This window comes from Struthio camelus, chromosome 3 (genome assembly GCF_040807025.1).
Source record: "Struthio camelus isolate bStrCam1 chromosome 3, bStrCam1.hap1, whole genome shotgun sequence".
Lineage (NCBI taxonomy): Eukaryota > Metazoa > Chordata > Aves > Struthioniformes > Struthionidae > Struthio > Struthio camelus.
Window position 1 is genome coordinate 147295720 of NC_090944.1, and position 143879 is coordinate 147439598.

The 143879-nt window shown below is 45.7% G+C and overlaps 1 protein-coding gene and 1 long non-coding RNA gene across 7 annotated transcripts; one reads left to right on the forward strand and one right to left on the reverse strand.

Moving 5' to 3' along the window:
- Window positions 1–12162: 12162 nt before the first annotated feature.
- On the reverse strand, window positions 12163–17885 carry LOC104142931 (uncharacterized). 2 transcript variants are annotated; one of them, XR_011140620.1, is made up of 5 exons: window positions 17469–17885; window positions 17216–17360; window positions 16641–16771; window positions 13773–14387; window positions 12163–13692 (listed from the first exon to the last, which is right to left on the reverse strand). It is a non-coding gene; the product is annotated as an uncharacterized lncRNA (long non-coding RNA). The 2 variants fall into 2 exon arrangements; XR_693797.2 differs by lacking the exon at window positions 16641–16771.
- Window positions 17886–18115: 230 nt separating this feature from the next.
- Window positions 18116–116027, forward strand: SYNDIG1 (synapse differentiation inducing 1). Of its 5 annotated transcripts, XR_011140619.1 has the most exons (6): window positions 18116–18254; window positions 30915–31483; window positions 47248–47385; window positions 98129–98404; window positions 98838–98905; window positions 99540–99884. XR_011140619.1 is itself a non-coding variant. In XM_068940835.1 (4 exons), the coding sequence occupies exons 2-4, from the start codon at window positions 31004–31006 to the stop codon at window positions 98285–98287; spliced, it is 777 nt and encodes a 258-aa protein (XP_068796936.1). In that variant the 5' UTR covers window positions 18116–18254; window positions 30915–31003; the 3' UTR covers window positions 98288–99884. The 5 variants fall into 5 exon arrangements, 1 of the variants encoding a protein (XP_068796936.1); XR_011140618.1 differs by lacking the exon at window positions 99540–99884 and adding an exon at window positions 109113–116027 and having other exon boundaries at window positions 98129–98905; XR_011140617.1 differs by having other exon boundaries at window positions 98129–98905.
- Window positions 116028–143879: the final 27852 nt, after the last annotated feature.

The following is a 143879-nucleotide window of genomic DNA, read 5'->3' on the forward strand; positions in this document are numbered from 1 at the left end:
CAAGAGCCAGACACCCTTGTTTTAGTTCCAAGGCAGATTTGCTGTCTCCAGCCTAGCCCACCTTCTCCCCTTCTGTAAGGCATTTGGAGACGTGCCAGGAATTAAAGGCAATTCCACAACTCCAGCAGGGAACGTTTGTTCTCTGGTGTGACCCTAAATAGGCAGGCAGACTAATATTGACACAGGTCAGTAGCAAAACTTCCTCCGCCTTCCACAGCTCCAGGTTCCTACCTACCATAAATTTCACTACCTGGCGATATAAAACTGAGCAAATTGTAGTTTTCAACCCTGCCCATCATGGTTTGAACCACTTCTGCAGCGTGTGTTCCCAATATCATGGGTCTATACCATGCCCAGGGAAAATTTAGCTCCATCTCACAACTTGAAGACAGGCCATGGTAAACTTTTTTTGAGTCTGGAGCTCTTGTGATCAAATTTCTAGGCAGAGCTGCATAAAATGCAAAATCTTTGGCTTGCTAGCTGTTCATTCTGATGGAGCATGTGTTGTTTTACAGATTATGAAGAGCCATGGAGTGTGACAGGCTGTTATCTGACAAAGATTTAAAATAGGTGTTCTCTTATCGTTAGTAACCTTTCAGGGCGGGAGTCCACTAATCTGCTGGGACACACCATGCTTGATGAATTTTAAGGGGCTTATTGAAGAAGGGGTGATTTCTTTGCCAAATTAAATATTAGTTTGTGTATAGCTCTCCATGCTTGCCACTGTGTGGAAACTGAGTGCTTTTTATTGGTTTATGGAGTTTGTTCATTATGTTTTATACATGCCAATAGAACCTCTGTTTTCCCTTTCCCAAGTGTTCTGCAGAAGAAGGATATGAGCTTAGGCAGAGCTGTTCAAAATTCACCAGGCAAAATTTAGGAGCAATGCTGTTAGACCTCCCAAATGAAAATAGTCTTTACCTGTCAGAGAAAGCCCATTCTGAGGGATCAAAGTACCAAATGAAAATGTAAGTGCAAGTCATAAAACTACAGTGTAACCCCCCCTCCCACCACCTCGCCAAGCCTCACAGCCCCAAAACAAAACAGGCAGCAAGATCAGTGAAGGATACATTCGCAGCCAACCTTGTCTTGTACAGGCAGTGCTGTAGGCTGCAGAAGCTGGGAAAGCCACAGTTGTTTCCTTCTTGTAGCCACACAAAAAAGGTCAAAGTGTCAGGGTTTAGTTCTAGAATTTTTTTTTCAAGCCAGACAACTTTGCGAGCATACACAGGTTTGAAATACTCCTTAGCACATGTGAAGGTGATTTTGAAGACTGGCAATGGCAGGTGTATTCCATCCCAAGAGTAGTCCTGCAAAGTATTCTCCCACCCAGTCGTGATACTAATGGCCTAGAGCACCTGCCACTTGAAGAATTTGTAAGCACCAGCTCACAGAATTGGAGAAGGATCTGAGAAAACTTTGAGACACTGCTAACATAAACACAGATAACAGAAATGTCCCCTCTCCAGCCTTGCTCAAGCAAGTCTTGGAGGGGAAGGATGGCAGCTGAACGGTTCAGACCTTGCCACTGCAGTGATTTACTGCTGCAGAGAGCATGTGTCGCATTGCTGTCCCAACACAGGCCATGGGGATGGGAAGGCAGAACTGGCTGTAGGGGGGGCAAACACTGTCACAACTCCAGTTTTAAAGATATGCTCTGGAGCTGCCAGTCAAGCACAACAGGTTTACAAGCCACAGCGCCACATTAGGAAAAAAACACCTCTAATCTTACCTAACAAGTCCTGAGAGGTGCATTGCCAAGTAAGCACAGTTAAAATCAATCAGGCAATAGCGTGAAATGTTTAGCACTTCACACAGAATCACAGAATGGTTGAGGTTGGAAGGGACTTCTGGACATCATCTAGCCCCACCCCCCTGCTCAAGCAGGGTCCTCTAGAGCACATTGCCCAGCATCATATCCAGGCGGGTTGTGAATATCTCCAGCGAAGGGGACTCCACAACATCTCTGGGCAACCTCTTCCAGGGCTCAGTCTGGACTCTCACACTAAAGAAGTTTCTCCTCCTGTTCAGATGGAACTTCCTCTGTTTCAGTTTGTGTCCATTGCCTCTTGTCCTGTCACTGGGCGCCACTGAGAAGAGTCTGGCCCATCTTCTTGACACCTTCCCTCCAGATACTTATACAGATTGATCAGATCCCCCCCTCAGCCTTGTCTTCTCCAGGCTGAACAGGCCCAGCTCTCGCAGCCTTTCCTCATAGGAGAGATGTTCCAGTCCCCTCATCATCTTCGTAGCCCTCCGCTGGACTCGCTCCAGTAGTGCCATGTCTTGGGGACAAGTAGTGCTTGTCCTGGGGAGCCTAGAACTGGACACAGTACTCCAGGTGTGGCCTCCCCAGGGCTGAGGAGAGGGGCAGGATCACCTCCCTCCACCTGCTGGCAGTGCTCTTCCTAATGCACCCCAGAATACCACTGGCCTTCTTTGCCCAAAGGGCACATTGCTGCCTTATGCTTAACTTGTTGTATATGACAGTATTAACCCGTGGGGGACACTTAGCTACATTTTCCCATTTGCCCCTGTTCAGCAACCATCCTGGGACAGATATGGTATCTGTGGAGAGGGAAGGAAGAAGAGCAATCCACTGATTTGAAAAAGCCTCCCATCCTCAGCTAAGACTGTCTTGACTCAAAGGCTCAGCTGGACTCCAAGCCTCAACACGCAGCTTAACTTAATACATCAGTGAGGACAAGTCCATACCCACATTGACCTGCTGTGACTTCACATAACAGCAATGCTCCTCTGTGTCCATGCATACTTGCAGGGCTTGAGTATAGGGTATGGGGAGGGATGCAGCTCTCATTGTTTCCCAGCAGAAACCATGTCTCAGCCTGGAGCAGAGCGGCGCCACCCTTGTGTCCTACACAGTCTGCCCAGATGCCACCTTAATTCCTGGCGTAACTCCTTCCTTCCTGCTGTCCACTGGCAGGATGTAGTAGCACAGTGATCTTGACTGGACCTGAGGCTCCTGCAAAATCCACCTGTGCACATCAAGTCTATGTTAATGCTGAGCTGATTTTTACACTTCCTTTCTTAGGATATATAATGCTTGGGAGAAATTCTGACTTCAAACAAGGGCTAGAAAGATTGAAATATACAGCTCTAAATGATCTTGCCTCCCTCGGTGAAGCTCCCATTAACTTCTGCACACAAGGGATCAGCCTTTTAATCAGCATGATTTGAAGTTATCTCCCACCAAGGGGTCTCCTTTGTTGCAAATTCCAGTAACACCAGTGGCAAGCTGCAGGCTGAGGAGGCAGCTCAGGCTTGCTACTACTGTCTCTCACCTCCAGGCTCTGGTCTGGGAGGAACACTTTGGATGGCTGGCCCACATTGGGCAGGTTGTAAATGAACCACGGTCCCTTCTGGGGAAAATGATAGCACTTCTCTGGACAGCAGAAGTTTCTGCTTTCTCTTTTAAAGTCTGTGTGTGATTGATCATAGCAATTGTTTGCTGAAACTATATGTCCCTGGGCTTAATCCTAAGTCTCCTGCTTCATCACCAGGCATGTTTACCCTCTCAGGGGAGGCAGTTGCTCTAAGCATTGTTTTGTGAGACTTGGTCCCAATCAGTGCCCCACTTTGTCATTTTGGAAGACAGGACTACATCAAAGGAGCAACCATGCTTCTTTCACCTGCTTTACTGAAGAACAGAATGTTCCTAACCTCATCCTATATTGCCTCTTCGCTTATTCACTTACTTATTCACTGTTGCACCCACTGTTATCCTAATGCAGGCTTTCCTCATAGAGCTGATGGAAGCAAGTATAGCTTTTATAACCTAACTAGGCCCATGGCTCAGCCTGGACATCCCCACTCTGCTACCCAGGAGATGGAATTTCTGTTCTGTGTTTGCCCACCTGTACAAACACTGTGCAACAGCTTGAAACAGGAGTACCAGCTGCACAGAGCATCAGGTCTCCTCTGCTCTTCTTGCACAGGTTTCCTACCATGTCTCTTGGCTCAGAAAGGTAGACTTCTGGTGGAGACAGCTACTGAGTTATGGTCCAATGGAAAAGAAACAGGACCAGTGGGACATCAACAAATCTTGTGTCTTTCATGGCCCTGGCATTTTAACGGCATCTTCTTGAAGCAAACTTTGTTCTAAATTTCTGCTCACCTTGGAGGCACAGAACACATAAGAGCTATCTCATTCAGAAAGTGCGTACTGGCCCTCCTACTTTATTTTGTGGTGTTCAGGAACAGAATGCTGTGTGCTAATGTTAAGGTCTGCAGATGAACTCACCAGGCTCCAAAAGTCCATGAAATGGCTTTGGTTGACCAGTGATGTGTTGTGCATTAGAAAAAAAGCCCACCGTGACACAGATAGGGCTGAAATTGAAATTCCACAGGGAATATAAAGCAAACAGGCATTGAAGTTCTCTACAAAAGGCTGTCTGATAGCACTGCCTTAATATGTATTTCAGCTACCTTGTAGACAACAGCTACCCGTGTCATCTGTTGGCAGCGGCTCCATCTCAGTCCACGGGCCAGATGGCTATCTCCGCTCTTGTGATGAAGTGGTGTTCTGAAGATGGACTGAGTACTTTCCCCTGCACTCAGCAAATGCCTTGTCTTGTTGGATATAGAGACTTCACTGCAGAAGTGACTGAGACATAGCCACAGGTGGAAAACGTTATGTAACAGAAACTTCAGTTTTGTTGAAAAACCAAGTGTGAGTCTTTCAGCAGAACTACAAACCTACGCTGTTGAATCAGCCACATTCGCACTCTGTGAGCTGCTTTGGAAAGACAAGAAGTCTGGCAAGGTCCCAGCTGAGTGGAAAGGGGGTACCACGTAGTCACTGCCAACCGCAGCGGCTACTGTCCAATCACATCATGTCATGTTCCCTAGAAAGTGATGTCTAGCTTCTCCTGGCCAAAATTCAGCTGCTGATGACTCGTAACCACCACCCAGAACAATTCACTTTCTCTGGTGGTTGATCAGCCATGGGTGCTGTATGTCCTACAGCGACTGGCAGAGAGACGCCAGGAACTTAGCTGCCCTTTTCCTGCTGCCTTCATAGATACAAAACTTGCCTTGGATTCCATAGACAGAGAGGCATTACAGAAGGCAACAGCAGCCTAAATAACCTGCTGAATATAATGTATGATCTTCGTGTAGATAAAAAGGCAGGATAGGGAGAGGATTTCCCTTTCCCATCACAACTCAGGCCCAAGCAGACTGCACACTTGACTTTGCTGTGACCTGGGTCTCAAATCAGGTTTCAAGTAACCCAAGAATCAGTAATGTCAGAATGATCTCGTAAAAGATGCAAATGATGTAGATTTCTCTGGTGAGCTGGCACAGCACCGGGAATCTGCACACAAATGCTTTGTGGCCACAGCTGTCACACTTGGTCTCCTGTTTCTTGAACTCAGACCAAGATTCAAAATGTGGCATACAAAAAGTTCATGCAGAATGTGCACATTAACAGTAGACTCATTGAGCATCCATTTAAGAAAATACTTACCTTGGCCCCAAGCAATGTTTTCCGGGCAATTGTCGGCCAGATAAGCTCTGAAGGACTGCTATAGCCACATTCTCAGTGGAAGGTATGTGGAACATACATTGTGACTGGGCATCACATATGAGGATCTATCAGATGTTATCCTCCCAGTGTGGTTCTGTGGATCCAAGATGTGGAAATGCCAGAGGAGTGACTGGCTGAGGCTGCAGGCTTTACACAGACGTTGCTAATAGCATTTGCTAGTAATAAAGCAACATGGTTGTACTTAATACAGATTGCAAACCAGGCAGCAAGGCTTGAGGCGTCTGTGTTGATCAGTTAGCAGCTCACATTTCTGGATGGTGCACACTTGTGTGCATTCATCCCTGCTTTCAAATCTCTGAAGCTCACTAGCTGCACCAGCCGAAATAGATGTCCTAACCAACGGCTGAGGCCTTGTAGTTATACTTCTCTGTCTTGGTTATATCAAGGAGCCAACAATTTGTCTGTTCCTGATGATTATGTTTGGAACAAAACTATACTCAAGTGCCACTGTGGAACAAACATTGGATCCCCTGTGTCCAAGTGACTTAAAGAAACTAATGATCCTGCTCTACTTACTGGCAAGGACCAGGAGCGATTTTTGGAGAAAACTCCAATCAGTACTTGAAACACTTGCAACACCAATGTTTGAAGAAACCAAGGAGTGAAATTCTTTAGCAGTAAAGGAGTGGTGGGAGGAGAAAGGCCTTCTCACACACACCAAAACCACACACTTCAAAAAAGTGTGAATGCCTCAACATTTTTCAAATTTGACTTTCTGGTGAACATTTTCCTTGATGCTTCAGATGTTCACAGGGATGAAAGGCAAGAATTTCCTGGGGATTTTAACAAGGTGTTTGAGCACCGTCCCTTCCCACCTTTTCAACTAGTTCTAGAAATGAGCCAATTTGGTTTTCAGTGCATCCCGGAGAACTATCCTACTAAGATTCCTCACATGCTTAAAGAAAGACATCAGGTCATAATTATGGTGGGAGAGGAGGGGTTTAGGCAGAGAAGGAAGATGGGGAAAAGATAAACCCATACTAAGCTCACCTGAAATCACGGCCTCTGCAGTCCATATCCAAATCTGGAGACCAAGCATATGGGACAAGGAGAATATAGTCGTATAGAAAGAGCTTTTTGGACTACAAGAAGTCAGTCGTTGTTTGTATATTATTATGATTCTTTAAGTATGAAGCAGTGGCAGCTGTAAATCCCAAAGCTTAAACTCTCTCTGTCCCCCTTCTGGTAAGTGTTACACAGAAATGTAAGAAAGAGGAGTGTCACTATCCCAGGAATTTATAGGGCAGGTAGATTACAAGAGGTGGATAATGCTGACAGAATAACTGGTTGAAGGTAAGAGGCACTTAATGGAAATAAGTTATTTTGTAAGGACAGATCTGCACTAATCAAGCAAAGACAAATTTACAAGACACCTATAAAAATTGGTATAAAGTATCGGTACTTTGCCAAAAAAAGAAGAAAGAAAAAGAAAAATATTTCCAGTGATCTAGCTCAAAGGACTCAGACATTTTAAATTAAGAAGAATAGTGATCCATCCAAAGTGTCTTTAATTGATCAGCCCCATGAATGTAGAAAGATGTTGCTATTTGAAGGTGATTCGTTTAAAGCAAATCCAGGGCAATTTTTTCCTAGTAAACTAAGGAGCTATCAAGCTAGGAGACTTCTATTATCTTAGCTAAGCAAAAAAAAAAAAACAACTGGGAATGATTTTCAAAGCTGCCTAAGAGATCTGGGCACCACTGCCACTTAGAGCAGAAGGAAATCTTGTATAAACATCCAAGGCACAGTACTTCTGTACATTCCTTTCTTTACTAAGGAAAAAAAAAAAAAAACACCTGGGATGTGTCTTATCTGAATTGATGAGGGATTTTTTTTATTTGCATCAGTAATTCTGTGTATCCAATATTTAGAACAGAAGAGCATGAAAGATAGAAGCGTTCTTCATTGAAAATTGTGATGTTTCTTCCAAAAATATTCCCCAAACCTGGACTACCTCAATTCTCCGTTAGTGACTATGAGCAATATTGGAATATCTAAGCATTGCGGGGAGAGGTTGAATTTTCCATTAAAGTTGAAAGTTCTCAAGGAAAACAAATACCTCCTGGAAAGAAAAAAAAAACCAGAAATGCAAACAATTTCTGCTCAAAAGCAATGTTAATGAAAAATTTTATTTTATCATTTTTAATTAAGGGCCAGATGGTGCCTGCCTGTAAAGCTCAGTCTTGAATAACAAAGAGTATGTAAGCTCCAGAAAATTCCACCTTAGAAATGGAAAAAAGCCCACATCAGTCATCTAGAAGGGTTGATTGTTGAAAGCGCGCACACACTTTTCACGCCAGTACAGCAAGAAGCTGCATGCCTAGTACCTCTGACAATTTGGGCTGTCATGGAAGCTTAAGACTGGTCATCCTAGGTCTGACCAAAAGTCCGTTCATCTCCAGCAGTGGCCAAAAACAGGTGCTGAGGGAAAGCTACAAGAAAAGGGCAAACATGGTGACACTTCTCCTGATCCTATGCTATCCTGCAGCCCTTTGCAGCTCCAGGCTTTCATGAACCAGCCGCAGTTTCAATCTATTCAACATTATTCACTGAACCACTCTTCCCTAAACCTATCCTGTCTTCTCCTGCACTCACGTAAGCTGTCACATCCACGGCATCTTGCAGCAAGAAGCTCCACAGCTCTGCAGCCTGTTGCATGGAGAACCACTTCCTTTTGTCTGTTTAGAACTGGCACTTAGCTTCATTTCATGTCAGCTGCGGTAGTCAGAAATCATCCTGGAACTTGAGCAAAAAGGGGATATTGTTAGAAAGCTTGAAAGGGGGGGCAAGGTGATGCACTCTACATCAACTTATTTCCTGCAGACGTAGCAGGGCATTTCTGTCAAAACAGATCTGCAAATATTGCTGATGACTTTAGTTATAAAATAAATAGGATATAACAGCTACTACACTTGCCCATTTGGAAGAAATCAGTAGCAGGCTATTAAATATTTAACCTTCCAAATGTAATTTGTTAAATCTCCTGGGAGGATTTTTCAAAGTGCTCTGGGAGCAGTTCCAGGTCAGCAGGAACTTTAGCCCCACTTCCCCTCACTCTGGAGCGGAAGGAACAGTGATGACTGTTTTGACTTTTTTCAGCTCTCCTTTTATAGAACCAATGGCTCAGCTCCCCAGCTGGTTGTAAATCCAGGTCTCTGCAGTGGAGCTGTTCTGATTTACACAAGCTGAAGTTCTGGCCCCTAGTTCAGAAGAAAGGAGTTGCCAGTTTAATTACTTCGTCCCAGGTATGGCATTAATAACGTGGGAATAAATTTAATGCTGCTAAGTAACAGCAGTACAGAGAATTTTGTCACATACATGACAATTAATGTGTGGTGCATGGTATTTCTGCTTCTCCTGAGTTCTCTTTTAAATGATGCTTCTGGTGATTTGAATTTCAAAGAGTACTTCTTCTAGTATTTCTCTTTATTGATGGTGACTGTTTTCAGCAGCAGCTCTGTGCTGCTTTGTTGGATCATCATTTTTGATTCCATGCCCAGATGCTAAGGATAGAAGCGTGCAATTAATTTGGAAGCACAGCCCTTCATTGATTTCCGATGGGAGTTTTTCCTTGAACACCAAAGGCATGATGGGTCCCTGACTACCTATAATATTGTATTTACATGGAAAATGTCTTCCTTTTCCCCTACAGATCTTGCCTTTTGTGAGAAGGGATCCCAAAACTCCCACTGCGCACAAGAACATACAAAGACATCAGCAGAGAGCCATAAGCTATAAGTGATCCCTCCACTATCATGGGAGAAAAAAACCTGATTTCTAGGGACATCAGTGAGCAAGGTGAAAAGTACAGCACTAGTTTAGGCTCCAGGACCACATGCGTAGGCCCACAGGGCAGGCGACAATAAGTTGAGAATATGCTTTTTCTGAGAGCATTCTTCCCCTGGAATGAGAAGGGTCTTTGAGGGACCAGATTTCCTGAACAGCTTACCCACCCACCCAACCCATCCTTAGGTACATTGGGCCTGCAGGCACTGGCTGGCTTAGGACAAGTAGGGTATGTGCACCTCACGAGCAGCTCCATAGTCAAAGCAGAGTCCCATGTGAGTTAGGGAGTTTTCTACAGCGGTCTTAACGCAGCATATGGATGAGTCCCTCCTAGACTTTCTGCACTGCCCAGGATTTTGGTTAGGACATTGTCTTTGTGACAAACTGGCCTCTCCTTTTAATAGCCACTTCAAGAGAAGAAAAGCCTTCCTCATATATAAAAGGCAGGAAAGCACTGGAAATTCACGAGCAAGATAAATTTATATTCCCCTCTGCATTTTAAGATGGCATCAGTTAATTCAACAAGCATCCCTGGCAATTAGATATTTATCAGCCAGATAGATTAATTCCTTTAGTGAGTCTAGTGAAAAGTTTGTAGGATCATTCATCAAGGACTATTCAAGCCATCTCTCCATGGCTATAACACTTAGTAAACACAACGTCCTGTCATTGTGTCTTGCCTCCTCAAGTTTGCCCTTGCACAAATTTTCATACCAGTGTTGCTTTCGCCCTCACTTGAATCCACATATACCAGCTGAAACACAAGAGTTCCTCTCTTGTATTTGGCCCTGGAAGATGAAATCACGGCCCTGACTCTCAGTTGCATGAATCGGCCTACTTAAGGACTAGCCATATCTGGTGTACCATGGGACCCAGGGGATTTCTCCTTCCCCATTCGCTGCAGCTGATCTTTGTGGTCTCTAAGAGCCGGTAGGTTGCTCCTGCCTCAGTGCAACGGATGCAGTTGCTTCTGCTTCCCTTTGTAGCTCCAGCCCGTGGCAAGGCTGATCACATATCCCAAAGAGGCAGATACACACAACGCAAACGTGGCAAGCCACATAGACCAACACAGGAGCCTCTAGTAGCACCCACATACACACCAACAGTGCTCACATAGACACGAACTGCAAAAACGGCCAGATCTTATTCCTCCTGTTTGGCTGCTCAGGATAGGAGTTTCCTAAGAGGCTCTAAGTACCTGGCTAGCCTCAGATGTCTCAACATGCACACACAGAGAACCAGGCCTTACCTGATATTACTAATAAGGTCTCCTAGGCACTGTTGTCCTTGCAAGGCTCTGCTCCCCAAAACATCCCCGATGGTCCCCTTCAATTATCTGTGAAGCACAGCTATCTCATACATAACTCAACCATCTGTGAAAGCCAGTCATTCCTCATGGCGTTATCTGTAACTTTTGTCAGCCTCTCACTCAGTCATTTCTTATGTTCAGCATCTTCTCTGGTCACGTCTCACGGTTTCTCACAGTCTATCCAGACAGCTAAACCTGAGGCCATGCCTAGTCACCTGCCTGTGTACCTGAACAGGCCTCATCTGTGGAAAGCTCTTGACAGACATCCTGAGGAGCAGTGGGACCGAATCCTTCCCACTGGAGCTACAGGGTGAAACAGGGGGCAGGAATCTGGACCTCTCTTCATGAACTGTTACTGTAGAAAGGAAAGGACTTTTTTATGTGTTTCTTGCACTCACAAAGCACTTCCCTAATGTTACAGGACAGGCAGTCCACAGGACCACGGAGAATTCAGAAACCATTGAGATCTCTGTGTACACCTGTTGTTGAGGTTTCCAGGCCATGCGGAGAGCTCCACACTACGTAGCCTCCAGGCAGCAAGAAAAGGGCCTGGTCCTCATCTTAGATCAGAGTTCCCAAGGTTGTTATGCTACAATTCCCCAGTGGATGAAAAGGCATTTTAATGTGAGATGCTGAACAACACAGAAGATCCCTCATCATATCCAAGGGGAACTTCTATCATCTCAGATATCTGTTGGACTCTGTTCAAGGTCTGTAGCACCTACACATTGTCACCAATGACTGGCTCCTTCCCTTATAATAAATCAAAAGGTGGCCTCGGCATGGGTCCTGTCTGACAGATGGCCACATCTCAATTAGCACAAATGCCTTTCCCGGCTATCTCAGAGCACAGATCAACAATGCAGAAATGGTACAAATCCCTCTCCCTGGAAGCTGTCCTTTCTCGGCAAGGAACTGTCTTATGAACAGGGAAACATTAGTGCCAGCACCTGCTGGCTTTCCATAAGAATCCCAGAGAATTCAAATAGGAGAACTATATCTAATGAGACGAGGCGCAGATGACAAAGTAAAGGTAGTAAGACATTTCTGAGCCAATGAGTCTCTCAACTCCTGAAACTAGGCCACTTCAGTTGAATTTATGTAACCCATCAGGAGCAAAAGAGATACAGACAACCTCTTCCAGAGACTGGGCTGAGGACTTGAGCTAAAAGGTCCTCTCAGATTAATTTAATGCCAGTGGTAAAGCCCTCCACTGTTTGCTTTGTCTTCCTACCAGATGATATCCAGCAGCCACATTTTCTTGGTGAAGGTTATGCAAAGATTGGCAGTGATTCTTTGTGACCTTCTGACTCTTCCTCTGTTGCACGTAAGTGTGCATGTCTAGTTTTTTAAAAAGTAAAAAAGAGCTTAAAAGAACAATGAAATATTCCATTTTTAATGGAATGGCCAAGCTAAACGGTTCACTCAATCAAAAAATTATATATTTTACTTTTCCATTTGTCATAAATACATAATAAAAGAAAAATACTTTGTTCGGGTTGACCCAAAACAAGTTCCATTTTTGTTCTTTCTGAATGACTGGCATACAAATCAACACAAAATTCAGCATCCGCATAGCTCAGCTCCATCTGAGCTAACTGTTTTTCCTTCCTCAGAAAGTTAAAAGAGCTCTTGCCTACACCTTTGGGGTCTGATCCAATTACATGGAAAGATTCTTGTTGCCTTTGGCAGGAGCAGATTCCAGATTTTGGGCTACTTCCCGAACACTATCCACTCTGTACTATCGTTCTGAATTATAATCAAGCCAGAGCATGTTTCAGTCCCCACCACTATCTATCTACTGTGCCAGGTTTTTGGGTAGGCAGAACTCTTATGTGCAGATCTGCAAGTCACAGACCTTGCACATTTCTAAGCACAGGTCCCTAACCGTGTCCCCTAAAAGGTGAATAAATCTTACAGTCTTGTAGCCTTGTTTAATTTTTTACTGAGTCATTACTACTCTAAATACCAGCCTCTAGTACCAGCCTCTAGCCCTTCTCTTCCAAGCCTTCTCCTTTCCATCCCCTCCACCCATCTCCCACCCCTGGTCCTGCACCCCAGCGAGATCATCCCACAACCACAGATCTGATTTGCTAAGGCTGAGCATATCAGCCAGGCTACCTCTCTTAAACCGATTAACGCTGCCATTGTTAGCTGGGTTCTGTTCCCATTGTGCCTGAGATACTCTGGGGGTGGGGGGGCGGGGGCACAGCCTGCCACACAACTGTTGCTTTGAAGCAGTAAGTGACATTTTATTTTCTCTGCAGTGGAGTATGCTTGATGATAGACAAATAAAGACCCAGCCACTGAGTCAGTAGGATCCTTTAGGAGAGAGTTTGCAGGAGACGTTATGAGCCAGCTGCTTCTGCTGGAAGAATGAGGTTTCCCTTTGGCCAACGAGACCTAGACTCCAACCTTGTTCTGGGAACAGTATGAAGGAGCAGCATTTTGTTTGTCCTCCCTCCCTCTTCCCTCTCCGGTGGTAGGTGGTGCTGCTGCTCTTCTTAGAGTTCAGGGATGCACTTGCAGGTCTCTCTCTTTCCACTTCTGTACTCAGGGTGTCTGAGGTCTACCAGAGCACTCACCACCCTGGGAGCTTCTGACTTTTCTTGGAGAGCTGAGAACTACAAACTTAACATTTCTGCCACCAGCTCCTATGAGCAGTTTAGCAAATCAACAGCTGTATCAGCTAACAATGTTATCCAAATCTTCACTACTATCCTGAAGTTCGCCCTCACATCCTGCAGCATTCATCACATGGTTTCTGGACTCCCACAGTGTGATGCCTCCCTGGTAGGTTTTGGCTTGGATTTTCCCAGAAGACTTTCAAAGCAGCTCTGTCTCCAAGGGCTCTTGCAGAGTGACTGCTAAAGGAGGTACAGAGCATTTGGAGGAGCAAAGAGTGCGCAAACAATCAGCACAGCGTGACTCTCTGGTCAGGGACCCATGCTTCAGGCAGTGTAATTCAGGCTGGTTCCACCAAAGCCCGTGGTCAGATGCTTGGTCAGTATAATTCCTTGCAACAGCCCTAATAAGAGCAAACAGTGGTGAATTGATTTCCCCAGAGCTACAATGATTTATGTCTGCAAAGGGTCATCCCTTCCTTACCTTATGCAAAAAAACATCCTGTGGTAAGAAAAGCTGCTTGCTTGTCTCTCGTAATCTCTGTTTCCAGGTGGCGTTTTCTCTTTACATCCTGCCTTGATGGCTCCCAGATTTCTAGCTCCTCTCAGCCAGCACGGAACTTAGAGACTCCCATGCCAACCGGGGCCACCCTGCATCCTTCCCCATCTCTCTCCCTCTGCTCTCTGTGGCCTTGCCTTCCTCTCTGTTTGCAAGCATTATTCCTGTTCCTTTTATTCCTCAGGTCTTCGGACTACCCAGGCCTCAGGAACTCAGGCCACAGCTGATCCCTGCTCAGAGACCCTGGGGAACATTCAGAGCCCTGTCCTCAAAGCAGGGTGGGATACCCTGGCTGGTAAGTAGCTTGTCCTAGCAGGATGCTGGCATAAACTTGGACCAGCAAACAGCTGCAGTGAGCCTCAAACAGTCATCACAACTGAGGGAGGTGTGTTTTTTCTCCCCTCTTTGTCCCTTTCAAACAACTCTTCATCCTTCTCTCTTTCACCTCAGTGGTCTGCGTTTCTGTCTACAAGGGCGACACGTCACAGCAGCTCTCCTACTCAGGTCCATCCGCATCAGCCCTGGAAGGATGAAAGGTGCCTTTAAAAGCAGAAAGAAAGGGTTAGTTTACATTCCTAGACACACAGCATGAGATGTGGCATGATTAACACTAATTGGAGCAGTGGTAGGCCCCTCCCTTGGTGGCTTTTGGTCAGGCTGACAAGACAGCAGAGGCTGAAGTATCTCCTGGTCTGTAGCGATAGTCACAACCATTGGGATTGTTGGGTCATGATTGCTCCAATACTTGTATTTTCTCAGTTCTGCTACCAAACTCAACTACATCCAATTAGTCTTGACTTCCTCACTGAAACAAAGGTCTTTGGTCTTCCTGGACTAAATGAAGAATGCACATAGTTTGGCATAGGAAGAACGGAAAAAGTGGGGTAACAGTGTTACTGAAAATGATTAGTTCCATGACATCACCAAACCTCACCTTAATAACTGCATGGAAAGCATTTAATTTTGGAAAGATATGTTTGCCTGAAACAGATGGCCCTTGATGACCCAGAAATATCTCCTCTGCTCAATTCTATGTAAATGCTATTTTTCTCTTTCAAGGAAGAAACTAACAAACCGTTTTCGAAATTTTCCTGCATTTTCTCCTGTTTCAAAAATACATGTGGTCACTAAGAAAACGCATTTCACTAGGAATTCACTAGATGTCCAAGCCAGCTGATAGTTCCAACCAGGAGCAGTAATGCCTGGCAGTAAAAATGTGCATTGCAGCAGCTATAAGCCATTTTGTTGCATGCAAGCCCTCCCTCCAGTTTCATTCTTGTACTAGCAGAACAGAAAGAGGACCTCTTTCCTGAAAGTATTACTTGCTAAAGGCATAACAAATGTGACTTGCAGGCTTCCATTCCCAAGAAAGGGAAGGTGAAAAGCATTTTGGTGAGTCATGACGATCATACTTTGGGGATATAATTTCTACCACTTACATATTTATCCTATCCTAGTGCCAAGTACCTATTGCAAAGAGCTGATCACACAAACTGGAGGCATATATTATATTAAGGAAGACACTTTATTTTCTGTAAGACTCAATATCTCACTGAAGGCCAGACCAAGTCAGGAATGAACAAGGGACCAGACATTTAGATGGAGACAAAACCTTTCTGTGAGCACCACCAGGATATACTGAAAACAAAACGAGAATTTGGAAGGAGAAGAGACACAGCAGCTTCAGGGCTGAGTTCAAGCTGCCAGCTGTATGGAAGATATCTCAGTAGGTGGAGGATTGACATGGCCCTGTGTTTGTTATTTGTTTTTTAAATGCTAGTGGAAATGATGCAGATGAGGATGTCCCTTGTGCAAGAGAGGACCCTGGATGCCATGGTCATTTCAGCTACAGAAATGGGGCAGCCAGAAAAAACTGTTCCAGGAAGTCATTTTTGTCTTTCCATCAGGGAAACAGGGCTCTGCTGAAAGGGATGTCTTCTGTGGGAAAGGACCAGTTATTACTGTTTTCAGAAGCATATCAAAGTCAATTTGGGTTGTGGTGACTGGCACAGAGTCTAGTTGGTGGCCTGTAGCTAGTGGTGTCCCCCAGGGGTCAGTCCAGGGTCCAGTCTTGTTCAATGTACTCTTCAGTGACCTGGAGGAAGGGACAGAGTGCACCCTCAGCAAGTTTGCTGATGACCCTAAACTGGGAGGAGTGGCTGACACACCAGAAGACTGTACTGCCATTCCGAGGGACCTGGGCAGGCTGGAGAGGTGGGTGGAGAGGAACCTCATGAAGTTCAACAAAGGCAAGTGCAGGGTCCTGCACCTAGGGAGGAATAACCCTATGCACACCAGTCCAGGCTGGGGGGTTGACCTGCTGGAAAGCAGCTCTGCAGAGAAGGACCTGGGCGTGCTGGTGGACAACAAGTGAAGCATGAGGCAGCAGTGTGCCCTTGGGGCCAAGAAGGCCAATGGGACCCTGGGGTGCGTGAGGCAGAGTGTTGCCAGCAGGTGGAGGGAGGTGATCCTGCCCCTCTCCTCAGCCCTGGGGAGGCCTCCCCTGGAGTAGTGTGTCCAGTTCTGAGCTCCCCAGTACAAGAGAGACATGGCCCTACTGGAGAGAGTCCAGCAGAGGGCTACGAAGATGATGAGGGGACTGGAGCATCTCTCCTATGAGGAAAGGCTGCGAGAGCTGGGCCTGTTCAGCCTGGAGAAGACAAGGCTGAGGGGGGGACCTTATACACATTGATAAGTATCTGAAGGGGGAGTGTCAAGAGGATGGGACCAGACTCTTCTCACTGGTGCCCAGTGACAGGACGAGAGGCAATGGGCACAAACTGAAACACTCACCTTCCCTGGAGATGTTCAAAAGCTGTCTGGACAGGGTCCTGGGCAACATGCTTTAGGTGACCCTGCTTGAGCAGGGGGGTGGGACTAGATGATCTCCAGAAGTCTCTTCCAACCTCAACCATTCTGTGATTCTGTAAAACCACAACTGTTACTTGTTTATGGAAAGCCAAAAAAAAAAAAAAAAAGAGGAAAAAACATTTGAATTCTTCTGAATATTCAAATATTATTCTGGACTTTTTGTTACTCCAAGGGAGACAAAGTTTTGAGGTTTTTTCTTTTTTTTTTTTTTTCTGGAATGAAGCTGAAATATCCCAGGGAATGGGCTCCGCTGGCTCAAGCTGAAGGTAAAGTATCTTTGCTCAAACTGAAGCATGAGCACAATGGAAAAGAACTGAAAGTTGTGAAAGAGGGAAAAATGAGTTTGGAGGGATGTTCTGCTGAAAATCTCCAAGACAGGTGCAAGTTATTTGTTTCAAAACATAAACATTTTTCCTTCAGCAAAGATTTGGCATGGGTTATTTTGGGAATACAAATAAAAAGCAATAAGCAAGCAAGGAGAGAGAAAGCAGCCTTACCCCAAGTGGAGAAGTGGAGACAAGAGAAAACGCACAGGGAATATAAGGCCTTGCGCCCCTCTCCCTGCAGTGGCAAAGGAAAGCAGTGACCTAAACCGGACTTGTGATCTTCTGATAGCGTTTTAAGCCTCCGATGTTGAAGCATCTAGAAAAAAGATGGTGACAGGGAAGCTTTTAGGCAAATGACTTGGCTAGCAGACCTGCTCGGGATGGGAAGAGGAACGACTGAACCCTGCTTCCCCGTCTTACTCACAGTTATTAGGGGAGCAGGGAACAGCCCCTCGCTGCCACGGCGTGCAGCTCCGTGTGCTTGTCGCTGTACCGAAAAACAAAACCAGCAAATGAAGTCAAGCTCATGAGATATGCGGGAGCCTTCCCCTGCTCCCCGGGGAGCTGCCGTGTCCAGCCCGGGGCCGGCAGCTGGCTGTGCCCCTGGGGGAGCCCTGCCAGGGTGCCTCTGCGGCGGGTCACGGGGAGCGGGGGGAGGCAGCCAGGGCCCCCCAGAGGGGTGCTGAGCGCCGGGGAAGGCGGGTAGGAGAGACCCCCGAGGGAGAAAGGCAGGAGGAAGAGGAGATGACCGGGGCAGAGATGGGAGGGTTTTGCAGTGCCCGGGTGGATGGGAGGGGGGTCACGAGGGTTGTGAGGGAAGGGTTTGGGGCTGCTCCTGCTGCAGGAGGAAAGTTGGCTCGCTCAGCCACGCAGGGCTGGCTTCCCCTTCCTCCCCCCCCCCCCCAACCCCGCACTCCTCCTCCTCCTCCTCCTCCTCCTCCCCGCCAGCGGAGCGCACAGTGCAGCCCGGCGGTGCGGGCGGCGCAGCCCCGCCGGCCGCCGCTCGCCCCCCACCCACCCACCCCTCCCGGGTCCCCCCCGGGGTCCCTTCGGCCCCCCCCCCCTCCCCGCCGCCGGGATGCTGCCGGGCGCCGCGCCCGGGCGCTGAGCCGCCGCCGGAGCCGGAGGAGCCGGAGGAGCCGGAGGCGGAGGAGCCCCTCCTGCAGCCCCCGGAGTGTGCGCATCGCGCTGCGGGTCACCTTGCAGAGAGGTGAGTGACCCCCTTCCTCTCTCTATCTCCCCCCCCCCCAACCTCCCACCTTCTCACCCCTTCGCTGCGGGAAGGCACCCAAATCCGAATCGCCCCGCCCGGTTTGCAGGGCTGCCCGGAGCCGGGCGGGGAGGGGGCCCGGCAGCTCCCGCACCCCCGGCGGGGACGGCCCGGGGGGTGCAGCGGGGGCTGCACGTCCCCCCCACCCCGGGCCGGGCCGGGGGGCTGCGAGCTGCCCCGCGCCGTGCGCTGCCCGGGGTGATCCGCGCCTGGCAGAGGGATGGGGCGAGGGAACCGGGAGTGGGGGGGGAGCTGTGCATGGGATCCCCATTTCCCTTCTCTTTCCTTCCCCCCCCCCGGGAGAAATCCCCTCCGACTCACCGCATCAGGTCATCCCTCCCCCCCCCCCCGGCTCGGAGCAGCCCTCCGGGTGCCCTGGGTGCGTGGTCCCCTGCAGGGTCCCGGAGCAGAGCTTGAGCCGGGGGTCGGCGGGGCTGGGCCCCTCGCAGGCGCAGCTGCCCGCTCCTCTCGCTACCCCCTGCAAGAGGTGGTGGGTTGAATTTCTTCCCCCCCCCACCTTTAGTTTGCAGGCAGTGGCTGCTAAGTTGGAGAGGAGGATGGTTGTGGTGAAGAGGCAGGAGTGGGGGACGTAAGAGGTCCCCGCTATTCAGTGGCAGAGAGGGGTGACCTTGGGCAGTTCCCCCCGCCTGCTCCTGCCTTCTGGGTAGCATATCACCGAAGCATCCCGCAAGGGATGGAGGAGGACTCGTAAGTAGGAAGAGGTTGGCAAATGCTTTTGAGACCTTTCTGGAGGTGGCACCGCAGGCATGCAAGCCTTCCCGAAACAGGACTGGTCATGCCGTCTGGTCCCAAGTGCATCCTAGATGGGATGGAGAGGTTTATCCAGGGCTCGTGGTGGCGGTAGCTTTTCTTTCCCCCTAAAAACATGGAGCTACCTAGTGGCAGGAGTTGCTTTGGAGAACAATCTGTTGAAACGTGTCTTCAAAATCACTGGAGGGGAGGCTGCAGCCTTGGCATGCACTGAGGGAGAAAGAAGCCAAGAAAGAAGATCTAAACTTTCCAGACAGACAGAATATTCAAATCACAACTAATTAGACATTAATCCCTCATAAACAGGGCATTAACAGCAATTAAAAGATGCTTTGATATTCTTAAACCCAAGAAGATGCCTTAACTGGTACTTCCAGGGGGATTATTGTGTATTACAAAACGCAGTCAGTGCTGAGAACAGACTTTTCTGCATTCCTGTATTCAAGTGACTTGTTCTTAATTATAGTTAATGAGTTATCATCTCCCAAGTAGCTGCATTTAGACGCTCTCTATATTAGTTTCAAATTACCTCACGCCACAGAATAAGCCACTTCTCATTTTACTGGCCAAGGTGACATTTTATTGGCGGTTTGGTAACTGCTGTTCATGCCAGGGTGTATGTAAGAGGAATGCATTTGTAGGAATTAAATGAAGTTTCCTCTTATTAAGTGGGCAAGCAGACATCACACGCCACTGGTGCCATACGCTCCGGAATAAATCACTCCCCCAGCAAGGCTCTTCCTTCTGAAAATGCAGATGTAATGCAGTACTGGTGTAAACGGGCACCACCACAACACATTTCACTTGACAAATGCTGCTTTCAGGATTTAAAATGTTTTGGCTTCTCGGGATAATAGTAGAGAGAAGGTGCAGCATAGCTGGGCAAGATTTTTTTGTCTTTCTCTGCACTGTGAGTTCCTATCTGGAGACGTTTATAAATCAACCCTAAAGGTCTCTGTCCAGGAGAGCTTTTAATACTGGTTATTTGGGTATGAAATTAAGATTGCAAATTAAATATTGGGACTTACAGTTCTGGGGTTCTTCACTTTGGAGACCAGACTTTTTACAGGTCATTTTTTGTACTCTGCCGCAGGGGAAAAAAGGAAAAGAATTGCAGAGACTTAAATAGGAGGAAAATACTCTGCATGACTTTGCTTTGACAAAAGTGAATGAAGAGTGCGCGTGTGCATGTGTGTGTGTGTGTGTGTGTGTGTGTCTAAATGCGTGCCTGCTCATGCCTGAATCCACATCCTCTGACCATCAGAGCAAACATTCCTGAACACCCTTTCTCCGGTAGAACTTGGAAACTACTTTGATCAATGAGATCACAGCAAAATGCCTGTTCCTCAGCAGAGGTACGTGGCTGTGACCCTGAGGATCTAGGTAGAGCCAGTCCAGCTTATACCACCTAGGAATCTGACCCAAAAGATTTCGTGCTGCAAGCCTGGTGTCATAATATAGGAAGAGTGATGGACTATGGTTATTTTCATTGCATCAGCAAAGACTGCATTTTAAAATAGTGGTGCAATGCCTGAGAAGTGTGAGTCCATGCATGCCTTTAGCACTCTTAATTTTAAGCACCGCTTCACTGTAAATGCGTATCTGTGTATACGTATCTGTACAGAGTATGAATCCCTCACTAGCCATCCAGCCAAATCCTTGCTGCAAAGTATTTCTGTGCTTAAGCTCTGAGACTTATTCACTGAAGCACAGAAGAATAAACTGGCCATTCACATCAAGCTGGTGGAATTTGAGTACAGGTTTAACAGGGTTTATCTGGTTTTTATGTTTTGATCGAGTAAAGCTCAGACCTCTTAAAAATCCACAGAGGGAACGCAAGATCGCTGAAGTTGCCCTTGCAACTGGATAATTTTCCTGGAAGACAATTATGGGATAAGCAAAGAGTTCAGCTCGTTGAGACGGGACCCGCTTGTCCTAGATCCCACAAGACATCCAGTCCACATTCAGTCCTGCAGGACATCGGTGCTCAGCATGATCCTTCAGGACATCTGCCAGAGCAGCTGCCTGCTACATGCAATAGCTGATGCAGTCCCAGGAGATGCTGTCCCCTCTGTCTGTGTGTGTGATGTCCAACCCGTCCCAACCAACCTGCTCTTCCTATGCTTGTGCTCTCTTCAGCAAAATGAACCCCCTTCTCTCGACTGCATTTGGCTTGTGAGATCACTGAGGTGACGTTCAGTGGACCTGCTGCCAGCCAAATGCCTGCACCTCCCATATAGAAATCTCCTAGCTCCTCTGCCCCTTCCAGTTCTGGAGGAGAGAGGATGTAGGTCTTTTCTTCAAACTCTGGCAATGTCCTGAGTGTAATGGGCCCTATGGGTCATCCCAACTCTGATTTCTAGGGGAGGGATGAATCTGGGGTTAGAAAAGGATTTTAGCGGTTGATCTACACCCACCACTACTACCTTTCAGAGTTTCCCTGCTTGCCCAGTCTGCCTCCAGGTACAGACTGATGATGTCTAAATCACTTCTACAAAGCTTTTGTCCCACGGTGTATTCCTGGCTCTGCAATTCTTCTAGAGCTTGATGAAGCGAGCCTGATTTTATTGCCCCAGCATTGCCTGCTAAATCTAATCATCCTCGCCCTGATGAACCGGCACTAGCAATTTTCCAGTACCGCTGAAGTGTTTCGCTAGGAAAGCGTCTTCCAACCCTTGGGTGCTTTGCTTGGGGCAGGAGATATGGACACCTTCGTTTTGCATGAAGTCTGTCACGGACTGTTTTCCCATTCTGTCCTCTCTTTATTTATCATTCCTGCTTCAGGAGTACCTTAAAACCCAGACTAGAGCATAGCTTTGGTGCGTTACCTGCAGAACAAGCGTTGAATAGGTGTTTTATCCCTCTCCGCTGCCTGAATGCAATGTGGCAAGGGCAAGAGAGACCGAGGAGCTGGGTGAACAAAGACCAGGGCTCTGCAGGGGCTTGGCTGGTGGTGAAGAATGAGCTTTGACTGAATCAGTTGGGCCACCCCAGAAACCGCATCTGGGTTTTTCTGTCTGTGGGCCAGCCTGGTTACAAACACAGTTATCCTGAGTTTTTAGTTTGAAAGAGGCACCGGCATCAGTTCACAGGCACTGTGAGGCAGCAGCTGCAATTTTTGCAGCTACCCGTGGATATCAAAGTAAATGGGAAAAGAGGCAGGACGGAGGTACCTCGGGTTAAATTGCTCTTTTTTTTTTCCCTCTTGGGATTCATCTGCGTGCCTGGGAACTATGAAGTGTTGATATACCTGAGTGGAAACAGGTAAACTTCTCTGGGTTCATTTAGATGCTCTGCTGTAGGCTACAGGGGTTAGGGGTTTTGCCTTGCTGTGGGTTTCTGCAGGGCATAACCCCTGGTACCTTCTTCTAGGCTGGAGTCTTTTGAATCTATTGCAACACCAGGCATCACTGAAACTAGGCAGAGGGCTTTTGTGGTAACTCAGTCCTCCCCAGACCTTTATAACTAGATTGACTCTCAGAAACCATCTAGAGTGAGGTGTAGGAACCAAGTAGGCTGAAGCACTGCATCTTTTCACTGGAGAATATGACCTATCCTTCAAATAAATAATCACATATTTTGAAACCAGTTTCCACTCTGCAAAGCATGGGTCGCAGTTAAATTCGCCAGAGGAACTGCTCCTGCCCCTAACTTGGCCTGATAAACGTGGGCCTGAGGTTGTTAAGCTTTCCGCACGCGTTGGAGCAGCTCTTGGACAGAGACTAGGAATGCTCTCCGTTGCATGCAGGGGAGTCGTGAAATTTGCTCTGGACTAGTTTTTTTGCAGTGAGGGCAAAGACATCCAGACAGCTAAGACTGCAATTATACACCCCGTAGAACAACTGTATTCACTTGCTTCAAAAGCAGAGGGCAGCACAGTTTTCTGCTCTTAGAGTGAGCAGAGCCTTCGGCCTGGCCACGCTGGTGAAGGGAGGGATCTGAGCTGTTTCATCGCGTTTGCCTCTATTTCTCATCGCATGAAGGTTGGTTTTACTGGGCTAGACGTAATCAGAGAATTGTACAGAACAGCTTTTGGGGATGGCTCACGTGGGGGTACAGTTAGAAGAGGATCCAGTGGTTTTATATGCTCGCACTGAGCTCGCCAGACACTTGGTTGAAGCTGATTCGCAGCATTCACGTGTCCGGATGCAGTTAGGTAGCTGATAATAGGCTTTCTGACACCGAGGCTACCCTGATTACCTTGGTGAAATGAATTTCTCCCTTAAAAAGACACAGAGCCTGATTTTGGACTGCTTTCACTTTGCAAAGCGATTGCCATAAGTTGTGCAGATGGCAGGGTATTTTTTACACCAGTGCCTTCCACAACAGGCAGGATTATTTACATTGCAGCCAGGTGCTGTTTTTCAGGTCAGTCATTTATTAGCTGGAAAGTACAGTTTTACCATCAAATGAAAAGAGTTGTGATTTCAGACTGAACTCAGCAAAGAGCTGTGGCTGGGAAAACCAGTTGGGAAGGAGGATTGCTAGAAAAGCCTGAGTTTTTATTGGAAACAACTTGAGGTGAATTGAACTAAAAGCCAGTTCATTTGATTAAAGGAATGAAACACAGCATTTCATTTTGGCTCCAACAAGATGCTTCCATCTGCTCAGAAGGAAATATTTTGTTGCATGAGTAACATTTTTTTGTTTTAGGTCAACACAAGGTAATTCCTCCTTTTCTCCCTCCCATTCTTTGGTTCAGCTACTGAACCAAGCAATCAGTTATTCAGACGGGATTATTTTGCATATGGTAATTGTTTCCACATTTAAATATACCCCTGAACGGGCAGTCAAGAGACCTGGATTTTATTTCCAACTCTGCTACTGCCTCTGGTGTGACCTTGGGCATTTCACTGCACTGTGAATCCATCCTCTCTTTAGGCAATAGTCTCTTTTCAGGGCAGGACAAGCCCATGTCTCGCACTAGATTTGATACTTATTGGTAAAGCTGAAATAGCATGGAGGGCTTTTTAGTTCCACTGTTTGCAATTAAACATTTAACTACCACTAATGCACGTATTCCTAACTCCCCCAGTGTGAATTAGTTGCATTACCTTATGAAACTCCCTGTAGTTTACTTAATAAGTCAAAAGGAATTTCAGCTGCTGAAATAACAGCATTCCCTTAAAACAGAACCTATTTTAATGAGCACAGCTAAATCAAAGGAGAAAGACACAAGTGGGAAAGGTTTCTTCCTTCCTTTCCTTAAATATTTTACTTTATAATGAGCCCTCCAGATCCGTACATTGCCTGTGATTTCTCTCAAGCAAAAGGTCTGTCTGTGATGATGCAATTTCTAGATGTTTGAAAGACCTTAAACCACACTGAAGGCTATTGTATTATCCATTAAAAACCCCCTCACACCTGAGAGATTGCAGCAGGAAACCTGCAGCCTCCAAAGCACCGTCTAGAGCTCTCACACTGTGGTTTTTATCAGGCTGCAGCCATCCGCATTTGGCTTGCCCACTTTTTAAGGAAGCTTTCTCCTTTCTGATTCCTGGCATCAAACCCAGCAACAGTTGGTTGAATCTAGTGCTCATGAGGCCACATCAGTTTCTGCTGGTGGAGCAGCCCTGCAAAGGGTAATGCTTGTTCCTTCCTGCCTTGCTGGTGTTTCTTAGGTTTGGAGTCCCTGTGGGGTTGGCAGGAGGGTGGGGGCCAGTGAACATCTTGATGGGAGCATGGGAGGCAGGGGGGAATAGAGAGGAATGGATGATAGGATAATTCAAATTGAAGGGACCTCAGGAGGTCTCTAGAGCAACTTCCTGCTCAAAGCAGGGTCATCTATGGGGTCCCACCAGATTGCTCAGAGCTTTATCTAGTTAGATCTTGAAAAACCTCAAAGATGGAGACTGCACAGCCTCCCTGGGTAACCTCTCCTCATGCTCAAGTGTCCTCATGGGGAAGAAGTTTCTCCCAATATCCAGGATAGATCTCCATGTAGAGGGATAGCAGCTCTTTGAGCCCTTTCTCCCAGCTGGTGCTCTGCAAGATTTGCAGGGAACGGCAAGGGATACAGCCCTAAGCCTTGGAAGCACGTGGGGGCTCTGCCTTTGGCCTCACCATGGCTTGCCTTCCTCTCCAAGCTTCCCTACAAATGAACCATGCCATTGGACCAGTGATGTCTGACCGGGCCAGATGAGAGCCTTGAGGTTGTAACTCTGCCTGAATGAGTGTTTTTCCGATACGTTATGGGGAAAGGTTTTTCAGAGGCAACTGAACTGCCTGTTCACACAGACCTTTTGGTCCCTGACATGGGCACCCCGAAGGCTGAAACACCCTGGGGCTGTGCTAGAGCTGTGGGAAGGGGAGAGCTCCGTGGAGGCAGGAGGGCAACAGCATCCTACCTGGTTGCAGAAGAGCAAAGAAGTTGCAAAATGATGGGCAGTAGCAGAGCTGGCTTCTGCTCCTTTTCTCCCAGAGCCTGGGGCACAGCGTTTAGCTCTTCTCTCCTTGCCCTCTCTACAGCTTGTGTGTTTCTCTCTCACATCCTTTGCTTAATTAATTTGTCAGCTGCTGTCACTGTAGCAGGAGTCTGCAGAACACCCAGCAGAGCACAACTCTGATTTTAGCTACCATATCTGGGCTCTGCTGTAACACAAACGATAGCTTAATAAACCACAGCAGTGCAGACAAGATATCTTGGCACTGGTTGCAGATTTTTATTAGAAGAGAGAGAGAGAAAGTGAAAGAAACTGGGGGATAATGAAGATTCTAATAATGAATAACTCCACTTTTAGTGACAGAGACCTGGGTCTTATCCCCAAAGAAAAATATAGTTTGAATTGGATCTAGTATTTGTCAGTAGTTTGAACTTAGGCTTCCCTTCTGGTTCCAGCCTCAATTCTGAAAGAGCAGAATTATTTCAGGTTACCCTGAGTACCACTGAGTGATTTGTCAGGAGAAATTCGAGCTACCTAAAGACAAATGAAAACTGAATCAAACCAGTTAAATTATCTGCCCATCTTGGAACAGACTGAACAGTTCTCTTACTTAAAGGGCTGAAACTCTGATGAGTTTCATTTTCCTGTCAGCATCATTTGGAAACCTTACGGGTCCTAGGGAGTGAGAGTGACTCTCTTTTTGCTTTGAGTGTTGGCTCCCTGCTGGCAGGGCATCCTTCGTTCGCCTCGGGTTGTCTGTCAGAGGTTATCTGCTCGGTCCTGTGGCCACCCAGGATCCTCCAGGCTGCTATTTGGCCTTGAAACTGGGGCAATGTTCATTTTAGGACCTGCCTGTGAGTCCCAAACATGTGGCCCTGACCTGGTTCAGGTCAGGGAAAGCCCTGAAGGACAGGATGGTGACTGGAGCAACCTCTACCACCAAGGAGTCCTTCCAGGCAGGATGCAGACCCTGAGGCATTGTGAAAAATTTTGTGGCTTTTTACCCACTCTCACCCACCACCACGTGCCTGTGTCCATTGTTCCTCCAGCTGAACCCGAGAGGATTCATTTCACCTGACAGTTAATATCAAGCAGAGTTGGTCACCTCTGTAGTTTACAGGGACAAGGTTACTCCACAAGGACACTGAGCCCAGCCATCCTACACACCTGGTTTAACTACAGTTACTCACTCCCAAGAAACATCCTCAGGTGTCTGCAGTAGATGAAATGAGTTCCAGCCTTCAAGTCACATGCACACTGGGGTAGCAACAGGTAACACTAACCTTGGAAATACATCTGGTACATCTGGTCACTTCAGTAGTTCAGGAGGGAGGAGCCCAGGGGAGATTATCTTTTATCCATGAGGATGTGAGACCCATTTGTGGTAGACAATGTTGTTAATGGCTCATCCTGTCTTCCTTATTGATGAAGAATCTCTGGGTACCTCAAGGGTTTCTCAGTTTCTCCAGACAGCAGTTGACCTCGTTTCAGCTAAGCATCAAAATGCACTGGCAATCAAGGTACTATTGATATAAGCCTAATCTACTTGGGGATTTCACCTTGAAAAGGAAAATAAGTGCTACTTTCTTATTATTATTATTATTTTCTGCTGTTAAGTTATTATAATGAAAAGGCATCAGAGTCCTTACCATTAAGCAATACACTTGTAGGGCTGAGAATATTGGATCAGGCTGTGGTAAGGAAGCCAGCCAGCCAGCTACAGAGTGAAATGACACTAGGATTAAACAAATTTCCTTGATTGCATGCTGCCATTTGCTTCTTTCTCTGCTGACCTTCCCCAAGGCACGCAAGCTGCACCGCTATGTGGGACTCTGGAGAGGATGTCTTGAACAGTACATTAGCCCTATTACTGAAGGAGCTCTGCATGGGAAGTATGTTACGTGACTTGTCCTTGCCTCATTTTGGATGTTTTCTTTTTTCCCTCCCCCATCCCAAGGAGAAAGTGTCAGTCAGAATCTGTAAAATTCCCTGATTTTACAAGATGTAAATGTACAGCAGGTAGGCATGAGCCATATAGATGCTTAGATCCATGGCAGGGCTAAGCAAACACCTCAGACTCTGTCCTCTATAGGAAATAAACCAGGTAAGGGTCCATCCTGGTGCCCACAGGTTGAATGGTAACATATGGACCATGTCCATGCAAATAAACTCTTACCCACCAAAACAGGGTGGCTTTGCCCATCGTGCCTCTCAGGAACATCCATGGCACTTCTTTACTCCAAATTATGCCTAGGTATTGCTGGGAGAGAGCACAGACTGAAGCCAGGCTGTGGAGTGCATTAAAATCTTAGTGGTGTAGGTGATTAGAGAGGATGCTTGAGCCTGCAACCTAATTGTCCTTACTTCCTTGGGGTGGTAGAGATATCAGTCCTAGAGCCCTAAAGCCATCATGAGCAGTCAGGGGTCAGGATTTCACAGGATCTTATCTATCCAAAGACTTTAGAGCCAAATCACCTTTTCAAATGTCATTGAATCTCAGGCTTCCTTTCAATCAGTTTTTTGCAGAAGGGCATTGGCCTCCTGTGTCACGTAGGCTGGTGAACATCTGCGAGCAAGGGATTGCTTGAGGCAGTCCTCCTGACCACACCGACGTCTCAGTGACTTTCTAAAGTCTTAGGTGACTTAGACATACTAAAGCGTTTTTCCCTCTGGTCTCTGCTTACTTTCCCCCTCTTGTTCCTGAGGACAGTGAGAAGACTGAAGGACAGCTTTTATTTCACATGATTTTGAATTGTCCCATTGCAAGACAACTTTAAAGGGGGCCAGGAGATTGGAGTTACCCTTCCTCATAATCCAGCCCTTTCCAAATCAATCAAGATGACTACCTAAAATTACATGAGGAACAAGTACCAGGAGGTAGCTTAGGTGTCACCATGCCTGTAGAGCCTCATTTGTACCCATTCAAAGTGAGTATTTTCCAAGAAGGCAGCACAGCTGTCAATGAAATGCCTGGGATGAGACCTACAATTTCAGAGCCAAACACTATCTAGATGATAGGAGAAAACAGAGGCAACGTGAAGGGAATCTGACAGCACAGCTTGAAGGCATGAGATAAAACTGCCTTAAAACTGCATTTTCCTGAGTGCTATTCAAACCAGACAATACTCCGTTACTGGGGAGATGTGATGACATTGAGGTGGAAGGCCTGACCCATGCTTTGCTGGAGCCGCCGATGCAGTGACCGAATCTTGACGTCTTCAGTTGTTTTTCTGGGAAGGGACCTGTTTGGTTTGCGCGTCTCCTTCCAATTCCTACCGCGTCTGCAGCAGTGCCATAGGGCATTTCTGCTGACCACCTTAGTTTGCTTGGACAAATGCCAGGGTCAAGAATGCTTTTGAGGCAGTTTACAATTTCGGTGTGATGTCTCTCTGACTTCAGTGGGGGTCAACAGATTGTCTTGCATGTCAGGGGGGCATGTGCCCTTGCATATATTTCAAGCCAGCTTGGGGGGAACTGAGCAAGGTCTGGAGACAGCTTACTCTGCTGGATCCTCATTAGTTTTCCTCAGCTTTGGCCTTTCTCACCTTGGTGATGTACTTTTATTTTGTTTCTTTCAGGGGGAGGGGGGATGAACCGAGGGAGGGCCTGGTCCTCTGTTCATTTAGCATAGCCATAGTTGCATATGTAAATGAGTTTTCATTGGAAAGACAGGGCATCTGCTCTCAGTCTTTTATCTGCTGCAAAGGGACTTAGGGTGTCAGGACTAATCCTTTGGTAAAACTCAGTCCAGGCTTCCTAGTGAATCTGAAAATTAGTTTAATTTTGTCAGCAGCTTCCCCAGGTTGGGGGCTGAGACCAGTGTAATGTAAATTCCCTGGGATGCCACCATGGTGGATTTTAACTTGTGCAGCTTTCCTGCCAGTTCACTTAGGACATGCTCCGAACTCTTTGCCAACAGCATAAAATGGATTTTCTGCATGTTAAACCGAGTGCTGTGAATACAAACATTGGAACATGCTTAGATAAGCGTTACTGTACAGTAGACAAGTTTCTTACTTCATTCCCAGTGTAAGGACAGAAGGTCAGATATTAGCAATGCAAGCCGAAAGGAAAACCACAGATGTTTAAAGTCTAAAATTGTTTAGAGGAAATGAAGTTAAACTTTTGCTAGCCATTGCTCCATTAGAGGATCTCTGATATAAAGGGGAGTTAGAAAGCAAGCATCAAGTCAAAATTATAAATATACGTACATAGAAGTATAAAAAATACATATGTATACATATTATATACATGTGTGTTTACACATACATATGTAAAATTATACACATATGTATATAATTCTGGTTTTCCTCCAGGCCGTACTTTGGGGAGATTTAATCTCATGTTAAGGATTTGGCCTTAGAGGATCAAATATGAAACTCTCTGAAGCCAGGAGCATTTCGGTGATTTGGATCAGGCACAGAAACAAAATCCTGAGCTCATTGTTGACAGGACAGATACATCCATACTTAAAAAAGCAGTTTCCTTTGGCTTCATGAGAGCAAAACTGGTGTCCTGGTGAGAAGTTATTTTGGCTAGAAATAAGTACTTTTAGCCTATTGAACTGTCCCTTTGATTTCTCATGCCTCAGTGCAACTCACACAAAACAGAGCCGGGTGGGACAGAAAACAGTTGTTGTTCCTGTGCACAAGGATAGGAAGAGGTCCCAGGGCTCAAGCAAGACCTGTTCGTGCATCCATTCCCTCCAGGTGGACCTGCATGGGGACGGTCACGCTAACAAGCCTCATCACAGCCCTTTAATCTGGCACCATACGGCAGCCTCAGAGGTCTCAGTGGAAGTAGCACACCCAGAGCAGCACTGGGGTTTTGAGGCCACATCCAGAAGAGTTTTAATTCCTCTGGATCAGATCTGATCTTGCCCTCAGGCAGTGGGTTTTTTTCCAGTCAATTTAGAGAGAGCTGGTTCCTTGTTTTTCCTTCAGCTGGGTTTTCAAAAGGTAGTGAATTACTTGCCGAGGGTGAAGGTCAGCCACAGAAACTGATGAGTAAACACATCAGCTGCCTGGCCTTTGTAATTGCAGCTTTCAGAGAACCGAAAATGGTCCTTTTATCCCTTTATCTTTTTTTTTCTAACTTCTTTCTTTAGAGTGTTTAAAAGAAGGGGCGATTGTCCCCAAAATGGCAGTGTTGTATGTGTGGGAGGATGGAGGAGGCATCATACCTGTTCTCTAACACACCCCCCACCATCAGCAAGCCATCTCAGGAAGTCCTCTGTCACCACACATTGTCATCTGCTCCTGTCCTGCTCACGGTATTCTTTTTTTCACCTCTGTAAGCGGGGGTGTATTTGGAGAGCAGGGCAGTATGTGTGCATACATGGGGATTTCCTCATGCGATGATACCAAAGACAAGCTGATTTTGGTGCCCTGATAGGTTATTCAGTGCTTATGTTCTCACCTTGGTATGTATTTCCTTTCTTCTTCAGGAAAATGGGAGGCACTGCTCCAGTGTGACCAGTTTCTAAGGTACAGCAAATAAAGACCACCCGTCCCATTCCCTCAGACACCTCCCAGTATGGATGGTTTGATCGAACAGAACGGTGTACTAATGCACAATAAGATAGCTGAAGCCGGGAAAAGGAATGGTTTAATTAACACAAGGAACTTAGTGGCAGAGTCTCGAGATGGTCTGGTCTCTGTGTACCCAACCCCCCAGTACCAAGGCCACCGAGTGGGGAGCCTTTCCTCGCAGAGCTGCCTGGAGAACAGCAGGAACGACCCCGTGCAACAGCTTCTGGATCCCAACATGCTGCAGCAGGCGGTGGAGTCTCACTACCGGCCCAACATCATCCTCTACTCGGAGAACGTGCTGCACTCGTGGGGGGAGAGCATCAGCTCTGAGTGCTGTGAAACCACCTTCATTGAAGACCGTTCCCCCACCAAAGACAGCCTGGAGTACCCAGATGGCAAATTCATTGACCTCTCAGCAGACGACATCAAGATTCATACCCTCTCCTATGATGTGGAGGAAGAAGAGGATTTCCAGGAGCTAGAGGTCAGATGTTATTTGGAATCTGTGGGGAAGGCTGGCGGGGAGGAAAAAATCTGGGGTTGAGGGTGCTGCTTCCAAGTGCTGGTCTGCACAGGATCGGCTATATTGCTCTCTCCTATGGCCAGGATCATTACTTGTTGGGTAAAGTCCTGACTCTGCAGATACTAATGACAAAATTCCCACTGACCCTAATAGGGATGAGAGTTTCCCTTCTGCCTCTATAAGGGGCTGGTCACAAACAGAAGAAGACCCATGTGCTTAAATGCTTTCTAAGGTCAGGGCCAGGAGGATCTGTCCACTTATGTGGAGCTTGTCCTGCATAGCAGGCCAACATCATCTGTTACTTTCTCTTGAATTGACTTGGGCGTAAAGCTGGTGGTTTTGCTTACTGGCTCAGCCAGGACACATTTCTGTCTTTGAATGAATACACAACCAAAAGTCTTTGGGTTTCTTGCCACAATGAATCCCTTCCCTCTGAAACCAAAAAATCTTTTCTGATGAAATGAAACACTTCATTAGACCCAAAATGCAATATTTCTTTTTAGGTTCCCATCCTTCATTGATTGTTCACGCTCAAGTAAGGCACGTTTTGCTTTCTACACCACACAGACTGTGGAAATCGACTTCATTCTTTCTTAAATGATAAATTCTTAACTTAAAAAAATCACTTTCTTTTCGGTTGAAACCAGCTGCCCAACAATAGCACAGGTTTATGTTTGGCATTGCAAGTAGGGATGGAGGGTGCGCGTAGTACTGCTGATCCCAAAACTTCGTCCAGCGCTAGTCACAAGCTCCTACTTAGCAAAGACCCGCTCACCTGTCTGAAAGGAAGGCATAGCTTCGATTTGAATGTCCCAGATGAGATCAAGAGGCTATTTTCTTGTGTTTCTCTCTTGCAGGAGTTTTCTCCGCTGAGACATAACAAGTTCTAAAGCTTCTATTTTCACCTCCTATAATACCGGTGTCTCACCCTGTGATCAGCACAGGGGCAGCACAAAAGCCTGACTTTTCTCTTTTTCCTCTCTGTATTGCTCAGGTAGGGAGAGAGAAGTGTTCTTCCCAGTTTGTGCCAGTAATGCAGTACCCAGTACCCTCAGAGAAAGACAAAAAGTTTCTCTCCGAGGCCTGCGATGGTGTTGGCTCAAATCACACCCTTCTACAACATTTCAGAACTGGCTGTGAGAAGTCTCGTTTTTTTAACCGAAACAAAATGCCTGGATGCTGCCTCTTTACCCTAGCTTCTCTCACACAGTACTTTTGGTGTGAGTGTCCGCAGCAAGCATATAATTGCCCAGTGGTGTCACTAATACATCTGGCCTGACATTTCGGCAGCTAAAAAAATTCCTCTCTCTAATCAGTCCAAATCCAGCAAGACGTTCTGTAGCCAGCTGCCAGAGGATGAGCTAAAAAGGCCAGAAAAATAGGCAGGACAAGGAAAAAAGTTTCCTACCAAAAATTGTTTCCCTTTTCTCGGTGGGTTTTTTAAGTAGTCTTTACAATGTAGGGCCCTAAGTCAGAGTACCTCTTGAAAGGAGTACCACAGGAAGCTCGGGTCGGCTTTCCACAGAGAACACGTGTTCCTAGAAAACCACGTGTGAAACTGGAGGTATGAGGAAAGTGACTTCATCCTTCCCCTCTCCAGATCTCAAGGAGGGAAAGGAGACAGAGTCTTTACCTATGTCTTTTCAAACGGCGGGGTGTCTTACTGTGATGGTCTGTGCATCATTTTCCTAAGCTTCTCCTTCTTCCTGTCCTATATGTCCCACTATACCCTCCTAAGGTCGCACATGTCCCTCTTAAATGTGCGTACTGCATCTAGCCCCACAGATGCCCAGCCTTACTTAAGCCATTTGGGTGTTACTGTATTAATAAACAAAAAGGTGTATGATAGCCATCCTGACCTACATGTGCGAAGTGCTCAGAGGAGGCAGAAATGCACAAAGTATAAACCAATAAGTCTTGCTCTGTTCTGATTTGGGGTTTCTCCTCCAGCAGGAGAATGGAAAAAGTAGGAGATGAGGCAAGACGTGGGGAAAGAGCGGTCTGATCAGAAATGCATGCAAAACCTCTGCTTCCAGCCTGCTATGGGGCTCCGTTAGTGTGGCACGCAGACAGCACAGTGCAGTGTTGTGGTTTTCACGCTCCTCCATGAACCAGACCTAAATGACTGACCTGCTGAGCAGCTGCGCTGAGCATGAGGAGTCTTAGCCCTGGGAACAACCGGTGGCCTCCCAGGAGGGTCCCGAGGCTTCCAGTGCAGCTGGTACTGCAAGAAAGTTGGGATGGAGAGGAGGGAAACGTTTAACTGCACAAGACCAGCGAAAGAGGTGGCTGCTGTGTTGTGCCCATCTGGACAGATGCTGCATCTACACAGCCAGATGCACGAGGGACTCCTGGGCTTGGCTAACGCAGAGGTTTGCTGGAGACGTGGCTGAACGTGCTGAGACTCCAGGAATGGAAGAAAAGAAGCCTTTGAGGACAGCGGTCACTGAGTTGGGGACTGAACCGTGCTGGATTGTTAATTGCATAAAAATACCTCTATCTATCCGAATGAGAAAAACAGTATGTGAATCGCACAGCATGAGTCTGGCCCATTACACTGCTTTTTTTACCAGTCATTGACAGGGGCCAAATGCTTCTTTACATTACTGATAGGCTCAAAGTGAGGCAGAAAGGGTTAGTATCAGGGCTAGAAGCATTCTGAAGGAGAAGAGCAAGAAGAGGTAATACAAGAGAGATGCAAGGTTTTGCATCCACACTGTGAAAGACTTGAAGAATCCTGCCATCCAGGATACACGGCACATTGCTGAATATCTTGTTTTATTGACTGCCATGCCACAGCTCATAGAAGGATGAGAGCTGCATAGTATAACAGCAGATCACGGCTCAGTTCTCGTAAAGCGTTTCCGCCTTTACACATCTGCTTTGGCACCACTTTCTGGGAGAAAAATTCTAAAAACCGCCCCCTTTCTGAAGGGTCTGAACAACAGTCTGTTGTCTGGGAAGGGGCCTGGGGCACGGTACCGTGTCTGGGTCTGCTGGCCTCAGCTTTGAGAGGAGGCCAGCGATGAGTGACCAGCTGGAGAAGAGCAGCTCCCTCAGCCAGTGCAGCTCTTTGCCGTGTGGACTTTTGCTGTGGGCAGTGGTGGCTTGAGGCCACTGTGAAACCAAACGAATTCAGATAAAGCCAGGAAGAATTTAGATGGCCTCTGAGTGCCTCTGTTGGTCTAGGAGCTGTTTGCTGTGTGATGATGCTGATTTAACGTTGGCTGGGAAAAGCAAGAAGTAAGAGAAAGAGTATATTTGCAAACCTTAGCAAAAGGGGGGAGCTTTGTGCAGAAAAGCTGCTGTCTCTCAAAAGCCCAGGGCCACCTCCTATTCTATGTGCATCAGGGCAAGGCAAGTGGATTACCAACCCAGGCATCTCAATAAAACACCCTCCGTGAGACCCTGGGGTTGTGAGCTGTATCCATTCTTGCCCTTCCCATGTCTCCCTGGCACTGCCCTCGTTAGTGCCAAGCACCTGTCCAGACGTTTTCAGGACTGGATCTTTAATTTCTTAGGAAGTGGAGAAAAATTTAACTCAGCCCTTTGCAAGACGTCCACCCTGTAATACTGGAACCCACAGCCACATGCAGGGAACAGCTTTTATGGAACCTGCCAGTCCACGTGTTTCTGCCAAGGTTTTGTTTTTAAAGAAAGAGAGCTGGGCTTTTGAAAACCAGGAAAAAATGTTGTTTTTCCTGCAGAAAACTGCTGCAGAGAAACTCTCTGGAAAACAGCAGCTATTTTGAGTGACAGTGATTTGGTCTGGGTTTGACCAAATAGCCCCCCCCCCCCAGCCAGGTTGTGGTGGTTGCTGCTCTGTTACCTCTCATCGCCTTCAGGATGGGTCTGCCAAGCTCAGCAGTGCCTCCAGTGAGTCACCAAAGCCTGCAAGGAAGCATCTCCTTCCCTTTCCAAGCCTGGGGACTCTGAAAAATCCTGGGAGATGTGGCAGAGGAGCAGGAGACATCCAAACTAGGTGTCGTACCCATTGCTACAACAGTTTAGCCACGTTTAACTTCTTGTTTGTTTGTTTGTTTTTACCAGCAGCATTTCTCAGGTACTGGTGTAATGTTATTCAGATTGCCTATGAAAATCATAATTGTCTGGAGGGAAAAACATTTCTGAAACAGCTCTCATTAGCATATACTGCCCCACTTTTCTCCAGCAATTACCAGGCATGAAAGCAGAAGGCTGCACATTCTGTCAAAGCTTTAAACTTATCCTTTCTGTGCCCATCCCTGACATCAAATCATTCCGTATTTAGGTATTGCTGGAACGCTTATAAATATCTTATGAGTTCTTTATGCCACTACTAATGGACAGACAACTTGTTAAATGGGGTGGCAGTGAAATACTATACCAGTTCCTAGCTGAAAAACCATCCTGTTAGAGTTCATGTGTAAATGCACTGCCATCTTTTATCCAGAAACATCATTTGTCATATTACGCTCCTGCTAGTCTTCCTCCTAACCCCTAGAGAGCTGGCTTATTTAGAGAAACCCAAGCTATTGATGGTATGCAGGACTGCAACAAGGTGAATTATTCATATGTGAGGCATAAAAGAACATATCAGAGTTCTCTCTTAAAAACCTCTTTCTTCTCCTGAGCAATGTCTGAAACAGCCTCTGCAAAATGAAATAAACAGAATGTTCTAGGGAGTAAAAGAAGAAAAGAAATGTAGTGCTTTCAAGCTAAACCTTCCTTCTTTTTTTCCCTTGCAAAGAGCTTCATGCTGCTGTGAAACTCATGCCTCCAACCTGAGCCTAAAAATATAGAGAGACAGAAGGTGGATCCTAAGCCGCCTTCTTTTCCAGGTAACCCCTCTTCTCAGTATTCCCAAGGACCTCCTGGTGTGTCTCTTCTGCAATGTGAAAAAGCCCTGGAGGGGGTTTGTACACATCGAGCCCCACAACAGGTTTGTTTTATTTTAATGTTGCCAGCTGTTAGCCTTGCACAGACTTGGAATATCCTGCTTTGTGTTGAGAAGAGCAGGGCTGTTGTGTCCTGAGCTCTGCCCGGGACCAGTCATCCAGAAAGACTTCTTGGACATCCCCTGGGGCGCTGAACATGGTGGGGTTCCCCTTCGGCACAGCTCTGCAGTGTGGACAAAGAGCAGGCTGGGGTGAACATGCTAGATTACTGGACAAGCCAATGATCTGTGCGGTGCATGCCCAGACCTAACCAGTGACCACTTTCTTCTGGAAGCAGTTGCAGTGAAGTACCCACTGGTATGAGGTAGGGAAGTCACCTTTTTTCTCTGACACTTGAAAATGGACTTTAACCAATAAAGCGTGGGACCATATATAGATCTGCATTTATGTTCCTGGAATGCTTATGCAGAAATAAAATTCACACATGAAGGTCCTATTTTGGAAGGAACTTTCTCAACAACCACATCTGAGTGGAATTCTGGACAGCTGAAATTACAGTATAATACCTACTGGAAGCAAGAGTCTGCAGTCTATAGGATGTTTTATTTCCTGGAAAGTAATGAAAAACAGCATTGCACAAAACGTACAGGCTAGATCCAGCAAAAATGTGCAAGGTGTAGCTTTACTCCCCAGCTATACATAATGGTTTCTAAGCCCAGCTTCAGTGCAGAGCAACACTCTTCTCAGTCTTCCTTCAGAATCCTCATATTCTTCTCAGTTGCAATTTGGTTGTCATGGCTTCTTCTTTTCATCAATTCTCTCAGGTGAGAAATGAAGTTCTCTTTTCTAGATGTTTGGCATTCCATCCATTTGTCCTTTATTTAGTGGTAGTTTGTTCTTTTTTGGTTTCAGAGGCAAAGTTGGGCTCCTCTGGTGCCTCCAGCTAGCTTTGCTTTAGAAGGCAGTTTTACAAGTTGATGATGAGTTGTAGACTTTTGCAGTCAAATTCTTACTTAGCAGGTCAAAATTAATGAGACTAGTAATTAAACCTTGGATGCAATGGTTCTGATCCCTTCATACAACTTTCGGCATCCCAAGGCAAGGCTGCGCAATCTTTTCTTTCCCAGTTGCTCTCCACAGTGACATGAAAACACACAAACAGGATGGAGCCAAGGGTGAAGCTTTGCTTTTAAAGCAGTTGCAACGGTTCTTTCAGCAGCAGCTAGTCAGATATCTTGGCTGTGGGAATCTGTTCACAGCAGTGCTCCATGCTGTGAGGTATGGCATGATGGAGGCATGTGGCTTATGCAAGGCCGTGAAATTTGCACATGGAGAGGTGATCTGTTAGTGCCTGCAGGTTTCTGAACTGAACAATTTCTGCTTTTAAGGAGTTCAGTTTAGGACATAAATCCCCAAATGCCTTCCAGGGGAGGATAGGGTTTCATGGTCATTTTTGAGAATGGAGAAGAGGCAGCAGTGGGGAACTGTTGTTAGGGTTAATTTTATTCAACAGCTTCATCATTAAGCTGGTAAGGGAGAGGTCAGAAAAAATCTCCAAGTTTGTGGATAGTATTAAGTTCTTTTGGGTACTCAGATGCCATGACAGTGGAGAACAACTCAAAGGACCGCACAAAACTGAGTAGGCAAAGTGGTGGCAGTTGAGGCTCAGTGTAAATAAATGGAAAGTAATACATTTATGGAAAAATAATCCATGTGGACATGATGCTGAGCTTGTAACTGGGAGCTACAACTCAGGAAGGAGACTGCAGAGAAATCATTGACAGTTCTGTGAAGTCTCAGAGAACAGTGTTCAGAGTGAGCTAACAATCCAACAAGATGGAGGGTATCATAAGGAATAGTACTGAGAACAAGACACAGGGCAAGGATCAGTTTGCCACTGCATAAAAGCTTGGCGCACTCGCTTTCTGAGTGGTGTGTGCAATCGCAGTCCCCACTTCTTAAGGACATAGTGGAGTAAGAAAAGGGCAAGTAAAATGATCAAGGGGATGTAGCAACCCGCTTACAAGGAGGGGAGAAAAAAGGTTGGGACTCTCCATTTTGAAAGGCCAAGGGATGTATGAGCCAATTTTATAGAATATAGAAGGTGAAGGTTAGGCTGAATTCAGAGCTGTTGTTCACCAGAACGGTAATACTAGAACCAGGGAACACTCAAGGAAACTAGTAAGGGATTGGCTTAACACAAATAACAGAAGCTTGTTCTTTACGCAGCGGGTAGTGAAATTTGGTGAACTTGCTGCCACAGGAGGTTGTGGAGGATCAGCAGGTTCAAAGGAGATTAGATTCATGGACAACGAATCCATGAGCAGATATCAAAAGGAATTGGCAAGGCTGTTCCTTCTAACATCTCACACAAGAGTTGTGGATGCTCAGGGAGCACAGAGGATGTACTACGGACAAAGTGTCCAGGTTCATGTGCACTTCTTACACACCGTGTCCTGCTGCTGCTGTCAGAGGCAGAACACGGGGTTCGAAGGACCATTGGTCCGACCTCATAGGATATGCCTTATGTCCCTATGTTCCTTCACAGGCACAATATTAATGAGTTACAAAAGTGATTACGTTTCATTAGCATTTGATTTATTTTCCTCCCTTAAAGGAGGAGCCACTGGAGTTTAGAGATACTGAGCCATGTCAAGGGATATTAACCTTTATTATCCAGACCTTGGTGAAGGGATCATGGCTGGGAAGTCACCTTCAGTAGTCTCCAAATGCCTTTCAATTAATCTTATTAATTACAGTCAGGGCCCAGAACGATTCTCTTTCTGCATCATGACTTCTCTGAGTTGTCACTCTGACACGATTACAGTGAGGTCCCCAGCCTCCAGCATGTAAGCAATAGGGACTGTGGATGAACTGCATGGTGCTATTTGCAGAAGGTGGGGATGGCACACTTATTTAAAGCCTGAAGCACAAAGAAAGCCGTGTCAGCTGTAGAGCAGAGACCAATCTTTCAGCTGTGTTGAGAGACCTTCTGCTTTACTTTTATTACTCAAGAGCCCAAGTGGGCTTGAAGGGTCACCTCCCCTATCTTGAGCTGTACACTGTTACTCTTCTAGCTAAATTATCTCAGGGAAGAGGGGAGAGAGAGCATTATCTCCCTAGTCTTCCTCAACAGACAATGGTGACACCATCTCCTCCAGAAGGTGGGGTGGAGAACACCTGCTGTGCTCCTGCTGTGAACAACCCCTTGCATGAATTTGGTGTCTGCTGGCTGTGGAAATACTCCACTCCCTGACTGAGAACCATAAAGTGAGGCCCCATGAGTACCCTGCTGACATGATGCGTAACAATGCCAAAGTACGTTGCATTAGCAGCAGCTTCACCCTTCTTAACAGTTCACAGCATAAGGTGCTGAGAGCCACTTCCTAGTTGCAGCTGCTGGCCCATCTGCCAAGGCAATGAACATGCTGTGATACACGTGTGCCTTCCCCATGAATTCAAGGGATTGTTGGGAGCCCCTGTCACTCGCATAAAGATAAGGAGTATTTACTCTATGTTGGTGATTACTGCTCTTTGAGAGAAAGAGTCTGCTCTTTGAGAGAAAGAGTGTGATTTAAGAGAATGTGGCAGCTCACCTAGTTTAGTATGCATTTGTTTATTGCTCTCTGCAGTAATCCCCTTCCAGAGGCAACATGGTGAATGCAAGTTACTGGTGAGTCATAGATAGGGTGGCTGTGGGTGTCTACAAAGCGTCACAAGGGAGACGATCAAAATCTAGGGAGACAGGAGGAAGAATGGTCTTGGACAGCTGCACTGAGGTTGTGCCACTGATGTGTTTTGGTTTTGCAAGGTTAAAAATTAAAAGCCTTCCTATATCTGGATTCTTGAATTACACAAAGCAAGCACATCCTGAATGGCTGGCTGTTTGATTGACAAGACGTTTTAGAATGGGAGTTGGCGAGCAAGACTCGTTTGGACCAGGTCATAGTCGGTGGATTATGGATCATTTAAATACCTTCAAAGTTGAACGGGCACAACTGCAAAATGCAAAACAGCAAAAAAAAAAAAAAAGTATAAAACATCAGGATAAGGAATATATGACAGCAATGGGTTTTAGGAGCCATCACCACTTAAGTAAGTGTCATCCAGATGGTGCTCAGTAACATGTACATATATTGAGGCAGAGCAGTGATAAAATAGGGCCCTTCGCAGGAGAGCTGCCATCTAGCATGCTACTTTTGTCATCTGATCCATACAGGTGAAATCAGACTGCTTGCAGAAGAGCAAAGAAGTGAGAAGTGCTAGTCAGAATATGGCATCATGTTTAACCACGTTACTGAAACAGGCATTATGCAGAGGGAAACAGAACATGTATTATCTTAGAGTTGCATCTTCTGTTGGTCCTTGTCAAAAACAGACCACTGGACCACTTGTATTTGGAGCAGAACCCACAGGGCCATGCCACACATTTGTTTTGTATGCCGTGTGTGTTGCTGAATTGGTGCTTTGAAAGGAAGAAAGGAGTAATACCAAAAGGGTTGTTTCTTGAAAAATCCATCAGAAGTTACTGGCAGCTGTAGTTCACAGCAGATATTGCTGTCAGACTTTGCCAGCGTGACTAATTTTAATACTAGTAGGGACTATGTGACCATCAAGTCCAACCTCCAGTTTATCACAGGCAGTCCATGGAAGGCTGTCTGGAGAGCCTTTGTTCGCTCGTAATGTCTTGGTTCAGGTAAAACACATAACTTTTAGAGATAGCTAACCTCAATTTTAAAAAGGGCTTTGAGTAATAAGAAAATCCATTACAACCGCAGAAAAATGTTCATCACCATCTCTATTAAAAATCTGCACCTTTGTGTCCGCTCTTCTGCTATTCCACATTCAATTACTGGGGTTTCTCATGCTTTTCTCCCAAACAAAAGAATTGTCTCCGATGAGAAATTATCTACTCATGCTGGCACTAACAGACCGTGATAATATCACATCTTAAATTAAACTTACAAGGGAAGTTACCTCCTTTACTTTCTTCCTGTGTAGAAAGTTTTCTTTGGCATCATGCATGTACCTGCTTTCTGATTCCTAATTTCTCCAACATACTTGGTGCTGCCAGAAGCAGACCTGGAAGGCCCTGGGTGATATGTAGGTGACGGTAGTACTATAGTTTTCCTTTGCCATCCACAAATCATGTTTGTTTCTTCTGTGGTGCATCACGGTGGAAGTTGATTTTCAGATTGCTCTTTATCTTGGACTCTGGTCTAGCAATCCTTTTCATAGTCACCGCCTTGTAAAACAGTCCGGGATCCAAACTCTACATTCAACTCTTTGTACAGAGAGAGTCTTGCTCTGTGCTGGTTGATTCCTGCTCCCAAGCCATAGTCTTTTCAGGACTGGAGCTCTACGTGATGTACCACCTCTTGCTATATATCCTCTTCCTATCCTCCCTCCCTTCTGTACTCGTTTGTTCAGGTAGTATTACTATCAACTGAAACAGCTAATTCAAATTTAAAAACTGAAATTCATCAGTGTTTCAGCTTCTCTGTATGTCTCCAGGCTGGCCATCACTGGAAAATATTTGTGATTACATTCAAGGCTAGCTTCTCACCCAGGCCATTCAGGAAATGTCAGAAGTCCCCTCCTTGAATATAGAGCTCAAGATTTCCTGCTGGATTGTCACCTAAATACCAGTTTCTGCAAAATCTCACATATTCTGTTTCTAGGAAGTAGACTTCTTCCTTCTCCCAGCAAAGTTCACGTCTCCTCTTCATCCTCTGTCACCTTCTGTAGCAATCCGCTTCATGTTCTGCCCACATCGCTTGTGCCTAATGCAGTTTAGGGCTGCAGAGAGGTGCACTAATTAAAAACATGCATGCACACCACAAAGGTGAAGAGCTTGCTGTGTGGCAGTCTCAATTGGTTCAACAAGAGCCTTCCATCTGGAGTCATCGCCTAATCCACTGGAGAAAGAGTCCATCATTTCCAGGTCCTTTTCCCACATAACCAGGGGAAAGGCAGGCAGGCAGGCAGGCAGGCAGGAGGGAAAGAAAGAAGGAAGGAAGGAAGGAGAGAAGGAAGGAAAAAAGTTGTTTTCCTTCTTTGTCACTGCTATAATCAACACTCATCTGTGTAGGCCAATGTGCTTTCTGCAGGATATTCATGATCTGGGGAGATGTCCTACGGGGCATGACCTTCTGACTGGCAAGACGAGAGTTAGTCTTGCCGGCATTCCAGGTCACTTCCTCCTCATAACAACCATGACACTTCTGCAGCTAAACTGAGACTGGAGACGGGTTTATCCTGTGCTGTCTTCTCAGCTGAACTCCACGCATGTTGGAGAAGGACATGCAGCAGTGGTCAGCGAGGATGAGGAGGGTTCATGTCACTGTAACTGATCTTGCTATGAGGCATCCATTGGAAGTGGGAGATCTCCGCTCTGTGCTCAGCAAATCCAGAGAGCGTTTTGTCATTGCTGCTACAGTGCTGTTTGTGCAGGTGTCTATTCCCACTGCGACATCTTGCATGGGCTGCAGAGACAGTAGGTCATTTGGCAATGGCTGTGGACCTTGCTGAGATTACATCTTTCACATGGAAGCATACAGATGTGTCTCCCAGACAGACCTTCACTTGAAGTGGAAAGGCAATGCCTTCTGTAAATATTCTCCACGTGTTGTGGTTAAAAGTGGTTGCATATTTGCAGTATAAGTCTTTGGAACCAGATGTCACATCTGCAAAGAACTCAATCCCTCAACGTCCTGAAGAGACCGCCAGCTGCTGCTGCTGCTGTTCCTTGACTCCCTACTTGGTTACAGCTTCATTAGGATATATTTTGCCTCCATTGGCCTTGTTTCCATCCTAGATTTTTCTAGCATCAAAAAGACAATAATGTCTCCTGACTGATGTGATAAAAGAGCTCTGTTTAGTTAGGATAACTTAGTCGTATCTTTACCACCTCAGTAAAAGGTCTGGACTAACTGGGAGTTGCTAGTACAGTAACTATTAGGGATCTTTGCTCTATTCATGAGTAGAAAGTCACAGCCAAGACAGGAATGTTCTTTGCCAGGTCTTTTTTTTTTTTCCTGGATGCACATGTTTTGTTTTGATTGCCTATGTTTTAGCTGTGGAATGTATTGGTGGTACATCTCTAGCAAGAAAAACAGTATAATTTGATATTTCAGATGACTTAAACTCCTCTAACCCAACATAAATAAAGCTAAAGTTGTCTGCATAATTTTGCTCACCATCTAAACCTTGAAAATTATTAGTCATGCCCTTTTCTAGCTTATTCTGCAAGGGTTAAAAGCTTTCAGTCAGATTAGTGAAATTGTGATGTAATTATGAAAAGTTCCATGTAAATTTATGGAGGCTGTTGAAATGAAAGGAACACTTCCGTGAACAAGAATATCGCTGATTGTGCCAGATTAGTTGGTTAAACCAAGGTGATTGTAGCCAGTGACAGTAATTCTGTCTCCTCAGCATGCCTAACATCCAATCCCCTGCTAGTGTCATGGTGCAGCTCTTGCAGAACCAAGAGCAAGTGAAGACAGCCAGCGAGCTAGCCAAATTGTCAAAGGTTTCCCAATGTTACAAAGGTTTCTGGATAGGGAAGACCACTAGATAAGTTCAGGATTGGGCGTAGTGGAGGCATGTTGTAAGAGAAACAACATTAGGGAGGAATGTTGGATTGGATGAATGAGCGTTTAGCTGAAAGGAGTAAGAGGTAGCTTTTGTTGTTTAATTTGTGATTTATTACTTTTTTTTTTTTTTGAGCCCTTCTGGTTTCTGTGTGGGCTACAAAGCCCAGGGCTTTCTGAACATAATTATTCTGTCGCTCCTGGTGTTTGACAATCAGATCACCCGATCCATTAGGTACCTTTTCCTCCTGCTCCTATGAGGACTTCAACCATCAAAATTGGATTCACAGTGTGACTCTACTATTAAATTAGTATATTACTATGGTGACTTAATCTTTCCTGATAAGAGTTTTTGTGTTGGCATAATTAGGAAAACTTCTGCTATTATTCTCTGGCAATCTAATAACCACCTCTCAAATCTACATGGAAACTCTCAAAAATGTCATGATTCCACCACCCTGAGAGTGTTTAATCCCTTTAGAAAGCAGCATAACTGTTAATTTTCTGGTTCATCATTTGATCAAAGTTATCTAGAAAATCTTTGCTCCATTTCTTCTAAAAGAAAAGGCAGTTTGAAATATCAGACAGGTAGTCTCCACAGATACAATATCAGCATGCCACTCAGCCAAGAACTGGATAATCAAAAGCCTTTTCTATTGTCTCTTCCCTGTCATGAAATTCAGTGAAGGGCACTGTTTCAAGAGACAGTTTCAGAAATGCTGTGGGTTTTCCCCCTCCCTCTCCTCTTACTCTCGAAAGGAAAGCTTATTGGTTATAATGATGGCTTAAACAACCAGTTCTGAAAATTAAAGCAGAAAGCTAAGTCATCAAGCTCAAAAATTGTATAATAGCATCAATAGGTGCCTCTTGAGCAGTAGGATTTTGCTGGCTTGATGCCAAGTGGAGCTTTGTCACATCTACTAAGGCATCAAGACTTCAGGCATGGGTTGGTGTGCCCAGAGAGATATGCAGAGGGGAACCTCCTGAAGTTCAACAAAGGCAAGTGTAGTGTCCTGCATCTAGGGAGGAATAATCCCATGTACCAGTCCAGGCTGGGGGCTGACCTGCTGGAAAGCAGCTCTGCAGAGAAGGACCTGGGCGTGCTGGTGGACAACAAGTGAAGCATGAGGCAGCAATGTGCCCTGGTGGCCAAGAAGGCCAATGGGATTCCAGCGTGCATGAGGCAGAGCGTTGCCAGCAGGTGGAGGGAGGTGATCCTGCCCCTCTACTCGGCCCTGATGTGGCCTCACCTGGAGTAGAGAGTCCAGTTCTGGGTTCCCCAGGACAAGCAAGACATGGAGCTCCTGGAGCGAGTCCAGCGGAGGGCTACTAAGATGATGAGGGGACTGGAGCATCTCGCATATGAGGGAAGGCTGAGGGAGCTGGGATTGATTGGGATCTTATCAATGTTATGTATAAGTATCTGAAGGGAGAGTGTCAAGAGGATGGGACCAGACTCTTGTCAGTGGTGCCCAGTGACAGGACAAGAGGCAACGGGCATAAACTGAAACCCAGGATGTTCCATCTGAACATGAGGACAAACTTCTTTCCTGTGAGGGTGACAAAGTACTGGAACAGGTTGCCCAGAGAGGCTGTAGAATCTCCTTCCTTGGAGATACTCAAAAGCTATCTGGACAGGGTCCTGGGCAACCTGCACTAGGTGACTCTGCTTGAGCAGGGGGATTGGACGGACTAGAGGCTCCTTCCAACCTTAGCCCCTCCGTGATTCTGTGAATCCATACCCAGTAGGACAAGCTTCTACACCATAACACAAAAATCTTCCTTTCAGTGAGGTTCTGCACAGCATTTCTCCTACCCTCAGCAAAGGACATACAAGCCTGGAAGTTTTATTCTAGAAGATTGTCAGCCACCTTGTCTCAGGCTGGAAGTGTTACCAAGGTGATTTAGAAAGCTTTGCAGGATCCTGCTTGCACCAGCCTGTAGCACCAAAGCCTGGAATAAGGGCCTCACTTCCTGTCACCATAGTGTGAATCAATATAACTGATATAATGTAACTGAGGCCATAGCCTCACTTCCTGTTACCTCCCTGACTGCAGGGAGGAAGCCACCACAGAGCAGGCTGTCTTCCATCCCCTCTATGCTGGAGAATTGTTATTCACTCAGCGATGGGAGAATGGTCCGTTATGGACCGTTCCTGGTAATTACCATGAAACAAATTTTTGCTGATCAAGGTTGCTGCAGCTTGACCATGGGGCATCCAAGAATCCTGACTAGGCAGGCTATTGTGTCTACACACTATAAACATGGCAACAACCCATTAGCACTGGAGCAATTCATATTTTTTTTTCTCTTTAGGTCTTTGCTACCGCGATTCCTTATGCTTAGGTTTCTGCCGCATTTGTGATCATGTCCCCAGTGAGTAAAGTCTGGTTGACATCCTTCCGGCCACTGCAGTAGTGATCTACCAGAAGGCTAATGTTTGATTGGGAGATGCAGAGCATACAGCGTTTACACCTTCTTTTGCATTAGATGTGTGACGTTATGTTTCAGAATCTCCAGCCTGCCTGCATTCACCCCAGTTCACATAGACATAGACTCGTTTTCTCTCGTTCATGAAAGTTAAAGAACTTATAAAAAAATGGGTCCTTTTCAGGTCCCTGCAGAGTTTTCCAAACACTGGGCTGAGGGTAGCTCCTCCCAGCAGTCATACTGGCAGGGCAGCTACTGTCCCAACCTGCAGCTTCCAGAGATAACGCCCTGCTTCTGAGCTGTGCTGTCACATCACTGCTGTTCGATTTTGGTGAAGACATAGGGGTTTGGGTCTCTCAGCCCGCCCTGGGGCGCTGTTAAAACAGGGGGTTCATTCCCCGGTGCTCTTTTCAGCAGGGCAGGGAGGGGGGTGTGTCATGGTCACAGTCCCAAGTCTAAAGTCCTCCTGAAAGATGCCACTGGCTGGTGCAGACACTTCAGGAGAGGAAGCTGACTCCTCTGTGGGGCCACACTAGAGCAGAATGGGTGTGCAACTCCTGCCAAAAAGGGTACAAACGCCCAGAGCTGTACCCATCTAAAGAGCCCTCCATGGTACAGACCCCAGGGTGAGGCTATCATAAATAAGGGACATGAAGGCTTCCACTGTGAGTACTGGAAGAAGACTGGCGTCTTAGTGGAGGAAATGCCATGGAGTGACTGGGGAGAGTTTTATGCACAGATGATCACAGCCTTGCCCTGTGGCAGAGAAGAAATAATGATATCATTAACCAGCACCTTTACATTTCTCTCTCCCTTGCTATTCCAGAGTGATTACTCAAGTGACACTGAGAGCGAAGACAATTTCCTGATGATGCCGCCAAGAGATCATCTCGGCCTCACTGTGTTCTCCATGCTCTGCTGCTTCTGGCCACTGGGAATTGCTGCCTTTTACCTGTCTCATGAGGTAACAAAAAAATGTCTCCTGCTAATTCAGAGCTTTGCATCCAAGCGGTGGCTATGACTCCACAACAGCAGGGAAGGCTCACTGAGACCCAAACCAAGACCCAAACCTGGAGGAGACACTCTCTCAGGGGGGTAGGAGGCAGCTAAGCAGGGTGACCCTCTGTGTGATTCTGTCTCCCTCTTGATATATCGTTTCCATGATAACGGTGCTTGTCTTGTGAGATATTTTACTGAGGGAGGAAGCTATAAAATATTTTAGGTTTTAACCGGCAATGGTCAGGTTCCGTGTCACTTTATATAATGTCCAGCCAGGGATTTTCTGTGAGCATGATTTTCTAGTGGAAAACACCTTACTCTATTAAATGTTCACATTTCCCTTTGGGAAAAACTAATCTGTTAGTTCCCGAGCTGATCATCTGGAAAAGCAAACCAGTTAATATCCTTCCAGGAGCAGAAAAATTATTTCTGTTCTGCAGAAGTGGATTTGTTTTCTAAGAAAACTTTTCCCCATGAAAAAGTGCTCAGTTCGTTCCTCTTGTCCAATTTTTAATATGGAAATATTTTTTACCACAGAAGTGATAGTGCTTTGGTTTGTTTCCTTCCTAAGAAGAGCTTGCTGGTTTCCAGCCTCTGCCTAACAACCACCTAATGTCCCATCATTTGTTTTGACAAGTATGTCTTCATAAGTGCCTGCAGAGTAATTACTGAGTTTCCTTCTCAGCATGCCAGATAATGTAACATGACAGAAAAGGAGTCTCATCTGATAGTCTCATCAGTGACTGCAAGGAAATGTTCACTTATATTTCTATTTACTGATAGTGGCAGTGCCTATTGGAAACTACAGTCTGTATACCACAGCACCAAAATCATTAACTTTCTAACAGGCCTTTCTAATCTGCCTGCTCTAAACATTTGCCAGCACCGCGTGTTTGTCAAGCCAGATGAGGCACTTTGGATCAGAGGAGTGCTAGTCTTTAATATCAAAGAAAAAGGTACAGCACTACCATTTTACCGTAAATGAAGTGTCTATCGTTGAACTTCCAAGCCTCTGAGACAAAGTTTGTCCAGTGGAAGATAACAAATTTCCTTGTCTGAGTGCTGTTTGTTTCTCAAGTTTGGGGCAAGGGATTTGCCTGATAACGATGACAGTAAAAAGTAAAGAATCAGGTGGAAACCACGTGCGCTTTGGTATTCTGCAGTTTGGTGCTTGAGGCAGAGCTATTCATCAGCAACTTTAATGGCCATGCCTTTTCGCACACATGGGCTAGGCAGGGTTTTTTTAACTGATGCTGCAGCTAAAGAAGAGTTCTGAGCCTGGCACTACTAACACAATGCTTGCGTTTGCTCTATGTTGGGGAAAATAGTGCATTCATTCATTTCCTGCGGTAGTGTTCCTTCAGGAGGGCTGGAGATTGCTAGCTAGTTTTATCTAGATGGTAAAAACACATAAATGGAAAATAAACAACATAATAAAGTACTAAAGATCATCATAGATGAGAAGCCAAATGTGCTGAGAGCCAGTATGTCGGCTAAGCTAAGGAAAGGACATTCATAATAGCTGTGAGCTGATCCCAGTGGCCTACATGATTCTGGAAGACCGTACTACCTTGGTAGCAGCATAATCAAGGTGGTAAAGGTCACACAAAGACCCGGAAATATCATCATATTGTGCCGAAGTTTTTAGGCATTGAAAAAAATGGAAATCTACAGGTTGGATTGGTTTAGCATAATGATGGGGAACTGCTGAATGTGGCTGCTTAAAACTAGAAGCCTTCAGCAAGAAAGGTCAGGCAGGTGCTTTGCTTCTATTAGTTTGAGAGATAGTAAATAAATCTTTGTTAAATGAGCCCTTGCATTCACCAAGGCAAGCTTTGACTAGATCCAGTGAGGAAGAAGGACTGCCTTTTTGAGGAACTTTGACCTCTATTTCTGTTTTTGCATTGGAAGTAGAAATCTTTCCACTTCTCCCCACCAAAAAAACACTCACCACCACCGTCATCCCACCCCTACATGCTCCTTTCCTCCCTTTGACATTCTCTTCGCCCTATACCTGCAATGGGTCAGTAGGCTGAGAAGTCATTTCCCAAATCTTGCACAGAAAGATGGTCAAATCCTTACTCAGCCTGGTCCAGCGCAGGTATATTAGTCTGTCTACTCCCCAAGTTTCCAGGCAGATATCTTTGCTGTATGTCTTCCCCTCTGGCAGGCCAGTCACGCCCTTGAGAAACCATGAGGTGTCACTGAAAGAGGTACTTCTGCAAAGCCTCACCTTCAACAAATTGACATTTTCCAGTGGAAGATCATTTCAGTGGAAGAGGCTAGTCAGCTCAAATTAAGACCAAAACCTTATATTGTTGAGAAATCCCTAAAATAGCTGGTATAAATAAACAAAGTTCTGTACCTAGCTAGGCTAATACTAACAGTTATATTGATTCACACTTTGGACCATAAACTTGACAGGTTTTTTATAGGGTTACGAAGAAATAGTCTCTGGGAAATATAATTGCATAATTAACCGTTATGGAGGTCAGGTAGACCTGAAAGAGGACAGTCTGCCTTTGTAGTATTTGATGTTGGCCTCTCACAAACGGAGTGTCAGAATCGGTTCAATTCTTGGAATTTCCTATGTCTTGGCAATGACTGTGCTGTATCAAAATTTTAATAGACCTTTCTAAAACTGTCAGGCATAATGATGGATTAAGACAGTTCTTACCATCTGATTTCCTCTTTTAGAAAACAAGGTGAGAGACTTCATGAAACGAGGTAGCATTCAGAGTGATCTTTTATATGTGAAGTAGTAAAATGTTATGCCCTATTAGCGTGTGATTTCTATTTATATAGATCTTTTAACTTGAATTTTTGAATAATATTTGAGATCCCCTGTTAATACAAAAGCGTAGTCTAACATTCCCTATCCTTTGTCAAAAGTCAGAGCTATAACTGAAGATCAAAGCTTGGCACTTGCATTCAAACCTTTTTTGCTGTTGCTTGAGCTCTGTTAAGTTTTTAGTTTTCAAGGCATCTCTGGGGTAGTTCTACAAAAGAAGTCCAATTTGGGAAAAATTTCAACACATAGGAATTGCAAAGGCAACAGTGCTGGCTGGATTCTTCTTGCCAGAATTTAAGAATTTGTGGCAAACTCTTCAAAAACCTGGTCTCCTTTAGGAGGACAATGCATTTACAAACCGAGGCCTGATTTGCAGGAGATATATTTGCGTGCACATCAATCCAAAGGCGCAGGTGTTCTCAGTTCAAAGCTCGCAGCACCTGGCGATACACTTCTGTTGCATATGTCTGTGTCACGGTGCAAAAGAACTGCACAAGGACTGATGTCGTAAGGTTTCACAGATGCTCTTTATGAACCGAAAGATTAATTTTCCCTGTACTCCAAAAAAGCAATGTGCTTCCTGCAGGGGCTACTTCTGCTCTGCGTGGGACTTAGTGTTTCCACCAAGGCTCTCGCTGATGTACTGCTGACTTAAGGCTTTGTGGAGCCCATCTGTATTGAACAACGCAGCTGTGCAGGGTCTGCCTGTGCAGAGTAGACTTTACTTTGTATCTGCTCTCCTGTGGGATGGGGATGGTCCTCTGGAGCCCTCCACCCCTGCTGAGTCCTCACCACAGAGTCTGAGAGATGCCAGCTGGGCCAAAACAGAAACAGCCATATGTAACACTTCCTCCGTCCAGCTTCCATATAATCTCCCCAGAGTTGTGTCAGACTAGCAGGAGGTCCTTCCTAACCTGCAGACTGTGTAACTTTTTTGTCATCCCCTAAATCCTTCCTGCTTAACCTCACTGCCTGTGGCAATGTAAATTTTCGCAGGCTGCTCCCTCTTTGCCTTTTTTGCAAGCAGCGGAAGCCAGATTTCCACTGGCTTTCTGAGACTGAGAAATGCTAAGACAGGTCTAGAGGGTTTTTCAAAAGGCATAGACCAACACTTGAAAATTCTACTGGACACTTCTCTGCATGCTTAGGTGCTTAAATAGCTTTCCAAATCCAGTTCCACTTTCCTCTCCGGCAGAACGTGAAATCTTTCAGGCGGCAGACTGCATCCAGAATGCACGAAAGCAATCACTTCCCGTCTGCTGCACTTACTCCGTGTGGCAATTACTTCCCTCACGCAGTGACTGAGGGGTACGCTGCTCTGTAATTATTTCCACCACCCATGCATTGCTCAAGTGGGCAAAGCTCCAAAAATCATTGCTTGGATCGTCTTTAAGGAAAAGTAGGGGTTGTGCAATGGGGGAAAGGAGTTTCTCCTGCTTTCTTATGGATGCAGGCATATATGATCAGGCAAAATAGTAGCTTGTCCTGATAACTTCTGAACTCCTTCATTACTTTCTACCAAATTTTCAGAGGCAGAAGCTTTGAAAAAACTGTATTTTGACCTGCTTCAGCAATCACCGGTTAGAATAGAGAGAAAATCTTTGTGTCCCCACCTGAAGAGGGAATACAGTATGACCTCAACCGTTATTAGAGACCAGAGGTTACAAGCTCAGGACACATGAATGCATTTCACTTTCTTTGATCTTCTGCTTCAAATCTTGACATCTAACCACTGCTGAAAATAACATGGAAATAACAGCCAGGTGTTATCTGTTGTTTATTCTTTAGAAATCTGGCTCATGGATCCCATTCCAAGTGTGAAAACCGAGACAGGGCAGTAGTGTGGCTTGCCACACTCCACCAAACTAGTTGGTGGTGCTGGTAAGACTTGTGCGTGCTCTACTAGTCCATCCTGGCTTTTTATCCTCTCTGCCCTATGCTTCTGAGTCAGGAAACAGAGGATGGCCAGGAGGCTGGTATTCATGGCCATGAGACTATGTTTGTACCAGTGATGATTCATCCCCTTGTATCCGAGATGCAAAGGCACACACAAAGAGTAAAACTAACCTGACGTATTTTGCTTTACTTGTTATATGTGAGGTAACAGGCCAAGCTTTACTTGCAAGATATGCTAGTTAGCACAGCTAAAGCAATGAGAATAGCTGGTGAGCAGGCACCAGGCTTTTACATTTTCAAAAGGGATTTTCAATTGTTCAGCATTGTGTCATTTCCTGGACGAGTTAGTGATACTTTTACAGAGGAGCTGACTTTCAAAGAAAGTTGAGTTTTAACCTCCTTAAACTTTATATGGGAAAGCCTTTTTCTGGTGTCTTAGATTAGGATATCAACTCACACGATCCCTAGTGTAAAGCTGGGCTGTTGCTCTCAGTCACACTGCTTGGATATAGGATGCCTTGCGTGTTCTGGGGCTGCCCAGCCTCTTCTTTGCCTTCAGCCACACAAACCTTTGAGCTATCTGCCCTGGGAATTCAAAAAGCGAATGCCTGTGTTATTTGGTTGGCTCTGTGCATCCATGTTTGGGCATGCCTATGCATGCGTGCTGGGAACAAATCAAAGGTTTGGAAGTTTTGCAACTGTAAAAGGTCATAGTGGCCAAGAGCCTTGGTAGGCCTGCTGGTCCTTGCATGAGAGTCCCTGGCCCTTGGCGGTTCACTGCTCACAAATTGTTTTCCAGTCACTAGAGAGATGACAGATACCATGACTTACGGGTTTCTCTGAGCCTGCTTCAGTTTTAATTGTTGATTAATATTGATTCCATTTAGTTAATATTTATTATTTATTGACATTCCAGCTCCTAATTCCTGAGGCCCTTTCTTGAAATCCCTAAGAGTACCACCTCAGCTGGCGTGAATTGCCCCCTCTCTGCTCCCTTCTGCATGGTTATATGCTTTTAACCAGATTTGGGTCTGAGAGCAGGCTACAGCCACAACTTGTCCAACATAACACTGCTGTGACTTGGTCCTTGTGGACAGGGCCGTGAAAGCATGTGCTCAGCAGCTGTGGAGATACCTGTGTAGCCTGAATCCAGTGATGGATTGTCTGGATGGACTGACAACCCTGGGTGGTTGTCTTTAATTCCCTAGAGGTGGACTGCTCTCCCCACAGCAGCTCCACTGTTTTCTGCAGGGTTGCTGGCTCTACCTTTCTGGCCCCTTATTCAAAGGAGAGCACTTGATTTACTGAAGGCCATTCAAGCCCAACATCAAGAACAGGATTATGCGCACCCCCTTCATTGTCTCTGCACTTCTCAGTGCTGTTATTTTCACAACACCCCTCTGAGAAGCACTGGTTTTGCAAACCCTGTCTTACTGAGGAGGGGACTAAGTCCAGAGACTCACACAGAAGTGCAGGTCCCCCAGCTGACGCTGGGTCAGTTCATGCTTACCTGACTTCATTTACAGGTACCCATGGCTCTTGGATCCTTGTATCACAGAGGGGTTAGATATTTTCACCAAGACAAGCCATATCCTCTAGGACTTGCACTTCTCCTCAGTGATCATCTTAAGAAAGAGCTGAGCTAATTTAGCTGCATCCATAACACAAAAAATAGTCGTGGAGGACTAAGAGAGGTTCCTGGCGTGTTAGATTTCAGCCCTGAGGTTTGACAGAGGTTGAAACAATTGAAAACAAGGTTTTATACAAGGAAACGTGGGTAAACATCACTTGCAAAGGTTCATGCAGCTCTGCTTACAAACTGCATCACTATATAAGTGCATGTATATGCACTCCAGTTAAAACATTGCACTTGCAAGGATATGCACTTCAAGGTCTTGAAATGACAGCTACCACAAGACAGCCATCTCATACTTGCATATGGCTCTTCAGACAGACATAATTTGTAGTTTGACATACTTGAGCCCAGTCCTGAGGAGCACGATCTATGTTGGAGACCAGTTTTAGCTGACTGCTTTCACCTGCTGTTTACCTTGTCAGCTCAGCAATTCAGAGCAGGGACCACCTGTGTGTGATGCAGGCATCCTGCTCTTGGTAGGTTTCTAGACCCTACTGTGATACTAACCTGTAGGGTTGCTAACCTGAGGAAGGGAGCAGTGTCAAGCCAATGGTCTCCCTGGCAGGGCAGCACAAGCCCATCCACGAGTGACAGACACAAGACCATACGGTTTGTCACCACATGTCATCAGATGCAGAGGTAGACTCCAGAAGGTCTTGCTGTCCCTCTCACAGGCAGCACCCTCTCTCACCCCTTTGCAGCCTTCCGAGAAGGCTGAAAGCCGTCTCTGGAAGCCAGCCTCATTGGGAGCTGACATTGTAGAGCAAGGGAGGACAGCAAGGAAGTGGCATCATGGTGTTCTCACATCCCTTCAGTGTTAGCCATGGGGCCAGGTCACTCACTTGTGAAGCAGTAAGGTTGAGGCTCTTTCTCATGTGAAGGTGCTTCAATCTCACAGTGTTTAGCAGAAGCAAGTATAGGGATCCCACAGGCTTTAGAAGTCTAGGTAGGGCAAAGGGCATCAAGGAGAAGGAAATTTGTTTCAGCTGTGTTAGAGTGGATAAAATGTGAGTGGATGAGAGGCTGTGATTATCAGAGTTAATTTAGGAGCAAGGTATGAGATAACCTGGGTAGGACCAGCTTACCCTTGCAGTTAGGTCTTTGCCTCTGTGCAGGCTCAGCATGAAAGGCAGATGCTCAAAGGATAATGCTCCAGGTCTCTGCCTACAGAGCCCATACAGGGAGCAGAGGATGTGCATGGCCTGGACATGGACAAGACTTCCTTCAAAGGGACAGGTCTGCAGAAGGTCCTGCTGGCTGCTTGTCCACGCTCTTCCCCTTGCTCCTATAATGCAGATGGTAGATTTGTTGGGTGCAGGATGGTGGTGAGTACTGAAAAGCACAGCCAGTGCTAATGTTAAATAACATGGCTGCTGTTCTCAGCAGTGATACAGACAGAAACTATCTGCATATGTCACTGTGTGAGAGTGCTGGATCTCTCATTCTTGGAAGAGAGGTTCTGCAATGGATGTCCCTGGTCCTGGATTCAGGATATTTGGGTGATGTTACTTGGCTTTGCAAAAAGGTTGTCACATGGTCTAGTCCATTCAAGGTTTATAACTTCTGCTCCTTTCGGAGAATAAAAAACTAGCCTAGAATGGAGTGGCAGAGTATGTCTCCTTGTCCTTTGACCCCCTGAGGGGGCTGCTAGAAGCAGTGCTGCTTCAGACTGTTATAACTGTGCAGAAGTGGGGATTGCTAATTCTCAGCTCATCCAATTCTCTGCTTTCCTGGCTGGAGCTGGCTCCCAGACAGTGCTTAAAGTGTGGGTAGGCTTTGCTTCTGCTGATTCTTCCCTTTGGGGTAGATATGTCCTGAGAAGTGAGAGGTTTGTGCACACCAAAAATGGTGAATTGCAGTGTGTTGTCAGCATCTGCTGATTTCAGTGTGCTGGTGATGTCTTGGGTCATAGGACTTTTTAAGTAACTTGCATAATTTCCTCTTCGTTTCTCTCTGTCCCTTTGATCATATGGTCACATTTCCAAGTCACAAATCACAGCTACAAAAGGGGATTAGATTAATGAACAGCCTGATTGCTTTAGCCCTTAAGCTGCTTTTAAATAATTGGAAAGGTAGCTCACAAGTAGCATTCCCGGGAGGGTTCAATTCATTATGTAGGTGTTTAATTACAAGGAAGTTGTTGGTCCAGAAGAAAAGAAACCAACTTGAAACGCTTGAGGAGTTGAGGGGGTCTTTTTATTAACAAGAACATCCTGCACAATGGCAAACTCTGTACACTGTATTGTTCTAGAGCAGACACTTGTGCCTCGCACATTACCCTGGGAGAGCCGGAGCCGCGGGATATATCGATGTAGTCATGCTCCAAGGGTGTAAAACATTACTCCCTCTTGGCATCCTCTTTTTGTCCTGCTAGTGCTTTTTGTTGTTAATCTATTGGCTCATTATTTCACAGACAATGAGGATTATTTCAGTACAGAATAATGTAATTTCGACTGGTTACTTGCACTCTTGCCATTAAGCCTAGTGAGTCCGTACAAGTCACATTAATGTTCAGAGGCCTTTTTTTCCCTTCTCTGATGGAGACATCTAAAGAGTAGAGTAATAAATCTTCTGCAGCAATTGATCAGGGGATTCAGGCAACCTGACATTTAGGCGCTTGCCTCTCGTTGAGTTTAAACAACCTTTTAGTCTTGGCCTGCCTTTTTTTTTTTAAGCTTAGGCAATGAAGACACATTCTGTTAGTAGGGACATCCTATTAACACCGGCTTTTGCTAGTAAGCCTCGGGTGTCGCAGGTAAATATTTACTTTTCCCAACTTCAGAGGTAGAGCCTCTAGGGAGAACTATATTCCAGGAGAGGACACAGAGGGAGCATGCTCCCAGTCCAAGGACAAGAGCAGGGCGCGTGATTTTGTACCTTCCAGCGAAGTAGGGTTGTGGAGCTGTGGCGTGGCAGTCATTAGTTTCCTCCTGGAAAACAAAGCACTACTTTCCAGCCCTGCAAAGGTCTGAGAAACCTAATGTTTAGATGCAGGCATTTGGATTTATGGGTGAGATAATCTATTCTGGGCACCTCAGGAGTTTTTTTGAAATGTCCTTGCGTTTGCCTCTTATTTTTTTGCAACCACTGGTGCTGCTGGAGTCCAGAAAGCAACTCCCTAGCTGCTCTCCGTGGTCACAGATCAATAAGTTAATGGCACTGTGACAGACAGCTCCTGCAGGGATTCAACCCACTCTGTGCTTTGGCACCCTGCTTTTCTAAGTGGAGGTAAAGGCAAAATTATTGCCAGCAGGGATCTCTAATGTTTTTTGACCACTGGTTCCATCTCGGATACTTCATATGCCAAGGATTCATCACAGAGTGATAAGACAGGCAGTTTTCTTAAAGCCTGACTTGAGATGGTGTGAAGAAGTCCCTCCTGGCTTCTCTGCATTCAGGAGTGAGCCCCCCATGCTTGGGGGCTACATACATAATGAGCTGGTGTCTCAGCCCTAGCTGTAAACCCTCTTTCAGTTCAAATCCTACCAGTGACGCTTCTATGGAAAACATCGTAATATGTCAATAAATTTTCAATGGATTTGGATTACAGAGAATAGCATTGGGCCCCAAAACAGCTGAGGTAGTGAGTTTGGACAGTGTTCATCCCAGTAGCTTCCCCTGCAAAAAGAGGGGTGAGAAAAGAAGAGATCAGTTGCAAAACTGGGAAGGGAACGTGGTTCCTCCCTTCTGATCATCCCACTGTCTGCAGAGTTGTTTGGGGAGCCAAAAAAGTGCAACTTCGAATGCTGCTTGAGTGTATCAGAAGGCAAGGCAGTGTGAAGAATGTCCTCTCATCCAAGGTGATAAATGATCCCCATTGAATTCTCCTGTGATAAAGAAATCAGAATGTATTTCTGGAGAAGTTCTTTGGGTGCTCTTTATATAATAGAGCTTTCTTTCATCTTGCATAGTGATAGATTCCTTTTCTAAAATAAAAACAAAAGAAAGGGGGCTCGCACATTCGATGTTTAATATATGCAGCAATAAAGTTAATGGATGTTTTCAACAGCAAAGATTTTTAAGGTTAACCTTTTGGCAGCCTGCAGAATGAATGTTCAGAAACTTTTTTCCCTCCCTCTCAGAGAAATCAGCATTGTGTACCAGAGACCCCAGCCTGTATTCTAATCTTAAATAAGCAGCTTGCTATCTCTCAGCTGCTATTTTAGAGAGGGCTACTGAATTACTACTCTGTTTGAATGGACAGCAAAGTGAATTGATCACTTGTGATTACAATCTACGTATCTGTTTTAAATGGGCTGCAGAAAAACACTTCTGCTTGAATCTAGTAATCTGCTATTTCCAAAGATGCCTGGTAGATAATTGTAACTCCTCGTTGGATTATCTGACTTCCCATTAGCAGACAAGAAATGAAGTTATATATAAAAATATATATTTTATATAGAGAGAGAGGAATTAAATATGACAAAGTCAAAAAGGAAGGGACTGAGATCTTCCTGCAGCTGTGCAATTTGCATCTAAAACTCTGCACTGCATTTTCAAGAGCAATGACTCCTCAGCCTAAAATAAATATCGGACTACCTGTTGAATCAAAATAGGTGGGTAGCCCCACCACAGGGCAGAATCTTGAAGAAGAGGGGCAGGCGGCTGTTGTATAAACTGCTATGGTATTTGAGAGAGGAAGAGATTCTCCAGGGCTGCCACTTTTCTTGCTGTTGTGCCTGAGCAGCATGCGTCACTGGAGTGGTCGCGCTCTGAGGTTTTACTGCAGTGCAGGTGCTTGTTAACGCTGTCTCCACAGTGAGCCTATAGACATTCCCATTGAGTGCAAGGGTTTCTTCAAGTGAAAACTGAGATGTAGAAGAAGAGTCATACCATGAGGCCCTGGGAGGCAACATGATAAAAGGCTTCTGTTGCTAGTGGCCCTGTCCAAGGGGACCTCTATAAAGTTAAATTCCCTGTTAGCCAAGAAGCTTGAGAGCCACAAGGCCAACAGGAGATAAACCCATCCCGTTAAAGTAGATGGAGAGATTGCATTTTGTTCCTATGACCCTGGACAAAATATTGAGCCAACCTGGAACAGCTTCCCTGATGCTACAACTAGAAATTCAGGCTGCCTAGAGTGTTCAGACAGACAAACATGCTCCTTCTTCAATAACTCTGGCCTTGGTCCGAAACAATGTTGGTCCTACCTCTTACCTGTCTCTGGAGTACCTTGTTTCCAGTCCTTGGTTCATTTGTGCCTCAGGTGGTTGAAGTCTTTCACTGAGACGTGAAATATTAGTCATTATCTAAAGTTATTGCATTGTTCTCAAAGACCATTTCCTAATCCAAAGAATGCTAGCATTTGGATGCTTTGCCTCCAGGTGTATCCACAGAGGTAGGCAGGGCATTAAAATGCACCTATCAAGACACATGGTGTGAATGCACTGTTGATAATGAAACTAACTCAATATTTTATGTTATCAGGGGAAAAAAAATCCAACTTCTTCATACCACAGAAATCTTTCTTCTCCCCCTCTTCTCCCATGCCAGTGTGGTAGTAAAATATACTCATTATGTGGAGTGATCAGCAATGAATTATAAATGACATTTCCATGTCAGGTAGTTTCTTATATTATCTCTAAGTGTGAAAGAGTCAGGGTTGGCTGAGTAGATTCAAATCATATTTGCAAATTCATATTCATTCTCAGAGGGAGTCACCTTTCTTCAAAGAGGGTGGGAGAGGGCAGGCGTGAAAGAGTAGGGGTCCTGGCATGGGGCAGGAAAGATGCAGTTGGGAGTCCCTGCTCTGCTGCGTCCCTTATCCTGTCTGCTTTGGATGTAGTGAATGCTTCACCATCATGAAGTCCAAGAATAAGGACACAGTTCAAACCAGCTGTTATCAGCGATTGCTAGTGCTTTAGGTCACTCATGGAGAATAAACGAGTGGGTGATACCATAGACATGCACCTTTAGTTCATCCCATGTCCTCTTTGAGCTCCTCCCCAACTTCAAAATGCTCCAGATGGCAATAGCACTTCTATATTTGCTCGTGAATGAAGGCCCTTGAGAGTTATAGGATGATTGCTGAGTATAGGCACTTGCCTCAGGAGATTTGCTCCTGTTGTATGGCTGCCTCCAAAGTGTTGTGTAGGTGCAAAAAGGATTTAATGCCCAGGAGAGTCAGGCTGCAACGATCTCCCCATCTTGTCACTGACTTCCCTTTGCCTGAGAAGGGAGAGTTTCTGTTAGTGCCCAGCCCAGTATCGGTACTCCTGTGTGAGGTACGTCACCATAAGGACCCTTTCTGTAAGGCTTCTCTCCCTGGCAAGAGGCAGAGAAATGACTGCAGGTGATGGTGGGAGCAGAAAAGATCAAATCTTTTCTCCTTTCCAGGGCTCTTCAGGGAACTACTCCGGGCTGGGATATGGACATTTTCTTGCTCACTGATCTGCTGGGGGATCTGTGGTAGGAAGCTTATCCTCACTCTTCATGGTGGGGATCAAAAGCTGGTGGAGAATTCCCTGTTCACAGTTCAGATCCTCATAGCTGCTCCCACCATTTTCCTTCCCTATGGCAAGGGCATGCCGCAAAAGCTGCGAATGGCCCATGGGCTGATAATGACAGACAGAGTAATTTCCAAATGCCCCTAGGTGTGATATTCCAGAAAATGGGATTTGGTCTCCAGAGACACCTGGGACTTTGAACTAACTAAATACTAATCATCTCAGCCTGGGTTTTTTTGGATTTCATTCAAGACACCACACTCAATAACTCTTCTAAATGTGTCCTCATTCCTTGACCTTGTAGCATGTATGCCATTGTTCTAAGTAGGCTTCTATAGACTACAACTAATGAAGCAATTAATTAGGAGCTTGCACTTACACAGAAACTCTTGTAAAGCAATAACTTAAGTGACCTTATGGGACCTTGCTGCAGCGTAGGTCAAAGTACTCTGCAGATTGTCTTTGCTAAAGTTTCAGCGCATCCACTTAGTCTCAGTTTGAGCCACAGTTGCAACAGGTTAGCTCAGCTTAAGCTGGACTGACTCTGAGCGTCCCCTGCCCCTTTCCTAATACATCTTCAGGACGTTTCACCAATATTGGAAAGCTTTCCTTAGTTAAACTTGGTGAAGGCCTTCTTGCTATGTGACGTGCAGTGGCTATTCCAAAATTGTGGTGGAAATAAATTTCTTGTTTCCCAGAGCTTTCAGTATTTCCACTACAACAATGATTATTTAAATCATATAGGCATTGGCTCTTATTCTTGCTATATCTCACTTTGTTCTGCCAACACTTTAGGAATTTGTTTTCCACATGTTTGCTACTCAGCGGAAATATTGAAAACAGAAGAATGAAGTGGCATCTAAGCAACAGTCAGGGTCAAGGAGGGACTTCTCACTGTTGCGTGGGATGAAACAGAGTATTTCAGTTCAGGATTCCTTTGTGAACATGGGACTCCACTCAGCCATGGCTTCATCCATGCTACATATAGATGAGGCATCATAGTGGCTGCCCTTCATTGAGGGGATGGGTACTGAAGATTCAGCTCTCTTCTAGGAGCTCTCATATCCATAACAGCAGGACATATATGACACCCTGTGTTCGAGCAGATGACCACTGCTAATGTTCAAGAGGAGTAAGCTGAGTAAAGCCAGTGAATTTTGCTGGAGGTTTCTTCCTTCATCAAGCAGTTTTGCCAATATGTTGAGAGGGTCTCTGTTCCTCCTGGTAGCAAGAGCAAGCTATGTTAGGAGTGCTGTAAAAATTACACTCACTGTTGGAACTACCTGTACTCTCCCAGATTTATACGGTGATTTGACCACGTAACTGAACCCTGTGCTGCTATGAAATACATTAGTTACATTTCCTTTAATGGTCAATGCATAAAGCAGCAGTAAGCATGTCTGAAGGCTGCACATGCCTCTTAGATTTGGATGGAGGAGATTTTTGATACAGCTTTTGTTCAGAAAGGGCTGAAACAGAGCCTTGTTTCCTACTCATTTGCAGAGAGGACAGAAGGAGGGGCTTTTACAGGGTGGCTGTTGGAAGGGGACTATGATTAAGTAGCTCTGGCCCTTTGTAGAGCTCCTCTTTTGCTGCTTTGCCAGTCTTGTTCTCCATCTCTGAATGCTTTGATGTTGCTCTCTGCCTCTTGGGCCCAGTGTTCCTTTAGTTGGAAATTTCCTATTTACCGTGGCCTAGGACAAAGGAATGATCCAATTTGCAAAACCCATCAGGGATAAATTACAAGCAGAAGTTATACTGTTTTAATTAAAACAGCATAGTTCAGGCAGGCTATCTCTTTAATGTAGGTTTGGTGTCAATGTGCTTTATATCAGAAAAGATCTTCCCAAGTATAAGAGAATGTATGGAAGGGAATAACCTGTCCTGCAGAAAACACAAATGTACTGGCACACTCTGTTGCAATTAGCTTGGAAGAGAAGAATGTGCCCTACTGGGTGCGGTTATACGGTTATACCACTACTGATCTGTAGGTTGAACTTACTTTCCTCTTGTGCTGTCCTGGATGTTGCTGGGGTGATGGGTGAGAATCATATAAATCTCAGTACTTGAAGAACCAAAATGGGGACACCATGGTGTGGCTGGGTTATGAAGGGAAATAAATCTGTCTTTCATGGTATATTGCAAACAGGACCTTGTTTTTCTGAAAGGAAATGGATAGACTGATCCTGTGGGCCTGAGCTACCCCTTGAGCAGCAGTAACTGTAGGGCGTCCTAACAGAAGTGTGCTTTTGCAGTGCTGAGACCAAAGCTCCTCATTTTGTGTCAGGGTCCTTCCAGCTTTTCTTTAAACTCCAGAAGAGCACAGGAACACCAATCACATTAAAAGCCAGTGGGAATCAAGTTTCTAAGTTATTTATCACCACTGGAAAAGCAGCCCTGCATTCATTAGTTGCTTCACAGACAAAAAGTGTCAAAGCGAAACCCACTGAGAACAAGAGGTTTTGTCCGCTCTGCTCCCTTGGCATAGCACAGAGGAACCTCAAGAAAAGAGGGAGGAAAGAATCAGTCAGTGGTGTCGTGTTTTGTACGGGTTCAGGAAGGTTTGCACATAGCAAAGGTATTCAAGGCTTCAAACTCTTTCCTTTGTGGGGAATAACTATGTTTAAGCCATATATATATATGAGGTTTCTTACAAAGGGATGAAGTGGCAATTTTCCTCCATGGAAAGTTTGCAGAATGTAGGAAATGACCTAGACTAAGTGATTCAGCCCATTTTCAGACATGCTTTCTGGTTAGCTGAGTTGTTGTGTCCGGCCAAATCATCTCAGGACACTTTTACTCTGTGTAACTAGAAACGCTTTATTGACGAGGCCTGGGGTGTCATCTTCTCCTTGGCAACTAGGCCACTGGGAGAGGAAAGGTCTGAGTGGGGACAGTACAGAGCTGGTTTTCTGAATGCAAGGGCAGCCCTCTGGTGCTGTGCTAGAACATCTTCCCGAGAAGGGAGAACGTTCCTACTTACCCCCACAGCCCTCATGGAGCGCTGGCCATCAGAGGCATATCTGAGGTTTCTTGCTTTAGATGTTTAAGATGTCAGGGTTTGGCACCAAAGGCACCGAGTGTATAAATTCAAGATGTCTTTAGGAAAAAAGGATCAAGCGGTGCGAATCTGAACTTCTCTCAACATTGCAGCTCATACTTGTAGCTCTGATGGGAGCAGAGGAACTTCCATATTGCTTTTCAAATAGAATGAGTGAAGATTATGTTGACCTGCCATATCATGATTTGGGGCATACAGCTGCTTCTGCTCATTTTGAGAAGTCCACCAGACCTGAACAGACTCAGTGAGCAATGTCACAGTGAAACCTGGAGCAGAGATTCCTTTTTTCCTGCATGTGCTGTTTTGTTACAGAGCCCTACTATTATCACAAGAACTTTTTTTTCCCTCTGTAACAGCTCCCATGCGGATTTGAGGCTGTAATGTTTTTGTGACCACAAAGGAAATAGCACGTTGGAAAATGATTTGATAAGGCCAAAATAATTTACCTCCTACCAAGTGTGACATATTTTGGCAATCACTAATAAGCTGAGAAATTGCTGTCATATCTCTGTGCAAAGGAAAATTGCAACCTCTGTGAAATCTCTTTGGCAGAACGTGCATCATTTGCTATCTTCAGTATGAGCACAGGGTGGTGGCAGCATTATTAGCATAAAATCACCCTTCCAGTATGTTGAACGTTTCTTCAGATCTACCAGCCTGTCCCTCATCAACCTGGAATCTTCACTATATGTATCTGCATTTGTTAGCAAAGCAAACAAGATCATTGTACCTAGCGATTGATGCATTGAGGATCGGGGTAAAATGTAGAAATGCCACCATTTGTAACCCCTGGCAAACATGTCAGCTGCTTATCCTATGAGGTGCCCAAACTGGGGACATCTGTTGTAAGAGTCAGGAGGATGTGCGCTTTCCCCACTTCCCAGAGGGACGTGGGCTTGTACCCCTGCAGAGTTACTGGGAACAACCACTTCTGCACTGCATCGCTACATGATTAATCAATAACTGAGAGACTGAAGGGAGCGACACTCCTACAAATAGTGATGGCTAGCTACCCTGTCTTATACTTCTTTTGCTGAATAGCAGTAAAAATGTTGTCTAGCTCAGATCTTTCTCAGGCATTCCAGATCAGAGATACCAGAACTTCCCTTTTAGGGTGGCCAAATGGTGAAGGGAATTATACTTAATATTTCAATACCAAAAATAACCTCCAACCATTGCCATTAGCATGGGTAAATCTCATGAAACTCCAGCAGGCCAGATAGCACCCTTTTCCTGCATAAGTTTACATTCATCCTGTGAAAACCATTTCTCGGTGATCTCCCTTGCTCAGAGGTGTCAGGGAGAGCAAGGTCAGGGCTGCTCCACAGGAGGATGGGAACTGAGAGCCAAGGTTGACTGCAAGGTAGGGCAATGTCTTCACCATCACCAGGAGCAGTCCTTCAGCAACCAAGCAAAGACAGCAGAGCGTGTCCAGTGAGGGTAGGTAACCTGGATCAGCCACAATCCAGAGATCACCAGGCAGGTCCAAGGTCAAGTCAGCAAGACAAGGTCAGGATCAGCACATTACAGGGCCAGGCACAGGCATATCTACAACACAGCACAAGGAAACTCCAGGCAAGATCCTGAGCTGAAATGCAATCCCTGAGCCAAAGGATGGAGGCTCCACAAAGCTTCTCACAACTCTTTTAAACATGGCTCTTTCTCACAACTGTTTTCCCAGCGATCTGATGCAAGCTGCACCATATTAGAGCTGGCCTTGACCACAGGTAGCCAGACCCTGAGGAGGTGTTTAGCACCAGGAGGTGCTGCTTCATTGTGATACCAGTAAGCAATACACTCGGGCAGTGTAAAGTATCCTGTAAAATGCTATTTATTGGAGCTAATGTTAAGGATTAGCATAGATAGTCTCACATCCCTTTAGAAGCTGACAACCCCAAGCTGTGCAGCATTGAATGGGCCTCCAATTGGGGTGCAGCATGCTGTGCAGATCCCATCTACAGAAAGGTCACCCCATTTTGGTCTTTTGAGCTCTCAGAGGATTTCTCAATAGAAAATAATTCTAGTCATCATTTCTACTGTCAAATGAAAAAGATGTTCCCGTGAAAAATTGTTGCTGCGCTCAGAATTATTGTTCAGGAGCAGGAGCAAAGGGCCATCCAGTCCTTGCAAGCAAGAGCCCAACTTGCCACTTTGACATGTCTTCATACCTGGTCTCTTTCACAGGGATAGATTAAAAGGATAGCTTGCAGAGCTTGGTGTGTAGTACCTACCTTTTCACCCTCAGCCTCTGCTTGTGAGCATCTGAAAACAGACCACATTTTTAGTTTGAGTGAGAGAGTTTGTGGTAGAAAATCTGAAGGCGGTGGGGCCAGATGGTGCAACAACTAAATGACCAGGGACAGAGCTGGATGGGTGTCTGAAGGGTGGTGATGTGAGTGGGGTAAAGCGGCAAGGACTAAGGGAGGCTTGGCTAAGGAGAAAAAGCAAAATCTGGCCATGTGTGGGGAAAGGATTTCTCTCTATTTTGATGAAGGAGGAAAGGACCTGGCAGTGTAGGAAAGAGAAGAAGCTCAGATAAGGTATAATGGCTATGTAAGACATCTCTAGGGTTGGTTTTACAGCTCTGCGGTAACAGAAACAGATGCCTGGTTATACTTTATATATAGTAACTCTTATTATTTATTCTCTGTACCACGTCCATAGCAGAACCTTGGAGTCCTGGTCTTGGGGGACAAATAGAGAACAGAAATCAAAGCATCAACCTTGATACAATCTGGGAAACTTTCCTCATTGTCAGCGTTTTAACCACTGTAGTAAGGGCAAGTCAATTCGTGCAACCCAGGCTTGCACTGGGAGGCTATATCTCCTTTCTCCTCATATGGACTCTCAAGGGTCACTGAGTTGTCAGAAGTGACGAGGTAGGCTTTCTAGAGGCGGTGAATTATACTACAATATCCCTGTACCATCACAGTAAGCAATGAAACAGCAGGCCATAGCCAGTTATCTTCTGCTACTGAGTCCTTGTCTTAAACACTTTCTCATGGGCAGTGCTGCAACCAGCATCAGAGTGGAAGAGGCAGAAGGTGGGTAATGCTCTTCTTCCTTTGCTCTGGCAAGTTGTGATCCTCCCCTTCCACAGCAAATACCTTGGGCAGAGCTGAGGTTAGGAGGGTTGTGTTCAAAGAAAGGGGTCCTGTGTTGCAAGACAGCAAGAAAAGCAGATGCATGTGACAGAGAGGAGTGAAGCCCGTATCCATGCAAGGCTCACGAACTACAGGGGATCCTAGAACCAGCTCAGGTCCCTTAGCAGGTGAATATGACTCATTCTGTGAAATTATGTGCCACTGAGAGTTTCACTGTGCATTGAAGTCCATTGAGAAAGTTCTGACTTCTCACCTCATAACAAAATAGGCTAGAGAAAGCGGTACTCTGCAAGGTATAAACTTTGGTGCCAAGAGGATTTCACCAAGGCATTTTAGCCAGCCCAGCGGTACAGGATGTTCTGCTAAGCAGCCAGAACAAAAAATGCTGCTAAAGGCTGCAGTTAAATATTTCAGCTACTGTTTAGATGTATGCATGGCTGAGACGTTGCTGATTCGTTTGTGATGCCTGAAATTCCATTATTTGTTCAATGGCCAAGTTATTCTGTTTCATGTATCCATGAGAAAGCAACTTACTTTTCTCTAGTGAATTGATTTAAGAGACATGGGAAGCATTTTGGAAAAAGCGAGTTAAAGATTTTTTGTTAATGATAAGTGGTTCAGTATAATTCGATTTATTACTAATTCCAAAGAAAGTAAACAGAGCCATGATGTCATGTCTTTTTAGCTCCATTCAAACATTTCATCTCCTCTTCTTCTGACTGAAATGACTCATATTATCATAGACATTAGGCATGGAAAAGACCTTTAAGTTCATCTCGTCCATCTGTCTGCCAGCACGGGGTTGTTATTTAGAATGGTAAATAAGAAAACCATGTTAGAGACAGACACAATGTTCTCTGAAAGAATGGGGAGTACGAAGGTATTTGTTAGTCATTTATGTGCGACTGTGTGGCTCTGAGACCATGGCCTGTGAAGTTGGTGAGAATCTCTGTGTGGTATGAAATCAGGCTAAAACAGACCTGGCCTTTTCGGGCTGAAAGAGTGTTTCTAGGAATAAAGAGCTTGTTTCCAGCCCTACCCATCTACCCATTTTCCCTGTGCATTTTCTTGTTTACATTGCTTCCCCCAACTGCTTTGTCATGTACCTCTTTTGGTCACTTTCCTTCAGATTTAATGGTTTAGTTTTCAGAGGTAGTAGGTTTCCCGAGCCACTGGTTGAACTCACTGCAGAACAAAAAAGTCCTAAAGCATCCCTGGTTAAGGGCATCTGTGATTGGAAACGCTTCAGGCTGAGCAGTCAAAAATATGGCTGCTGGAATGAAAGCTGATCTGCTGGAAATGCACAGTGTGAAGGGCACCCCTTGAAACAAAAGCGGGCCGAGCAGAAATGGTTTGCTATTGCACTTTTGCACAGAACCTGGCATAACTGGACCTTGATGCCCCTGCGCCAAGTCTGAGGAATGCTTGCTCAGTCACTGCCTTTCTCTGGGGGAGAGTGTGTGTGATAGGATTGTGGCATACCAGCTCACCTCTACTAAATGCAATACGAGTGAGTGATATGTTTAGTCAGCCCATACGTTGCCACAGTTAGGAGCTGAAATCACACACAAGCCAGTCGTGCCCCCCGCTTCTTCTGCCTTTCCTCCTTACTCACGCATTGCTGCTGTTCTGCCATCTCTGCTATTGCTGCTGGTCACAAGCCTAGGTCCTCTGTCTGCTGTTCAGAGAGTATTTTTGCAGAAGCGTTAGGCTTGGCAATACCGCTTTGCATCAGCGAATCCATTTCAACAGTAACCTTTTCAGCTTAATAGTTTTCCCCATGTGATACCTAATGTCGTGAGAGTCCTCGGAGGATCGTTATCCGCAGGAGACCATGTGAAGGCCTAAGAGATCTCTGGCAGCTATTCCGCTTTCTGCAGCGAGCATCTATTTTGCTTTCAGGACACTTGACGAGTTCACTGCTCAGCTCTTAGGGTCACTTCTCCTATGGCCTCAGCAGCACGTGAACATGGGGAAGCCTTCTCTCTGTAGCACATAGAGCCACAGCTAGTGAATCTGAGAGCTGCTCTCCCGCTGAGCGAGCCAGCAACCTGAGGAACTAAAAGGATAAGCTATTAGGTCTGCAGCTGCAGCCACGATCCTGCTGTTACCTGAATTTACTCCTGTCTCTTATGGTTTGGCAGAGTGGCCTGGTGAGGCATGGTCCCCAACAGGGATGCACTGACTCCTCTGATTAGCTATCTGTTACAGTGATCTTTGTGAGAGCTCGCTGCATTCGAGTCCCTGCAAGGAAGGGTCATTAACATGCAGCCTGCCTTCCTGCGGTAAGTGATAGCTGTATACCTAGTGGTTAAGGAGAACCAAATCAATGCCCAGTCAGACTCCATTAACATGGCCCTCAGGAGGCAAATGCCTCTTAACGTGAAATTATGCGTTTGCGGATCGTTTCACCAGTGAGGGCTCCTGACTGGTTCATAAACTGGTTTTCCTCTGGTGGAACTGCTTCAAACAGCATGTTTCACAGCAAGTAAACCCACTTCTTCAGAGGCAGGCATGAGAGTAAGTTGTCTGTGAGCAGATTTCCCAGAGTGATGAAAGAGGCACAAAGATTCCCAAGGCCAGGAAATATCATGTACATCCTGGACTGCAAGCATTCCCATGCTATGGTATGTGTAGCAGAGTTTTGCCTCCAGCACACCTTCTTGGAAATTTCTGAAGGGACAACGGTCAAGAAATGGGCTGAAGGACAGTTTAGGGTCCTCCCTCACCACTCAAGCCTGGATTATAGTAATTTCAAAGGAGAAATCAAAGCTGCAGTATTGCACTCCAAAAGCACCGTGGTGCTTTTTGACACAGCCCCACTGGGCACTTTGGGTACAGGTTAGAAGCAGGGAGCTCATTTTGGGTGCAAAACTCCCTCTAGGAAGAGAGGCAAGTCCTCTGGGACCATTAAACCCATTCTCTCTGGAGTACAGAGCATGTCTCTTTTACGACTAACGCTTGTCTTGACACTTCCCATGTTCATCTTCTAAAATTTCTTGACTAAGTCTCCTAAGGTTGGGAAGGGCTGTACCTGGACTTTCCCCTGGCACTTTCCACCGGCTATGCCCCATTCTCAGAAAATCCCTTTTACTAAACCCCTTTCAGTTTCCCCTGACTGCAAGGACATTTCTGAGCAGAAGCCATTGTATGTATCTTGCTCTCTAGGACTTAGCTCAGCCTCACTGCTCCAAGGTACCTCCAGCATGAGAGAGCAGAGGGAAACTTTTTGGGATGACTTCACAGGGTCTTTGCTTAGCAAGCCCCAGTGGGCCAGCTTTCATGCCAGCATCTCTGACAAAATGAGCTGCTAGCCGTTTAGCAAGCAGCGGCTCTCCAGGGTGACTGAGTTGGGGGGGGTGCAACCCAAGCAAGGCAGGAGTCCTTCCTATTATCTCTTCTAGCAAAACCATGCCAGCAAAGACAATAATGCCCCCCCCCCGCCCCCTTTGGCTTTGATAATGCTGATGATGCTGATGTTGGACCACCAGGAGAGAGCATTGCATGGCTTTATATTTGTGATTTACATAGATTGCATTGCAGAGGCTTACAGTCTAATATATGCATTTGCTGCTCTGTTGGGAGCAGTAAAGAAGAAAATCATGTAATAAAGAGCCTTCTGGTCCTGACATAAAATTCAGCATAGCACATACTATCTCTGCCTGTGTCAGCCCTCCCTTCTTGCTGTTGCCTGCACTTTCAGTGTGTGGCAGTGTTACCAGCTCCTGAATGCCTTATGCTTTCTGCCAACTCCTCACTATTTTAGAGCAGAGCAGAGAAAAATTCTGGAGAAGAGATGAACTGGGAGAGATGTAGAAAGAATTTCCAAGTATATAAAAGGCAGATGCAAACAAGGCAGGAATAAACTCTTTTCCACACCCACTGCAGGATGGTTAGAAAACCTTGGCCCTAGATTGCAGTGAGAAGGCTTTGAGTGGTACTTTAAGAAAAGCCTTCTAGAGGTTAAGAAGCTGAAATGCTATATTACTTTACCAGGGTTATGAATGGTGAACAGTTTAGATGAACAGTCAGAAATGGCTTTGTAGCATTGATATAGAGAGCTGCAAGGACCTTGAGACTTCTACAGCCTTATCATCAGTTCTGCTAACATCCTCTCTGATGCCAGTTTGATATACATTGAACTGACCTGTTACTGTGCCTCCGCTCTGTAACTAATTTCAGTTTGGTTTAGGAAAAAAACATAACAATGTGCAATTTCCCATAGTAGCAATCCCTCTCGATCTTGAATTAGTTCACTGGCTACCTGATGCTGGTGTGTTTGCACCCTTTTCTGAGCTAGTCCAGTTACAAATCTGGGAGGCGGTTGCTAGTCAACTTTGCTAGAAAGCAGAATGCTAACACTCTTTCCACCTACACGGGCAGGTAAATGGGACTGAAAAGTAGTTCATTTCTTCAAAGACCAGAGTGGAGTTTGCAGTACAGACCTGCTGCCTGCCTCTTTCCACTAGCAGGTTCTCCATCAACTTGGGTAAAAAATGATTTTGCATCCAGAGAGATTTTTTTCAAAACTTCAAAAATCTGCCTTAGGATGAAATTCCAGTTCTGAAATTTCAGTGCTTTTGAGGGGATGAGAAAGAGATAGATCTGACAGTTAAATTGTTTTGCAAGTCAGGAGACCTAGTCTTACCAGAAAATGATACATGACAGTTCTCCCTTTGCCAAAAACCACAAAAAAAAGCATTAAAAACTTCTAAAGGTTTTCATTTTCACTGTATACCATGATCCAAAATGTAAAAAACTTGAACTGATAAAACATTTGGATTTTTGCCCAAGTTTCAACCTAAACGAAGAGCTTTTTCCCAGCACTCTGCTTGGCGAATTGTGAAATTTGACATGTTCACCTTGCTATAGCAAAGTCTGACTTCTCACTGTCCCCTGGAAATGAAACTTCTGAGCACTGCCCTGCTTCCTGAAGCCCAGGTACATTCTGCCCTTAGCTGGAACTTCATAGGAAACAATAGGAATAAACTATGCAGTAACACAGAGCTGGTAAAATCATTTTCCTTCACTCTTCAAAGAGTGAGTTTTGTTTATAGAGCAGAGCATTTCTTAAAAAACTGGTGACCTGCAAAATAAGGAATGATAAAAGGGAAAGTAGGAATGATTGCAACCTGATATAGAAAGTGTAAAGACTGCCATTATAATATGAGATGATTTCTGGTTATTTCCTGTATGCACTATTTCTAAATAGTGGGATGAAACAGGCTGATGGGCTGGTTCCTTCTGAATTGTTCTTGCTGTCAGCAATTGGTTTTTTTTGTGCCATCTACACAGCCAGACTTTGTTCGATTTCCTTGCTTTCAGGTATAGTGCTGGTATTGCAGGATGCTCTATGTTTCAGTTGTTCCTTTTGCTCTTTGCGTACCTTGATCAGTGGAGGTAGTCTCACCAAACTGATAAAAAAGCTCAGTCACATGTGTAACTTGCTCAAGTATGCTTGGCCTGGTATCACACAAGATTTGTATATAGCAAACTATGTTTGTGTCCTTCCTAGACGGCAAGCTAACTGGTTTTGGAGGAATACTGAGTTTAAAGCTGTGGTCTTTTGAAGTAGCATTTACTTATTTGGTGTTTTATTGTGTTAAGCCCCTATACTCAGAAAATTCAAAAGCTGTTTTTAATGCAGCAGGAGGAAAGTTGTTGGGTCATGTGGGTTTTCTTAATGTTGAGTAAATCCATACTGAATGACTAAGAATAATTATCAGTTCATACCAGCAGGCTGTGTTGATTTGTTTACTGTCATCAAAAAGGATTTGACAGCTAGTCCAAAAGCGGAGTGTTTGGTGTTTTTTTTTTTTTTTTCCTCCCTGTGAAAAAGAGTTCAAGAACCAGGAAAAAATGCTTTGGTGAGAAGGCAAAGCAAAACAATTGAAAATCCAAGTTTGCAGCCAAAAGGGCTACATGCCTCCCTACAGAAATACTATCCTGCTTCATGTTCCTGTTCTTGAGCGTTGGCGGGACTCCCTGCAGGTGCATCCGGGGGGTTGCTGGTCACAGCGCATCACAGCGGAGAGAGAGTTTAGGTGGGGACACTGGCCCTTTGGTAAGAGGGAGACATATGGCAGACAAACTGCGGCTCTCTTGGAGCACTGCGGCTGAGTACTGTAATTGGAGCATTTCCATTTCTCAGCACTTTTTTTATACATCCCCAGCAAAATCTTCACAGAGAGCAATCGTGTTCTGTCAAACTCCATAAACAAGCAAACAAACATAAAACCCATTGAGAGAAAATTTCCAGCCAGGCTCTGCTGTTTGCTTCTGTGAGTTGAGGCTTCTGCTTGCAAGTTTGCTGGTGAAGAAGGGGCGATGGAGAAAGCTGCCTTCAGGTCCACGTTTTTGGGCTGCTAGAGCTATATATGTGCAGCTGACAACTACATCCTCCATTGTGACTTACCCACTCAAACCAAGCAGTTTTGCTGCATGCTCCGCTAGCAGTCGCAGCTATTTTCATCACCCTCTTTTGCAAGTTCTGCATATGCACACACCTCCTTTGAAGTGCACATCCTCTTCAACCAGATCTTGCAAGCAAGCAGCTGCTTTCACAGCACCCTTATCTGAAACATTACTTAAAATTACAGAAGGCAGATATGTTTATTAATATTTAAGATCTGTCAGTAACTCTAGCTAGGCTGATGTTTCTACTGAGATCTTCACAGTCGAAAAGAAATGAACAAAGGAACAAAATAAACAAAGGGATCAGAGATCCCTAAATCACTTTTGTTCCATAACAACCTTCCAAGCAACCTTCTTTGAAGACGAGGAGACTATTCAGGGGAATTAGCATGTTATCCTTGCTCTGTGCTTTTATGCTTCCCAAGGCATTTGTTGATATCTACAGCTCAAAACGGGATATGGGACTAGGTGAGCCTTACCTCACTTAGTGTGCCTATTATTTCATTATTATGTAGGCTCTTAGTTTTTCCTGATTTCAGATCTGCTGAGGGGAAAGCAGCACTGCTGATGGAGCAAGCAGTCATCTCCATCTTTTTCCTATCTTAAAAATCAAAGAGCAGTCTCTCCTCCAAGCCTGGCAACATTAGAGAAGACCAACACGTATGAAACGAGACCACTAAATTCAATCCTCACATGGCTACTGAAGGAGCAGCCTGAGCACAACTTGTGGTTTGTTTCATTTGTCCTCTGTTTTTGCAACCTTTAGGGCTTCCCCTTTCAATCTTTTTGTCTATATAATGACCTTTTGAAAGGGCAAAGTAGGACGCTTTTGTTTTGTCAAATGACTCCAGGTTCTGAGACTAAGAAAAATGCAACATACCCAGACCCCTGGCAGAGTTAGCAGAACTGGCAGCATTTTAGGATTCGACTCTCTGGCTTCCCACAGCCTCTGTCTTTCCCTGCCTCTTGTAACCTTGCAGATATTTGTCTGAGTTTAAAAAAAAAAAAAAAAAAAAAAAACCACTTGCACCAAGATGGAACCACAGAAACAAACTTGCCTGGAGGTGACCTGTCCTTAGGCCACCTCCAGTCTGCCCTGCAGATGACACATTTCTGTTATACCACCAGGAAAGGTGGGGGCCTCTGGCAGAGGTCTGAGGGCAGTTGCCCTCTGGAAGGGGCAGGCACCCTCTCAACCAGCTGTGAAAACTGGGTGAGGGGGTGGCAAAGGCGAGCCTGTGGCATAGCCTGGGCAAAGAGAGGTTTGTTGTGGTTGGTGCATCTACAGAGTCTGCCTGCCTGTCTTAACCCCCTCTACCCCAAACACCTTATAGGTTTCCTGGTAACCCACAAGGATTCATCTAATGCGTTCCCTTAGCAGGGACCATGATAGAGACCTCTCCTGTATGTGTCTGCCAATGTCATTTCAACTCAAAGGAGATCCTAGCTCTCTTTGAGTCTTGCTTTAACAAACCTGTTGAAAGACTTGAGGCACACTGGCCCTCTGCCTCTCTTCCCCACCCGCAGAAGCCTGTCCTGAACTTTCTGCACATGGGAAACCCTCTGCGTGCCTCTGCGGCAAGGGGAAGTAGCACTACACACCAAAGACTCCGGTACCATTTAGGGTGGTGCTCTACCACATTTGTGTCTTCTCCTGGCTGCAGCTGTATCTCATCACTAAGTGTCCTTGCTCTGAGAAACCTCCAGGTTCAGCTGTTTATGCCCAAGAGCAGGCCAGCCCCAGCACAAGGCTGGCGCTAAGGGACCAAGGCTGTTCTTGGTTCTCCTGTGTGACCTTACATCTTGCTTTCCACTCCCTTTGTGCACTGGACTCTAAGATTACTGATGTGAAGGCTAGATCCCGTTGCTTGAGGGAAGTCCTGTAACAAGGTGTGTTAAGTGCCCTCACCGTTGTCTCATAGAAAGCTGGGGGAAGAGCTGGTGCAGATACCAAGAGATGTTTCAGATCATGCCGCTAATGCTTCCTGGCAGAAGTGTGTTGCTACGTTCCCCAAACAGCCTTGGAAGTGTGTCATTCTCTGTGTGGGAGGGTGTAAAAAAACTGTTTCAGAAAGTTTCAAAGGAAGCTTAACAACAGCAGGAAGAGCTGCAGCTCCATGCAAATAGCCTAGGCCCATTTTCAAAATATGAACACCACCCCCGCTTGTCATAGTGATCAGCTGACACTGGCAGGAAAGCTGTAATTTTTTCTCTAAAAACAAGAGCGAGCCTCACTCAAAACTTGATCTAAAGGGTTCTGAGCTTTTTTCAGGGCTAGCATTTGATTCACAGACATTTTATTTACATCAAATATTATATATAATGTGTCCAAGTATGCATAGGTGTGTGTGCATCCAAGATGTGCCCTTTATGCACTCGCATAGATGTACACATGCCCGAGCCTCAACAGTCAGGTACAGGAAGAGGAGAAGGGAATTACCCACAGTTTAAACTGTGAGGTGGTTGCTGAACCTGACATGCATGACCTGCATCTCCCAGACCACTCTGCCCACAACACCAGTTATAATCATCGTGTCTGGCATGGCGCTTCCCCAAAAAGTCTGAGGATGGGTGGTGGTCCATGGTCCACTGAAGTGGGAACCAGTGGATTAGACCACACTGGCTACAAATTAAATATTCCCAGGGTTGTTCTCTTGCCCTAAAGTCTGTGGACAGGAATGGCCTGTGTCCATAGTCTCTTTTTCTCCGTCAGGGTCATTGCATCAAAGATGAATAGTGGGAGTCGTCCTGCTCTGTTCTAACTCCTTCGCCATGCCCAGGCAACATCTGGCACGCTGATGGCTGGCACAGCCAAAACTATGCCAAGGACCTTTCTGCCAATTTAACAGTGTCAACAGTCAAGTTCCAGTGCCCAGAACGTTAGCAAGAACAACTTAATGCTATTACAGATGCATACCATTGAGTTTCTGGCTGCTGTTGTCCTTATTGGATGGTGCCCTAGTCCCTTGCTGGTCAGTGGGCAGCTCTTAGAGCAGTTCATCATCACTGTGTGATAACTCGGTTTATCTCTGTGCTCTTACCCAATTGCACATACCGCTCTGCTTTTCTTTGCTCCCTGCCTTCAGATGCATCACTGAAGCAGGAATGAGGCAAGCGGGAATAACACCCCTGCTGCTGGCTCCGGTGAGACAAACTTAGTGCTGACTTCACCACCACTTGGGAAGGATGCTGTAGGGCAGGATGGAAGTCAGACCTAACCAAGTGCTTAGTGCTTGTGCGGATCAAAGCATGCTTGCCAGTCTGCTACATGATGTGGAGATCTTCCCAACACGAATATTGAATTTGCTGGTAGATTTTTTGATATATCGTACAAATGGCAATAAATTTCAAATTCCAGAGAAGTAAGGAGGCACCAAAGAGAGCTATCTGCATTCACCTGCCTAGATACTTAATTAAAGGGAGGCTTTTTAATTTTTTCAGTCTCTTGCTATTACAGACCACTTCGCCAGTGCTATGGTTCATAAACTGATTTCTCTCTCTCTCTCTCTCTCTCTCTCTCTCTCTCTCCTTCACTAAAATCTTGACTGACATAAGCAATTAGCCACCTCTGGCCTCTCTGCATGTGACACAGTTCAACTCCCAGATGAACAGCTACAAATAAAATGAAAATATCAATGCTATCCTAACTATCTGCATGTGAAGGTGAGGTGTAATTGACCTGCTGGATGATTAGTATAAATGCAGCCTGGTCTTCAGGGAACATCCGTGACTTCTCTTGCTCAGTGGCTCTGCTGCTTCTACAGACTCAGGTCCAGGCACTGTTTGTCACTGAAGAGTGGAGTCAACAGTGCAAGCCCACCAACAAGTTAGCAGGATGTCTGTCAGCAAGATTTCCAACCTCGGCTTTCCACTCTTTACTTAAAAGAAGTATAAGAAGGCTTGGTGTATGGGGACAGGTAAATCCAGATCCACTCAAGGACTGGCAACGCAGAGATCTCAAGCCGAGACATTTTTCATGCTGTCCTGAGGAGGCTGCTCTTCAGTTGCCCACCTCTCTAACTTAGAGGTAGGCAGGTACACCTGTGCAGCAGAAAAAGTTCCTGCAGGCAACAGGTTTTAAGCACCTTAGGGTTCAAGCCCATGATCCAGTGCAATGACTACTACACATCCACCATATTAACTAGCCCATCTAACTTCAGAAGTAGAACTTCTGTGAATAGGAAAAGGCTCTGCTTTTCCACATCAGGATATCAGCCTTGATTTCTAACCAGTTCATCTCTGAAATCCCTTGGAGGACCTTTGCATGATTTGGGTTTGCAGAGCTCTGTTCTTGATGCTCACTCTGGCCCCACGTGGGTAGGCTTCGTTGCTGAAGTATGACTTCATAGCCCTGCTCTCAGGAGCTGACAAAAAGCCTGACTTTCTGAAAGAGGAGGAGGGCATAACTCTTCAAAAAATGCCACTTAGGTTATACGCTTCAGCAACCTTGCAGCACCTGGCATGCAAAATAAGTTATTACTGAGGTGATTTACCATTATTGTTAATAGCAGAAGCTTTGAAAGCTGGCAGACAGTGTACCTTTAGACCCGCAGAAACCTTTCCAACAGGTTACTCACTCGCTTACCTGTGCTCCAGTAGCATGTAAAGAAAAGTACATCTTATGCTCTGGCCCTTTACAAGCTACAGGAAAGCTTACCTGGAATTAATGAAGCAATTAGAGAAATTAAAAATTTTAGCAGCAGTTATAGTCTAAATAACTGTATCCTTTTCAAGAAGGAAACCAACTATACTCAAGTCATAGCGAGAATGCAACAATTATTATTAAAACTACTGCCCAATCTGCAGTCTTGCAGTGAAATCAATGACTCTGGTTTTACACTGGTGACAAATCTGTCACTCATCTACTCGCTGCAAGACAGGCATTGCCTTTAGAGGGATCTACACTGTTCCTTCTTTCCATAGATACATCATTCATTTCAATGTAATGCAAGTGAGTATCAAAACCGAGATCCTTAATTAAGATACAGACCAAGGAATATTCCTAAATTTAATCTTGTGTGGAGTTGAACTGAATTCAATAGTCTAAGACATGCATTTGCTTCATCACTCAAAACCAAGCACTGATTCAAAATGTCTTCAACCCTTGAAAGCCACAACTCTACAAATGCATATTTGAAAAAAATTGGGAAAAAAGATAAAAATAAATTCTTGAAATTACAGCCATGCGCCACAATTTGAATCAAGAGCTCTTTTCTCTTCCTAAAAAATACTGCCTTTAGAACTGCTATTTCTACACCGTGATCAGTCTGTATGCTGCTCCCTATGGCTGCGGGGTGGTCTAGGGAAGCGGGATGTAGCTGGCCTGTAACCACCTTCTCTTTATGGCGCAGGTCCTTTCCAGACCAAAGCTTCAAGTGTTTTTTCTCCATTTTTGTGTTTAAAGCTCATCTACCTTCACACAGTTAATACATACACACAGTTAATAATGGGTGTTCTCACTGTACCTTGGCCATCGTTTTCTTGCCAGACACAAAAGGCAGAGGTCAGCTAAGTGATGACCAAAAGTGTTCGACTGAGAAAAATCTGGATCATTTCCAACCCAACAGAGAAGTTCATGAAAATACGTCAGGCCCTGACTCCCTGCCCATCCCCTGAAATATCTCTGTTCTTTTGACAAGGCATGAAGGCATCAACAACCTTTCTAGCAGAATAACCTTTCTAGCAAGGCTCACATTATGTTATGGCTTCACATTGCCCTTGCTACCTTGAAAGGAAAACACGTAGAAAAGAAAGGAAAAAAGTCGCTTCAGTAGAAAGGGGGAACTGAGGGTGAGCTCTACTCTCTTCTGTAATTAAATTAGTCTGTTTGCTCCTGTGTTTGCTTAAGTAGGAAATCCAGTGTTAGAAAGGAGCAGCTGCACTGAAGGAAGAAATTAGCCTTAGAGAGGAAGACCAAAGTATTCTCATTGACATATAATCCCAGACTATAGGAGGTCACACATGGAGGGCCAGTACTTGAAGAGGATTATCATTTCCTGTGTATACTCAGCCAGCTCCTCTCTGCCTGCCAGCCAGATTAAACAGTAATGTTTCAGACTGAAGCTGGGAAGTCGACAGAGTTGACCCCAAAATGGGTGCAAAAGAAATCAGATCTAAAGGGCCTCTCTAGGTAGTCAGTTCAAAGTTTCCAAACCACTGAGAAGTGTCTCATCCACTTCATCTGGCTTCAGATCAGACCCCAGAAAAGCCAGAACTGAAGAGGATATTTTGGGGAGAAGTCCTGAGCTCAGGACCGCACTTGGATCCAGCCAGTAGACCTCACAAGCCCTATTGCTAGTAAGTGTCAAAGAGCAACCCTCCCTCAAAGGCCGTGAGAGTGGTGCTGTAAATTCACATCCCTCCATTCATCTCATTGGGCCACAATATCATAGGGGTGTCAGGTGATGCTGCATCAAAGGCAGTGAGACAACGCCATGGTGGATGTAAATCAGTCTTGTTCCCACTCAGATAAGCACAGCTCCATTGCTTTATCTTCTCAATATTGTTTTTCAAGGTCAAAACCTCTACGGACCAAACAGAGAGGGAGAAACAGAGAAAACAAAACAAAACAAAAAAGTCTGAAAAGATATGTTCCTGAACTGGCATGCGAATGTTTCAGAAAGCCAATGTTTTCCTCTGGAGATAATTTAGGGCTACCCAAAAGCACTGAGAACTTGAAAGCAGAGAATGAGGTAGCCTCAAATTGCTGGAGGCACCCCTTTCATTACTTGCTTACCTATGGGCAAGGACCAGAACCTTTGTTCTCTCCCACATGAGGTTAAAGAGAGGACAAGATGATTTTTAAATAGCACTGAGGTGACTCAGCCTATGTTCTCCAAGAGTAGTATGGCAACTGAAACACGCAAGACATTCCTGTCGTGACCTGGTGCTTTGCTCCAAGCAACATCCTGTAAATAATAAAACCTTTCCTTGCTCCTGGAGAAGGGTGCCTTTGAAACCAAACTCTTTCCAGCTTGGTGACACAGCTTCTTCCATTTTGAGACCTGACATATTTTTCTGTCTGTGGAGCCATGCCACTGCCTCTATCTCAGCTGATTCACACTTACATGGCCGATTCCTGTCCAGCCAAAAAGTGGTAGAAGCCAGAAAAGTGCCCAAATAGGTGTACCAAAAAGTGTCTGCCCTTCCTTTGGTACTTGTATGGGGCTCAAGGTGTACCATTCCTCATGCATCACTCAAGGGGACAGCTTAGAATTGTCTCTTCTCTCCCTGGCTGATCCACAAAACCATGCTCATGTGCTTTCTTGTTCCCCATGAAAATCCCACATGCCCAGTAGCATGTCCATTTTTTCATCCAACAGAAGATGTTATCTATGAACCTTGATCACTCACGCTCTTTGCTACATATCTGGCCTTCTCTGGGGCTGAGTCTCCTGTCTGCCTGCCCGTAAGCTTGGAGAACACTTCCTCTGGTCACTTGTGCTCTGCACAGATGAACCTCCAGATGCGTCTTTCCCAGTAGAGGAAAACATTGTCCCCTCACCCCCACCCCAGACCTTGTCAGAAGAAAAAGCAATAGAAATTATGTTAGCAACCTCACATTAATAGTTTGGCAGTTCCAGCAGCTAGCCTGAGTTAAAAGCACCGGAGAACTTGAGTGAGAAGGTTTGGTGGATCTGAGTCAGGACCCAGTGCTGGGAAAAAGGCAAAGTTCCCTTCCTTGTGGAGATGTGCCCCAAGCTCCTCCTGCACTGTGCAGAGAAACCACATTTGGAGAGATGCATCCCCCTCCTTAGAACCGAGGAGGTCAGCCCCTGCTCAACTTTGATCCTTCATTTACCAGCAAATGAACTGGTGGCCCCTCATCATCTGCACATTCCTGTGTACCTGGGCCAGGTATAGGTGCATGAAAGTAGTCTGTTGGCAGTAGGGAGCTGACTTCACTGTTATTTCCCTGCTGGGCTTTGGACCCTCTTGTACTAGGCACCAGAGAGAGAAATATACAGAATGATAATTTTTTTCTGCATGTTGCTGTCACCAGCCTCTGCAACATCCTCTGCCTTTACCAGGTTAGGTAACACTGAACTGCAGAAGGGAAATTTCAGTCTGTGGTCCTGCTCGAAAGGGGAAGCAGCTCTGTGGAGAGGTAGGGGCTACATCCAGCCCCCTTTGGTGGACTTGGCTCCAGCACAGACCAAGTAATCTCTAATGGTGTGTAAATCTTAGAGAGCAGTGAGTGATCTGTCCTGCTCTCCAAGGCTGCCAAAATCGTGGACAGCTGTGGCTGTTTCAGAACACCTTCCAGAGCTGTCAGGAGGCGTTTTGGCTTCAAAACCTCCCATTGCCTGACACTCCACTTCCTCCCCATCATCCCAGATGCCTCTGGATACTTAAATTCCCTCTTTCTCCCAGGTACCAGCCTGCCGGCATATTTGATCCTACCCCCTGAAAGGACCGCTTCAAGTGGGTGTTTCTCTCAACTGCTTTTCACCCTCCAGTGTGTGTACACACAGATTTAGAGCATCTCTAAATCTGTCTAAGCTGGAGGTCTGAACATGTCACAGGGACGTTTGCTGGGAGAGTCAGGAACTAAGTCGTGAAGTAGCAACTCACATCGTAAGTGGTGGAGTTGTACCCTGTTACAATACATTTCCAGTCTTGAAAAGTTTTGCCTGTGGTGCTGCTGTTTGGATGAGGAACCGCTGAGCTCTACCTACCATTATACTGAAAAGAAATATTTCCTGCATCAGCAGATGGCTTTTCTGTAGTGGGAGATAGAAAGGTAAGCAAAAGCGTAACATAAATTGCTTTAAACTCAGTGCTTTTTTTCTGTTAGCATCTTTGCTACTCTGAGAACCTCATCTCTGAATTCAAAGGGCAAAAAGGCTCCGATAGCACCCTGCAATAACATGTATCCTGCTCCAAAAGGGGTTAGATCCTGGTCGTACGCTGGTTTCTAATGGAAGAGAAGAGTGTGGATAATTAATTTAGTGTCACTAGCATGCACTTGATATTGTCTGTACCTTTATCACTGCCATCGGCACTTGCCCGGGACAAGGATCCCCGTTGAGCTGGGTGCTGTAGAAATCAAAGTCAGCACCTTGAAACCTCTAAGAAAAATGAGGGAGCCTGCCCCCAGGGGTTTACAGCTTAGGGAGAGGGAGCAGAAGGAGACAGCGTGGGAGCATTGGTCACCACGGCAGACAGTTGCTGTAGACTTCTGGCTGCATAACTATTGTGAAGTCATTTAGCAGTAAGCAAACAATGAAAACAGTTGTTCATGAATATTTTATTGGAATGTTTTCACAAAGGATGTGTTTGAATCTTGAACCATGTCTTTTGCCCAGTGGGGCAAAGAGCCAAAGAAAGAAAGGAAGGAAGGAAGGAAGGAAGAAAGAAAGAAATAATACTCTGAAATAATTTACTGTCTAGTTCCTCCCCACCTGAATGGCTTGCTGCTGAAATCTTCTAATGGATAAATGCAACAGGGATAAGAGACCAGGAGAGGTTTTGTGCCTCGGTAGCGCAGCCCTCCTCTCATGGCTCCACCGTTGCACCATATGTTTCAGCATCCACCCAGTTTATATCTCTGTATCCAGTCCTTCACCCTGCTCGCTTGCTGCCACTCGCACGTTGTCAGCAGCTCAGCTGATGGGTGGTAGCTCATGTCATAGCAGAGCACGCTGACTCCTACTATGAAAAGCGACATCCTATATTGAACAGGCATGAAGGGTTTCCCGCTGGGTTTTGCTGAAGAAGCACGGGCAGGCATATGGCTTTTCTCTGCCTACCTGTACGTTGCAGAACAATCCTGGACATGAGCTGGCCAAGCAAATGTACTTACATGAGCAAGGAATTTTTCTCTGTAGTGGCTGTCATGCTTCCAGAAACTCCGGGTAAAACATACCCTGTTCCCAGTCCCTTAAAGGGAAGGGACTGGAGAGCAAGCAGCGAAGTCCTTTCAAATCCGAGGGACACTGCTCTGATTTCTGAGGCTTGTATTTCACAGAGCGAGTTCTTTGTTCAGCCGGGGCATCCTGCCGAGGCTTTTATCCCTCACCACTGAAAGATCGTGGCATATAGGTCACGTCCTCCTGCAGCGAATGTGTGCATCCCCTGCCTTTCCACGGCATCGCCGCTCGGCACGGGAAATGTAGACGAGGACACGTACGCAAATACACTGCCCTCCCGCTGCCTGAGACCTGGCTTATGCAGCAGCCGCTGCTTGAGCTTGACCTGCCTGTTGCCAGACAAGCCAAATGGCTGGAGAGGGGAGTGTTTGTTTTTCTTTTTTCATTCTTTTTGGGCAGACACGGCAATGCCAATTAAATTGCCGGTAGCAAGGTATGTGCTATATGGATGCACCAGACAGAAGGAGTGGGTCCGCTTCACGTTCTTATTTGTATGCTGTGCAGTAATTTGGTATTAAAAAACTTTGCCAGGTTGCTGATGACCCCTCAGAGCCACTAAGAAAGGTCCTTATTAGCAGTTTGTGCTGTCCCAGTTAGACAGTCCAGACTTATGTTTGTATGCTAATGGATCTCTGCTGAGGAAGAGCCTTACGCCTGCAGAGCAATTTGTTAAAGAGAGCTTCGGGATGGCCTCTTCGTTCCACTACTTGTCATCAAAGCAACCAATCTTCTGACTGGGGGCCCCATGAATCAAAAATAAAATGGTCCCTCTACACCAGTGTAAGAATTGCTGCAGCTCTGCTCCTCTCAGCAGGCCCGAAGCTTAGCACGGCACTAGGAGATTCAGGGAGCAAACCTGCAGCTAAGGAGGCAATTTTATAAGGTAGTTATACCAGGTGTTCGTAAGATGCTGGGGGGAGAAGAGAGTACCAAAGCTGGAGAATCCTTTGGAATAGACATCTTGAGCCAGTTTCCTTTCTCCCTTAGGGCAGGAATAAAAGCTGACTCAGTCACAATGAAGATGCTCTCACCTTCATGGAGGTGAAAACCAGCAGCTCTGTGCTGTGCTGCGAGGCCCACAGCGGTCCAACAGCTACTGTCAATCTTTTCCTCAAGGCACTGCAGGTGTGGGGCCTTGCTGGTCTTCCTGGGATGCCAGCAGCCAAGTGCTCATGAAACTGTGTTGGGAGAGCCTGTTATTAGTGTTCGGGCAGGTGACTCACTGCTTAGCAGCAGCTCTTCTGGAAAACTCCCCTGATATCTCACTGAATTTCTGCCCTGCTCAACGTGTGGCAAAAGGATGAGCCAACTCTCTCGAGCTTTCTTTGGCTGCTGCTGGGCTCCTTCTAGCTGCCCACCCCTGGGACGATACTGCTGCTTCCTGGCCACCTCTTAGACACCCACACCCCAGCTTTTCAGCCAGCTCTCTTCTTCCTGCTCAAACAGGCGGTGTATATAAGAATGCAATGAACCACGGCCTCCACCCTTCAGACAGCTTGCACCCATTTAAAAGGGTGCAGATAACGCCCCGAAAAGGTGACGGGGCTGAACTACAGACATTTCATAGACCCCACACACATAAGCCACTGTACCGTGAAGCAGAGGATTATCTGCCTGGGAACGCAGTAGTAGGAGAGAGGACTTGTGTCTGCAAGAGAGTAAGGGCTGGTAGGACGAGGCTCTGATATGTCATTGCCGGAGAACATGAAATTCTTGTCTTGCAGACGCTGAGTCATAGGAAAGACAGAGCAGTCGTGGCAGGGTGTTGACAGCTGAATACAAGGTTAAGCCTCCTATTTCCATGCTGACAGCACCGATGACAAATAGAAAATGAATTGTTGCAGGTCACCTGATGAGCTTTCCCGGTATTAAAAAAAATGAGAACTTACTGAGTCGTCCTCTGCTGAGTATGGAGATGAGTCAAGAGATGAGCATGCCCTCCAGTTTCTTCAGCCTGTGGAGAGGCATTTCGTGCTGGCATTGGTAGCTGCTGGTGGGTGTCGGGGTAGGGTGACTGTCTTACAGTAAATTTTTTTCCTTAATCATTCTTTCTCCATCCCAGGATGTTTTTTGGGGGGAGTGGAGGGGAGGCTAGGGAGAGTGCCTGAGGCACGGAAAGTGTCTTCTTTGAGCTGCAGCGACCACACCACCTGACACAGTTCCCAGGTCTCCGCCACGATATCGGCTGCCTAACCTGGAAAATTTTCATGAGGATCCCACTGGTGGAAGAGTGGTAGAGACAGCTTCAGGTTTGCACCTGGCAGCAGGCACAAAACATCCCATAGGCCCAGACCGTCCCTTCTCAAGAGCAGTCGCTACCCCCCAGCAATTCGTTCGCTTGAGGAATGGGCTGTTCCAGCCCTGATGCGGGAAACAGCTTCCTCAGAAAGACCTAAATTTCTGAAGAAGCAACTTGTGTTAATTACTGAAACGCAGCTGAAGGTTGGATGCAGTGACCAATGCTAGAGCCAAATGAGAATTTGTCCACCAAAGTTCTGTTGATTTGTTAAGATTATATATATTTATATGGGTATGTATTTCAGAAAAGAGTTGGTTTTGAGAAATTTATTGTTGCAGAAGGTTTTCAAAACACATTTTAAAAAGGTTGAAGCATGTCAATATTTTTCCAAACAAAACAAAACAAAATAAATCCCATTCTTGAATTGGGAAAAAAATTTTCATCTAAAAGAGTTCATTAATGTATATATATATATAAAAAAGCAAAAAAAGCAAACAAAAGCTCAAAACCAAAGTGAAATATTTCAAAACTGTCTCTAAAAAGTACTTCAATTACCTTTCCTTATTTTTAAAAAATTCTGGTAGTGCATTAGTTTATCACATTTTTTTGAGACTGTTTTCTGTCCTTGATCAGAAGGAAATGTCACGTTTTCTGCTCAGTCCCTTGTCTGTACCTCTGGTTAATCTTAAATGCAGTTTGAGTTATTCCAATATTCATAATAATTAAACAGTCTCCCCCTCCTTCTTCTCTTCACCTCTAAAGCTTTTCAAAATCTTCCTCTTAAGTTTCTATCTTTTGGAATGTCACAATTATGTCTTTTGTTCATCATGGGGTTTTAGTCAATATTTTTTTGCCATGTAAAAGTAGAGTATATTATAAAAACAGTGATAACAGTGAAAAAATGTAGGAGAGAAGGAAAGTTTCATTGAATTTTGGTAAAAAAAAAAGTGTATCTACTAGAAGGGCAGAAACTCACTGCCTTACTCCCCTACTTGTTGCCACCTCAGAAATTCCTGGTAGAAATGGGAACAGAAATCTGACCAGAAAACTTAAGGGAGCCAGCAGTTCACAGTGCCTTTTGCATACTTTAATCAAGAATAAACAAATTTTTGATCACAATGTGGTGACTTTAGCTCTGATGCTAAATAGGCTCCATTTTTTATGTCAGCAAACTCAGAGACACAAAGTCAATGTTCTTTTGTTAGAGAAATATATGAATACCATATTAGCGTAACAGATTAACTCAGCATATCAACCTTTATTACAAACCAATAATGCTGAATATTGATGAGAGCAGATGGACCTTTTGGGTCAGACCAAGGATCCATCCAACCCAGTATCCTGTCTCCAGTAGTTCTGTAAGCAGACACATAGGGAGGGTTTTTAAGACCAGGGCAAGCATATACTTCTGAATTTCTTTCGTAATGTTCTTCTCAAATAACATCCATAGTAATTGAATCACTAAAAATTCAAGAATGGATTCAGAAATACAACTTCTTATAAAATTGCCTGTCCAGAAAAGATGCCTGTCCAGAAAGATGCCATAATGTCCCTCTCACGTGGTATAAGGGACATTTTGAGTTGATGATCCCACATAATGATCTTCTCCAAGGGATAACGCATTGGGCTAAAATGAGGAGCCGCAGTTGGGCCAGAGTAGCATAAGGAAGCTTCTGCTGCCACTTCTCAGAGCCAGCCTGGAGCTGGAAAATGCTGCCACCACTCAACAGAAGAGGCATGCCCACACAGGCTGACACAGGGTCATGTGGAGAGAAGGTCCTAGAAATGAGGTCTGGGAGCCACAGCTGCCTAGGTTGGGACCATGTGCTTCACCAGGATACAAACGTTCAGTGGACATGAAAGGTCATGGAGCAGCAGGGTTGGATGTTGGCAGAGGGAATCTAGCTGCAACTCTCTCCACCGACCCTATAGGTGACTATACAGGTAGAAAGGCATGAGTGCAGCTCTCCTGGAATTAGGAACCCATCTTCAGCAGGTCCTTCAGCCTTGAAGTCTTGGTGACTGCCATTGCTGACCACACACCAGATGCAACATCGGGAGACTGACAGTACTGAAATGCTGGCACATCTGTGACATTGTCCAGTCAGTCTCAATCTGGATGTTGTGGCAGGGGTAAGGTGACCAGGGGCAAAAAGTCTCATGATGTCTCCTGAACTGAGGCCAACCTGTTGCCACTCACAAAACAGAACCTGAAATCTAAAAATAACTTTCAGATTTTCCTCCCTGAACAGTGCTCACATTTTAAACCCTGTTCCTTCAAGTAAAGAATAAAGCAACAATCAGCTAAAGAGGAAAGGCAAAGGAGTCCAAATTGGTAAAGGGACCAAATTGGTCATTAATAATTGTTCAATACACTTGGCACCTGAGTAGCTGCATCCAACTTCTGGGCAGATTGTGTGCACATGTCTGTGTGTCCAGGCACAAGCCCCTGTCTCCTGTATGTGAGCATGTGCCTGTATGTGAAAAGTAGGATCCATCACATGTCATCTTTTCCAGATTTTCTTCTCCTCTTTCATCACTAAACAGCAAATTCTGCTTAGTGCTAGAGGCAAAGTGGAGGTGGAAAAACATCTTCATTATAAACATCCAAGGATTCAAATTCTTTTATCTGACAAAAAACCAGAATTGTCCTCATATCACAGGCTGAGGTCTCATTCTCTCAAGTGCAATCAAATGAACTGTTGTTGCTGTGGAGCTTTTCTAAAAACATCTCTTTGCATTCTGCTCATTCCAGCCTTTAACGCCTGCCATTCTCATTATTATTCTCTTGTTTTTCCAAGTGTCGAAATCTCACTCGGACATTTATAGTTTTTATCTGCACTTGAATACACAATCGAACACCACAGGCAGCACCAGCCAGAGGCTGAGTCACATCCTAGCCTACATCATATTTTCAGCTTCCAGCAGAAAACCTTGATACCAAAATGATCTGATGGCTCAAACCCAGATGTTATGAAAGTTAGTCAAGCAGAAGAAGCAGGCTCGCACTAGTCTCCATTCACACCCTCTTCTCACCAGTCACACCCTCTGCTCTTCAGCCTTTCCTGGGCTTCCAGGAATAAATGTTGTTTCCAGTACACCTCCTCCTACCAACAGAGCATCAGGCCCCTTTGCACAGGCCACTCGTTTCCACCTACCTCATTGCTGTTTAGGAACTTGGTGGTATTTTGCCTGGTCTGAAAGATCCTATCCTGTTGCAGGGCAGGGCGAGTGATACTCACCCAAAGAGAAATACAACTTGAATGTCTGGTTGCAGAAAGGTTTGTTTAAGCTGCACATGTATTTGAAATGCAAGAAAAGAGACCACCCCAAAACATAGGGTGGTTACCAACCTGCCCTCTTTCACTGCCTGCACACAGACAGCTGCTTCTGCCTTCACCGTGATGATCCTGCTCTTGCATTGCATTGCCTTGCAGTGCAGTCACCATAAGGAAAGGGGTGAGGCAGGTTTTAGGGGCTTTAGCAATTTAGCAATTTATGGGAATTAGCAAATGCCTGCTAAGATGCACTCACATTGCGCACTGCTATGCTCTGGCCACTGAAGACACAAATATATTTACCAGAATGAAGATTCACAGTAGAAAGAAATCCCCAAGAGGTAAGTTTTCATGCCAGACTCTGTTTTATCACTCTGAGGTACAGCAGAGCACTTAGGACATCTGGCAGAGCCTTGAGCAAAGCAGCAGCTGCATGTACTAGTTTATCCCTGCTCCAGGAGCCAAGGAAACTCTGGTGACATCCCTGTATCACCTTTTTGTCATCGCTCCCCAAAGCACTCATGGTGTCTCAGCATTACCCTGGGGGAAAATCTACTGTAACATAGTCCTTAGCAACACGTTAAGCCATCCAAGTGGATCTCAGGACTCACCAGAGAGCAGGTTATGGTCAAGATCTTATGGTTTTTGTCTTCTAAATGCCTGGGACAGGGTTGATCCCTCCCTAAAGAAAAAGCATAAATTCCAAGTTAGTTATCTAGTCTCCACCTGTCGGCACTGAAGTGTGGATAGGAATGTCCTGAAGATGATCCCACAGTTGGTTTTGGACACTACATTCAGAAGGCCAGACTAGACTAGACTGGGTGCCTTCCCTTGAAGACAAAAAGAAACTTAAGCCTCAGGAGAGATTAAGTTCAGGACTGACTCTAGGAGGTTTGTGTGTCTTGGTCTACTTAGGACTGTCTGCATTTCAGGTGATACCTACTCCCCATTGTTTCCACAGTAAGTTCCGGACAGGAAATGGTCACATGAGAGTCATTTCCATCTCCTGGGCCAACTTCCCAGCAGAAATGGTGAAAACCTGCAAAAGAGCTCTTCAGTACCTGAAAGGCAAGTCACAGCAGGCTGAGATTTCTATTATACTACAGACATAATGGAATTTGCAAATGCCCAACAGATAGAAGGACTATGTGCCATTGGTTTGGATCAATATTTCTGCCTGCAGATCTGTCTAATGGGACTGGAATAGTCCTGCTCCAGACGCCACAGACCTCTCCTCAGGGCTGAAAACACTCCTGTCACATCCCAATCTGTTCTGCTGTGCCTGGTGTCTGCCAGCCCCATGCCTTTCCCTGCTGACTGGCACCTCTCTTCTGTCTTCCAGGACCCAGAGGCAAAACTCCACTTCACCCTTCTCCCACCCACATCTTTAGCAAAGGCTCTGGAGTCCTTTTCCTCAGTGAAAGTAAGTGGTGCAGGCCAGAAGGGGGAAGATCTCATCACCCAGAAATTTGAGGCCAGCAGAACCACAGGTTGGACAAATCAAAAGGAATGGCCAATTTCTTACCTGGAAGAAAGATAGGAGAAAAGATGGGAGCAGAAGCAGTTTCTGCATGAGTTATGCCTCATCCATTCATTGCCTGCCACTTGAAGAAGTAAGATTTGGGGCCGTAGCTGCACAGAGCCTGTGCATCCCTGCTCCCTGATGGCCATTTCTCCCCCAGGAAGTGAAAATAAACTCTTCTGTCACCTGATCCAAAGGGGCAGGATTTTGTCTTCCCACTGGATGGGGCCATTCCTGCTCTCTAGTCCCAAGGAGATGAGGTGGGAATAATAATTGTGACCAATTTGTTTCTTGTTTCCAGAGACAGCCTACCAGAAGGCATTTTGTGAGTATGATATGTGAGTCACTCTGGGATGCAGCAGGGTATTTTTCATCCTTGCAGCTATGGAGGTACAGTATTTATCTTCCCCTAGCCCATAAAACATGCAGCTCAGGCATGATGAATATGTTTTGCAGAAGCTCAAGTGGAAACGCTAGGAGAGTTCCTTGAAAGTGTTTCTAAACAAGCAGACATTCATTTTGTTAGTTAAACCAAGTTAGAAAACCTTTTCAGGTCTCCTTCCACTTCCCCCTGCTTCCCTGGCTTGACAGAAAATAGAACAGTCTTTCAAATTCCAGAGGCTCTAGGAGACAGGACTGATTGAGGGCTGGTCTTTGCTCTAGCCCCTGCTTTCAGTCTTGGACTGCCTTCATCACAGCCTGTGCCTGTAGTTGGCAAGTCAATAGCCATATCTGGGCATCCAGGGGACATAGACCAAGGGACAACCAAGAGGCGGTGGTGGCTGAGAGAGATGAACCCTTTGCAGAAAAAGTATGTCATCTTCTGGCTGCGTAGTGGCAGAGCTTGCCTCGTGCTGACGCAATTAATTATCCCCCACTTGTAATTCATCCAATGTTTTGCACTTGTCACCTGCTATGTTTATCAAGCTTGTTGGTCCCACCACTGCCCAAAGACTGTATTAAATTGGTTCATCAATCATCTGGCTGCCAGCCACAATCTTGCCAAGGAAGGGAAGAAGCAAATGGATGGAAGTACCATAAAAATCCACAGATATAATTCTGATTAGGTAGAGCGCTTACTTCTATACCCACTTTTAAGCCCATCAGTAGGGCTGTTTGGATTCCTTACTTTCTTAAATTAAAGCACTTAGCTTAGAGATGCTTTAGTGAATCAAGGCCTTTGTTAATAGAGCATTTGGATCTTCGTTCTTGCACAAGTCCTTTCTGCATTACCCTCCAGAGTCAACTGTGTTAGGCCAATTAATCCCAGTTAAGGATTCAGCCCAGGAATTTCTGTAGCTGAGGTTTGCTTTTCAGGGGACAGGAAAAACAAAAACATACACTGTCTTGTTTGCTTAGTGAGGCCAGAGCTGAATTTGCAATGAGACGTTCATGCAAATGCACCTCCAGAGTGGAGATGAATGACTGGACAAACGCTGCCTTTTACCATTTGTCACATCATCCCCAGGGGCTTAGCAAGGGCCCTAGTTGTGCACTTTATGCAGTCTCCACCTTAAATTGAGCATCTCCACCTTTTAACTGAGCAGACACCCATGGATGGATTCAGGGACTTGTCATCTTAGACGAGGTTTCTGAATAGATCAGAGTGACATGCAGGGATGTCCGTCAGAGGTGCTGTAAGCATCCAAGATGAGGCTGTTTATTGAAAGTGGAGACAGCATTAGTCTTTTTTTCTGGGGCAATTTTGACCAAAGTGGCATTGTGAGAACATTCATGCATTTGATGCAAAAACATGTTTCCAAAGGGGAGGTTGAATTTGTTTTGGTGCATGAAGTCCCAATATTTTGGCTAGCAGCAACAACCTAGAAGGGTTTGCAGCAGATATGTCTCTCTGTACTTCTATCTTTTTTGGATGTTGGAGACTTGAATGAGTGCATCATCCTGTCCTTCTGTGGTGTTTGACTCTGGACTTAGGTGGAAAAGCCTTCTAAGTTTTAACTTTCAGGTAACAATACCTGAGGTACAAACTCTATGAAGACAAATGAACAGCCTGACCACTGCCTGCCTGTAGATGTCTTCATTTCTTTTTAGGTTTAATGACCATTGTTTTCAGCTTCTCTACCATGTTCCTTACAGATCTGCTCCTTACAAGAAAAGGAAGCGGTAGTAGGTTTTGCTCAGTTCTCTGACCTACGCGGGACATTTCTTGTCCTCATTTCCCATATGGAGTTTGCTAGAGCACAGGCATCCACAGTGTGGAAGCCCCCAAAACTCAGTGTCACCTCTCTGTGCCAGGCATCAGAAGGGCTGGCGCAGAAGCTGTTGGATGGATATCAAAAGCAAGGGACTTTCTCAAAGTGCACAGAGAGACCGAAGATCTGATCCCTGTTTTCTTAAAAAACTCAGGCTAACTGTTCACTCTGAGACACCCTGAGAAGCCAATTTCCCTCCACTGAAGCCAACTGCTAAAAGTATGTGGCCAGGTGATATTGTCCATCAAAACAACTTCTAGGCAAAGGCATGTGCCTCGTCATCAGAAACTGAGAGAAAGGTACAAAGCAACTCGTATCTACTTCCATTATGGCTTTAATATGTCTTCTTGAGTAGTTGCCAAACACTAGTCCGTTATAACTGGCCAGAGTCACATTTTGTGTTCCAGCTATTTTTCCAGATCTGTCTAGCTTAAATATGCAGAAAACACCATAGTTTGTATATGCTGTCATCTGAGAGTAATGGGATTGTTTTACTAATGAGGAAATAACAACAAAGAATTTTCTTGATTATGAGTGAACCCTTTCAGACTGGGGTTACCCCAATGGAGGGTGGTTTCTGTGTGGGTGATTCCTCCATCTCAGTGGAAGCTGTTTGGGATGGATGAAAGGAAGAATATCAAATTGTCTTTCCTGTGTGCTATCACTAATGGTCTCTGCCTCCTGAATTAGTTCTACTGCGAATTTGATTTTTCTTGGTCGCAAAGTATGCATTAGGTCAAAAGAAAAAAATCTTGGGTTCAGTAAAATCTGTTGGAAACGAGAACTTCTGTGAAAAGGCTGGCCAAATTCAAACTGTATCATAATGATAGGAACAGCAAAATTCAGCAGCTCTATGGCAACACATGGATAATACATGAAATAACTTTCACTGGGCTGAACGTTTTAATGAGAAGCTAGATTTTCACCATAGCTACAATCTTTTCACAAAGGTCAGGACCATCCTCAAAGATCTCATCAAGAAAAAAGCTTTTTGTGAGTAGATTTGTTGCTAGGCTGACGTTCCTCTGAGAAAGAAGCCACTAGGGCTCAACAAATCAGCCTTCTGAATCTCTTTGGTTTGCTCAACACATCATTTTGGGTCAATCCAACCTGTTTTGTTAAATCCAATCAAGATGTACTGTCAATTTTTCATAATATTTGACATTTTGGCTAATGGTTTGTTTTCCCTTTGAATTTAGGTCAATTTTGAAGGGAAAAATGCTGTTTTGAGCATATACAAAGTTTCATTTAAGAGAGATCAGCTCAAAATGTTGCAGAATTTTCCATAATATAACCGGATATTTCAGAAATGACAAACTGAAATAATACAATATTTTGAATCTTTCCCTCCATTTTGGGAGTTGGAACTGTTTGCCTCTCTTTATCCAAAGGCATAAATAGCTTCAGTCCTATGAATTTACCCTTTGTCTGATAAATGCAACCTAGTTTCAGTGAATAGGAGCCTCTCTGTTCAAGCCTTTTATTAACCGTGATGGATAGTAGATACTTGGAGAAAATCTTTGAGGAGGGCTGAAAGACTAACTCTTTCTAAAGCTGGCTCTGCTTTCCTTTCCAATACTTTTAAGACCACCCCCTAACAAATGTGCCATAGGCCCAAAGGCCCTGGCTTTTTTCCAGAAAGTGCTCTGCTTTTTTTGGTGTGTTTGATTGTTTGGAGGTCTCACACAAGAAGCTCATGAAATCACTAGTCACCCCTGATAAAAAGCCCGGCTGGATATCCTTCGCAAAGTAGGTAGGATGTCTTCCCCATCTAAACTAGGGGACATGACACTGGGTGTAAACCTGAGAGTTTTTTGTATGTTGCTGTTTGGAAATGATCCTTTTCCTCTCTCCTGCAGCCTGGTCCCACTCTCATAACCTGTGTTGTTTGACATTGTTTCTGCCTGAAACATTTATAAGGTGTTATGCTTGAAAAATTAGGTTAATGAATGAGAAGAGACAGTTTTCCTAGTAAAGTCATTGACAGAAAGGCCAGAAGCCTTTTTGTCAGCTTGGAAGCTTGTCATTTGGCTGCTGTAGGTTGCTCTGAGCAGCAAGAGAGTAAAAAAAAAGACAAAAACCAAGCGGAAGCTGTCTAGAAGCTTAGACGACAGAAAAGCAGAGAAGTGTCCCAGCAAACTGAGCATTTGCAGAGAAATATAATTAAAGCATTAAGAATTCCCTGCTCACAGTAATTAGGGAAGAAAGACTGTCTCGGGTCTTATGGGGCTCATATGCTTCTAAAAGCCTATTTTGTAGGTGACATCTGGTACAGCTTCCCGGGTGACCCTGCTCATATTACACCACTATAAAAATGACATCTTTCTTATTTCACGTTGCAAAACTCAGACCCACTGAAAAGGCATTAGGTGGTCTTGTCAACAGGTAGGTCAGTCCTGTCTAGTACTAGCCTTCCTTTGCCTGTTTTGAGCAGGAACTTTGTCTTGGGTCTTGGGCTTGAAGGCACCTGGAAGGGGACGTTAGAAGAACCATTATTTGAATGCTTCTCCAATCCCAGATTCTGCAGCTTTCTGCAGTCACCATTCAGTTAATGTCAGTGTTGCTGTGGGGTCATCACAGGAGACAGTCCTGATTCGGATGCAATTCTGCCTTCTACGTTTATTATTGGCAGCTATACTGGAAGAGGAAGTCGATGAGGCCTTCTACAGACAGCTGGAAGTAGCCTCACGATCACAGGCTCTGGTTCTCATGGGGGAGAACCCCTTCAACCACCCTGACGTCTGCTGGGAAGAGAGCACAGCTAGACACAAACAGTCAAAGAGGTTCCTGCAAAGGACTGAGGATAACTACTTGACATAGGTGGTGGAGACGCCAACAAGGAGAGGTGTGCTGCTAGACCTTGTACTAACAAACAAAGAAGTTCTAGTTGGAGATGTGAAGTTTGGGGGCAGCCTTGGCTGCAGTGACGATAAGATGGTGGAGTTCAGGATCCTACGAGGAGGAAGCAGGGCAATAAGTAGGATTGCAACGCTGGACTTCAGGAGAGCTAACTTTGGCCTCTTCAGGGACCTACTTAGGGGAATCTCATGGGGTAGGGCCCTGGAAGAAAGAGGGGTCCAGGAGAGCTGGTTAATATTCAAGCGTCACTTCCTCCAGGCTCAGGATCAGTGCATCCCTCTGAGGAAGAAGTCCAGCAAAGCGGGCAGGAGATGTGCATGGATGAGCAAGGAACTCCTGGCAAAACTCCAACAGAAGAAGGAAGTGTACAGAATGTGGAAAAGGGGACAGGCCACTTGGGAGGAATACAGGGACATTGTCAGAGCGTGCAGGGATGCGACAAGAAAGCTAAGGCCCATTTGGAATGAAATCTGGCAAGGGATGTCAAGGACAACAAGAAGGCCTTCTTCAAATACATCAATAGCAAAAAGAAGACTAGGAAAATGTGGGCCCACTGCTGAATGGGGCGGGTGCCCTGGTGACAAAGGATACAGAGAAGGCAGAGTTGCTGAATGCCTTCTTAGTTCAGTCTTCACTGCTAAGGCCAGTCCTCAGGAATTCCAGACCCTGGGGACAAGAGGGAAAGTCTGGAGAAAGGAAGACTCTCCTTTGGTCGAGGAGGATCGAGTTAGAGATCATTTGTCCAAACCTGACATCCACAAGTCCATGGGCCCCAATGGGATGCACCCACAAGTGCTGAGGGAGCTGGCGGATGTTATCACTAGGCCACTCTCCATCCTCTTGGAAAGGTCCTGGAGATCAGGAGAGGTGCCTGAGGACTGGAAGAAAGCCAGTGTCACTCCAGCCTTCCAAAAGGGCAAGGAGGACCAAGGAATCTACAGGCCTGTCAGCCTCGCCTCCATCCCTGGAACGGTGATGGAACAGCTCCTCCTGGAGGTCATCACTAAGTATGTGGAGGACCAGAAGGTGATCAGGAGTAGTCAGCATGGATTCACCAAAGGGAAATCATGCTTGAGCAATGTGATAGCCTTTTGTGATGGAATGAGTGGCTGGGTAGATGAGGGGAGTGCAGTGGATGTTGTCTCCCTGGACTTGAGCAAGGCTTTGGACACTGTCTCCCATCACATCCTCCTAGGTAAACTCAGGAAGTGTGGGTTGGATGAGTGGAGAGTGAGGTGGATGGAGAACTGGCTGGATGGCAGAGCTCCGAGGGTTGTGGTCAGTGACGCAGAGTCAAGTTGGAGACCTGTAGCTAGTGGTGTCCCCCAGGGGTCAGTCCTGGGTCCAGTCTTGTTCAATGTACTTTTCAGTGACCTGGAGGAAGGCACAGAGTGCACCCTCAGCAAGTTTGCTGATGACACTAAACTGGGGGGAGTGGCTGACACACCAGAGGGCTGTGCTGCCATTCAGAGGGACCTGGGCAGGCTGGAGAGGTGGGCGGAAAGGAACCTCCTGGAGTTCAATAAAGGCAAATGCAGGGTCCTGCCCCTGGGGAGGAATAACCCTATGCACACCAGTACAGGTTGGGGGTTGACCTGCTGGAAAGCAGCTCTGCAGAGAAGGACCTGGGCGTGCTGGTGGACAACAAGTGAAGCATGAGGCAGCAATGTGCCCTTGGGGCCAAGAAGACCAATGGGACCCTGGGGTGCGTGAGGCAGAGTGTTGCCAGCAGGTGGAGGGAGGTGATCCTGCCCCTCTTCCCAGCCCTGGGGAGGCCTCCCCTGGAGTACTGTGTCCAGTTCTGGGCTCCCCAGTCCAAGAGAGACATGGCCCTACTGGAGTGAGTCCAGCAGAGGGCTATGAAGATGATGAGGGGACTGGAGCATCTCTCCTATGAGGAAAGGCTGCGAGAGCTGGGCCTGTTCAGCCTGGAGAAGAGAAGACTGAGAGGAGGTGTGATCCATGTGTACAAGTATGTGAAGGGAGGTGTCAAGAGGATGGGGCCAGACTCTTCTCACTGGTGCCCAGGGTGAGGGACAACAAACAGGACAGGCACAAACAATCACGGGAAGTTCCATCTGAACATGAGGACAAACTTCTTTCCTGTGAGGGTGACAGAGTCCTGGAACAGGTTGCCCAGAGAGGTGGTGGAGTCTCCTTCGCTGGAGATATTCAAAACCTGCCTGGACGCGATGCTGGGAAATATGCTCTAGAGGCCCCTGCTTGAGCAGGGGGGTTGGACTAGATGATCTCTAGAGGTGCCTTCCAACCTCAACCATTCTGTGATTCTGCGATACTAACAAGCTGTAACTTTGTAGGGTACATTGTGCCCAAACCTAATGCCTGGCATGTGACTTGGGGAAGTCTAGCTGATCAGGCTTGAATTTGAGGCATCTGCTTGGGTACTCAAAGCTACATGGAAGATGTGATGCAATTCCCAGAGCTTTGGATCAGTCTTGCAAGCTACTGAGTACCAGAGTAAGAGACATCAAATCCAGTTGACACATCCAGCCAAATGCACCACCTCCCAGGGAGAAGACCATGGCTCCAGCACCAATGGCCCCACTTCAGAGTAGCACTTAAGCATGTGCATCATCACTCTGGCAATCAAGGGGAGTGTCCTGTTCAAACACGTAGGTGTTCAACTGAATAAAGGCTTAAACAGTGTCTCCTAGCTCTGGCTTCCTAAGTTTTTGTATCCTGTACTGAAGTTCAGACCTAAGGTGGATGCAATTGGTGTTGTCTAGCCTCTCTGTGGTGGTTATCCTGGGCCAGTTGTTCCATCTAGTCAATATGTTCAGGAACAGCGCACTGGAAGGAAAAGTTCCATCCCTCTTGCCCTTGTCCAGGTAAGAACAGATCCAACATTTCAGGTGACTTGGAGGGGTATTGGGTCCCAGTGACATTTTTAAAAGGCTTTTCCTTTGTTATCTTTTCCAGTCAGGCTGGAATATGGATTCCTTCTCACACAGAAGCAGGGTCGCAGCTATGTCTGAAGGGGACATGGCAGAGTTAGCAGAAGACTCACTTGTCTTATGAACCATCTTTCCACATTCTCAGGGAAGGCTGAACCATCTCAGGAATCATCATGAGGCGTAGTATTAAATCCTAGGATATCTTTAAGTTTAAAGGCAATTTAAAGCCACTTGAGATGCTTGCCATTGGTTCTGTCATCATCCTAATGATGCATGCAACCAAATTCAGCCAAAAAAGTTTTTGACCAAGATTTCCAACCAGTTTGCTGTCATATCCCAGGAGCATGTTTCAGCCAAGAAATGAGTGTCTTTTATCTTTTATCTTATTATCTTATGTCTTTTATCTTATTTCCAGATGAAACAAATAAATGTATTGCATTGTTGTTGTTGTATGTCTTGCAGACAAACAAAGCAGTAGCCAAGGGGGACTTCCACCATGCAAGCTCCAGCTCCCGGCGAGCGCTCTTCCTGGCTGTGCTGTCCATCACAATCGGAACTGGCATCTACGTTGGGGTGGCCGTGGCTCTTATTGCCTATCTATCCAAAAACAACCATTTATGAGCCTCAGGAAAGGGGAGAATCAGCCACCTGGTGCCCACACTACAGAAATCCCCAGCAGATCAGACTGCATGGTTTTCCAAAACAATCAAGAGACAAACAAACACCTTCGGGGGGCAGGTACTGGATAAGATGGTCTCGTGCATTATTGTAGGGTGGGAAGGTAGGCTGGGGTGAGGATGGTTCCACTGTTTCTGATGAACAAGTCTTGCTTCTCTTCATGAACACCCCTACAAGAGTGAAAGAAAAAAGAAAGAAAAAAGAAAAAAAAAGAAAGAGAAAGAAAGAAAGAAAATTTTGAGGGTGTGGGGGATAGGGTGTTTGGCTTTGCCTTCTTTGCAATACGGTGTTTACAAGAAGCTGGCATCCTAGCTGTTCTCTGAATATTTTGTCAGTGACCTGAACTTTACAGCCAGCACGAGCTTGTGCTTAGTTTGCTTGTTAAGCACGGCACCAAGATCTGGAAAAGCATGGACAGTGGCTGGTTCTCTGAAAGACCAATATAACAACAGGAGGAAGCATATATTTTCTTTTTTTTTTTTTTTGAATGCAGGACTCATTTGCCTAAGGGTGAAGCAGAGACCTCAGCGTAGAATGGTATTGCCTATTCTTCTTGTGTTGGTAGGTTTCCGTGGAAGGAGAAAAGGAAATGAAAAATATTTTTCTTTCCTTTCCTTGTTTTTGGATTACGATGTGACCCACAGGCTCACCAAATGCAGAGCAGCTGGGGTTACTGCATGACTTGGCTCTGCAGACTTGAGTGTGAGGTCAAAGTAGCATGGGATCTGCTGTGCAATGAATTCTTCCATCCAGTCACACCGTGATAATGGCACATCCTGTGGCACGTTGCTCATTTGGGTTGCTCCACCTTACTATGGAGACCTGTGCAACAGTAAATACAGGAAACCCAGGAGAAAAAAATGCAAACTGAAATATTAATCAACTTAAAATTTAAAATCATAGAAAAGCATGGGAATTAACCAGGGGAAGGAATGCTTCCTACATTTTGAAGTACTGCTCAGACACAGGGCAGTGAATGAGACCACTCAAATTGCAAACTCACAGCTCATCCATGGACCAGGGACTCTTAGCATAGCCGTGGAGGGATAACGTGACATTATCTTGCTGTGCTGCCCCATAACAGTATATGGTAAGGGACTTGAACGTTGTTCTTGTTTCATTGACTGCGATGACACATTTATTTTCTTCTTTACTCCCTCCCCACAGTCACCCCTTCTATTTTGTTGTCTTACAGATCTACCATTTCATCCCACCAAGGGTTTATCAGAAGATATATATGTATGTGCATATAGAGAGAGAGAGGAAAAAAAAACTGATCAAAACAATAAGGATTTTATTATTCACTACCTTGTATTTTATCAATATCATTTCTTTACCTAAAATCATCATCAAGGAACTTTTGTTCCAACTCTATTTTGTGTCTGTTTTGCTCTGGGATAAATTTTTCCTTCTGTTTTGGGGTTGGCATTGTTTTAATTTTAGTTTTGAATTTTTTTTTGGGGGGGGGGAGAAGGACTAACACATCCAAAACTATTTTTCTGCTAGTTATACAGTTTATTAAAACACATGGTATACAGATGCTGATGCTCTGTGTGACACTTTATTTGGATGGATGTGAGGCATTAGACTGAAACTTGCCCTAGTATACTGATTCACCTAACTGGAGAAGCAGCATGGACCGTTCCGTATTGTATCTGGGCCAAAAGCATATTGCAGTCACTGGCAGATCTTCTTTTGTATTAATTTATTGGGCTTCAGACTAAGCCTTGAGACCAACAGTTTATTCTCTGTTCATGTTCATCAGTTCTCAGCCACTGCTAAAGCTTAGGACCCAGTAAATGCAGGGGGTTTTTTTAGCCAGGTTGCCCCATGAAAGTAAGGTGGTTATTCACTCTTTTTTCTAGCAACTGCCATGAAGGCCCTTTCCTTTGAAGCAAGGCAGCAGGCGAGTATGTTCCCACCTAGTATTTGCCACAATATTCAGTATCTGGGTTTCGGTGGGTGGCGGAGGAGGGCACGATTTGCTCCCTTCGTACTCTGACAGCAAGATGTGCAGGTTTGCCACCTAAGGTGCATTGAGCCAGCTCTCCAAAGCAGTGAGTGTCATGGTTTTAAAAACCATGCTGGGGCACAAGTTGCAGTCCTCACCTCATCCACCCTTGTGTTCAGGCTGCCTGCAGACTCAGGTGGCTGTGACCACTTTGGTTCATGTTTGTCTCATTGCAGACTGTTCTTCCCTCTGAGGAGGAACGGGCACTTTCTTCCTTGGTTCTTTTTAAGGGTAGAGTGAAGGGCTGCTAGACTTGCACCAAGTACAAGGCTGCGTGCGCTAGGCTTGGGCCTACAGGAAATGTCCAGATCTTATTTTGCCTGAGTTCACAATGGAATAAAGTCATGTTTGAGAGAAAACCTTGGCTGAGACAAGAAAGCCCTTATCTAACAAGCAAATACAGGGACTGAAAATACTGTTTATTTATTTAATTTAAATGAACATATTTACAGCTGGGCTTTTTCCCATTTGTTTTTCATCTGAAATAAGCAGGAGGGCCAGGGGAAAGGACAGCAGTGTGGAGCATACCATGCTTGGTATTTGAGCTAGCACTCCCAGAACTGACTTTCTCCATGGGAAGGTCCTTCAGGCCACAGAGCGCAAGATGTACATTGAGATCTGAGAGTACACACGTATGGCTCCTTGAAACCCAGTCATGTAGCAGATTCATCCCCCTGGTAACCGCAAGGGTCTTTTTTTTTTTCTTTTTTACTTTCACCTCTCCCCCCCCCCTTTTTTTTTTTTTTGCTTTTGTAATACACATGCACCAACTGCCTCCAAGTTGTCAGCAAGCTGGAAGTTGGGCAAGGTAACATGGCTTTCACCAGGTGCTCCCATGCTCTGCCCCTGACACACGGATCAGTGGAAAGAATCCTACACCCAAGAAAATGGATTGTCACGTGCTACCTGCCCTTCTCTGCCATGCTCTGGTCAGCATGTGTCCTGAGGAATTAGTTCTTTCTCCCAGAGCCTGAATGTTGGGACACATGCTATTGAAGAAGAAACTCTTATTTTTCCTTTAAAAAGAAAGTAATTTTTCCTAGCCCGGACATGAGTTTCACTTAGAACTTAAAAAATTAGAAAGCAAATACAGAGTCTCCAAGATCGCAGAATCACAGCATGGTTGAGGTTGGAAGGCACCTCTGGAGATCATCTAGTCCAACCCCCCTGCTCAAGCAGGGGCCTCTAGAGCACACTGTACAGGAGCGCGTCCAGGCGGGTTTCCAATATCTCCAGCGAAGGAGACTCCACCACCTCTCTGGGCAACCTGTTCCAGGACTCTGTCACCCTCACAGGAAAGAAGTTTGTCCTCATGTTCAGATGGAACTTCCCGTGATTGTTTGTGCCTGTCCTGTTTGTTGTCCCTCACCCTGGGCACCAGTGAGAAGAGTCTGGCCCCATCCTCTTGACACCTCCCTTCACATACTTGTACACATGGATCACACCTCCTCTCAGTCTTCTCTTCTCCAGGCTGAACAGGCCCAGCTCTCGCAGCCTTTCCTCATAGGAGAGATGCTCCAGTCCCCTCATCATCTTCATAGCCCTCTGCTGGACTCACTCCAGTAGGGCCATGTCTCTCTTGGACTGGGGAGCCCAGAACTGGACACAGTACTCCAGGGGAGGCCTCCCCAGGGCTGGGAAGAGGGGCAGGATCACCTCCCTCCACCTGCTGGCAACACTCTGCCTCACGCACCCCAGGGTCCCATTGGTCTTCTTGGCCCCAAGGGCACATTGCTGCCTCATGCTTCACTTGTTGTCCACCAGCACGCCCAGGTCCTTCTCTGCAGAGCTGCTTTCCAGCAGGTCAACCCCCAACCTGTACTGGTGTGCATAGGGTTATTCCTCCCCAGGGGCAGGACCCTGCATTTGCCTTTATTGAACTCCAGGAGGTTCCTTTCCGCCCACCTCTCCAGCCTGCCCAGGTCCCTCTGAATGGCAGCACAGCCCTCTGGTGTGTCAGCCACTCCCCCCAGTTTAGTGTCATCAGCAAACTTGCTGAGGGTGCACTCTGTGCCTTCCTCCAGGTCACTGAAAAGTACATTGAACAAGACTGGACCCAGGACTGACCCCTGGGGGACACCACTATCTACAGGCCTCCTACTAGACTCTGTCACTGACCACAGTCCTGATCATTACATGTTCCTAAAAATAATAAGAATGTCATTATTTTTAAGTCAGTCTTGGAGATGAAGGGTCTGCGTTATGATTTTTGATGATGGCTGTGCAGGGTGAATGTTGACCTAACAGGAGAAAGTCTGTTCTGGAGCCAGAAGAAACCTTCGCAGATGGGTAGCCTTAAAAAACTCATAGAGGCCTTCACACCTAGCCTTAAAAACAGCATCCCCCATTTGGGAAATGGAGGGTTTAATCTCTCCAGAAACCCCCCAAGGGATAGGAAACAGTGGTAGTTCTGCAAGAAAGACCTGCCCAGCAGAAGCACCCCTGAGAGCATTGCATGGCTCAAAGGTGAGGATATATCTCTGTGCTGAGCATGCTGGAGCAGCCCATGGCAGGATGCAGGGCTGGGATGTGGTATTGCAGTCTGGGCTCTGCACTGGGAGAGTGAGCAGGGAAGCTGAAGGGGGCTTGCATCCCAGGGAGGGTGAATTGAGCCTCACAGCAGCCCAAAGATGGGGATCAAGTTCCTGTTGATAGCTTTAAAGTGTTAGTTTTGGTTCCTTTTCTGAGTACCTGTAGCACAGATGTTTACCCAGGGCTGCAGGCTGACCAAAGGGACCCACGTAGTGGTCTGTCTCCTGGTTACGTGGTGGTCTGTCTCCAGGTTCAGGTAAGTGATATCGGCATGGCCTGCAGCAGCAAATCTGGGTGCAGAATGGATATAATTCTCTAAAGAAAAACCTACAGAATGAAGACTAGAAAGTGCCACTGACACAAATGCTACAATGTGAGCTTCTGCTCAGAAAGGACCTCTGAAGCTACTTAGGGCATGTTGGTTCTGTTCCTCAATGTCAGAAAAGTTTTGATAAAGGAAGGAGAACTCTGAGGAGACCTGCTGTGAAAGTACTATCTGACTCAGGGTTTCCTTGGCTCAGGCTTCAGTGTAGCCACACACTGTGATGTGGTGGAGACAGAGGAAAAGTTTGAGGAGAGCTCCTTGAAGCATTGGCAGCTGGTGAAAGAGCAAGAAGGACTGCACAAGGTGCTGTGGGGCTGTGTCATGGCTTACATCTGCCTTGCAAGCAGGATTCTCTTCCTGCAAGGATATCTTCCTCTATTCAATCTCCAGTGGGCTGTGAAGAGCTGGTACAGCATTTAAGCTGCAGCTGTCCCCTTTCTGGACAGTCACAACTCAACACTGTTTCTCAAAACACTGTCCAAGTCAGCTCACCAAATCAGATTGAGGAGGCAGCTATAGACTACAACCTATCCAAGAAACTGGAGCAATGTGCTGCAGAAACAAACATTAGGGTCTACCTTTGCTTGGCTTGACCACCTCAAACAACTTTCTTGTACATTGGCTTGTCCTGGGCCAGCAACTCTGGGCAAGCATTCCTACAGGGCCATCCCAGCTACAGGAGCATGATCCTCCTTGCGCAGCTGGATGAGCAAACATAGTGACTGGGGTCCACTTAGAAAGTCATATGGCTTCACAAGAAGTCAGTGTACATTCATACGCAAGGAACATCAAGCCCGTGCCTCGAGAACAACAAAAAACAGGTTTGCTTGCTTACACAGCCTCTCTGGGAAGAGAAAGAGAGGCTCACCTCAATTTTGGGTGTGCTATGAATATATACCACCACCACAGTGATGCTCCTGGAAGATGATGGCAGCTGTGGAAACAATTTTTGCCAGGCCTCTGCTGCCTACCAATACCTCTTTCCCTCATCAATTTGGGAGATGTGTAAAGTCCTGCTGTCCTGACAAGCTCAGCTAGAAAGAGCTGAGAGAAGGGTAATCTGCCAAATGCTCCAGTGATTCAGATGCGTTCGAAAATATGCCGACATGTTATCTTTCCACCTACAAGCTCTGTGTCAGACTGGGTACCACCTGTCCTCCACAAGCCAGAATACAGCTGGCATAAACTTCCTATCGTGTGCTCAGGCTAATTTGACAGCAGTGCTATTATATGGTTCTGCCTTACCCAGATGAAATTGGTATTTCAGTGTACAAACCTGTATAAATTGTTAAATCATAGTCAGCGGAATATCTTCATAAATTGCTGTTGCAATGATTCCAGCTGTTTAGAGCCATACCATACAAGACTGGCTGCAAAATGTTCTCAGCGCTATATATTTCAGCCTAAGCAATGACTGAACTACAAAAGCACCCGGCACAAGTTCATTATTAATTGTCAGCTGCTGGTTGCTGATTATTATCCTCTGTTTCTAATTCCTCCTTTGGGAAAGGAATGCTTGTGAGAACAGGGAGAAGAAGAAGGGATTATAAGTCTGCTGTGAATGATGAACCGGGAGAAGTCAGGAGGAGATACTGACAGTGAGCTCCTTGGCAAAGATAGATTTTTGGAAGTTTACTTCTCTATAGAGGGACACTGGGAAAATGATTCTGGGTGTTTTTATTTTTTAAAGCAGGTTTTTGAAACTCAGTTAACTTTCTTGTCATTCAGTTCAACATGAGTGTTCCTGTTATTCAGAAGCAGTTGCTCCCTTCATGTTCTCTCCAGGCTTAAAGGAGACTTCATTTCTAATAAGCTTCACTTTTGGGGCACCAGGATGCTCCATCCTCCTGCATTTTGGCCACATATTTAGCTTGTTGACAGCGTTCTGCCACCCCAGAGAGGAAGGAGAGAAGCCCTTCTCCCAAAGATTGCAGCTACCTCAGTGCTTCCCTCCCTCTCTGAAGGGAAACCTTCATCTCCTATTGGCTCGGTCAGGAGGTGTCAAAGAGATGACACTGATATCCTTAACAGATGACAGGCTTTAGTGACAGCTAAGATTTACTACTAGGAAAACATCAACCTGTAAAGTCCAGGGTCTGAACGCTCCAACTTGATCTTATAATGTAGGGTGTCACTGTGGATTAGCCTCAAAAGATGCAGGGAGAGCCCTGGAAAGACTCACAGAGAGGGAAGCAAAAAATAAAAGAAAACTCTTTGTGAAAGTCTCAGAGCTCAAGGGAACAGAGAGACTCTCAGCAAATAATATGCTAGGTCAGAGACTAATTACATATTACGTCTGCCATCTGACAGGATTTCATAACCCCCTGATGCCTCCATTGATTCTCAGTGCCTTCATTTGGGAATATAGCGAACCTTGAGCATTTTTTATTGCTCTGTCAGTCTAAGATGAATTTCTCCCATCGTCCATGCAATGCCCCACATGCGGCCAGCTTGCAGGAGCTCCCTGCTGAGGCACGCTGAGGGCACGCAGGATGCTTGGAAGCATCCGTGTACACTGTGGCTGGGACAGATGGGGGCAGACACCAGCCTCCCGGCCCGTGGCAGAGACAACTACCTTCCCTGGGCATGCGGCCACTCTGGAAATGCCAACTAGTGAGCCGCAAAGGAAATTCGCAGGCAGCCAACAACCAACAACTCTATAATCTCCCCTTACTTCTTCCTGCATCAGCACATAGAGCGATGGCTGGCTGGAGGGTGTTTCTACCCCGAGACCTGTATGCTTGGTGACTTTTAAATTCAGTAACCAATTTCAGCCAGATTTGACAGAGGGTGTAGACATCTTTAATATAGTGCAGTGCCCGCAAGCTTCGTGAAAATAAGCAGTGAGTTAGAAGAGAGACACCCAATTACTGCCTGCAAAGAGAGGGCACAGAGTGAGCCCAGTGTGTGTTGGAGAGTCCACACCCATGCTGCTAGAAGTCCCAACAGGTGGGAAAGTTTCAGAGTGCACAACCAGCCACGATACACACCATCTGTAGGAAAATAGGCTTTCTTTTAGTCCCAGGATTCGTTGATTGTTAGCAGCACCGAGGTGAATATTTGCACTAGGGTAGCACCTAGGAGACGTGGCTGGCTTCTTCAGGGCAAGATCCAGTCCCTTCATCATCTTCGTAGCTCTTTGCTGGACTCACTCTGTGAGCTTCATGTCTCTCTTGTCCTGGGGAGCCCAGAACTGGACACTCTACTCCAGGTATGGCCTCACCAGGGCTGAGTAGAAGGGGAGGATTACCTCCCTCGACCTGCTGGCATATCCCTCATCCAGCTCTATCTTCTCTGCACCCTCCTATTAGATAGCTGTAGGCAACAAAATCTACCCTTCAGCTTCTCTTCTTCCAGCTAAACTGATCCAGTTTCCTCAGCCTCTCCTCGTACATCCTTTGCTTGAGCTCCCACTCAGCTTGGTGGCCTTCACTGGACTCGCTTCAGTTTGTGCTCTCCCTCTTGTACTGGGGAGCCCCAGGCTGGACACAGAGCTCCAGATGGGCTCTCAGCAGCACCGAGTAAAGGGGAATAATCATTCTCCTCACACTGCTGGCTGCTATCTTGCTAATACGTCCCAAGATGCAGTTGGCCTTATGTTTTTTAGGAACATGCTACTGACTCCCTGTTAACTTGCCCCACTGGGACGCTCTTTCTGTAGAGCTGCTCCTTAGTGAGTTAGCCAACAGCCTTTCCTAGTTCATGGGGGTCACTGTGTCTCAGACGCCCCAGATGCAGCACTTAGCATTTACTTACAATAGTCCCGGCACATTCATTACTTTTTATTCATTTGAGACATACCCAAGGTGCAAGACTGTCCACACACAAAACAGAAATGCCCAAATGAGCCAATATGCAGACTAAGTAATATAGATTTTTCTTTCAAAAACAGATTCATGAAGCAACAGCTTGTGTTATTACTAAAGTGCTTTGATTATGAATAACTTACAGCTGTGAGAGAATAATAGCCTAATCAAGGAAGTGAGCCACCATGGAGACCAGAAAGGACATAGATACAACTGCTGCATTGACATAAAGGAAGCTGTATGTATCCCCATGCATGCAGAAATGCTGCTGGACAGTCGCAGCAAGAAGCAGGGTCTTCGGGGGCTCTGGCTAAGGTCAGTAAAACATGGATTTAGCTGCACAGTGGTGTGCTCAGCAACTCCTTGGTGTGCAACAAGTGCTTCGAGGGTGTCCCCAGCTGACAGTCAAACATGGTAACCTCATATTAGAAGTTAAAATAAAATGGTCTGTAGAAACATCTCCTCCATTCCCTGTGCCTAGGTGTCCTTGAAGGTGCAAACTCCTTGGCTCATGGCATGGGAAAAAGAACGTTTCCTTCCTGCTCCCAAGTCCTTTTGAGGGACAGCAACTGTCATTAGCTACAGATAAGCTAATTTGGGTGAGATGAGAAGCATCCTAGGGCCAGTGCCCTGCCAGCTGGGTCACTGGTAGCCAAATCCCATAGCTTTTCTCTGGGGCACAGCCAGCTGGCTTGTGTCCCACTCAGCCTCCCTGGTGACAGACATCGGAGCTGAAGAGTGGGTGCTCAGATGGACGATATGACCTCAGTGTAGATTAGGGATGAAATCAGAGTCTACCCATCAAAACCTGTCCTCACCTTGATTTACTGTTTCATTTGACCACTTGGTTTGTTTGACCATTTCTAGGGCCTTGCCAGTGATTCGTACCAGTAACTCTCGAGCAGCTTGTTGAACCATCAAATTAAAAAAAAAGAAAGGCCAAGCAATCTCCCTTTTCCTGCTCCCCTGCAAAAAAAAAAAAAAAAAAGGATCTGTCAGCATACTTTTGGCACACAGTAGAAATTAGAGCTGGTCACATTTTTTAAATCTTTTTTGTGTTTGCTTAGAATGTTTTCCATCAGAAAATGCCATTCCATCAAAAGGAAAACTTGGCTGCAGGAAGATATCAGTTTCAAGGACATTTTATAATTGAGAAAATAAAAAGCAAAACCCTTTCACAGTGGCAGTATATGTCACACTGAACTTTTTGAGATGTAACATAGACTATTTTATTTTGAAATGATTTGTCTCCAGAATATTTGATACTGATCAAAGTGAAGTCCAGCTGGCGAGCACACATCTTGAATTTTTCTTTTATTTGAAACCTTGTTTTGACAGGCCCAAACTGAAATTATTAAAACCGTTTTGTTTTGTTTTTTGAGGGAACTGCCAAAATGCAATATTTTGCTTCGTTCTGAGCCAAAAACAGATGTCCGGACTGTAGTATTACCTGTCACACAGCAATTCCCATCCCAACATCTTTTACCTCGCCTTGGTCCGGAGAGAAATTCTCCCTGGTTACGTGAAGAACAGCTGTCCTAAACCCTGTCCACTGAGTAAGCTATCCCTGGAAGCACATACTTCACTTGGGGCCAAGCCACACTGCCCAGGCTCAGCCTGCACCCAGTGGAGAGACAGGCAGGGTCTCAGGGAAAAGAAATTGCAATAGGGTGACCTTTTTGGTCAGTAGATGTGAAGGGGGAGTCAGGCTGCTTCCAGCCCAAGCATATTTTTAGGCAGCATCAGCTGACCCCATTCAGCAGCAGCGTGAGGGTCCTTGTGCTAGAATTTTGCCTCTGCTACCTGAGCCCCCAAGGAGTATTTACTTCTGTTGGATGGTCTTTACCTCTAGGATGGTCTTTGTGCATGCAATGGCGGAACCTCTCTGTCTGCTCTCATTCTCCCTGTATAAACTTCCCCTGCTCTAAAGGCTACCAAAGATTGACAGGCAGGCCCTCCCCAGCAGGGGCCTGAGGGCTATCTCTATGTTTCTGTTCATGGATCTGGGGGAAAGGCTTCAATCTGCACCAAGACCTTTTGATTATATCCTTGTCTTCATTTACTATCCCCTCATTTACTGGTCTGCCCTAACAGAGGCTGCTCCCGCACACCAGGAGTGAAAACGCAAGCTGAGAAAAGCAAGACCTCAGTGTTGGTCAAAAGAGCCTGCACTGCACAAGGACCAGAGGAGGAACCTCACAGCACCGAGAGCAGCAGCCGCCCCTCTTGGGCATAGCGAAGCAGCTCCACCTCCATGCTCTCAGAAGGGAGGCTATAGGCACCAAGACATATCCTCCCTCTCTGCAGCCCATGCTGCCCAAGCCCTTGGCTCCCATGCAGTCCTGAAATCAATCTTGCCTTGAAGGCCAGACGTGATATCCTCAGCTGATCCGGCTCTCTGAGGTCGACAGGCAGCAGCCTTTCCGTGCTTTCGGGATCTCTCCAGCCCCTGAAATCTAAACACTTGCAATCGTTTGCCAAGGTCTGATGCTACTCAGGAGCCAAGTCAGCATCCTGAAGATTGTGTATGAATCCCTGGGGCCTGTGCCACTAGAGTACAGAGGAGTTTCACTGGACTCGTTCAAAGAAAGGGATCCCTGACAGCCAGCTTCAGCCAAGGAGGGCAGAATTCTCCCTGGTTACATGAAGAACGGCTGTCCTAAGCCCGGTGCATTAAGCAATCTATCCGTGGAAGCACATACTTCACTTGGGGCCAAGCCAAGCTCTCTTGACTCCTGCAGTGGTTAATGGAGAGAAATCAGTGCCTCCTGAGGGCAGTTCAGAGTAAGAGATTAATTTTCTGAATTAGCTGCTGGAGGGTTGTATGTCTCTGCTGGCTAAAGAGGAAGCCTCGGGAGAGATACTCCAGCAGGCTTCAGTCAGGCTCTGTGCTCCTGTAGCATCATCAAGATACTTACTGTCATTTCCTGTGATGTGTGCTGTAGTCCCCCTGAACCCTGTGCTCAGACGCATTTTCAGGCCACTCTTCCCACCACGCATGCCTGGACCTTCCTATTACAGCCATGTCTACAACTCAAAGTTGCCTCTGCCACACTGCAGTTACTTGGAGCTTAGTGGAAGTACCGGTTTAGGAAGCAGTTCGCCAATTCCCAAGCTAACATGCTACTGGCACACTGAGGAACACACTGAAGTGTCTGTGTCATCATCAAGGGGTTGTCAGCTGGAAGGAAGCTAAGGGAGGTCCCTTTAGCTGAAGTTATATATCTGTATCTGCTGTGGTGCCGGCCTTTCATGTACTGCAGCCCCCAATCACGAAAAGGAGAGGGATGAGTATTTGGGATGGACTCAAGGCAGGTTGTGACAGGTCAAAGTGGAGTATCTTGCAAGAACTGAGCTTCAGAGTGGTGAATATTGCACAGAAGATCTTTTATTATGATAACACTCTTGTTTTCTTGGCAGGGGAGGGCCCTTGAAAATGAATTTACTATTGTTTTCACTTCTTCCCTCTCCACACAGACTAGCTTTTTTTCATTCTTCCTTGGATTTCCCCACCACACACAGCCTTGGCCAGTTTCTTCATGTGGAATCTGCCATGTGCTAACTGATCTGATTAGATTTAATTGCTAATTATTTGTATTACTACAACCCTGATGTTATATGCACTGCGGGAATATAATTTGATTACTGCATAAGATCAATCAGATGCATAAATTAAAGTGCTCACATTTTAATATGAGCCCCTTTTCCATTTTCAGTTGTCTAAGCTGTCAAGCTTGGAGGAGAACAAAGCTGTTGATTCAGGTTGTTCCATAATGAGATGTGCAGTTCTCCCAAACCAGGTGGAGGAAAGGGGCTCACAGTTCCCAAGTGTGGGTACCTTTAAGAAGAATCATTTCTGTAAAGTTTTTTTTAAAAAAAACAAGAAAAGCTGTAATTGTACACCTTTTAAGCTCTACAATATCTTACAGCGCATAGTTTAACTATCTGATCTGTGAAGAACTACCTCCTTGTGTTCACCCTGACCCACTCAAAGCTGAGTCTTTTGTTAGAAGTAAAACCACAAGCCTTTCCCTATACATCCTCTTTTTGACATTCATCATTCTTCATACCTCTAGGATGGTCTTCTCTCAGCTGTTTTTTTCCAGGCGGAAGAGATTGAGCCAAGTTAGCTTTTCCTCTGTGCAGTATCTGCTCTGTAGCTTCATCTCCTTTTCTGAGCCTTTGCAAGAGAGGAGGAGCAGAACTGTGGGCACTACTTAAGACAACGGGCACACCATTGACATATACATTGCACAGAACTCACGGAAGCTCAGACTGCCCTCGCCCTTTTAAAATCCCCTGTTTTTCACTATCTGCATGAAGCATGTGTGACCTGGGAAGCCATGCATGTTGGCCCCTCCATGGAGGCCATTACACAGTTCATGCCAACTGTTCACAGACTAAACACATATGTGGGCTTAAAAGGTGTAGTTTAACAGTCCTTGACCTTATTTTAGGTTCATCACGTATAACGGAAGAGATTTTCTTCCCCCAGAGCCCCCAAAATGGAAAACTAATGCTTGTTTTCCTGTGTTCTGGTTTGCTACAAGGACGGGCAAACACTTTTTCCTAAACTACCCAGAGGGTCATCTCTTCCTGTCTCCCACTTCTGCTGCTGCTGGTGAAAAGGACTCATTACCATCACCAGAAAGTGGATTGATATACATCCACCAGGGTCTTGGTTGTTTATACGCTCTCTTCTGTATGGTTTGAAGGAGAATCATCTCCAGCCAGGGCAATTTGGCTTCTTCTAGTACTTGCTGTCTTTCAGCTCAGCCAAGATTACTGCAAATTCCTTGCTGTGCAGCTTTCCTCCATCTCAACCACTTGCTGGTGCCTCTTCCTCAGTGAAGGTCTTACCTCTGTCACCCTATGGGCATAGCTAGCCAGAGGCAGTGCAAGCCCCAAACTTCAGCCACTGTCTGAGGCCACCATCTTCCATTAGCCACAAGAAGAATCTCAGACTCCTTTCCAGGTCTAGAAGAAGGGCTGTTAATAGTAATGGATGTGTACGGCACAATGTATTTCAGAATAGCCACAGTTGCTAAAAGCTTTCCATGTCTTAGACTGATGGTTTATAGGACCAACTCCTGGCTCCACTTGCCCTGAGGACAGCAATATTTCAGCATATCCTCAGGCAGGCCAAGCAGAAAGGGCTTAACTGTAGGCAATTCAGGTTTAATATTGTCCTCCAATCATCCCTATAGTCCCAGCAGCATACAAAGTTACAGCAGCCTGCATTTGAGCAACCTGCTCCATTGGACTTGCAGGAAACATTTTGTCCGGGCCCACATCAGCCACCCTGTTAAATTCTTAACCTGCTTGCTTGCACAGCCTTGACATCATTCAGGGCCAAGGGACATTAGACATAGCCACCCTCTTTGGAGGGAGTCAGAGAATATGAAGATGACCTATGTCACAGAAGTTGGTCCGATGGTCTGGCCCATTTTATTTATTGGTCCAGAAGTAGTCTCAATAGTTTCTATTGCAAATCAGGTCAAGCTAAACTAAACTCCTCTTCCCCTTTATTAATCCATTCCTTTCCTCCAGAACTCGATAGAGGATGGAGCCAGGAACAGGCTTACCATTTTGAGAGGGGTGCAAATATGAATCTCCATGCACGTGTCCGCACTCATGTATCTGAGGTCCCAGAAGACAGCCTTCCCCCAGGCTCTGCTCTTCTCCCTGTAGGGTTCTGGTCCTTAAAGCAAGCCGTTTTCTCTGGAAATTACCATTTTGGCTAGAGAGCCACTGCTTGGAGGACAGAAGCCAAGCGGTACAAATGGCGCTGGCGCATGCTTTGTCAGCTTTCAGTCCCCAAGGAATGGGAATTAAAGCAGGTCCTACAGGAGGAAAAATTTTCATTTTTTCACTGAAAGAGGAGGAAACACACAAGCACTAAAGAGTCATTCACATCCTGCTGACAGCCATTTGGAAATCAAATGTGCGGTGATAAGTTCAGGCAATAACACTCACCATGGAGCAGCCCACTTGGTATTAAGGTTCATCCTTAGCATATGTAGCTGAGAAGATTCAAAGCTAGGAAACTGAGAGCTGCAGACCGAAGACTACCCCAGTGGCTTGTTTATAATGAACCATGACTCCTCATAATCGTCTCAGCAGGCTCAGAGGAAAGTAAACCCCTGCAGTCATCTCTTTCAACCAAATTAGGATCCAGCTCCAGAGCTAATGCTCTTCCTTGTATCCTTCTCAAGAGTGATTCTGAATTCATGATGTAGCACCAAGGGAAGCAAGAGAAGAAACAAACTCTCCAGCCTTGGTGGATGAGCACCAGAAAAGAGTCCTGCCCTTTCACTCATGATCTTCATCCATGGAGTACTGAACAGAGCCAGGGTCAAGTTTGTATGCAAGGCCCCCCTGAAGGCAAAAAAAGGATCTGAAGTTAACTTTTGATGTCATGTTTCTAGTTTAACTCTTGACTCTGATAAATGACTTGATTAAAATAGAAGCTATTAGGAGATTTAAACACCCGCCATTTTCAGGAAAAATGCAGGAAATCAGAGTCCTTTGGAAAAGTACCTAGAAAAAAAGAGAGAGACTAATTGTGTAGACATGTCATAAAAGTACTTATTATTTGTAACTTTGCTAAACACCTGCTTTGACTAGTCACGTAAAACATTTACTATTAACCTGAACCAAGCAACAGCATGTTCTCAGGATCGGGGCAGGGGGGTGTCACATTGTCACTGGGCTGTGCAGAGCAAATGCCGAGCACTTCGCAGTACCGTGGTGCTTGTGTGAGGCATGTGCAGGGTCAGCGCACTGCTAAGAAGGAACTGATTATCTTGATCACTTTTACCAATAGCTGTCATAGATTTTAGAGGTAAGTGGCATGAGCAGGAGCAAGAGCCACCCTCCTGCAATAAGCTCAGAAAAAAAATGCAACAGAGCAGAGCACATCAGTAGGATCTGGACGTTTCACGTATTAACAAGAGGAAGTGCAGTTCCCAATGGTTAAAGTTTTAGAAGAAATTTTAATGCTTTGGAGGGGAGGGATATAAGAAGCTGCTGTTGTGGGGGAGTAAACCATGTGCACTGGGTTAGGCTGGAACTGGAGAGATTGGAAGCCCCTCGTGTCACAGCTTTCCTGCAAAGCTGACTATTGAGCCCCAGCTCTTAAAAAGCCAGTGGAGCTTGTCAGTTCAGCACCCAGTTTAGGTACCACGGTGAATATTTATCTGCGCCTGTAGGCAAAGATAATCTCCCTGATATTGATGAGGTGAGGTATTCCTGCAGCAAGAAAGAAGGAAATGAAGACAGAAGATAAACACTGGCACCTTCACTGGAGATGCCTCCGGCACCTTTCAAAATTGAAGAGATTTCTTTTATCCTCCCAGGGACAGAGAGAAGTTGTAGGACTCATGCCAGAAGCTAAGACTGCAGCTGTCAATAGAGTAGGTCGTATTGTGAGGTCCTGAACTTAATTTCTCTCTAAGCAATGTGTTAGGGGAAAACTTGTCTTAGCTGCTCCCTTTGTAGGTAGCTGCACATGCAGAGCAGTGGATGCTGGTGAGAGGATGCCAGAAAGGCTGAATCCAATTTGGAGTAGGCACACTGAGGGAGAAAATTAAATAGAAACAAGTGTAGCATGGTGATGGCATGGAAGAAAGGGTGTTCCATCATCTAGCTGTTGGATGCATCAGGAAGAAGTGACAAGATTTGGGAAAACAATGTAGTTTGCAGCTTGGGTAGAAAGGACACCAGATATGAGATAGGGCCGGGAAAAGGTGGGAGACAAGCTCTTCTCTGTAGATTGCCAGAAACTGGCAAAGCCACCACAAGGTCAGCCAATGCACACTAGAAATATGATTTCAGCAACAGGAGAAAAAAATACAGGAGCTGGTGTCAAAACTACTAAGAAAAGGCCTGAGCAAAGGTCTGGCAAAGGTATTTGCTTGGAAATGACTATGCACAATGTCATAATAGTCCACATGGTCCACAATGGCTTTACTCCTCCTGGAGCAGAGAGCAGAGGTATCCATTACCAGCTATAATGGTGACAATGCATCGAAATACCCATGCAGCAGAATGGGATCTTGCTCCAGCATGCAGCACTCAGGTTTCCCTCTGCTTACAGTTTAGCCTCATCAGGCAGGCCTCATTAGCCTCACCAGCCTTGCATGTTTATAGTAATAACCATGTCCCTGCCTGCCTGAGAAGGTCAGCTTGGAAAACCTTCGCCACTTGAGTTCCCCTGCCTCACTTCTGGGGACACCATACCAGAGTGCACGTTATGTGGGGCTAAGCCGACAGACAGGGCAGCAGAGAGTGCTTGCAGGACATGCTTCCTTCCAGCTGGCAAAGGTAGAATTTCAGCAGAATTCAGCGGGCAATCTGGAGTTATGCAAACATTTTTCTGCAGGTTGGTTTGCTTTAGAGTCCACGGGTGTGATTCATCTGTTGCATGGGAGCTGAGGGCATGAGCTGACCTAGTTTGGATTCCTTCCCTTCCGGGACTTACACCAAGCCTACTCACAGCTTACTCCCAGCAGTGCCACCTTGCTAAAACGGCTCACCCTCCAGTCAGGGCTAGCAGGGAAGAGCTCTGATCATGCCAGTCTTGCCTTTGCATGCCTCGTGCAGCCCCAGAACGAGTGGTTCTTGTTTGGAAATTGGTCCCTCGCTCTCCAGACAACTCTAATTCCCTCCTTTTTCCTTTGGCTTCTCCATACTGATTTTCTCCATGGCTGTCTTCTACCTGTCCTGTTGTAGGTGTCTCTACCACATCTATTACTACAGTGATACAGCACCCCCCAAAAAAAAAATCAGTCCCGTATTGGTAAATTGGATGTATTGAGGAAAATAAATGTTCTGTTCTGAAAAATCTTTTTTCCCCCCTCATTGTTTCCAGTGGATAAAAAAAAAAGGAGAAAAAATTCAGGTCGGCCAAAATAGTTTGTTTCAATTCTGAGCTTGTAATTTTGTGGTTGTTCTGGAATGTCTTACTGTGAAAGATTTTAAAATTAAAAGTAGCTTCCAACTCCTCCATTTTTTGTTTGTTTGTTTTGACGCTGTCAAACCTAGCATGGTTTTGGGGGCCTCTTGTTGATTAATTTTCCTCCAAATTAAAAACACCCCTCACTCCCCTCAGAAAAACCACAGACACAAAGCCCTTGCTGTTGCTAAAAATATATCCTCCACAAGAACAAAGAGGAAAAAAAAGTTTTGCCCAGCTTTCACTAGTTATGTCACTCCTTAAAGAACTTGGTGGCACTGCACCGAGAAGCAGCCGCTGCTTTTCTTGCTGGTAGATACAGGTAGGGAACAGGAGTAGCCAAGGGTCTTGCAGTCAACTTGACAATTGAACAGAGGGTTTTTAAATGCAAGCCTGGCAGGGGAACCGGGGACACTGACCTTTCTCTCCTGGCTGCCAACTTTCAGGAGCCATAACGTCTTGCCATAAGGGTTTCCACAGCTCAACACTGTGTGGGGTTACGGTCTCAAATAGCTGTCTGAGAGTTATTTATGGAAGAGAGAGCAAACAGCTGTTCTCTACTCATGTTCTCCTCAGCAGGCACTGTTTCACGGGGCTCGACCACATTACCCAGACTTAGATGTCTAGCTGCCCTGCCAACATCTATCTCCCAAAGACCATCCCGTCGTGGCACTTGCAGAGATTCAGGACAGCACTCTGCCCCCACAGTTGTCCTAATTTACCGAAATCCTTCGAGGATAAGCCCCAATGGGGATGGAAAAAATGTCTCCAGGGCTGAGAGCAGCCCTGATTTGGGATCAAAGCCACCCTTTCCACGCATCAGCTTTATCTGGCTCCTCTTTCCTCACAGGCAGAGGACTGAAGGTGGCCAGTAGATGGGCAAGTTACAGACTGTGGCAAAAATAAGAGTCCTCAACCACTCCACCACTATCTCTTAGCAGGATGTGTGATGGATTAAAAACTTATTCTGATGACAAAGATTATAATCAGAACAGAAAGCGTCATTGCATGAATCCGTTCCCCTGAGAAGGGTTGCAACGAGAAAGGCGAGAGCTTTCACTGTCACCGTGTTAGCCCTGCAGATCTGTTCACCTTATTCTTGTCATAGCTTATGAAGTGAAAGAAAATAATAGTCGCATCTACTTTGGAGCAAGACAGATGTCTTGTTTGTTTTGCCATGAAGGAAATGTAAATATCTGGAGATTTCTTCCCACATAGCTGTGAAAATGCTCCCGCAGAACAGCCGAAAGCCACTGATATACTGGCAAGCCAAAGAAAAAGCAAACAAACTCCAAAGAGAGGATACTCAGCATGCATCAAGCCTTCCGAGGACGCACTGTTTACTCAAGACCCACCTCTTTGATTGCCATGTGATGTCATAAAATTATACAACTCAGTGACTGATGCAATCTTTCCCCTTCACTGCTTGGACTGTGGAGCTGGTGTCTTTCTTGCTTTTTGCAGCTGGTGTCTTTCTTGCTTTTTGCAGCTCACATCCCTCTATCAGAGCTCAGTACAGATCACAAGTTACTGCCACAGCTGAGCGCTCAGCCAGGTCCTCTCTCCCCACCCTTCCCAGCTTTCACCACCCAAGTTGCAGGCAGACTGCCTGCTTATGGTTTTCTCCAAGTCGTAGCAGACCTAACTCAGGGCAGGCAGGATCATAATGCTTTTATCGCAACAGCTGCAGGAGCTGAGACTGGGAATGGCCTGCTAGGGCTTATTGAAAAGACTAGATACAGGAGGAAAGAGTCAGAACGTGCAGTGACAAAACATGAATCCAAAATGAGAAGAATAAAAGCTAACAGGCAACTATCCCTTTCCCCCCTTCTCCATGTCTTCTGTGAAACATACCCAGTTTTAGATGGGATCCAAGACACACTGCCCAGTGAACCATAGAACCGCTCACCTGCGCACCATTTATGATACAGGCGCTTTATTGCCAGCTTTCAAAAAGGGTGGCTAGTTTTGCTAGCTATCAGATTATTTGAAAGCCTTGTAAGCATCTGTCTGCGCCTGTCTGAACACAACCAGAAGCCTTGACTCTTTCATTTTAGGAAAAAAAGAAAGAAGAGGAGATTTTTCCTGGAAATTACAGTCAAAGTTGGTACAACCCTTCCTGAACCATAGACCAGTTTCAGAGAACACAGAACCTACTGCTGTACAAACCTACCTGCTCTGCACTGAAGAGCGATCAAGAAAGGACTGAGGTGCAAACAAGCAGCAAAAGCACACGGGGAGCAGAGCGATACTGATATAAACCTCGGTTCTACTTCAGACTTGAACTTCTTCACGATTCTGAGACTGCAGCTTTCTTTTGTTTTTCTGTCTTGCATGGTGGTCTGTTTACTTGTTCCAGTTCATTAAACTCCACAAGGCATTCGATCCTTTCGACATCCTGAGCAGTGTCCAAAGCTCCTCATGACATCAGGGAACCCTGATCTCTTCCTTTGCCTAACACATCCCACTTCAGCACCGCAGGCTGAAACGCACAACGCTGGAGTTGTAAAACACAAGAGTTTGAAACTACACAACCAGGGTTTGCAACAGCTTGGCAGGCACTACCCAAACTCAGGGTCAGGAGGCATGCCCAGAGACAGATGCACCTACAGCATAGCTCAGGTAGGGCCTAGGGGCCTGGGCCTCAGCTTAAATGGGCTCCTGGCCCATGAGCAGAGGGTGTGGGTGGGAGGACCAGGTGAGGCTGTTCAGGACCATGAAGGCCTATTAGTGCATTCGGAGCTCTGACAATAGGAAACCAAAGAAACATTTCTGCAGATCGAGGCTCAAAAAATTCAGTTATGCAGGGAGGAGAGCAAACGCTGTAGTGTTGGTAAGAGTGACACATGACAGACTTCCTGCTGGAGACAGGACACCCCAAGCCCATAAAAATCCCGTAGTTTAAGTTTCTAAAGTGAAGCCATCAGAAACGAGAGGTTCAGCAGCATCCTCGCGCATATAAACAAGAGCTAGCAGGCAGGCAGGCTACTCATAAGCAATGCTGACCTATCCGGGGGTATGACTCTGATTATCAGTTGCTTAGCAGAAATGGCCCGAATTTGCCTCAGTCCTCAGCCAGCTGGTCTCCGTGGGAGCCCTTTGAAGTTCTGGGCACCGGTTCTTCAAAATGAGCCAAAGTAGCAATCCCCACCGGTGCCCAGAGTCCAGGCTGTTCGCCCATCTGCTGCAGCTTGCAGAGGACCTGCCCAGGCAGATAACAGCCATGAGGCTAAGCTGACACTAGGATTAGGCACCAGAGTTACATCCACTTGCCGCACGAGGCAAGTATGCAGCACAAGGCTGCCGGGCCGTGCGGTGGAGCACTGGGCAGAGGTGGGCCCCAGAGGCTGAGACAACTGTAATGAGTTTTTTTCTGCCAGTAAACCTTGGCTCTAGCCCTAAGAGGAGGGGTAGGTCGGGCTGGGCCCTTCCCACAGGTGCAGGGTGAGTTTGCTGATTCACAGTGGCAGGACACGATTGCTTCGTCTGCATTGCTAAGGCAGCAGGGTGCTCCTCTTCCCCTGTCTCCCCACCGCCTGCAAAGGGCCTTTGGAGCTGCCTCGCAAGCCCGAAATCCAGCTTTGTTATCTTTTGAACTTGACAAGATGCTCTGGGGGAGCAGCTGGGAGAAGTGGGGTGAGGAAGGAGCTGAAGAAAGAGTTGCCCGTTCTCACAGCAGCGCTGCTCCCATCCATCAGTGCTCAGGCTTCCCTCCCCCTGGCCTGGGCCTGCGTCTCCGAACGCTGATCAGCAGATTTATTTGGCTGGAGCTATCTCCTTAATGAATAAGGGCCAGTGGGTAATCTAAGCATTTTGACTGACTGCCCAAAGGCCAGATGGGTTTCCAGCTGCTTTACCCTCACCCATCACTCAAAGCCCTGTCAAGTTGCCTTTTTGCTTTGGTTCCTTTTTTCCTCATTTACAAATATAAAAATCAAACATCTTATTCCAAGGAACAGCTCCATCAAGGAGCAATGCAGGATCCCCCCACCTGGGGGTAAAGAAGAAGTTTAAATGCCACACCTTGCCTGGGAGGTGACTTCGTTGCTTTTCCTGGTGTGAGCTCTGCATGTACTTTTTCAATCGGAAACATATGCAATAAAACGGCCAGGCTGATACCTAAGCTGGAGGACCAGCAGGGTAGAGCAGGTTGAATCCATCTTTCTAGCTGCTTGCAAGGCCTTTTATTAGAGCTATGTGTGTGTAAATCAGGGTGTGCTGGTGCCGAAGGTCTCTGGTGTGTCTGGAGAAGGGCTAGAGATGATGAAAGGATATGCCAGAATACCTCTCCTCTCACACTATGAGGCACTATCATTACTTTTTGGCACTTCTCAGGCCCCATCTGGAGCGCTGTTTCCAGTTTGGGGCTCCCCAGTACAAGGCAAATAAGGTCACGCTGAAGCAAGTCCGGTGGGGGCCACTGTGGTAGTTGGGGGCCAGAGCCTGCTGAGTGTGAAGAGAGGCTGAGGGAGCTGGGTTTGCTCAGCTGGGAGAAGAGAAGGTGAAGGGGAGATGTTATTGTTGTCTACAGCTACGTAGTGGGGGTTAGAGCAAAGACAGAGCTGCAGGCCATGGACACATGGTCCGCCTATTTAGATATAGGAAAAAGCTCTCTAGAAGAGAGTAGTATGGCCAGCAGCAAGGTTTGCCCGGGGGAGATGGTCAGGCTGGGCTGCAGGAGTGAATGAAACTTGAACACTGAACACGAGATATGGATAGAAGTCTCTTTCTTACCTATTTGCAGGTAGCCAGTGATGCCTCCTAGGACGAGGCTCCTCTTCTCTGGTCCACGCTGCAACCCATGTGTGGGACCAGCTGGCTGAACAGCTCTCATCCACCATTCAAACTGGGGCAGTTCAGTGGCTCCCTTTCTAACTGCGCTTTTTAGGCCCAAACCCATGAGCCAGAGGAACAGCTAAAGCAGGCTCCCAGTTTCTCCCAGTGCTGGGGTCAGACTTTGCAACACCCTGACCCCGTCCGCACCCTGCCTGCTGAGAAGCACGGAAACTCGGCCCTTCCAGACGCAGATGCTGACGTTTTACTTAGGGAGTTATCAAATCCACATAACAATATGAACACAAATTTACCTTTATAGTATGTCAGGCTGTTCATGCATATTGATGAAAGTGGCCATGGAACAATACCGGGTAATGAATATATTGGACTGAGTAGTAGATAGATCTGGAATGTATAACTAGATTCTGCTTTGACTGTTCAATTTTTCTGCGCAAGAGTGGGAGTGCTATATGCATTCACCATGTACAATAGAACTAATGCCAAGAACTGTCTGTTTGCAACATTTTTTACCTCCGGAGAATTTAAAAATTGCGTAAAGGGAAATGTACTTTTGTTTGTAGAGTGTCAGCTCAAGTCCTTATGAATTTCAAAAATATCAGCATCTCCTACCTCTTTCTGTACCTTGCTTCAAAATTCAATTTTTTTCCTTCTTCCTTTGTGGCTGTTGGTTTCTGCCACTGTTGCTAATGTGAGTCACATCATCAAGAAAGCTTTGAATATACCAGCATGGAGCTCTGAGAGCCAAACACTCAAACCAAGGTATCTGTGGGATACAAGAGCCTGGCAAGAAATATTTTGCTGTGTGTAAGAGAGTATCAACCATGATACTTTGTTTTCTTCGGCCTGAGGAGGCTTTTTTTGTAATAACATTTTTCTCTGCAGTTTATTTTCCTTCCCGTGAAAAATAACGGTACTTTGTCATGAAAACAGAGTATTTCTTGAGCAGTTCCCACTTAGCTGGAAAGCCATTCGCTTGCATCAGTTTCACACTCCCACCACCAACCTGAAATACTAGAGGCTCTTTCACACTTGTTTCAGTTTGGGTGAGATGCTAACACATGATAGGCAGTCCCCAGCATGGCCAAAGTAAGCTGAGGCTTGGGGCCAAAAACACCGCGTAGCCATCCCTGCACGTTGGTTTCTTCCCTTCCTTTTTCTCTCACTTTCAGTACCGTCAGTCTCAAATCCACAGGACGGGTGCTCTGCTGCACCTCAACCTGCAAATAACACATGACGATCTCACAGAAATAAACATCACTTTGCGTCTAGGTTTTGAATCTTGGGCATATAAACTGGTCGCCTAAGCATGGACTTTATGGAACCCCGAAGCATCATCAGGAATAAAAAAAAAGGAAGCTAAGGGACTGTCATGTAATAGCAGGTCTCCGGGAGCTCTGAGTAAACCATCTAATGGCAGACACAGGCAGAGCTGTCATACTCTCCCGAGCATCCTTACTCACGACCATCCTCAAAAGCAGAGGCCTGGGTGGGAAAGCACATGTGTTTGTTGACAGGAGGAAAGTGCCGCACATAAGGGAGAGGGAAAGGGAGAAGGGTTAGGAAAGCGACAGGAAAAAGCACAGTCTTCGATCAAATGCATTTTAGCGCCATTTGAAAGAGGAAGCGCGTTCCTCTGCGTGCTAATTTCTTACTGCAAGACAGGGTCCTGGGCCAGACACACATCTTGTGCGTTTCAAGGCACCACCCAAAATATCCGGGTCCACAGCTCAAGCTCTTCACGCTGCTCTATCACTTGCAGCACTTTGAGGTCGCCCTGGAGGCCAGCCCTCCGTTGTGCTAGGTGCCCAGCAGAGAGGGCCCTATGCGCAGATAGCTGGGAGCTGAATATTAACATATATCTGCAGTTTGTGGGTTTAGTCTCTCCTCGCCTCGCAACCCACCAGGGCGCTGGACAATTCTCCCCCACCTCCCAGAGCGGTTCAAGGACAAGCGCGCCAAAGACTATGAGGGAGATGGATGCTGCAAATTCCAAAGCTAAAATAGCCCACGCTTGCTGAGGACTTTGAAACGCTTGTTTTTCATTTCCATGCACTTGTGCTGAATGTTTTTTCTCTTTAAGATAATGGCTGTTCATTGCAACACTATTTTGTAAAAATTCTGTCTTATGAAGCACTCTTCTTATCTCCTAGGATACGTAGGTTTTGCTTGACAATGATAAAGCCATAGAGAAATTAATTTATTCTCTTGAAAGCATCTCTGTGCGTATAGATACACACACACACACACACACACACACACACATATATGTATGTACGTATTTTCTTTAACTAATGAAACAGAAATGACAAAGTTAGTTTAAAAATTCAGCTTAACAGAATTAAAAATCAATGATCAGTTCCAGGCAAGGTTTTATGCAGAGACAGGGCTTTTCATCTCCTGCTAATTACCATAGCTCTGACTGTGATGAAGCATTTTAAACTGGCTGAAGAGCTATCCCAAAAAAGTGGCAATTAGTTTTCTAACTCCACTTCCACCTACAAGTGGGATTCTCATGGTTTGTTATTTAATTTTCTTTTAAAATGGCAAAGGAGAGTGAGGGAATTGTGTTTTCCAAAATTCAGAACTTGAAAAGTTCCTGAAACTAGGAAGAGAGGGAAGGTCTGGTTTTATCTCAATTCATTTATGTTTTGCTTCTTGAAAGAGAAAAAAATAGGGAAAGCACGGTATTGAGGATAAAGCCTGAAGTGAAGCTGAGTGAACAGACAAGGTAGAACAAAATAAGCCAAGTCTAGTAAAGGGCTTATCAAAGCTGCCTTTCATGGTTCCTTTAAATAAAAAAAAAAAAAGCAGATGTTTCGCACCCGTGTCTATTTCTTCTCTGTCATCTTTGCAGAACTCCAGATTGCCCAAAGGTTGTATTTCTCAAAACCTGACAAAAATAATGTATGTCCCAAACTTCAACAGAGCTATATCTGACCTGGGGGCTGCCAAATTAACACTGTTCTCAGTGTTGCATAACTCTGTTCAAAGTTTAGCTGCTTGGACTACTACAGTTTACCACGGTTTTGCTGCCAAACTTCAAATTACTTGAAAATCTGGTTACTTAGACCAGTAAAGGAGACATAGGAGTGCGGACAGACACGTCCAAGATCTGAGTGCTTGGTGCTGTATATGTGTGAAGCAGAGACCATCTCTTCCTCTAAATAGATAAGCAAGGCAAAATAGTGATGAATCCAAGGATTTAGTGCCCATACGTTGTAGACAGAGCAAGGAGGCACCACTCACAGATTTTTTTATTTTATTTTATTTTTCAGAAATATGTAAGTTAGAAACCAAAGAGCTTTTTTTTTCCCCCTAGACGGGAGGTAGTTTCAAAGAACACCCAAGTGACACCTCTGTCTCCACTCCTGCACTAGTAGCAGCTGACTCTTTGATTGCTGTGGGGACTTACGGATGCAGCTCAGGTCCCACTGGTATTTTCAGCAGTTCCTAAGCACGTTAGGGTCATAATAAGTCCTTCAAGAGCTGAAGGTCTCTCTGGATGAGGCACCCAGCTGGGCTTGAGAACTTCCTGTAGGCACTTTCAACAGTCTCCTGTGTGTCTAGTTACCTCCTTTGATACCCGGACACCCCTGAGGCGCTCTCAGACTCGGGAGCCTGGAAAAGAGACACTCCAAAGTCAGTTAGACTCTGCTGGAAAATGATACCCCCGAGGTTTTCCTCCTCTGCTTTACCATGCACAGGTAACACTTTAACAAACGTTTTATGAAAACTCCCAGCCAAACCAATTCCACTTTTAAAAAGAAGAAAATACATTTTGGACACATACTCGCACGCACTGATATATTCCCCCACCTTTCCTTGACTCTGCTGAAAGGTCACAAAGGTCTGATCATGCAAATTCAATCAAGGACTTGCTCCAATACCCGGGCTGTGGGTGTTGCTGCCAGGGGAACAAGCAGAACTGCTGTTGTTTTGGTTAAAGCATGCCTCGTCGATGCCAAGAGACACTGCAAATTAGCTAAACCTCATTCAGAGGAAATTTATATCAATTTTCCAACTCCAGTGAGATCTGTATGAGCAATTCCAGCTACATGAAAAGATGTTTGGCTGATAAATATTGTGAGAAGACAAAGGCCAAATGGAGCTGGCTCAGGCACCAGGTGAGGTGCTGGGAATATCTTAGATAATACAGACTGGTTGGAGTCCTTCCAGATTTTCACTGTGGTTGTACAGCTGCTGTACATAAACACAGCAAGGAACAGACCCTGTGTCAGAGTTGCTAAAACAGACAAAACACTCCAGAAAACAGACGTTAGCTACTGCGCATGAACAGTAGCTGAAAGGGCTGTGGCAAATCAGTGCAGAGGAAGGAAGCCCATTGCTGCAGAGGGACTTACTTAAGCAAGGACACTCACCAGATTTGTCCAAAGGTGGTGGTAGATATCACATAATTATTACAGATTTCTAGATACCTCTACAGATGTAGATATCAACACAAAACACATCTCGGCTGGTACAGGTTGACTCCTTACTGCCTGAGTGTTAAAGAGAAAAGCTGTGTCCCCTGTGGCGGTGACACCCAGCTCTGACACGCTTGGGCACCAAGGCTGGCTGAAGACAGGCCTGAAGCACTTACTGCTAGAAAAAGGCTGGTGATTTAGAGGGAGTTGAGAAAAAGAGGTCAGCCAAGGAGTTTTATTGGCCTTCAGCCCCATTCCCTAAATTAGCGTAGGTGGCTAATTAGTGTAGATGGATAGGTGGCTAAACTTACAGTTAATGTGTCCAAAAACAGGGCTTCTAAGGTTGAAGGCAGGTGGTTTCAGAGAACTCCCCTACAAACATCAGCCTGTTCTCCTCCTTTCAGCTCAGTTCTTCCTGCAAGGCAGATTTCTGCTGGGTGAGATACACCCAGCAAGCCCGGAGAAGAAAGCTGGACATGAATGGGTACATCACAGGGTCAACTAGCTGGAGCCATTGCTGACCTGTGATTTTCAGTAATATCCACAAACAAGAATGAATATGAGATTTTAAACCCTGGGCTGAGGCTGAGGTAGAAGCCTCAAACCATCATGCTGCTGGGAGGGAGGACGCTACAACTTCTGCAGGCAGAGGCCGGGGAAGTTAAACATCCCGTGGCTCAGGGGCTGCTGCCCCAATCCCAGATATTCTTGGCAGTATGTTTTCCTCTCAGATGTCCTCTAACTGAAGAACGGCTCTGATGTTTGCAGCTGCTGCCTGCCCAAGTTATTAAGAGCAATTCATTGAAACTGAGCTCAGTGCCATCAATATAAACTGTCCAACAGTAATTTAGGCCATGTTCATCAGTGATGGAGAGTAATCAGTCATAGTCAAGTTATGTCTCATGCTACAGACAGGGTGTCTTCTGCAGTCAAGCACCTTTCTTCTCCCTCAGCCTCTCCCCAGGCCCTGTGGGAAGCTTTGCTGCTTCCTAGCTCCCTGTTGCACAGGTCTGAGGTCTCACCTCAGTTAGACACAGCCAAGACCCTATAGTGGGCTGCCCAACTCTGGAGTAACCGAGCCCCACCTCATCAAGCCACGCATGGTGTTGAAAAACTAAAGCATTTTACTCCAGCACCAACACGTATGCAACCTGCGGCTGCTGCGCCCCAGCATCCAGTGCAGCGCTGTTGCAATATGTCACTCTCCAATGTCTCCTCCACCATGATCCTTATTCCTTCCCTAAACTGTCTGACTGGACATGCTGGCAGCCTACTAGGAATGTAGAAAGTTTAAACATATAACATCATTCCATTACATAAGAGGGGCAGAAAGAAAAAAAAAAAAACTCACAGAGTGTGAGGTTCCTCTATGGGGGACAGCCCTTCCCAGTCAGTCTCCTGAGTATATTTCCATGTCCCCCATAGCACCTTTTGCCATCCCCTACCTGAAAGATGGACATACCTTTCTACCTGCTTTTTATGTAGATTTCCTAGAGGAAAATGCCACAAGTGGACAAGATAGCACATTGGAATAGTTTGGGTTAACAAGGGATTTCCAGGGAAAGCTGGAAAAAAAGAGATCATGGTTATAGCTAACTTAAAGAATCAGGACAAAACCACAGGGGTACGCGCTCTCACCAAGCCCCCATATACTGCCTGTCAAAGCTGTCTTGCATCAGACAGCTGAGCAATCTGCATTGATCGGGGTATTAACTTCTCATATGCTGTGGTCTTCCCTATGCTGCCATATCACCCCGCAGGCAGGCAGGGAGTAGATTACCTGGGAAGCCTTACAAAAGGTAATCCTTATTGACAGCGCTTAGAAGAGTGGGACTCTCTAAGACCCTTTTCCCAATGTCACTGTTAATGTGTTTGGTTTTGCTTTACTCTGGGCAGGTAACAAAGGAAGGATGGCAAAAGCCATATACAATGCCTTAGGTCCAGGTCCAAAGTGTGGGAGCACCTTCATCTGAGTTTTCTGTTTCACCCGTTCTAGGAGACCATAGGACAGCTATAAACTGAAGACGAGTCAAATGAACTGTCTATACTGCAGTAACCACCTAACATCCCCATCTCAGCCCAAAGTCCGGGGGTGCTAGGTCCTATAAAAACATAGCTTTGAATTTGCACTTCCCACAGAACAACTGGTTTCCGTTTGGATCCATCCCATTTTGGGTAAAAATGAAACAGGTATTCATGCTGACCATGAGTTCCTTGCTTAGCTCAGCCAATTTCCTGATATATCTGTTTGTCTTCACGGGTATCAGGTATTAGGTTATGTGACAAAAAGCTCACCTCTAAATACAGAGGAACAGCAGCATTTGGGGCAACTCAAACATGACCTTGTCCCAGCTCCTCCTAGACCCACAACAGGAGAGCGATCAGCCTATCAAAGGCTCATCCCTCCCCACACACAAGGAGCACAGAGGCACAGCAGCAGGCAGGGGAGCTCGAACAACCCAGTCAGAGAGTGGAACCCCAGCTCTGGCCACCTCAGGGTTGCCCCGGAGAAGCTATCACCCCGAGGATGCTGTCCTTGAAAACCTTTCCTGAGCTCCTTTGCCCTTCACACTTGCCCTTCACAATGGGATCCCTTGCTTCCCTGGTCTGAGGCACAGTTAGGAGTCTGGTTTCTGAGAAACTCCTTCTTTTGTCATCGCAGAGCAGTATAGCCCACCTAGAGGCCTCAGAGAGTAGTAACATCTTGCAGGTATTCCAGAACAGTAGGTAGGATGACATCAATCCAGGACAAATTTGTGGAAATCTCCATACAGGATTCATTCTCTAAAAAATTAAAGAAGGGCATACCGTAAAGCCAATCAATCTGTTTTTATGGAAAATAGGGCTTGTCAAACAAATCTTATTTCAGTCTGTGATGAGATTACAAGTTTGATTGATAAAGGAAACTGTCCAGATGTAATAGGCTTAGATGTTTGGAAGTCTTTTGACTCAGTATTGAATGTCATTTGGTTTTAAAATATTAGTACTGTATGACCTCAATAAAATTTGCACTAAACAGATTAAGAACTGCCTACCTAACAGATATCAAGCAGCAACCACTCGTGGCAAACCCGCATTAAAGAGGACTGACTCTACTGAGGTGGCACAAGGAGCAGGACCATGCCCAGAATGGTTTGCTATTTTCAGCTGTGATCTGCAAGTCGACACAGATGAAATTGGTGGCTGACACACACACACTGGCAGCTCAGCAGAGTGATGAGGACGAAGCTGCCATACAAAGTAGTCTGGATCACTGAGGGAGCTGGGCCTGCTCGTACAAGGTCTGCTTGAACATGCAAAGTCGTATGCCTAGCAAGAAGAAATGCATAGGACAGGGACCGCACCCCAAAAAGAGTACTGACTTGGGAAATGGGCATCACAAAGGCCAAAGGACTGAAGATGACCTCCTAGAAAGAGGGTTTGGCATAGAAGTACAATACTACTATAACAGGCACGTGACTGTGACTTTTTGTGCTGTGACAAGGAGACCAGTCCTGGGATATTATGCAGCTTTCTGGTGTCTGGAGATGGAAGGAAGCACAGAAAATTCACAGGCAGTGTAGAAAAGAGCTACCAAAATGATCTAAGCATTGAGGGTGGGGAGGGGAGGGGAGGGGCGTGTGCATTAGAGAAGACGCTCAGAAAGAGTGAGCTTTCACTTGTCAGAAAGAAGGAGGAAAAGAGAGTTGAGAAGACTGCATGAATACCTTCATGGGGAGCAAATACTCTGCGGTAAAAAGATGTCTTAATCTCACCCACAAAGGCACAAGAAACAACAACTTCAAGCAGGTGCTAGACAAGCTTAAAGGAGGCATTAGGCTTAAAGTCTTAATAGGGGAGGAGATCTCGCATGAGAAGAGATCAGCACCAGCCAAAAACACATCTGTGAATTCTGCTTGGGATCACACTGTGCAACAGGCATCTAAACCTCCCCTTCCACTGCCAAGTATTTTGTGCCCAGTGCGACTACAGCTCTTAGCCCAATGCCAATGAGTCTGCTCATGGACTGGTGGGGCCACTGCAAGTGTTAAAGGTCATGGGAGTGTGGCTGGGTCCATGGACCCAACCTGTTACTACTGTGGGGACCCCAATCCCTGAGGAATCAGTCCATCGAGATCCACGCAGCAAGTCGCTCAGGGCTTTGTGACAGTCTGCTCCACAGCTCCCTCAACCTAGGCATGCTCATTTCTTCTGAGCCTTGCCCTTTAGCTTCAAGCACTCGTCTTTCTTCTTGATGGACAGCCAAGATGGCGAATAAAGGCATCCATGAACTGTGCCTCACTTCCCCCTGTGAAGCTAAAACAGTCCAGCTCCTCTGGGCTGACGCAGCCCTGTGACTGTATGGAGCCTGTAGACCAGATCAAGCCTCTCACACACAGCTTGTAGCTGCAGACTGGGGAGACCTGAAGAAGTTACTCACAGTGTCTCAATGATATTCAAGCCTCAGCAGTGCCCGGTGTCACACAAGCAGGACCAGGAATAATGGGCTATGTCTTATCTCTTTAATTTGCAGCATCGTAACTATTGTAATTTGCAATTTCCCCCAAATGAGACACTTGTATGTCTATTGTCTACTACCAATTACACCATGGGCAGTATATGCCTTGGAAAACTAGCATCAGGCTCCATTCGGATCATTAAAGAAAAGTGTTGTAAACTCATCCAATCATTTTAGGCGCTTAACAAACCAAAAAGGACAGACTTTGCTTAAGAAAAGCAGCAAAAAGCTGCCAAACATGTCTTTTTAACCCAGGAGAGCTTGCCAAGGTGGTTTTAGGAGTGTTATCTTGGGGCTGTCAGACAGAATTGCTTTGAAGATTTTGTTGTTGTTGCTGTTGTTGTTGTTTTTAAGGAAAAGAGAGAAGGCTAAGATAAAATAAGAAATAGAGTAAGGAAAGAGGGAAAATAGCAATCTATAGGCCTTCATTAAGAGAGCTGCAGCTTCTTGCAAAAATGCAGGCGGTAGGCTTTCTGTAGGATGCAGAGCAGCAACATGAGCTTAGCCCCAGCTAATCATCAAATGCCTCTGACACCCCTCAATCCTGCAGCTCAGCTTTTCAGCTTCACTTCTCCTACTTTGTGCCATGTGCCCATCAGGAATGGTTTCTCTGCCCCAGGGTCATGAGGGGCTCGGGGAAAGTACCTGCTGCTGCAGGTGGCAGAACAGGCTGCAGGGCAGACAGGATGACGTGTGTTTGGGTCATTTCCCAACACAGAGCCAACCTGCTTTGGTTGTTTGGGATGGTGTCGACCCTTTCTGCTGGACCTGAACTCAGCTGTGAGGAGATGTCCATCCTCCTGTGTAGATAGGACTACCTGGGGAGGATCCCCCCTCTCCTTTTCCAGCTGCTGCAGAGAACAAGCCTTTAGCGTGTGAGGTGGACATTCTCCTCCACTGGGTAGACGTCATGGAGGCAATACCTTCACCTTGCCGGGGAAGATGACAGCAGTGAAACTAGGACCTTCCTACTCCCCTCTACAGAACTGGGACATTTTAGGGATACGTAAACTATCAGCCCACTTAAAAGGACAGCATGACCTTTCAGAGCCTCAGCCAGAGCATGGCTGAAGCTCATATCACCAAAGTCATGGGCTGAGCATCCTTCCCACTGGATCAGCCTCTTCCCCAAGGACCTGCAGGTCAGTGGAGCAATAATGCTATGAGCCCTCTCCTTCTGCATGCAACAGCTGCAACAAGAACAAGGCGATCAAAGGTGCATAGGCTCTTGAATAGGACAAGCCATCTTAGCCGCAAGCTGCCTCCAACAATCAAAATGACTTGGAGCAACCATTAGAGTCCTACTGAAATAAAACCAGGGCAAGTGAAAGGTAAAATGGGCACTGTGTAGCCAAAGCAGCTTTTGTTTTTAGAATATCTGAACATTAACCTCCTTCTTCTAAAGTTGTACAAGGGGACAGGAGAAAGGGCAGATGAATTTCACTACCAAGAAGACCATACCCAACATTTGGGGGCTCTTCTCAGCAGAACAACCGGGGCTAAGGCTGTTCAGGAAGCTTTGTTCCTTGGCCTTTCCTCATCAGCTTCCTGCCTGGGACCAAGTTGTCTCTCATGCATATCTTTATCTCACTTCCCCCTTCCACACCCCGTCTGCAATCAGCGTTACTCATGCCAGCCACATTTTCCAGCAGACACCAAATAGTGACTGCCTCAAGAAAGGCTAAATTGCAGAAGGATGTGCGGAAGCAAGCGCACTCACTGCCCTGCAATGAGTATCAGGCGCCACATCTTCATTTTAATCAGTCCCGCATTGTCAGTGAACAATGAACTCATCATATTGGGCCATGTGTGGAAAGGCTCTCTCGGTTATGTGGGAGATAAGTAACAGGCCTTATTAAAAGACACTAGAGAGCTGACAGTTGCATAATCCCTGCCTACATGTCTTACAGAGTAGGGTGCAATGGGGCATTCTTTGGTCCTGCCAAGGTGGGTGAAGGTTGCCTTCAGCACACAAGGCTGAAGGCTGTGATCGGCAGGTCGCCCAACTCTGCACACCCAAACGTGGTATATCAGCCTCAGGCCCAGGGCTGGACTCTCATCCCTTCCCTTAGGACAGCACCCCACATGCAACCGAAAGACCTAGCAAGGCTTCCAGCTTCCACAAAGATTCAGGTGGGAATTTCATGGTGATGAGGCAGGCAGCTGATGGGGTTGTCCTTCAGGTGGGATCTAGGTAGGAGCTACCAGAAAGAAATCAAATCTGAAATCACATGGGGTAGAAAAGCTGCCGATGGTGATAGCTAGGATTTCTTCCTCCACGCACAGAGCTATATCTAAATATTCTTTCTGAACACGGATCAGAAGGGTTGAAATGGCAGCCATACAGTATGAAGTAGCAAACTATGCCTGCATGTTTGTAACCTGAAACATTACTTGGACAAAATCCCCCCCTTTTTTTTTTAATACCTCTCACGAGAACAAACAAACAGCTCTCCCGTAGTTAGTCTTAGCGCTTCTAAAACATGCAGGATGGGTCTTTCCCCAGAAACACAAAACACAGCACTCACACCACTGAGACTAAATGTTCTCCCCTAATTTCAAAATTCCAACAAAAATTTCATCAAAATGTTTATGGTGAAAATTTTGAACGTAACTATCACTGTGACCTCGATCTCTTTTTGTTTCACTCTTTTGTTGCTCAGTTTTAAATTTGGCCAAAAATACTCATATTAAAAATAACTTTTAAAACATATTGGAAGTAAAATTATTTCATTTTAATAGGGAAAAATGAAGAGGAAAATGATTTTTCTTTAACTGATTCAACCAGATATCTACACCTGTGAAATCTAGCATGTGTTAGCAGTGTATTGAGCCTTAAACCGCTATATGATTCAGTATACTTAAGAGGCAGCAGCAGCAGAATCACCTACAGGCTGAGATAATCTTTTAACATCTCAAAGAAAAGAAACCTGAAGCCATGATAAATATCTCTGAATTACAACAGCTTTTTAGCGCACACTTCTCATACAAAGCAGGCCGTATTTATGAGACATGAATAAACGCCCATATCAAACAACCTCTATACTTCGGTTGCTGAGATTGAGCATGATTACGCGTGCAAAGTCCCTGCAGATCTCCCTTGGATGTTTGTCAGTCGACTGGCCTGAGAGTCAGCCCAAATTTCCAGTTTGGAAGTGATTTATAGGCTGCTAAAGGAATCTCGAGGGAGGAGAGTACTAATTAAGTGTCTTTAACTATCTGATCATCGGGTAAAACTCAAAGCAACTGCACTGCAGACTTTTTCCCCTGCAATGGCTCACTAACACCTCCTGAAGGCTCCAAATTCAGCCAAGCTGAAAAACACATGTCTACCTTTTCTGTTGCTCTTGCCTGGCTGAGGTGGTGGGGGCTATGTAAAACTGGCGTGTGTAAAACTGACTGATGCTCATCTATATGCACGAAGGTCTGCAACTGTTCCGGAGCCATCACAGCTAGATTTCCCCTGCCAAAAACTAACAGGATCTGGGTAGGTCTGAATTGCTATTAGCGATGCAGGGAAGTCTCATTGTGCACCACAGCAGCTCATTTGATCATGATGAAGATGGCAATGAGAAGGAGCGCAGCGGCTTCTGAGCTCAGTGTGAACGCTGCACTTTAAATCACAAGAGAGAAACAGGGGGGCATGGTTGTGTGCGTGCATGCAGACCCTGCAGAAAAAGCAGAACCAGCTAAATTCTACAAGAAAAATGCTAGAAGGCAATGCTTGGCTAGGATGCTCAGCTGGGGGTGTTATTTAAACAGTTTCTTTTTTTTAATTAATCAGTTGTCTGAGTGAGGCTAAGGGAAATATTCCCTGAAGAAACTGTAGTAGATCTTAAAGACTGAAAAAAAAAGCAGCAGCAGAGATCAGACCTGCCAGAAAGAGGTAGTTTCATCCATGTTTAAATTATTAAACCAGTTTCTTCTGAAAAAGCTCTCAAGGAAAATGCACAAAAGTGCAAACCAGGAAATCCAGACATGCAAGATGAGTGCAGCAATCAATGACTGCACTAACGTGAAGAATGAGAAATCCTCATAGATCCAAGCAACAGCAAGGATGAGGTTTTTGAAAGCCCTTCTCACTCATTTTCAGTCATCAAGCAGCTCACCTGTCCCTCTGATTTTGAATAGGTTCCAAAGAAGATTAAATCCTGAACTGATCAAAACCAGCATCTGGCATAGCCCTGCTAAAGTTTGAGGTAAGTTTAAAAAGCATTGGATTTGACCATCAAAGCAAATCTGCGTCAAAATGTTTTTTAAAATGGCATAAACTGCTCCTTGCAAACAGGGCTGCCATCTCATGGACAAATCCATATTTTCTGCATTTTTTTTTTTTTTTTAAGTCCCAGCTGTTGGAGTCCGCTGACTCCAAGATTATCAGTTTGCATTCTTTTAGATAAGTACCTAAGTGTCATGGAGAACAAACAACTTGAACATATGACCTGAGAGGCTTCAAAAAAAAAAAAAAGGAAACGTAAACCTCCAGATTTGAGGACTTTTTAAGATGATTTCATTTCTTGAAGGTGCATATTTGATAGATTTTTAACACATTGAGTTGGGAATACTGGTTCTTCCTCAAGAAGATCGAGACCTTCGTTCTGGAACTCTTGAGCTTGAGCACTTGTGCATCCTCTTGCCCAAAAGGATCATTCTGCCTGGCTCTCCCGTGACTGCCCTTCTCCTGGTACCAGTCCTTGTGTGATCAAGGTGAGGAACAACACCTTCCTCCTCACACCATCACACAGGCACAAGTTGTTGGCATACAAGCGGCATGGGAATAGACTGGATTCAATGAGTCATGCCAAACGATAGCACCTTCACATTGTCATGGCCTTGGCAGTAGAAAATGCCATGAAATTCACTGAACATAATGCAACCTTTTCAGACTCATTCAAAACTGGCCAGTTTTGAGTGCATGGTCAGCTTTTGTAAAGGTGGATAAACTTGGTCCAGCTTCAAGAGACACAAAGATTTCTGTAACCTGGAGGTCTCATGCTAGGCATTTCCGAGAGCACCAGCTTTCCTCAATTCAGAATGAATCAGCTTTGCCTGTCCTGTCTGGACATCATGGAAATGCAACCCTCGCAGGTTGCCTTTGAGGAACAAAACAGCAGGAGAAAATGAACAGTTCGCAGCTCGCTCTTCTCAGAATAGAGAAGGAGAGAGACCAAGGGCCAGAGCCTGAGCTGGTACACATGCACAAAGCAGAGCAGCTCCAGATTTGGGTGAGCCAGGTTCAAGGGAAAATGGAGCCCAACCTGTATCCCAAAGGTCCCCTCTGTTTCAGTGTTTGAGACAGCATTGGGTCAGGTCACTCTGCATGGAGCACCTTGGCCATTTCATCAGTCTGCTTTGGGGTAGAGCTCCACTGTCTAATTTATCTATTTGTTTTTTTAAATTGTTTCTTTATTGATTTGCTAAAGCACATTCAAAAAAAAATATCAAGAGCCAGTTGCTTAAATGAAATCAACAATTACAACAGCCAGCCTCAGAATAAAATTATGCAAACATGTTAAAATATCAGCACAGCCTCAAATGGCTCATATTCATTGAACCGTAGAACAATCTAGGTTGGAAGGGACCTCTGGAGGTCATCTAGTCTCATGTCCTTTGTAATTGCTCAGGGCCTCCCATTTGCAAAGCAGGTCTAATTAGATCAAGTGATGCTTGTCAACTCTCAGCCTATCTGTATTAGAATCTATGTTTTCTGCAGCCTTTTCCACCCTCCAATCTCTAACTACATTACTAAGAAGAAGAAGAAGAAGAAGAAAGACACTATCTATTATTAACAAGAGGAAACTGAGGAAATTTAAAAGGAACACAGTTTAGCTGTGGTCACCCAGCAGAGCAAAGCTGGAAACCAAACACAGGTCTCCCCCAGTTTTATGTATCATCTCAATATCAGAAGTGCATGTTCTGGACTAGTCTTCCAAGATAACTGGTAAACTTCAGATGGAGCTCAGTGTGTCCGGGGAGATGGAGGAGGAAGGTGGTCATCTGTAAAAGCAGAGGGCTGGATATAGTGATGCTGGAAACGCCTTCCAGTCCTACACTTTTCATGTGCCTATGACTAGACCACAACATGCCACCCAATACGGGATCAAGCATCCCTCATGACCAGATAAGACAAGGGCAAAGAAAATCCAGATATGAGCTTTGCATTTCATGATAGCATCCCTCCTGAGTGTTGCTAGCCACTCTGTGAGGTCCCAGAGCATAAAGGAATGGGACAACATCAACGAGCGTTGTGATCATATGCAGCAATTAAACCTCTATTTGTTACAGCAGAACCCAAGGTCATTAGCCAGTGTTGTCAAGGTTGCTAATGAGCTATTTACTTTCACTGGGAATATGCCAGCCAACCTCAAAGACTTCACAAAAGAGCAACAAAAAAGTTCTCAGTTCTGGAGAAGACTTCATTTTTCTATGAAGGAAAATATACACCAAGCTGCTAATAAAGACAAGAGCTAAGAAATTAGTTAAATATGGGATATAAAAGTTACTGAGAAGTACTAAGTTCTTCAGTCTCCAAAAAAAAAGCAAAGCACTATTTAACACTGAAAGAAGAAGCTAGACAAATTCAGACTAGAAATAAGGTGCACATATTTAACAGCAAGATATGTTAATCACTGGGCAACTTCCCTTGGGACATGGTAGATTCTCCATCACTTGAGGCCTACAGCCAGCTTGCTAAAGGATGCATCCTCACTTCAACTGAAGCTATGGGCTCAATGTAGAAATTGCTAGGTGACGTTTCAAGGCTTGGATTATTGTAAGAGGGCAGACTACAGATTCATAATGAGTCTTCCAGCCTTAAAATCTATAAATAACGCAATTACTTCTGGTTTCATTTTGGCAGGAGTCGTTGTCTTGGATGCGAGTCCTCAGAACTCTGCTGTTTTCATTGGCTATAAGTTAAGTTATACCAGCCGAGAATACAGCTTACAGGATGGAAATTTATGGAAATGAAGCAAATTAATGGCTTCCCAAGCTCAGCAGTGTTCATCTGAATCTCCTGCTCTGAGTGCACTGAGAATACTTGCATTTTTATAGCTGTAATTATGCCGTCCTGCTCATTGCTTCACTGCCTAAGTCCAAGGTTTATAGAGCAACATGAAGTTTTAGGTTGTTAATCCTGCCTGTTACTTATTGCATTCATTTCATCTTATTACAATCACAAATAATGTTTATATTTACTATATGCTTTTGTAGGTTTCATAGTATTTTGGGGGCAGTGTCAGTATGGCAGCATAATCAGCAAAACACAGTCCTTCTTGTTTGGAAGGAGCCTCAAAAGTGTCATCTCAAAGCCAGATTTGGAGCTGCAAGCTGGAGACATCAACTCAGATTCCCCATCCTTCAGGCCAGCCCTGCCAGAAAAGCAAAGGCTGTTCTTCTTTCCCATCTCGCAGCTTCTGACACTTCCTTTGGGTCCAATACAGGAACCTTTCCTTTCGTTTAGTAGTGTTGTGAGGTGACTTTCAAGGCATCCAGAAGTGCTGCATCACTGCTTTATAAATGGACATTTACTTTTTAATATCATGTGGTGAATGCATTGCAAACATGCATTAGTGTTGCATTATCAGCTGCCCCTGATTTATCACCACATTTATTGCAGATCCATAATGGGGTCACATTTATGCTTTCGTCCATTTTTACGGCTTAAAGAGATCCATGCAGGTTTCATTTGGGTCTTTTTCTGCTCTACAATCGAAAGGCACCCTCTGCCTCACTTCTTTGCCAACTTCCAATCAGAGTCCTCTTCCAAACAATCAAAATCTACCTTGTCACACAGGCAGCAGCAGAAGAAACCCAGCAACAAACACTCTCTCAAACCACATTTTGGCTTTACTGACTAGAGCCTCTTCCATAGAAAATGGTGTTTTTCTATACTTAGCAAATACTTTTGCCAAGAGTTGAAAAAAGGAAAATTCCCCATCACCACCTCCTTATAGGCTAATGCTCCTACGACCAGATTTGGGAGCCTTCATGTCAGGCAGCCAGGAGCGTGACCTGCAGCAGGAGCCTCTGCTTGGTCTGATATGCCCACAGTCTCAGCCAAAACCTTATCCGAGGAGGCCCTGAGGGGTGGGTAAGACTTCAGGTGGGAAAACTGGGGGAGCGCGAAGACCAGTGGTTAAAACCAGTTCTTCTTCACAGTATACTTTGAATGTCCTCAGGCATGCGGTCGCTTCCTTTTTGTCTGAATATCCCTACGTCCCCTTTTTGTGCTGCCACCGACTTTCTCCTCCTCTGCTGATTATGACACTGTACTTTGCAGACCGATCAGCAGCCCAGCCAGCAAAGTGTTAGAAAAATGATGCTTTTAGGGGGGATGGGGTGGGGGGGGGAAATCTATCCTTGAACTGTGCATTCATTAGAGAACAGCTAAGAATACAAAGGAAACATAAAGCAACAGAGAGGCAAGCCCTTTTCTTGTTGAAGCGCAGCCAGGAAAGGAATATCTTTCTGCTGCAGCTCTCTAATAGTACGGTGCAATGTCAGTACAGGGAAAGACTGCAAAGTTATCCATCTCAGACTGCTACAGCACAACTGACTGCCCTTGCTAAGCATAGGTTATGGTTGATAGACGCCTCTCTATTACAGTATTGGATATTTGTCTTCATCCCACTTCCAAAATGGAGAATGTCTTGATCTCAGTTTCTCCTCTGGCTTTAAACCCTTCAGTATCTATTTTCAAGCACAGTTTGCTTCCTTTTTCCATAATGATTCCTCACTTGAGAGACACTAAATGCCTCCCCACTCTGCTCCCTTCATCAGCTAGATCTTTCTTATGTTAGCATCCATCATTTCTCCCATTTTCTAGGTTGTTCAAAGTCAAAAGGCTCACTGCCTTCTGGAGAACGGGACACATTTGTTTTTCGGGAAGCACTGGAACAGCAGCACCGGGGCCCTGATTCAGCTCAGTGATAACAACGCCCAGACCTGGCAAGCACTCTGGAAGACGTGCTGACATTCAGTAAGCAGGAGAATCCTTCTGATTCAGCTGGCAGAGGCCCAGGCCATGCACAACACCGTGTCCACAGGTCTTTCGCCTGTTCCCCATTAGTGAGCATCTGGCCTACTTTCTGGAGCATGGGGTATTTATAAGTCTGAGTGGGGCAGACTTCATTTTACACATCTGGGGCTTTGTAAAACTCCAGGCAGAAAGCTGATTGCCTCCAATCACCCTAGATATCTATTACTGGTCCATAAAAACACACAGTGCGCCGCCCCGGAGTTGCTAATCGCAGCTCAATTATGAAGGAATTTGCATGGAAAGCAGAGAATCAATCTCGTTCTCGTGTGTGTCTCCACTCCAGAATTAAAGGGTTTACTTGTGGAGCCCAGAATATATTTTCTGAGCCAGTCTATTCACTGGCACCTTATGAAAAGACAGAGAAGTGGCCTCTATTGGATCTTTCGTTCGAAAAAAAAAACATTCCCTTGCAGTTGCTTAAAGCAAGCTGGGATACGGAGAGCTGTCACTGGGAGTACAATAGGTTTTAAGTATATCAGGTGACGTAGGGCACTTCGCGCATTCGCTCACCTGTAGAAACCAAACCGCAATGCACCGAGCGGAGGAAACACGTAGGCAAGCCGATGAGCTGCTGTGAAAGGCCAGCAAGCTGCACGCAGCTCAGCTTCTGCTCTTCCTCACCGCTGCTGGGGCTGGTGACTGCAAGCGGAGCGGGCAGGAGGCAAGCGCAGAACGTGGGAAGGAAAAACCCAACAGAAATGCCATCGTAGGAAAGGGTGGCAGTAGCAAGGAGGAAAAAAAAAACAACAGAGTGGAGAGCAGGATATAGAGGTTTTTCCTGGGGGGGGGCACAGTGCTGTAATCTACTTTTTAAGTGGTCACCTCTAAGGGGCCTAAGCAACAAGAATCAGCCCAGAAATTATTTTCTAATTCCCTCCTCCACCAAAAAAACGAAATTTTATCACAAATAAAAAATATTATTAAGGAAAGAGGCAGTTTCTAGCTACCATGTGTCGTCTCCACTCCCCCCTCCTTCGCTTTCTGATTTGGGAAGACTTTTTTTTTTTTGTAATCCAAACGGACTAAAGTTTCTTTTTAATTAAGGAAAACAAAGATCAGTAGGCATTTCCAGAACTAATTGGGGCGATTCAGACAACAGCTGCAAAAATCCTCCACGTTTCACATTCTCATCAGCATAGAAATACTTCAGAAAACCCTTGCCTACCATTTTACTGCCTACCTCTAAACAGAGCTTGTATTTCTTAAAAGCATTAGCTCTGAACAAATATTAAACTTTTTCACCTTTCTTCAGCTGGACTGGCCGTTCCCTTGCTGCATTTCAAGGTGACAGAGAGTCCCCAAACAGCCCACAGGAAATATGGGTATAAGTCAGGGTATGCAACGGTAAGGGAAGCACTTTGCTCTTATCACTGAGAGAGAGGGACCAAATAGCATTACACCTTCTGCAGTGGTTTTGTTTTGTTTTGTTTTCTTTCAACGTGTTTTGCACACTGCTCAGCCAAGCCCAGATAAGCATCATGACAAGGCACTGCAGAGCTGGAAAAGAGCCGCCCATTGCACAGGAGTGCTCTCACAAGCATGTGTTTTATAGTGACTCTTATTTCTGATGGGCACAGTCGCATCTTGGGGGAGCATAAGGCTTCCCTTGCTTCATGAGAAATTTAGAAGTACCGAGTTTATTCGCAGGTTAATAGGAAGCTGCGTTTCCATGATGCTATATCCCCTCTGAAATAGAAATAGGGGTTTATGCAGTACAACCATCTTTACAGAAACCAGATAAAACCCAAATCAGAAGCCAAGAAAGAGAAGGTGACCTTGCTGACAAGAACAACATACGGCTGTTCACAGAGCGCATAGTAAACTGATGATTTTGTAGCCCAGCAAGTGAAAGACCCCGGGACGCGGCTGTTTCCCAGAATTTCCATCAAGTGAGGCTCTTCCTCAGGACCGGTCATACTACAGGAGCCAGCTCAGATGGGCAAGAGAGGCTCAGTTATCACCGTATCGTGTGATATTGCACAGCACCTTCACCTTTGTAATGCTCAGGGCCTCCCATGTGCAAAGCTGAAGCCTGCCTTTTGCTCCCAGCTCTGCAGCCTCTCACCAGAACTGGCACAGAGTATTTTCCAGAACCTCTGGGGCAGGATTTTCCACCTTTTTTTTTCCCATGCTAGTGTTCCTGTGCTGTTATTACTACGGTCTTGCACTTGCACACCCAGACAGTGTTGTTGTGGCAGGTTCTCCTTGGAAGCGGTTGCTGCTGGCATGAGAATCACACCTTCTTGCCCTTTTCCTTACCCCTCATTTCCAGTGCACCCTTGGCAGTCATTGCCAAAAACTGGCAACATTTTTTAGCATGTGGCTAGCAGGAAAGTGTCAGTGTCCATTGTCTTCCACAGGCTAATTTCCTGCCACCCATTAACAACAGAATTAAAATTCAGCAGAGGATCTGAGCTTTGGCTTTCACGTTTGAACAGCCTTTTGACAGCCTGTTAAGGGAGAGGCTGGAAAGTCCTTGCTGTGGTCCAAGGGGCAGCAAGAGGGAGCCGGGGAAAACTGAAAAAAGCCAGTAATGACCCAGGAACATGGGGACTGGGAAACTAGAGGTGGTCCCGCGAAGAGTCTGACCTGACACACGGGCCTTGCTGCGCCACGTCCAGACAAGACAGACTAAATGAGCTAGTGGAGGCTGAAGCCCACTTTAGGGGTTTACGGAACAGAGGCAGAAGGCCGATTCCCAGTTCAGCCTAGGACCCTGCTGTGCTAAGACCATGACTTTCTGGACTGCTTCTACAACAGAGTGAGCGTTGGGAAGGTCTGATCCAGAGCTTCTTCACAGCCCAGTAGGGTTAGAGAGGAAGGGCCCAGTTCAGCAGGTTTCCTCAGGCCAGGTGGCCTTGGACACCCAGATTGCCACTCCAGCCCCGGAGGAGCTGAATCCTTGCCTCACCAGTGGCAGATACCAAGGGAAGGGATGAGGAGGGAGCTGAGAGCACCCTTGCCTATCTCAAGGGGTGCCACCGGTAGCACCCTGGCTGGGCTGTGCCTGGTAAGGCACCACCCTTATCTCAAAATAGGGACTAATACTAATAAGGAAGATGCAGATTCAGATCTTCCTTGGCCAACCATGGATCCAAAGACAATGCCTGAGTGCTGCAGGACTGTTAGTGAATTCCAGGAATCAGGAACGTGCGGGAGAGACCACCAGGCAAAACAGAAACACCTCTGGCTTTATGCAGAGGGTTGAGAATGTTTGTGACCCCTATCTGCTGGGACTCATTGCTTGAAGAAGGTGAAGGGAATCCATCTTCACCTTCTCATCCCTTTCCTCCTCGTGAAATCTTGCCCTAGGCAATGGCTGATTAAATACTGCATAATTTAGGATACTGTTGCTGTGATACAAAGCTAACTTCTTTCGGATGGAATACCTGACAAAAACAAGCACACAAAGATACTTAGATCTCCTGGAGGAGGAATTTCAATTGGTCAAGAAGAGCCTCTGAAAAATAAAAATCAATGACAAAGTCCATTTTTAAAAGAAACCCCATGGAGAACTATACTCTTCTTCCCATGATCCTGGCAACTGGCCTAGAGCACACTCAGATATAGGGTTTTTTTTTTCTGCTGCTAAGAACAGCCACACAACAAAGCACCCTTTCTTATGATCTTCAGAGTTATGTGCAGCTACCTAGGAATATGAGGGAAGGGGGGGAAAAAGGACATTTACCACCCTGTTTACTATGCCAGCTTCATAATGCCAATACTTTGGAAAAATCTAACATAATAATCTTTCATGTATTATATGCTTCAGGGTGAATCAGCTGAAGAAGCTTCAAGGATTGCAGCAGGATTTATGATCCAGAATCCTCGGGGGGAAGGGGAAGGTACAGGCTTTCTTTGATAGGTTCTTCCCTGCTGTTTGGATAAGTTTAATTGCTTTGGGGTGACCCACAGACAAAAGGCAAATGAAAGCTTACAAGAGAAGCGCTCTCTTCAGAGCGGGATGAAGGCAAGAAACCTATATGGAGAAGAGCGGGGTAGGAGGGAAGATGGTCTCTCCTTCTGGTTGTGGATATATTCTGAAAAAATCAAAGGTTCACTACCAACCAGAAACACCACGTGTAGTGGTCGCTCCAGCGAATTTCAGCTGTGCTTTCTTACAGTTTCTCATTGTGTTGGCTAGCAATTCTGTTGAGGAGTAATAGGCATAAGACCAACTCCTCAGGCACAGAAACATCAGCTCTGAAATAGCGGGAAGTTCCAGCTATCAGCCAGCTAGTCCTCCACTGGGTGACACAAGTTAGGAAAAAACTTTAGACTAGTTCTTTAAATCATGGTAATGACTGTCCCATCTTATGAGTATGCACAGCACTTAACGCTGAGTCAGTCCTAGTTTGGGTCCAAAAGAGATGATTTCAGGGAAATAAAAATTTGAGGAAGACAGTCACATTAAGTTAGTTAGGTCCGCCCTGTTCCATCACCTCTGTGAAGGGGCTGTTGTTCTCTCTGCCTGATCCCTTCCCCCTCTCTCTTCTCCCTTTACCACTTTTATTTAGGGGAGCTACAAGACTTTTCTGCTGCTGCCGAATGCTTGCTTAACAAATTCAGGAGGCATATATTAACAGTATTCTTTGGGGACCACCTACAGCAGTGGGATGAACAATAGGCCTTGAACCATTACTAATTTATAGCCCAGAAATATGGTGTATGAATATTTTTTAAATGTAAAACCATTAGTCACACTTAATAGTTTATTTGAACTAAAACCGTATTATTATCCCCTCATTATTTTACCTGGTATATTTTAGACCACTTATCTCAAGGGTTGCCATAGCTACCTGCTGAGTGCCTTTGACTGGAGTGTTTGCAGTAATCAAAGTTAAAGACTTCTTTTAAAAAGAAGTATGCACTGACTAAAGAGGAACCTGGGCAAAATTGCCTGTAACTGTATTCTTTCACTCAGTGTTACAGCTGTGGGGTGGCCAGCAGCTTGGTCCCCTCATTGGTCTCTGAGGAGACATCCTCCAGATAAAGTCCTTGGGCTCCATCATAAAAATCACAGGAAAATAAAGGTTTGGAAGGACCTCTGGAGGTCTCTGGCTCAACCTCCTGCTCAAAGTGGGTCCAGTCAGACCCATGGCCTTGTCCAGCTGGGTCTGGACAAGGATGAGATTTCTCGGAACCC

Bases quoted from the DNA above. Each gene is read 5' to 3' on its own strand.
- SYNDIG1 (XM_068940835.1), top strand. From the start codon at position 31,004: ATGGATGGTTTGATCGAACAGAACGGTGTACTAATGCACAATAAGATA. The intron at 31,484-47,247 runs GTCAGATGTTAT...TTGCTATTCCAG, and splicing joins AGGATTTCCAGGAGCTAGAG to AGTGATTACTCAAGTGACAC. The intron at 47,386-98,128 runs GTAACAAAAAAA...TATGTCTTGCAG, and splicing joins CCTTTTACCTGTCTCATGAG to ACAAACAAAGCAGTAGCCAA.